The sequence below is a fragment of the Molothrus ater genome, chromosome 3 (genome assembly GCF_012460135.2).
Source record: "Molothrus ater isolate BHLD 08-10-18 breed brown headed cowbird chromosome 3, BPBGC_Mater_1.1, whole genome shotgun sequence".
NCBI lineage: Eukaryota > Metazoa > Chordata > Aves > Passeriformes > Icteridae > Molothrus > Molothrus ater.
In genome coordinates, this window is record NC_050480.2 from 90553225 (window position 1) to 90663629 (window position 110405).

At 39.4% G+C, this 110405-nt stretch overlaps 2 protein-coding genes across 7 annotated transcripts; one reads left to right on the forward strand and one right to left on the reverse strand.

Annotated features, from left to right (window-relative positions):
* The first annotated feature begins 27906 nt into the window (after positions 1-27906).
* CEP162 (centrosomal protein 162) lies at positions 27907-96330 on the forward strand. Of its 6 annotated transcripts, XR_008508258.1 has the most exons (30): positions 27935-28128; positions 28660-28836; positions 29667-29770; positions 34436-34574; positions 43442-43594; positions 43852-44038; positions 44976-45025; positions 46231-46346; positions 47282-47312; positions 47687-47809; positions 48486-48677; positions 48846-48927; positions 49773-50037; positions 51244-51502; positions 53188-53330; positions 54130-54357; positions 54908-55042; positions 55928-56040; positions 56821-56926; positions 57715-57841; positions 58745-58908; positions 60331-60435; positions 61508-61732; positions 62834-63504; positions 64316-64457; positions 65440-65538; positions 80607-80707; positions 81267-81432; positions 93294-93347; positions 95618-96330. XR_008508258.1 is itself a non-coding variant. In XM_054514151.1 (28 exons), exons 3-28 carry the CDS (start codon positions 29711-29713, stop codon positions 70360-70362), a joined length of 4260 nt encoding a protein of 1419 aa, XP_054370126.1. In that variant the 5' UTR covers positions 27907-27924; positions 28660-28836; positions 29667-29710; the 3' UTR covers positions 70363-72538. The 6 variants fall into 6 exon arrangements, 5 of the variants coding, with proteins under 5 accessions (XP_054370126.1, XP_054370127.1, XP_036235959.1 ...); XM_054514151.1 differs by lacking the exons at positions 27935-28128; positions 80607-80707; positions 81267-81432; positions 93294-93347; positions 95618-96330 and adding exons at positions 27907-27924; positions 68303-68437; positions 70153-72538; XM_054514152.1 differs by lacking the exons at positions 93294-93347; positions 95618-96330 and having other exon boundaries at positions 81267-81502.
* MRAP2 (melanocortin 2 receptor accessory protein 2) lies at positions 76883-97247 on the reverse strand. Its single transcript, XM_036380746.2, has 6 exons — positions 96939-97247; positions 91897-91991; positions 88289-91239; positions 87736-87885; positions 82348-82447; positions 76883-78109 (listed from the first exon to the last, which is right to left on the reverse strand). The coding sequence occupies exons 4-6, from the start codon at positions 87860-87862 to the stop codon at positions 77758-77760; spliced, it is 579 nt and encodes a 192-aa protein (XP_036236639.1). The 5' UTR covers positions 87863-87885; positions 88289-91239; positions 91897-91991; positions 96939-97247; the 3' UTR covers positions 76883-77757.
* Between the last annotated feature and the right edge of the window lie 13158 nt (positions 97248-110405).

Below are 110405 nucleotides of genomic sequence, written 5' to 3' on the forward strand. Positions count from 1 at the left end.
AATGCCTCTTGCTGAGACAGCTGGCCAGAGCTGAGCCTTTCTGCAGCACTCCCCTGTTCCTCCTCCCCATGCTCTGTGCAGCAGCCAAACCAAGCAGTGCTGTTGAGAACCTGGAGGTGACAGGATGTGTACAAGTGGCTGTGGCGGTGCCAAGAGCAAGGTGGGTCACTGCCCGTGGGCTTAGCCAGCTTCTCAGTTGGGTTTTGCAGCCCCAGCCTCTGGCCTCCTCTCAATACCTCAGCCACCTTGTTCAAAACTGGCTTAAGTATGTCTGCACTGCTCATGCTGCCAGCTGCACTCACCATCCCAAACGCACCGCAGGCACCCTTGGCTCCAGAGATAACCCATTGCCTGTGGTCATGCACAGAAAACTCTGGTTTTCCAAAGCATTGCCTCAACCCTCCAGGCAGGCATTAGGAGCAGAAGCATACAGAATACTTTGTTCCAGCGCTCAATGGTCTGTTTGTGTGTTTACCAACTGGAGGGGGTTGCAGCACGCAATTTTGCCAAAGCAAAAAGGTGTTCCAAGAAGAGCAGCAGCAGCTGTAAGCATGCTCTGGGAATTAAATAATGGCATCTTATAAAACTTCACAAATTGAGCCAATAAGTGTGCAATAAGTCAGTTTTGAAATTACTGTCTTATATCAAGTTTCTCTAATAAAAGTCAAATTTGTGCTTAGAAAAGCTTAAAGCCCATATGTAGGAAAACTTTACAACACTAATGGGAACCATGATAGAGCAGCATGTTAGTAAATACATGTGTAAGCAGCACAGTACAAAGAGAAAAGTAGCAATATGTTAATTATCTCCCTCCTGTATTATTTTTAGTTGTCACTGTGGATGCAACTGCAGTGGAACACATGCACAGTCTGACAGCTGCTCTGTTCCACAAGGATTAAAACAGCAGGAAGACTGGCAATGTGAAAGAGATAAAACAGAGAATTTTCTTCTATAAGAATTCGTTGCATGTCCATTTAGAGATAGAAAAAACCTTTCTATGTTCTCAGTGATTGATCCAGAGGCAACATTTTTAAAGGCAATATATGGGTTGGAAAAGAAAGCTGTCTCATGCTGGAGAGCTAATCCACAGGGATAGGTTCCTTACTAACAACCATGGGTTCTCACTTAGCTTGGATGTGTTGCAAACAGTCATGCTAGCATTGACAGAGGGGTAGTCTTTCACATCCCAGAGGCCTCTGGCAGGCTCATCCAGCAAGCTTAGAGCCAGCCTGGAATCGAGGTCTCCACCAGAGGAAAGGTGAGCAAAGCTGCTGTTGCTTTGCAGGTGTGAGATTTGGACACTGTGCAGAAGATCTGTCCTGCTGCTGGAGAGGTTCCAGCCTTCCCACACAGAGCACCGCTGAGTAATGACAACTCATCCACTGGCTAACTGCATTTCCCAAATGGGCAAACTTTCCATGGCCTGAAATAGAAGTGAACAAACTCGTTTGGTTTGCATTTTTCCTTAGCCAACAATATGACTCCAACAGTTCAAGGCAGAACCACTCTGTGCTGTCTGAATTAGGTAACCACAGTTCTATTGGTTGAGGTATAATAATAAAAGTTCATCTGAAAGGATCGAGGAAAGCCCTTTGATGCCCTCGAATCTGAGCTTTTAGAGAAAAAACATCTAACAGAGCACCGAGATAAAGGACACTGTAGGCCTTTTTCCACTGAAAGACCATACCCTTAAATAGGAAAGGAGAAAAGACAAAGAACTGAGCAGTTTACAAGGTGGTTTCCTATACTGAGTTAATCTAGCAAATTATGGGATAAATAGAGCCCATTACCCATGCAGTCATCCCTACTACATGCACGAAACCTCATCAATCTATCACAGGATAGAATCCTCTCACCTAGAAGACATTAAACACAATGAGGCAAATAAACAGAAATGCTTCCCCAAAGCTCTGCATAACTAAACTGGAGATGCTGCATAAAAAGGGTTACAGAGTACCTAACTTCAAAAGGACATTCAAGGGTACAAGTCTTAATGAGTCCAGAGTCAATAACTGAAGTTCCACACTAGGATGAGTCTGTAAGATATACAGACTTCATCATTTCTTAGTTTATATGACTCCAATTCAGCCTATTGGATTTTGTGATTTTGGTTTGTAAGCATTTGACCCATGCATCACACTGCATAAGTACCAATCCTAACATTTTTATATATATGACATCTAGAATCTGGGCCCTAAAACACCAAATTCTTTTAAGGAACTACACTTAGATTTAATGTAGGGGACCTGTTCAACAGTTTAGATATATATTTTTGTTTCATTATTTTGAGTTAATAGACAAGACCATTTCAAAGATTTTCTTTGCCTTTGAGATAAAAACAAAACAAAACAAAACAAAAAAAAGATAGCTTGTGTAACTTTTCCTTGTCACCAGATCTTCTTAAGACCTACTGTTCTGCTTTTAGAAATTGACAAATTATATCCTCTTCCTGTGATATGGTGACTAAAACTGTATAAATGAGTGTTTCAGACAGTAACATGTGAACAACAGATCAGGTTCTCCCACTCGGCAAATATAACAGAACTCAAACATTTCCTGGGCCACAGTGAGGATGTAAGCAAAGTAACTCCTCAAATATGCGAAAGGTCTGGACTTGGAGGCCAGAAAACATCACTTTACCTGTTATATTCTACATAACTTTTGCCATAACTTTGAGCATGCAAGTATGGAAGTCTCTTTCCTTAGTTCAGTGCCTGTCACACTTGGCTCATTGTCTGAACAAGAGTTGTGGATGTGACAGTGCTTTATTTGGTTGTTGAGCCCTTCCCTTGCTTTGCTTTTGGGTACAACAGAGAGCTTGGATATGTTGGAATGACACATGCCCTCATCTTCAGTCAGGTGCAGAGGATCCTCTCTTACTGTAGTGGGTTTTTCCACGGGCATGAAAGGTCCCTGCCTCAGCAAGTCTTCAAGGTAAAGACCAGCAGCCATTCATGATCTTTCCTCCCCAACCTAATGAAAAGTCCTCTGGAGAACCTGAGCTCAGGTCTTGCCTGTTTTTAGAAGGCAAGAATCAGCACCTTGAACCCGATTCATAATTCAGGGGGAAAACTGTTTTCCTGCACATCCTTAAGATGGAATAGTTCCCTACAGCTGCTTGGACCAGGTTTTGGGCAGCCTAATTTCACATAAATCCCTATGCTTAGGGTTTCCTGTGGTGGGCTGTAGGCCTTTGGGCATCCAAGGCAAAACAAAAACACTAAAAAATTGGTTTTGGAGGCAAATGGGGCTTACTGACCCTAGGCCTGTATGTTTCCACTCCTAAAGGTGTGGGGTTTTTTCAATGCTTCATTCTACAGCATGACCAAGATTGGCAGGAAGTGTCCTGGATAACAGCAAATTACAGAACAACCTGATGCAAATAGCTTGAGCTAAAAGCACTTGACTTTCAGTGGGACTTTTCAGCTCTAGCACTCTGGATCCAACTGTTGCTCTTTCCTTTTGGCTGCAATACAGCAGCAGAAAGCTGCAGCTTCCTCTAGGTGCAACAAGAGGAGCATCTGGGGATATTTTTGTCAGATGTAGTGAGTAGGGCTAAGATAAATAAGAATCCCAAAGCCCAGTACCTGAAATAGCAATTCTTGACTAGAACTTTGCAGATTTTTATCTATGACATTGCAGATTTTTCACTCATTCTCTTGATTTTTTGTGTGTGCATATAGAACATGAAATGGAAGAAAGTTCTGGAGCAAATAGTACAGTTTGGTTTTGTACAACAATTCACACAGATCTGTGAAGTTGTAGTAGAATTTGATTTGCATTCTGTTAGTAAAATAAATACACAATGTTTTCAAAACTATTTTTTATTTTTCCATAAAAATATTATACTGTCTATCCCTTCCTTTAGAAGCTGTTTTGCCTTTGAGATGCTAAGACTCCACAAATGTGTAACCAAGAAGGTTTTTTTCCTAGAATGTCACAACACTCTCTTCTCCTAAAATGGAAAATATCACTGTCTCCATATTTCATGATATTCTGGGGAATATGAAGTGAGCTCTTTTATGGACTAGGACAGTGGGGCATTGGAACAGCATGTGCAGGAAGTCACAGTGCAACCACTGGGGATATGGTGAAATGCAAAAAAACCTCACATTTCTACTTACAGTGCTATCTGGGAAGGAATTTCCCAATAATATAAGAAGATATATGGATAGTCTGACCTATTTTTTTGTAGAGACTCACTGCAGCTGAGTATTTCCTGTACTGACCTGGATCCAATATCATAGAACCTAATAAATCAGTTAATATTTCAGGTAACTAAAATATTAAAAGATGCCTTAAAGATTTAAAATTTTTCCACACATCATACTCCAGCTTAACAAACAAAGGTAATGTGAAATATGTAAAAAGTCCCCTCCTTTATTAATTTTTCATTCTTTTTTTTCTTTTTCCTTGAAAGCTATCCAACTAAGCAAAGAAGCCTTGGCCTTAGAAAGCACTTTTCTCTTTACCAGAGTGTTCAGAGACAATGTGTGTGGCACATTTAAATGATACATAATCCCCAGTTCTTTCCCTCTGTCTCTAAGGAATAAAGACATAATGTCTTGTTGTGGTAAGAACTATTCCCCAGAATGCAGATTTCATCTATACAGTGTATCTAATGTTGCTTCAGTTATTAAACATCCTGTTAGGTTTCTTATCTGTTCCCAAATACAGGATTTTTTCCTATGATTTGACTCAAGAATTCAAATTTTCATTTGTGTCACATAGGCTCCCTGTTGACCCCTCAGTTTTCCTATGTATGGTAACTCTGTGTAAGCACCCAGGAACAAATACACTTGGAATAGAACCAATTCATTCACTTTGTTAGGCTTTGCTGACCATGATGTAACTGCACAGACATCACACTGCTTAGCCCAGGAGAATCTGTCCATATTAAAAAAAAAAAAAAGCCTTCCTATTGTTTTCCTAAAACAAAAGGATCTCAGTTTCATAGAGCCAAGACTTTTGTAATAACCCAGTCACTACATTTCTTGGAAGTTCAAGAAACAGTTAATTCAACATGATCTCTCAGAAAAAGCCTAGTAGCAGAAAAGCGCTTGCTGAAGGCCTTTTGCTTTTCTCTGGGTTTTAGTTAATTCTATACATGACAACTAGGTCATAATTCATTCCAGCCCATTTGCAAGCCAAGGATTCTAGGATTTGTATAATTCTTTTGTAAAATAGCCAATTTCATGCAGAGCATGCAAACATTCAGAATTGCAACTGTCAGGAGACAAAATTTGCCAACAGCCGAATGGAATTAAATTCAAAAACATTTCAGTCACTCTCTTTTATATTAAGTAAGCATAAAACAAAATTTTGCAGAAAAAAAATGGTTGTGATTCCAAAATAATATTTTGTCATTGATCCACAGATACTAATTCAACCCCAAATCCTTAAAACTCAAGGCATTTTTCATGAAACTCTGATGGAGGTTTCTATGCTTTCCAGGCTTTCCTGACTCTCCCAGCCCTGCAGAGAAACAGGCACATGAAAAGCCCTTGGTATAGCCATAGCTAACAGTATAGTTACAGATTTTAGGTTTTGGCTGTTTTTTTCTATTTATAAATATCCCAAGAATAAGCTGTAATTTGACTGCTTATTTCTTTAATGTAAACTAATATCATTGTCAGGTTGCAGACTAGACACAGAATATTCACTGCAAGTATCAAGCAAAATCCATCTAAGATTTGAGCTAGATTTCAGGTCATCACTAACAAAGCAGTAGACAAAGACCTAACTGTGTTTCCATGCAATTTAACTCTATAATATCATTGTTTACGGATGTGCCCAGTGCTAGAAGTAGTTAAACTTTCAGCTGGATCAAGGAACTTGTCTTATGAGGAACATCAAAATGTTCTTTGGCATTGTTTTTACTTTAGAACAACAAATAAAAGGTGTTTTTATCGCATTCATTTCTGCTGTTGCATTTTTTTAATAAATTCAGACTTGACAGCATAAGGTTTATAAATACATGAGGTTTATGAACACATAGTTTATGAACACACTTTGGTTTAAATAAATCACTTATATATTAGGAAATCTTTAAAAATGCCAATCGTCCAGTGATATTGTATAAAAATATTTCTGTTTCCTAATTAAAATAGGATGTTTCATTTCAAAATATCCTTCTATTTGTTTTTTACAAAAAAAGGTTAAGAAGTCCACAGATCAATAAATGTTTCTAGTGTTTTAGGATTTTAACTATGCTATCCACCAAAACTATCTGAATGGTTTAGATTTGGAGTAACTTCACTCCCACCCTGTCACTCCATCCCTGCCACTGAAGTCCAAACAAATTATCTGTTCTGGAAGAGCTAAACTGAAAGACAAGACAGTCACAATCGTCAGTCTGAAATTAGCAGGAATTTCAGCCCACCTCAATGCCACTAGCAGGGTAGGTGATGCCCATGGGAGAGTGGTGGCACCTTCCCATTAGACTGCAGCCCCCTCCACACATGGCCTGGGGCAGGACCCCCTTCAGCCACTCAGTATTATTCTGTTTCCACAGGTGAGTCAGAGCCTGAAGACTCCCTGGGGCAGAATTGCCACTTCATACCAGCCTTGCTCTGAGTCTGGCCAAGCCAAGCAGCTGCAACCCTGCATTACTCATTTGGCAGGCAGGTCGATCCTACAATTTGTTGAGCACATATAGCAGTCCATTAAATAAACCTTGATGTGTGTGAAGTCCTCAAATTCAATGGGAATACTGCAGCGATTGAGAGATTTTGGTTTCAAGGATCCCATCCTTCCCAGTACTGGTCCATTCTGAGTTTGTGGGAATTTTGCCATTGAATTCCACTGGTGTTGGGGGGGTACTCCAGGGTCAGGTCAATTCTGTAACTTGGAGGAAAACATGCTTTTAACCACATAATCTGTGTTTTAACCCAGCACTGATATTCTATTGCAGAAAACTTTTCTGCGTGCAAAATCTGCATTTCCACTTAGTAATGTTGTAGTTACAATCCTTGCAAATGTCTGCTTGGATGCACTATGAAAGTGGGGTAAAACTGAAACGAGTTGAATTAAAGGTGTTCCATGTTTGCATTGGTTTAAAATGCCTTTTTCTCATAACTCCTCACAAGATACATGCTCCTGGCTAATCCTGAGAATCCAGGGAACAAAAAGCCACTTCACATAGTCTGTTTCAACTGTACAATGAAATATCCAAAGGAATTAGTTTGGACAAATGCTTTGATTTAGAGTTGTTTGAAGGGAGGGCAAGTTAACAGTGCCACTGGTGAAGATAATCCAAGGAATTTGAGATAAACAGGAGGTGAAATGTCTCTGGTTTAAAGGATAGCTGATACTACACCTTGGTTTTCTTTCTAAAAGTCTGCACTTGCTGTCAGCAACAATGGATACAGCAGACTTGAGCTTCCTCACATCCACCAGACAATCCTGCTCATTCCCAACGATCACATATTCCCTGACTTGCAGCTACTTTTCAATGTCTGTTGCTGCACACAAGTGCTGACTTACCTCAATCTCAGCACATGTGGAGGCTTCTGTTCTGTGAGCACTGAGAGCCAGCCAGTGGCTTTACTGTGGAGCAAAAGAAAAGGTCACTACTGAAATAGCTTTCCAACTACAGGCCCTGTCTGCAGGGGCAGATGCATCTCCTCACACACACTCTGCATCCCTCTGTGATCGGGGGGCCCCAGGAAGACCAGCTGGGTCTACCTATATGGAGAAACAGAAAATAAGTGCAGATACACCGCTATAGATGGAAGAGATGGGTCAAGAGAAGGGAAATGAAAATGGATTGGGAGAAGCCATGCTCATTACAAGGGTCTGGAAAGCAGTTTGGGTGATTTTTTCCTCTGGTTTAAAAATGCCAATTCAAAATGAACACATATAAGCCATTTAGAAAACTCCATTTTAAGGAAGTGATTAAAAGAAAAGAATATAAAGGCAAAGTCAGACGACAGCGACTCCAGGCAAAAGGGCACATATTTATCAATGTTGCTTTATTTGCAGAAAAAAACAATGCAATATTGGTCAAGTAATTTCTCCCCACTGAAGACCACAATAATATTAATTGAACAACTTACTTGACAAAAAACCCCAGCTATTATTTAGTCAGCTGTAGTTACAGCCTAATTTATGTCCGTTTCCATTCTCATTGTTATGAGAGTTTCCCTCAGGAGCTAACAGTGTGAGATAGTACAAAAATGCTTTTATTTATTTTGTATTATTGCCTACACCCAAATGCTTGCTAATTGTACTAGGTTTTTTCAACATGACAAGAGGAACATGCTGAGTGAGAATTTTAACAGCAAAAATTATTTAAGAAACAAAAAAGTCTTGTTTTCCCCAACTCCCAACTTCTTGGACACCAGCAAATAACTGAGTAGGAAAACATCAGCCAGAAAGAAGCATTTGTGACCTCCACAGTGCATTAACTGGCTTTAATGAGATGACAAAGTACCCAGAATCCAGCTGTCTACAGCAAATCATCCAGATCATCAAGCTGAGGGTACCTCCAAGTTATAAAACTGTCTCCATACAGCAGGCCCTGAGAAACCCATTTCAAAGCATCCCTACAACCTCCTCTTTTCACATACACACAAGGAACACATGTCATTTTTAAGATGCCCAGAAAAGTAACCACAGTGTGAAATAAAAAATACAATAAAGTCCATGGGTATTTGGGGCCACTGGAGTATTTCCTCCCTTTATTTTTTGCTTTTTCCCTCTACTTTTATCCTCCTCCTGGCAGCAGCCCTTTCTTGCTCTTAACCCTTAGCTATGCTACCTCTCCTTCCCCCCCCAAACATCCCTGTACATCCCCACACATCCCTGTATGTTCCCACACATCCTGTGGCAGCCAGCAAATCCTCAGCAGCTGGCCATGGCCTGCCTACCCAAAAAGGAACAGCTGAAATATCCCCTCCAGGGCTTCCCTTCAGCATCACCATCAGGAAACTTGCTGCTGACAAAGGCTCCGTGCTGGCCCCAGGAATCAAACAGTGGCCAAAGAGCAGGGGCTCTCCCTGTAGCCCAAACAAACACAACTTATTGTAATCTCTTGCTGCCTCCTGTGCTTATACAGTACAGACCTTCTTGGGTTACAAGACACTTTGAAGATCTCACCTTCTCCCGTTACTTGTCTTTTATATAAAATGTCCACAGATGTGAGTCTGCTAGCGTGTCCGAGGGCTGTGGTTAATAACTCCCAAACCAATCCTTCCTATGGGGCTCGCTGTGAAGCGCGGGGCTGCGTGGCAGCGCTGCCCTGCGGCAGGAGCACCCTCTGCTGACTCCCACGAGGGGCCGCAGCCCTGAGGCCACTGCGGGCCACCCTGGGCACCTGCTGGGGGACAGCCCCGGCTGCAGGGACACTGCATCCCAGCTTCTCCGGGCTCACAGACACTGGCGAAACCCTTGCAGCAAATAGCAAAGCTTAATGTCCCGGCAAAGATCAAATGAAAAGGACTCAAGTGGGAGTACACTGACGTGTTACCCACAGAAAGGCCATGCAATGCAGCTCCAACTCGTGAGCATCACCTGCAGACAGCCCACCACATGTCCCGTGTGCACACTCCAGCAATCACACTGAAAAGGCTCCCCTTGAGCCAAAGGCACAAGGAAATGGTCTAGACAGACACAACCCAAAATGGGCCATTGAGTGTGACACTGCACTCCCAGCTCAGCCCAGGGGTGAGGGGAGCACAGGAGAGGATGTGGGCCATGTCAGATAACTCTCTGGAGGTGGGACTGATGCTCTGGGCCAGCAGTCACTGACTGAGAAGAGTCTCCCTAGGAGTGTGCACTGGGTGGGTCTTCAATGCCCTTCACGACTGTGACAGCTCTGGAGCTGCAAATGGCAGCAATGATGGTGAGAACAGTCAAACAGCTTCTTCCTGCAGGGATGTGTGGACTAGGTCCTCCTAAATAAACAATGTGGTGCAGCAATGGCTGCTCAATAAGGAACCACTGTGTAGCTCAAGAGAGCTGGTGGCAAGTGCTTGTCCTTCCTGCTCTTGCCACATCTACCTCTATGAACAGTAAGTCTATTTACTATTTCACTTTGAAAAATATTTTTTTGAATATTCAAAACACTTCCTAAGTGCTTGCTAATTGGAGAGCTAATGGCAATATACCTCACCAGGAATCCTTACAAGATTTTAAATGGATTATTAATTTCAGATTCCCAAAATTCATTTAAGTGGTATAAATATTACAGATAAGCTTTCTCTGTGCAATTTCAGTTTTCTTTCAATTTTTCTTACATCCTAGGAACATTTTTTTACCACAAAAGTGGTTACAAACACTAAACATGAATGGTTCTCTAGGCATACTCTTACTGACCTGAGGAAGACTTTATCTGTTGAAATCTTGCCTGCTTTTTCAGACTAGTGTAATAAAAGATATTTCACTCTCTTACAAACCTTGATCAAAATATTATTACCAGCAATCCTTTAGTATTCAGATTAGAAGGGCAGAGGCATGTTCTCATTTAGATAGAAACCAAACTGACCTCCTCCTGCCTGAAAACTTTGGCCACTTATCTCCAGGCTGTGCTACAGGAGCCCTTTTTTGCACCAGCAGAAACCATGAACAGCTGCTGGACACCCTTCACAGCAGGATGGAGGCCAAGGCTTCAGGACAGAGGGACTGTCAGGCTTCAGGACCCTGGCTGGGCTGTTCCTTCCTCCACACTGGTGCTTGTGAGCCCCATAGTGCCCTTTCCTGCTGTCCTTAGGCTGGGGATGCAGCTGGTTGATGCAGAGTGGGGGGTGTCGCTGGGCAGCCTCGGCAAGCGGCTGGTGACACATGAAAGCTGCAGTGCTGATGCTCCCACACTGTCACAGACTCCTTCACATGCACAGCACCTGAACTAAGGGCTGCTGCACCACCAGGAATACCTGCAGGGACTGCTGTTACCAAATTTCATTACACTTGGCTTTCTCAGATTATCATATGATGGGGGAATGGCTTCAAAGTGAAAGGGAGTAGGTTTAGATTAGGTATTAAGAGGAAATTCTTTACACTGAGGCACTGGGAAAGGTTGCCTGGAGAAGCTGTGGATGCCTCAGCCCTGGAAGTGTTAGAGGCCACACTCAGAGGAGCTTTGAGTAACCTGGTCTAGTGGAAGGTGTCCTTGCCCATTGTAGGTTGGGTGGAACTAGATATACCTTAGGGTCTCTTCCAACCCCAACATTCTATGATTGTATAGTAGAATTTGTCTAGGCAGTCTGTTGTTAACAGGGCAGGGATACAGGAAGATTTGTGGCAAATGCTGAATTCTTTCCCACTCACTCATCCAGGGAGATCCAATACCTTCACAGAGGAGAGACTTGAACCACTGCAAGGACAGCCAGTAAGCCAAGACCAACCACTATAAGAAATACTGTGCATGTTGCACTGCATGGAGAGGCAATTTTTTGATCCCTGCTTCAGTATGCCAAGTGTTTTTATATTTTTTAAGGAAGTGGGAAGCATACAGACAGCTTACTTCTGCCAAAAAGTACCTGTTAAGAGACCTTGAGGTATACTTAATTGGAACTATATTCTGGTTGATCTGGCTTTCAGATTTTAATTACAATTCTGTTAGTCAGTGCATCAGAACCACACATAGCATCTCTCATCCACGTGTATTGTGAATAGCCAGTCATCAGGTAGGGACAAAGGGCAGTTTTAAATACACGTTGTTTCACTAGAGCTTGTTACAAAACAGCATCTAACAAACTCCCTGGCTCACTCAGGGAGCATCCACAGAAAATGAGGCTCTCTGACAAAACAACTCCCTTGCAACAGCAGTAAGAGGATTTGTTCTGAAGGTCTTTTATTTAGGAAGAGCAGCAAAATGTTAAGAAGTGCCAAGATTTTTCTTTTGCATATAAATCCCCTCACTTCTTTTATTTCAGGGGTCATGCACCACTGAGGTATGTGGTAAGGAAATAGCATCTTGAACTTGCCTTATACTGAAAAATGAAACAGATCTTCAATATTCCATGGAGAAGAGGGTGTGCATCGTTTCTTGAGAATAAGCCCTTTGTGTCTCTATTATTTTTACAATGCACTTTAATGACCTGAAAGCATGTGTGTGCCTTCTTAAATCATCACATACAAAACTACATTTTGACTGTAAAATGTATTAAGAATCTTATAGAGGAAGTTATGCCATGTGTGGAGGGGTTGTTTTCTCTTTCCAAAGATAGCATGAGTTTTGCCCATATTATGAGGATAAGCTCCAAAAATGAAAAAAACTAAAGTGGGAAGGGGAAGATGGTTGGTTTTTTTGTTTTGTTTTTTTTTTTTTAAAGAATGAATGCTAGCTCTAGACGCCAGTATTAGAAAAGTCACCCTTACCAGATGGCTAATACAGACAAGGGAAAACAGCCAACTTGATTTCAAATGTGAGAGTGATTTTTAAAATGAATGATAGAAACTACTTCAGATTCATTATTTTAAGCAGAGAAACTCATGTGGGTCTGGTTTGAATAAAAGTTTGTCTTTCTTGAATAGAAATCATATGTGATTCAGGCAGTGGCCTGGGCCATTTGCTAATACTAATTGTTGAGGGTTGAAAGTAGGGTAGAAGATTGTTAAAGTCTTCCCTGGCAGTAACTTGATCTGTGGAAATGTACTTTACAGGATCTGTGATGAGGTTTACAGCTGGCAAAAGCTTGTGATAGGACGGCCACATGACTTCACATCTCCCTTTTAATAATGGAATAAAAGCTCACATGACACAAGTTTGGTAGGTAAAGGATGGCAGGGATTGTATAAACTGAAACAGGAATATATATTTTTATAAATATTTCACATCTTGAAAGATACTTGATGATGTGGCTACTTTGAAATAATATTATCACACTATGCTGAAGTAAAGCTGGCAACTTAGAAAACCACCAACTGAGGCCAGATGGGCCACTGAAGTTTTCACCTGAAACACTGGTGGAGAAAAAAAAAAGTGTGATATTTTAATCACATCAGTTTGCCGTTGCCCAGTCTCAACAGAAACCTGGTCAGTTGGTAAACATTTCATTTGCTGATAAGAAAGAGCTCTAACCTTAGTTAAAAAGACAAAATGTGATTATTACACCTAATTTACATGTTAGCACCTGGTACCCTGGTAAATTCCAGAGTGAAACCTTATTTTCTGATTCTGAAATACCAGTGTTGCTGTATTCAACCTTCAGCCATAGCCCTTAGTGCAGCATTGCCATTCATATCCACATCCAAGCTTGCTGGAGCTTATTGCTGCATGAAACACCTAGGGCATTATTCAGCTGCCCAAAAATAGGTTTCGTTGCCCTTCAAATGCCCTTCTGTGTCTGAGACATCCCCAGTGGTCTGGCAGATAGGGTGCACAACCCAATGCTCTTCATGTCCCTGCCTCCCCTTCCAGAGCAGCACCCAGCTGCCTTGGGGAGGCACACACAAACAGAGGAGCATCACAAGCAGAGCCAGACACCACAGGCTGAAGCACTGAATCAAATCCTCTACATCTGTGGTGTAAACCTGCTAAGTCCCTAGGAATCAGGCATTACAGGGACCCATAATGGAATTGTGGCTGCAGGGCAGAAAGGAGTTGTGGGTTTGATGCCTAGGTGGAATGCCACAGCTCCTCACCCATGGGGAGCAAGAAAAGTTTGGCCCCAGTCAAAGGGATGAGTGGCTTTTGGTTAGTGTTTATACCAACAACACATCATTCGTGAGCTTGTCCAGAAGAATTTCAGCCTGCAGTTCCAGTCAGAGAATCACACACTTATTTTCATTGCACATCCAATCCGTATCCCTGCGTTTCCTGAAGCTTTGTCATGCTCGGGTAGACAGAAACTATTCTTTTCACTAATATTTGTATTGTTTCACATCTGGTTCATAATAATTCTCATGCTATTGTCAGTGGAATTGCTCTGCCATTTCCTTTCATGATGTGCTTGATGGCTGCTCTGGAAAACAGTTTATTTACAGGTTCAAGAGGATGCCGTTGGGTGCATTTTCCATTTGGCAAACTACAAAAGTAACATTTACAGTTATAAACACCTGCATAGACTAACACATATGTTGTATAACTTTCTTCACAGAGAGGTATACAGCATAAATGTCATGTAAACAGCTTTCCACAAATCAAAATGAACACAGGAAAAAACCCAAGACTCTTAGGGAAATAAAAAAACAGAACTGCAAGTTTTTCCAAACTTTTTACTTCCATTCCTTCCCAATCCTAGTCATGGTTAGTTCAGATTTTCTCCACTGACTCTCTTTTGAAAGTAGTGAACATTGTGTGCTCATTTTGTACTCTATTGAAAAACCACAAACTTTCAAAAACACGGGAGTTTTGTTTGTTTGTTTTTGGGTTTTTTGTTGGGTTTTTTTTTAGTGATTTTACTTCTTTATCCATTTGCAGAATAGCAGCTGGCTGTGAAAATACTCTGTGTTGTGTCCTGCTCTGTGTCCTGCTCTACAAGAAGTTAGGTGCTCTTCTTTGGAGGAAGCTGCGCTCCTTGATCGAGTCATGTCTAAGTTCTTTCACATTTTGCTGGTTCTCACCTGAACATCCCCTGGCATTTTTAGGCAGAACAGTGCTTGGCCTAAACACAGCTAATCAGTTTTCAGACCTATTTTTCAGCTGGAGAGCAGATATGAATGGAGTTGATTATGTAATGGTCACTTGTGAATGAAGACTGCAGCACCCCTGACTGTGGGGTTTCCAGAAGATGGTAACAAACTCACAGTTGCCCACAGCAAAAATGCCTGAGACAAAATTCGGCTCTTACACTTGTAAACCTGACATTAGTGACTGAAATCAATCTCTTGTCTGCATATCTCTCAAAAGGATGGAGATGTCTGTGGAATAGACCTTTCCTGCTCTGATTCAACATCTCAGTTATTTTCCTAGCCCTCACATTCCCATAGGAACACATCTTTTTCTTCCTGCTTGTTGTATGTCCTTCAGTCCTCTTCCATTGACAACCCCAAGGGAAACTGGCACAAAAGGTCCAAAAAAACTCATATGTCTAGCCTGTGGAGGGTGGGGTCCTGCTCTGTAGAACTCTCCTGCCTCTGCTCCTGAACACTTCTAGGAGGTGCAAAGCTACTCCAGTGGTGTGGAGAAACAGATCAAAGGACTAGCAAGTTATAGCTATTCATTATGGACAAGGCTGCAGCATGGACCTCTGGGCAGGGTCTTGGAAAGAACTGATTTAACTTAACTGGTCTCCAGAACTGCCAAGATTATAGGAAAGACCACTGAGACCACTAAAACAGAACAAGATAGAACAAGCCACCTGAGCCCCATACTTCCTAAGCTGGGCCTTTGAGAGTTTCTGCACATGACAACCTTTCACAGGCAGTTGGGTACAAACACTGAGCAAGGAATGTAGGCCTTTGCCAGGAATATGCTTTAGAGAACAGCATGGACAAAGGCTAAGAAAAGCTTTCACAAACAGCACAGAAAACAGGAATTAGTGAAATTCCTTTCCCAGCTGTAATTCGTATGTGTTTTAAGCACTATTAACACAGACAAAAACATATTTTCAGATAGTTTCTGTAATAGCAAAAGAGGTTGCTCTTGTAACAGGTTATGATTCAATGTTTCATTTTCTTTCATGCGCTATAACTTATATCCAGCCATCTTTTAGCTGGCTCTGTCAGCAAGTTCTGATTCCCTTTTAAGCCTCAACCCCTGGCACTCAGAACTAAAGCAGTGAGACCAAGTCCTTAAACTTATCCACTAAATGTGTTGGCTTTGAGAGCTTTCTCCAGAATTATGTCAACCCTCCACTTATCACCTATCTTCCTACCTCCTGCTAGTGCCCCTATTCACCACACTTTGTATACAGCCTGGGATCTTTCAGAGATCATCATGTAACATATTAAAGCCATTCTAATCTGCTGCTTCACACATTACCCCTCAATCACAGCTCGCGATTCCAACCATCAGGCTTCATAACCTTTGTAGCACATTAGCCAAAAAAAAAAAAAAAGAGAGAGAGAGAAAATCCATTTTCATTCTATCTTATCCACAACATGTGCAAATATTACCTCATCCATTCTTGAGCTGGCTCCAGAGATTAACTCAAAGTTGACATGATAGATGTCTAATTTAAAAAATAGTCTGTTTCCTGGCAGTTGATTTTGTTGTCAGTTTTGTTTTAAACTTCAACTTTGGGTCTGACATTGCTACCAGAATTTCATATTTTTAAATACCATTTCACTTTCAAAGGCTGAAGCCAAGGATGATGTCATGTGTGCTAGTAGCTTAGCACATATCTGCAGTGGGAGCTTAAAGATTAAAAAGAAAATTTTCCTTCCAAAAACAAGAGCAGGAAAAAGATTTTTGTAGGAAAGCAACGTGACGCTATTTAACCTTATTTTGCAAAGCATTACATGAGTGTTTTAATTGAGGGAACATCACTTAAGCAGTTTACTAGGCAGGAAGTGGCTGCTGATGCCTGTGGAAAGCAGGCTGCATGAGGTTTGAGGCAGCATCCCTTCAAGTGGATGGAAAGAGTTTTACTGAGCTCAGTGGAGGTACTCTGCATTTGTACTAATGCAATTCCGAGCACAATCTGACCCATGGGGATAAAGGGCACTGGCTAAATGAAAAAATAGCATGAATCCTTTGTTTATGTTACAGAAAAGCTCTTATTGTATGCAATATTACTAAGAAATAAAATATTCTTTGCAGAAACAGTTTGTTCTTCCTAATCCAGTATTATTGTTACACATGTGTTAAATCATAGGATACACATGGTTGTAAAAGCTGATTTATTAACTAACTAAAAATCAGAGGCATCCACCCAAGTGCCACCCAGCATCTGCTGGGACTAACGTCTCTCAAAAACGTCCCATGTGTCAAAGAGGGTATAGGTTCAGAAAAACACTAATCCCAGCTTGTCAAAAGGAGCCAAAGAAAAACAGGTTTAGCTTTATAGACTACAGTATTTTGTTTGTTTTCATTAAACACTCTTACTGATTTTAAACATCTGTATTTGTTAACTCGTCTAGTTCTTTCAAACTTAAGAGTACAAACATTGCCATATGTGCTCACTGCTGGCATTTCTGTTCCCAGTCCTAACATTTGCCTCCAGAGACAGGCCTATCTCTGACAGCTCAGTAAACACGGCTCATGATGAAATCAGAACTATGCAAGGTAGTTTGCTGCCTACAGAAGGCAGGAGGGACAGGTGGAAATCTCTCTCTCTTGAAACCTAGGACAGCCCCTGTGCCACCACGGGCTCAGCTGAGCAGAGCTGCCAGACACGGGGGCTGCGGGTGGCCGGCTCCCTTGTCGCTCATCGTTAACTTTCTCATCGCTTGCATTCCCTGCTCCGAGCCTGCACAATCAGGTGGAAAGGTAAACTCCAGTGACTCGCACATCCTGCTGCTCTATTATCATATAAGCTGGTTTAAAATGAAAGCAGAAGCTCCCCACAGCAAGTTTGCTGACTTTAAGTCACAGCTGGTCAAGAAGAAGTGGTTTGGCTTCAATATATTAGTGCTGCCACAGAAAAGAAATAGACTGCACTTCTGAGCTCTTCAATCTAACAGAGGGGGTCTCACAAGTTGGAAGGCTCAAGTCAAACACACTTCAGTGCTAAATTAGGGTTTTTATCAAAAGAAGCAATCATTAGTACTGATCAGAACCAGTTATTAGGGAAAGCATCATCTTTACAGCTGCCTTCCTAGGGGGCAAGTCATGGTCACACAAGTTACCTGTCCCAGTACCACAGTACTTCCAATGGACATAAGATCAGACCTATCTATGCTGGGAGCCCACCAAGCTGTAGATACAAAACTCACACTGCCCAGAAATGTAGGGAAATGACAGTCATGCTTCTTCTTTAGCTGTGGGATCAACGGAGAAAACATATCCCTTAAATTCTGCTCATTTTTGGCAGTTTGAACTGCCTGCTCAGAAAAGAAAATACTTACTTAAGGCATTTCCCATAGACTGCCCTCATTTTGAATATTCAGGCCACTTTTTGCAACCATTAATCTAATTTCAGGCTGATCTCTTACAAAATATTTTGACTTAAGCATTTTTTTTCTCCTGTGATCAGCTTGTCATATCTAATTTCAATTTCTAATGTATGCTCCCCTGGTAGGCATGTAAACTTGGACCCTGGCCTGGAATTATCCAACCTAATTCTTGGCAGAAAATTTCCAGCAGCATGGAAATGGGCACCTCTTTAGAAATTATTCTCAGCTTCTTTCTGAGGTAGTTTGCACCTTCACACAGAGTCCATAGATACTGACATTAAACATTTGTCTATATTTAGAATCAGGGGAATGTGTGTGCCTTTTGTCCTCAACACCTGCCCCCTTTGCATTCCAGATCTATATTTCATACTATGCCTTTGCTAAACTGGGTCCACATTATAGAGACACAAGCCCATGTTCACCCCTTCTGCTTCATTCTCTGTGATCCAGGGAACCCCACACTCCTCGAGACAGGGGATGAAATGCCCTATACGTGAGAGCATGTGTGTGCACATGTGTGTGCTCATGGACACACACTCGCTCTTTAAAGACATGCAGCAGCTCTGCCTGCCTCTCTCCAGCAGATGACACTGGAAATACTGATCCTATGTAAAGTCTGGGGAAGCCCTGGCAGGGAGAAGGGGTGGTAGGCATACATACATTTCTTCCAAGGAAAAGAGGAATGGCTACTGGAATATATATAAAGGGTTTTTATAATGGAAAACCAGAGAGGAAAAATAAAGCAATGGGAAAGTTTACTTGTCAAAGGCAGAGGACACAGACAAAGTAGGTTTGTGACTATGGAACTGAGGACAGCTTCTGCTGTTCACGTGCAAGTGTTTATATACATTGGAGTAAGGGAGAAACATGCTGCAAATACAGAAAAACCTCTCCTGATCATCTCTGGACACATCCCATGTGAATCTAACAGCAGCTGGATGAGGCAACTAGCAGACGATGAGGTCAAGCAAGCGAGATATGATACAGTCTTGGTTAGGTGAACACTTCCCAGAGACAGGAACCCAGTGTTAGGTGAGGTGCTTTACAGTCCTTCAGAAGTCGAGTAAACAATCTGTCAGAGACACTGAACATCACCACTGCTCCTAGAGACTTTCTGAAGCCTCATTCAACATTTCACTAACAAAAGTGTATGAAATTGTCTCTTCTACCCTTGTACTTCACTACAGAAGGCACCAGCAATATGAGCTGATCAGAGATTAAATAGTTTCACGTATGTGTAGTCGATATCTTTTTCTTGTTCCTCATTTTCCTCCAGCATCCCTTTCACTCCATTCTTCATTAGCCCCCATGACAATTAACTTTTGGCACATCATTAAAAATGTGTATGTTAATCTGATTAGACTCAAAGTCCTCTAAAGAGGAAAAATAGCACCTGATGAGATTATCAAAAGTTTCTACACAATGAAATACATCAAGAAATCTTTATTTTCTCTCCTGGGCCTGGACTGCAGCTTGTATAAGTTTCTGAAATGAGAGGCAGGTGAATTTGAATTCACCTGCAATTGAATTCATTTCTGAAATGAGAGGCAAGTGAATTTGAATTCACTTTTCTGAATTTGCACCCCTTTCCAAGCCCAGCTATTGGGTGGGTTTTATCATCCATTACATTTTAAACTTGACACTGTGAAGATCAAATAAGCAGCCAGTCATCAATTAACTTCCCAGAGCATATAGTTCAATATTCACAACACATATGCATTGCAGGCATAAAGGGGGGTGGTGAGGGCTGGTGGTGTGGGGGGTGTTGGGGGGTGTGCGCACATGTAGAAGGATCCAGGGAATGGGCTGCTCAGTTAACACACAAGTTTCCAAACATGGGGATTATACACAGTTCTACTTCTTTTCCCCATATCTTTCACTCCAAATGCAGGCAGATACACATACACACACATGATCACCTTTGATATAAAATTGGGCCTGGCCCTTGCTGTGAATGTAATTTTCTTCTGCTCAGTGGCCCTCTTAAATGCTCTTCTGTAAATGGTCTGAGGGGGCCACCAGGTAAGGGAATTTTGGCCCACCACATTTTAAACCTCATCACACATTAGAGCCAGAAGCAGCAATAGCTTCTCATTGTAAATTGTGCCTGTTATTGTAATTTATCAGGATCAAACAGTTGCTGGCAGCCCTTTCCATAATATCCAGTTTCAGTGTCTATATCAGCATCGAGCAAAATCAAACATGGCTTGCGAACAGAGGTTTAGTGATAAATAAATCACTCAGGGAGCTTTAAAGAAACAACTCTTCAGACACACCAATGTTATGGTACTTGTCTTTATTTCTCTTCCAGCTTTCCTTTCTTTTCTTTTCTTTTCTTTTTTTTAGTTTTTTTTTTTTTTTTAATTTGATTCACAGTGTTCAGATGACATGTGTTTTGCCTTATTCAGCCATTTGGAGTACAGGTGCATGACTGTGTTTTTGATGGAGTGTTGCTATTCTGGAGTGCTCCATCCAAAACACAATCCCACACATGTAATCCAAACTGCAGAAGATGAGTCAACCATCTTCTCTTTTCCATGATAATTAGACTTTTTTTTCATTCAAAGTTACATAGTTATTAGTTGCAGATGCTATGCTTGAACAATATTGTTGAATCTTAAAAGACTTTCACACCATGCTATTTTATCCCTCAGAGTGGAGGAAATGAACAAAAAGTCCAAGCTTATCCAACTTTAAATTAAATAACTTCAAATATTATTACATTGTGAGACAATTATGACACCTAAATACCTTTAGTTTACATGTAAAAATCATAGCCTAATATTCAATTAAATAAATATAGCAGCTTGCCAGGGAAGGTTTGTCAAATTAAGGGATTCATGGAACAGCAGCTTCCAGCCTTACTAATCCAGGCAGGCCACACATCTAAGTGTCTTTTCTTTGAAAACATTTCCCAGTTTCTTATCACATTAAGAAAATGACCATTCCCAGAAGCCTGAAATAACAAAGAAACCTCAGTAGGTTTTAAATCCTTAAGCTAGGTATTATTTTCCAGACAAATGATTGCAAAAGGCTGTTTTCACAGGTCTTAATATACACTGTCTGAACCTAGGGACTGCTGGTGTTTATTTCTGGTACCTTGGGAGCTAATAGGTGATTAGTGGGGTAGATATGAAGAGAAAGAGAAGACACAGGAGAACAGGTGTCATGGTCCTTTGAGGCTAAGTGTTAAGGACTATTTTAGTCCCATGATAAGCTGATCTCTTAGCATTTTCAGTACTAGGTGGGTGGTAGACAGACACCAAAGTTTCCACTGCTGGAAATCTCTAAGTAATGACAGGTCATATCCCTAAAGCACTGTTTATAGAGAAAAAAATAAATAAATAAATCTGTCTGTCCAGGTTTGAATTCCAGAGTAGTGAGGTTTTCTATTCCATAGTCCCTATCTGGCTGGCTCTTGTTTCACGTACACAGAACATCAGTTTAGATTATCTTTTTTTCCAGGTAAGGAAAAATTAAACCAAAAAGCAGAAGTCACATGCTGACTTCAGAAAAGTTGTTTCACCTGGTGCAGAATGAAAACTCCTTATACCAGCACAAGGCAACAAAGGCATTATGCTAGAAATGTGTTCAAGGTGTGGGACCTGCACCTACCAGAAATGTCTCCAAGCAGAGCTGGGGATGAGCTGCAGAGAAGGAGACCTCAGATTTCCCTGACTTCCTCCTCCCCCATCTCTGTACCAACAGCATCTGCACAAACAGCATGAGACTGGGCCCTCTGTCTCCATGAGTGAGAAGATGACGAGTGGGACAGCTACATTAAGTTGACAAAACATGTAAACTTGCTTCTCACAGAGAACAGACTTGTAATAGTCACCCTGTTCTCCCCATCAATACTGGTTAACACATCCCAGGGTTTTTGTTATTACATGTGAACCTGGTTGTGAGGGGGTTATTCCTTCACTGGCCAAAGACAAAAAGGGGTATCATGTCCATGTATCTATCTTTTTTTCCATTAATCATGGGAAAAAGTCTCCCTATACATTCACCTGGACAGTCCAGAGATCAGCTGGTGGAGCATAACTTGTATAGGCAACAATTCCTGGCAAGAATCTGATTTTTCCCTCTCAAGCTTTTAAGATCTGATGCTCAATTCCCTGTGCAGGAATGTAAGACTGAACCTCACAGAGCGATAGCAAGGAAAATTAAAAACTGTGGAGCAGATTATTTTCTGATGAAATTACAATGAGAAGAAACTTGAGGAGAAAGGTAATAGGGATAAATTTCACACTCCAGCTCTCCTGTCCAAATGTAGTGTTGGATTAGCAGTGGTTATCACACCTGGATGCATCTCCTGTTCCACACCACGTCTGTCCCATGGGAGACAGATCTGCAGTTACTGCAGGAATGCCACAGTTACACGCAGGGAAAGAGCAGTTGCAGGGACTTTTCTCATATGCCTCCAATATGAGGAACAAGCACAACATTCCTCAGCTGCAGGACTAGTTTGGGGCACACTTAGCAGTGGGCTTCACACAGGTAACACTCCCAGCCTTTGACATAGACTAAGCTCAACATTGTGGATGCACAGCAACTTCGCAAACATTTTGACTGATTTTTCTGAGGAAGTGCACAAATCTTTCAATCTCTTCCAACCCAAATTAAGCATCCTACACTGAATGAAGGGAAGCACAATCCTTGGCTGAGTGGGTGTTTCAGGTTTCCACTCTCCAATAACAGATCATTTTTAAATCAAGCCCCCCCAAAAACTGAACACCTCCCACTTACACTAAACACAACATTTTGATTCTTTTTCTGCACAATATGATAAAATGTGGTGTTATGACTAGCTGTATTTTAGTGGGAAAATCCCCTGTGTCCATCCCTAAGCTACCTAACTTTCTGAGGAAAACACTGAAAATTGCAAATCTATCCCTTAAAATCTTACACAGTTTCCATACCAACAAATCTAATTGCACTTGCCACACTGTACTTCTTCAGATACTTATGTGAAGAGAAACGATGTTCCCCTAAATCAGCTTTTTAATATAAACACACATGCATGTGCTGTTTATTGTACTTTAAAAATACCAAAAAAAGAAAAAAAAGTGGAGCGCAGAGAAAGTTCTTCAAACTGCATTTGGAGAGTGACCTAAGATGTGGGAAAGTTGTCTATTGCTTATGTTATTTTTTCACCCACTTTTGAGTGCTTTGAGGCTACATTTCCCCTGAGTTATGACAGATATTGCCACCCACCTTAGTTCTTCCTGCCTCTGCCCTAACAGAACCTCTTTGTTGTTTTATCTAATCAGATTCAGAGGCCCTGCTAGAGTTGGCTCTTTCAGACTGTTCAAAGCAGTTATATTTCTTATTTCCCAGGCTTCAGAAGAACTAAAAATAACCAAGTGAAAATCTGAAATGCAAAGCTAACGTTCCCGCCAGTGCTAAGCAGATATGTTGTCAGGATCAACGAAGGATGTTACAGATCTGAAAAATTTTAATAAATCAGAATACTTAATTTTTCTCTGAAGAATTTTCTGAGTTTGATCTTTCCAAAGCCACCAAGAAATTTTTATAAAAATATTTACCTTGACTTTTTCTGAACAGAACACATGCAGTGCGTTTTCACACAAAGAGAAAAACTTACTACAAAACTTTCTATATGCAAAGGAGAATATTCAAAGCAGATGAGGGTTTACACTTCAAATGATCTCAGGTGGAAGCGACCCAAGTTATTTCTCCAGTCCCACAGAGTAGGAATTGTAAACATGTTGCCTGATGCCAAGAACTGAGAATTTTCACTGGCAAAGAGGGACCTACAGTAGGCACAGGGCAGCATCATTAGAGTAAATCAAAAGTGCGACAGTCTTGCACAATTATTTTCCCAGGACTTCACAAAAGCAATAGAAGGGATCTTGCTCCACTAGCTGGATTACAAAGGGGAGCAATGTTTTCCAACAAGTTTATAGAGAATCAGGAAAAGAAAGAAAAAGCAGTGTTAAACATTGGAAAATGCACTTTAATCTAAAAGAGTGATAAGCACCTTTAATTACCTTTAATTACTGACTGCAAACAATCGCCCTCTTGAAAGAATTTTTAATTGCTTACAGTTGCTGGCGATAGGAGAGTTTCCTCTATGATGGTGAAGGATTTATTCCTGTAGCCAGTAATTACAGCAACTTTGCACTCTTCCACAGAAACTGAAAACTTGGCAGTACAGGGCACAACATTAAGGCAATTAAACATTTACATAAATAAGCCAGAGGGAGGATCCATTTTCAAAAAGCATGAGAAACAGTTCGTATCTGCTAACTTCCAGAAAACGGGAAATGGCCAGCAACAGCCCGGCTTCCAAACTCTCAACTTTCCGGCTCCCTTCAAAGGATGCAAGAAGAAATAAGATTTGTGACCAGTCTGAGTCTCTAGAATAATTTGAAACATGACACAGAATTTAGTTCTCAGCCCGAGGAGAAAATTCATGATGGAAAAAAACATACAGTGAGACGCTGAGTTCAGGCTACTGTAACTGAATCAACCAAAAATCCAACCCTTGGGATCTGAGGACTTGCTATCAGTGACGGAAGAAAATGAGACCTGCAGCGAGCCAAAAGTGAAAGTATTAAAAATGCTCTTTTAAACTACAATTCTAGTTATGTGAACTATTTTATAAATAATCCTAATTTGACTACCATTTTCTCTCACATGGAATATGGTTCCACACGATTCTTTATGTTCTCTGTGCAATTTCTAGTTATGGAAGGCTTTTCTTTTTTCGGATGTGCATACTGGAAAGGGCTTTTATTGCATCGTCACTTAAAGAAGTCTCATCCTGGTGAGCATACACAGAAAATGCAATTTTAACTTCTTAGTCCACCACTGTTTGCTTTCTTTTGATTCAGTAGGAAACTGTTAACCCTTAAAAAAACATAACCAAGAATATGGTGAAATATTTATTATCAAAATCTCGTATTTCACATATTTGCAGGCTCAGAACTGAAATACTATCTGATGCAATGCTTCAGCTAAAGTGAATGTGGTAGAGGTTTTTGGTTTTTATTTGATTTTTATTTATCTTTTCCCCTACTGACTTTTATGGATGATGCAAAATTGAAATTAGACAACAGAATAAAAGTGTGGATATTTTATTCCTTTTAATTTTGCCATTAATCTTTGGAAATTACTATAATAAACCATGACATCTCATATTTTTGTTGTTTAGCAAAAAAACCATATGTACTATGTATGCATATGCCACATATTTAAATGAAAAGCCAATGACTACAGCAGGAAAATCTGGTTTCATAGAAGCCGACAAAGGCTTCCCACCCATACTAGCAGAGCCTGAAATTTACCTTATAATTTGGGGCTCTGTCCAGCAGGATCTATTTTAGCATTTGCACCCATCCTTCTGCCTTATTAGCACTGCTGCCCAAATTGCCATGTTCCTGGCTGAAATTCATGGCTAGCCCTGGTCTCCCATTTTTTAAGTTCTGCTGTTAAGAGCTCTTGAGAAAATTGCTCCAACTGGATGGCATTAGAAGGAAATGAAAATCTTTTAAGTGGCTATTGTGCATGTTATTTGAATGCACTGGATGACATTTCAACACCAGGCAATGCCTCTTCTCCACCACAGTCATCAAGAGTGGTTTAGATTTTTTTCTTTCCCATATGGGCACTGAGGTTTCCAACAGCATTGATCCCTCTGCACATTTTTCTATACTTTGTACAAGGCTCTTTGAACATATTTCAGCAAACAGAAAAGCTTCAATGTGCAACAGTTTTTAGCAGCTTGAAGGACTGAGCCCTTGATGTGATTATTTGATCATATATGAAGTAACTCTCATGATCAATGAATGATGTCACAGCTATCACTTTGAAGTTAATAGTAAAATTTGCATTGGCTTAAATCTGAGCAGGATCAAGGCATGAAGCATGACTGACATTCTTTTAATTAATTTCCGTATTTCTTTTTAAATTCTCATGCCTCACTCCATGCTTTTTCACGCAACAAGAGAAAAGAGTAAATGTTGGAAATTGATGTTTTCACCATCAGTGGGCTGTCGTGTGTAACAAATTGTTCTAGTATATTAGTTTATGGGGCATTCTGTCCTTGATCAGCTCCCACATTTCCCACAGACAGCAGCAGAAGTTGCACATAAAGATGAAAAAAATACTTTGCAAATAGAAACATAATACTCCATCTGCAGACAATAGGTCTGATTGAAAGAAGTGCAGCAGCACCTTTAGCAAACTAATTCCTGTAGACTTGTGTGGAAAATACAGAGCCCATATTTCTTTGCTTCTTTGAATTTAAACTATAATTTATGCTAGCATTAAAAAATCTGGGATACATAAAGGCCATATTGGAAGCACTGTCTTTATCTCTCAAGCTAACAGGAAATGAGAGGCAGTAATAGGACTTTAACTGGTTTCTCACTTGCAATGAGTATCCAACACTCGTTGAAGAAAACTTCCTTTCAAAATCTTTTCGTTCCAAGTCTGCTGAACAGAGAATCAAAACGTGTGTGTGTGTGAGCGCGAGCGTGTGTGAACAATGTCCATTTGTATTCTTAAGTGAACTTGTTTTATTTTGCCATTTACTAAATGCTGGCATAAAAATTCCTGAAGCAACGTGACTCTCACAACAAACACAACTGACAGACCCTTGCTGGAGAGCACATGCAAGCACAGACTGCAATTGTTCTGTGGTTATTTGAGAGGCAGTGGTCAGGGAAACAGGGGTCATTAATTTCCCTGCGTGTTTTAAACATTTCCAGAGATGTGCTAAAATGCATTAAAAGCACAACGGCCGACATCTAAGGCTGAAAACATTAGGAAAACTTTAGAAAGGGATTTCTGTGAAAAAGCGAGAAAGGATGCTTTGAGTTTGACCCTTGCATTAGGGAATTAAACACACTTTTAACCCTTTTCTTGTTGCTTTTCCAGAAGATCAGTTGCCCGACTTCTGGAGAAGTGCTTGGGGTGGAGGCAGAAGGAAACCTGCTCCGACCGTGTGACTGCGGGGTCTTGGAGCTGCTAAGGGCGTTCAGTGCCCGCTGAGGTGGTGAGATGCGAGGCCAGGCTGGTTCCTGAACTCGTACATGGAAACCTCCCAGCCCCAGGCTGGTTCCTGAGCACTCGGAATAGAAATGCCCCAATCCCAGGCTGGTTCCTGAACGCTCGGACATGGAAACCCCCCAGCCCCAGGCTGGTTCCTGAGCACTCGGAATAGAAATGCCCCAATCCCAGGCTGGTTCCTGAACGCTCGGACATGGAAACCCTCCAACCTCAGACTGGTTCCTGAGCGCTCGGACATGGAAACCCCCCAGCCCCAGGCTGGTTCCTGAATGCTCGGACATGGAAACCCCCCAGCCCCAGGATGGTTCCTGAGTGCTCGGACATGGAAACCCCCCAGCCCCAGGCTGGTTCCTGAATGCTCGGACATGGAAACCCCCCAGCCCCAGGCTGGTTCCTGAGTGCTCGGACATGGAAACCCCCCAGTCTCGGTCTGGTTCCTGAGCGCTCGGACATGGAAACCCCCCAACCTCAGACTGGTTCCTGAGTGCTCGGACACGGAAACCCCCCAGGCCCAGGCTGGCTCCTGAACGGTCGGACATGGAATCCCCACCTCCCCAACCCCGTCCGCCCTGACCGCTCAGAGACCACCCCCGCCCGCCAGGGGGCGCCCCTCCCCATGCCGTCCCCTTCCGCCAGTGCCGCCCATCAATGGCGCCCGGACTCATGCTCGTCCTCGTCCCCGTCCCCGTCCCCGTCTCTGTCCCCTCGCGTGTCCCGCGGCGGGCATGGCACCCCGGCCCGCCCCCTCCCGTCCCGCGTGGCCGCCCCGGTGACGTGCGTCCCGCGGCGGGGCGGGCGGGGCAGAGGAAAGCGGATGGATTTGGCGGAATCACGTGACGCGGTCCCTGCTGCGGGCGGGACGGTGGCCGGGAGGGTTTCCCGGGCAACCACGCCGCCGGCGAGCGGGGCCGCCGTGGCTGAGCGGGGCCCGGCGCGGTGCAGGTACGGGCCCGGTGCCCGGGCAGCGCACGGCTCCGAGCCGCGGCCAATTCCTTCTCCCGCTGCTCCCCGGGGCGCCCGTCGGGCCTTGGAGCCGAGCCCTGCCCTGCGCCCCCGAGCCCCGCGCTGCCCTGCGCCCGCCGCGCGTGTGCTCCAGGGAAAGCCGGAGGAGGAAGAGGATGGGGTCACGGCTGGGATGATTAAAAGGTTACGCGAAATGTGTTAGGCTGTTTAAGCTTTCCTCCATCCCCGTGGTTTAGCCATACCTCCTCAAAACTTCCGCTTTTTGGGCTGTGTTGTAGCATGTATCCCAGCAAGTGCCGCCTTTGTTTTGTGCACGAAGTCATTTGTGAGCCGCCAGCTCTGAAGATATGGCTGAAAAGTATATTTGCTAAGGTTAATGTTTGCCTATGATCTTCTGTTACCGAAATTGTAAATATGTTTGTTGTCCTTGAAGTTACATATTGTTAGTTTTTATAAAAGATGTAATTAGAAGGTAGGCAGAAGAAAGCCGTCATTTTAATGGGAAGTAAAGATAATGTCAGGAGAATCACTTGGTTTTTCTGGCAAGGCTAGAATTAAATATTCCCCACTTGCTAAAGTAGCTGGCGCAGTTAGTCAATTGCTAAAGCATCCTGCGTTTAACATCGAGTGTGCTTTGATGTGAAAGTATAAAAGGATACTGGATTATGTGTGCCCTGAGAGGTAACGTTCCTAATCTCCTTACCATGTTTTCAGAGATATTGTCCAAATGCTTACATAAGGGTATCGTGCTGAATTCAACGCCTGGCCAGTCTGCTATAAAACTTCTTTTTTTTAACTGCCAAAGCCAAAGTGTCGGGTGGTCTATGGATGGATAAGGAGTGAAAGCAGGAAACAGTTGTCACAACTCGCCTGTCAAAATCAATTTACTAGGTAGGTAACAGTCCTGTGTACTGAGTGGGCTCCATACTGGGAGAAGTTTTATTTAATGGTAAAAGCACTTTTGCAAATGTTTAGCCCTTTTATGTTTACATCACACTTCTCGGGCTGGAAGATGCTAGTGCCCTTTAATGCTGCCATACATATGCAGTTTTGAAGGCAGCCATATGTGTTGAGCAGTGTGATACACAAAAGCTTTACAGCCTTTTGGTTGTTGGGCATATTTTATACCTGAAAAGTTGATGCAGACTTAGGGGAAGGAGAAGGGGGGCAAGTGTCATTGGCTTTCTCTGTCAGGGCAGATCAAACCAAATGCCATTCCCTAACCTTAAAAAGATTTACATGTATTTATTGTTTACTAAATCCAAAGCACAGCAGAGATGATGAAACAAAACTAACAGTGCCAGATGTTCCCAGTGTTGGAGAAGAAACATAGAAAGGAATTAAAAACCCTTAAAATGAAAATATTACTGCAATAGATTCTCTTTTGATTATTAAAAAAATGCTTGGTTGCTAAGAGAGCTGATTTTTGAAGAAAAATGTAAAGATGCTGAAGTGAATCATATTTTCTTTATCCTTCAAAGTTTAGATGCTGAAGCTGGTGTTTTGGAAATGAGTATTTTGCTTGTAAGGAATTTGGGTGATCTAGATACATTTGTGCTGATTGTCTCATTCAGTAAATAGTTTTATAAGGGATGGGAGAATGATGTTTGTCATCTCTCAAGTTTTGGATTGGGGTTTTTTTGCTAATAGCTCTATTCAAGCAAATTATTAGGTTACATCAATTTCAGAATGCATTTAATTAACTTCAGTTTAAATTTTAGTTTTTAGACTCAGTTGTTTGGAAGGTAAAATCCAGCTGCAAATTATGGCTCATCGATTTTCAAAGGAAGAATTAGATGAGCAGTTTGAAGAGTTTCTGAAAGAGGTATGTTTGAGAGCAAGCTCACATCTCTATTCTCTATTAAAAAATGGGGAAAATTGAGTATGGAAGAATATGAAATGTAAGATTCAGCTCTCCTTTTATGACATAATTAACATAGCTGTCTTATCTATGGGTCTTAATTGCTAAGCCAAATTCATACTATTTTGCTGTATTGAAATCAAGAGAAGAGTTTTGTAATTAAATAAATATTTTTGTCATTGCCTGGTTGTATCTTCAGAAAGAGCCCTTGGTTCTTGATATTTGTTTCAGTTTTATTGTTGGTGCTACTTAGTACCAGAAGCTTCAAATTGATGTATAATTGAAAATGAGGTTAAAAAAATCTGCCTGTATACAAACACAAGCTACATTTTTAAAATTTCTGTATTTTTCTGTGCAGTGCTTACTTTCACTGAATTATATTTAAAAATTCATTTATAAAATGAAGCATGTTGTAGTGATTAGAAAATTTGAATTAGATTCCTTTAATTCCTCATGGTGCTTCATGGTTTTGAGTAGTGGCAAAATCATGCAAGTCTGTGGGTTGTGACTTAAGCTAAGAATAATCAGACATGATTGAGATGCCCTGACTAGGTATGATCTTTTCAATGCAAGTAGACCTTTAATTTCAGAACTTGCCCTCTGGTCTGTCAGAACACAGTGTGGTAACCCTAAAACATAAATACTGCTACATAAGGCCTTTATTAGATTTTAATTCTGTATATAAGCATAACTAGTGATGGCAGAGAATATTTGTGGAGTCTGTTATATGTAATGTATGCATGAATTTTTTTTTTTAAGTAGAGGCTGTGTTACAATTTAATGACTTGTGAAAAGTAATTTAATTTAATGATGTAACTAACTTAGCACTCTTGAACTCACTGAAATTATTAATGTTAGTAAAATTAGCAAACTAGTCTTTGCATTTCTTTCAAAATTCTTTACTTACGGTTGTTACAGAGGGAGCTGCTCTGGGGAAGAGAAAGGAGTTTTATTCTTTTATTTGTTATGCACATTTGTGAAAACTCTGCATGTGATTGCTTCTAGTATTCCATTCCTCATTTGACACACTCTTCTTCCCCCTCAGCTACTGCCCACATTGAGGATGCTCATTAAAAAATTCACATGACTATTGAATTATTCTACGTGGCATTTGGAATGTCCCAGAGAATGTAACTTTAACAATTCATGTCTTAATTTTTTTTTAAATTTCAATCCAAAACTGTTTTCAAACTGCTAATCCAGTTTTTAAAAATATGCACTGTGATTTTTGCTAGCTAGATACCAGATAATCTGATATCTAGACCCAGATAACAATGATGTTCTCTACTCTCTGTTATTTTTACACAGGCATCTTCTGCTATGTCCTTCTCCTTGCTTTTGTTTTTTATAAAAAGTGTTTGGCCTTTTAATACTAGAAAGATGAGAAACTGATGTGGTCCATTTCTTGAAATCTGTTTGTAGGTGATGTTTGTGTTGAGAGTGTCGCAGCAGGTGGGGAATAATAAAATCTGTTTCTCAGTAGATTGGAGCAGACTTAATATTGTTGAAGCAAATCTTTTAAAGAGGAAATGGAGCAGGATTTTTCCGTTTTAAATAACTCTTAATGAATCTGTGTTTGGGGTGAGGCTGTGTATGTATGTTTGTGATTAAAACATAGGAAGTTAAAAGAAAGACTGTATATACAGCTGGATGATGCAGGTCTAATATGAGGATTAAACTAAGTCTTTTGGCACATACACTGAACTTTAAAAGCTATCAGTGGGTTTTCTAGACTATTATTATACAGAAGGAAACACAAGTGTGTAATAACAATGACTGCATGTAGGATAAATCTTTAATTATTCCCTCTGCCTGGTCATGCTTATTCCCAGCCTCTTGCCAAGACACCCTGTTGTCATCCATAATTCTTCCCATAATCCTTCCTCCTCCACTGTCTGTGTTCCTGTTGTACATCCACTCCTCACCATCAGTATCTTGTTTTGGTGTGCTTCCTCCTATTGTCAAATGGATTTCCCTTGAGCATCATCTGTCATACTGGTTTAGCTCCAGGTTTTCAGTGCTTGCTGTGATATTCTCTTGGTATGTGCTATGTGAGGAAGTCTTTCTAATACACAGTGCTTCAATTAATTGAATTAATTGCCCTTTTTTGATGACTCAAAGCAATGTGAAAAAGCTGTTGTCTGCTTCTAGTATTTTCAGTTGACCTTTGTTCTACTTGATATTCATGGATTCTTGAGAAGGAAGATTTTCAAAAGGAAAGACTATACCATCCTTATTAGAATATCAGTAGAATGGTATCTGGAAGAGAAGCGCTGCACATTAAGCCATGTTAGAGAAGCATTTTAACTTTTTATTAAAAGATCAAATAGATTAACATATAATTGTGTAATAAAAGCATATTTTGGAGTAGACTTATTTAATTAAAAAATACGGGGTTTATGTATTAATTAGGGCAACTAGTCATGAAAGTCTGAGTGGTTTAGATCAAATTCTGCATTACCTACCTTTTTTAAGTTCCTTCACATGCAAAGGAGGTGGTAAGCTGATGATGTGCTATGTAGTTGTTCTAGTTCTTAAAACTGCCTCTTTAGGCTTTTATCAATGCTGAGATTAAACAACTGACACTTTCTGTGTGTCTGTGTTCCTGAAAGGCTGAGAGGCTCTCTTATGGAGGAGGGGAAGGAAGAAGTTGGTGTGATTACTGGTGCTGAGAAGTCATTATGAGTCCAAAAAATTAATTGATGATTGGTTGATTTTCCTTTTTTTCAAAGGAAGGAAAAAAATTTGGAAGTTTTGCTGTTGGGACAACTGATATGCTGGGAAAAATGCAGCAATATTTTTGTGTCAGCATTTCTCTCCCAGCTGCTGCACCTTTACTGTCTGCAGTTGACAAGATGGCTGGACATGGAAAGTTTCCAGAATTTGAGCACAGCCTGTGGGAGTTGCAGGTTCTTTAGTTACAATCTACTAAGGAGAGTGAGCATTCACTGAAGTTCTGCTTGCAGAGCAGAGGATACTGTTAGTTGTAAAAGAAACAGCAAGTGATAACAGAGCTTGCTTGAATCAAGCACCTGTCAGTGCTTCCAGCTAGCAGGAGGCAGTCTGACCTTTGGGGACAATGGCACTAGTACTTGTGTTGTGACTAGTGTCAGGAAATTGTTATTAATGGGATATTTATTAGAAATCTAAAGCTGTTTTGTTCAATGTCACAGAGCCAACTTAGAGAAATTGCAATACATCCTGTTGTCTAGCAGTTTTATAATTTATTAAAATTGTGGGTTTTTTTAAGTGCAAGGCTCAGAGCACTTCTTTCTTTCTAAGATATATGACAGACATTTAGTTTTCTCTAGTGAAACTGAAAGCTCTAAAGATGTTCTTCATCAGAGATACTAATAAGAATATTTTATTACAATTATTTTTCCTTAAATTATAGTTTTATATAATTGGCATTTGATTTTTGAATGAAGAAGTTGAAATTTTAGTCATATAGTAAAAGTAGGCTTTTATGGCAGTGTTTTTAATGTAATAGGAGGCAGTAGATTGCAGAGGCTTGTTTTAATAAAACATACCCTTGTGTTTTCCATGTTAAGTATCCACAATCCTGTTGCCTCTAATGCTGGGTTTATACTATCAGATTTTCTTATTTGTGACTATTACAAAGGCGAAGCTTTTGAAATTTTCCCATGTGATGCATTTCATATGTGAATTCTTTGTTTCTTACCGTTTATGGCTTTTACTAAGTCTGTGCACCATATTCTCTGAGACACTTTAGGACAATTGGCTTTAACAGTTGTAACTAAAAATTTAGATTAAAATTATTCCATTCCCCTTAACCCCAGTTTGCTGCAGAAAGAATATGTAGAACATAAGGGTGCAGTGCAGTAGTTTAATGAATATTTCCTTGTTCAGTGTGTGGATAGCTAATTGTGACTCTGAGCCTGCTGTAGGCCATAAAGAGCTTTATTAAAAGAAAGGAGCAGAGGTTAGTTGTCTTCTCCTTCCTGTTACTTATCAGTAACTTAAATTCATATGGTGTCCATACTCAGAGGATTTTTTTTCCATTGATTCAAGCCATCAGTCAAAATCAGCATGGATGACTAACACATATGAAAGTTTAATATACAGTTGTGTAGGAATGGCTCTGGTATTTCTATTATATTCCATGAATACAAAGTATAAAATTAATTTCTGAAATCTGATTTGCTGGCAGCCAGAATGTTGCTAGTGCACATTTATTTTTAGAAAAATAATTTAATATTAATTTTAATATTAATATTTAAAAAATAATAATGTTCACATACAAAGCAAGGACAAGGTAAAATTGTTTCTGCTCTACTTCATTATCTTCAGGGATGTAGTCCAAGTTTTGGTTCTTATATGTCTTAACTAATTGAAAAAGAGCTGATTATGCTGTTCATTTTAACTTACATTCTCTGAAGAATTCCACTTTTAATATATACAAATTCTGGCAGTGGGATTATTAAAATATACATTTTTATTCCATATGAATATAGTTATTGTTCCCTAATCAGTTTTGTCATGCATATACAAAAATGGCAAACAGTGGGGAGTAATGAGAGGCATCTGGACTCAGAAGTCCAGAATTGAGTGACTGAAACAATGTAAACATGTAAAAGCTCTCTTTAATCTTGTATGCAATTTATTCAGTCTTTTTCAGATGATTCACTTGGAAATCCAAAGAAAAAGTCCAGCATTCTTGAGAAATTGGGACAGCCCAGGAAAAAAGAAAAGAAGAAAAAGGATTCAGTGCCCTGGTGGTTATCTGAGGAAGACTCGGATGATGGTGGTAAATTTAAAGTTTTTCAATGTTTTGGCCAGAGGGGGTCAGGCTAGTTCTTTCTCATACTGCATGTTAGGCCTGGTTTGAGATTAAGGTGATGCCACTCAAGTGTTTTAGAAGGTTACAGTGCAAGTTTGTAAAGCATAAAATTCAAATAGAATTGTATTTTTTTAATGATTCATATTCAAGCTGTATGCAAGATGTCTGATGGGTTTTTTTCTGTAGCTTTTGAATTAATCAAACTTGTAAAAAATAAGCACATTATCAATAGTAAAATAATTAGAAAATATAATTTACAAACTCGCAGAAATATTTGTATATGTGTTTTGTAGCCAGCCTGTTCTTTATACTGACTTTTTATAGTTTTCTGTTTTCAAAACTGTAGTGGAAAAAGACCAGTTTGTATAAACGTGTGCTAACTTCAACATTTGTAGTAGGTTGGAAAAGCACAAAGAAAGAAAAACTTTTCAACACTAGCTGAATCCAAGATGTATGTCTTCAGTATTCTCAACATTTCCCTTGCCAAGAACTGTGGCTCAAGGCAAAATGGGCTGTGATGACATGATTGCTGGTTCAGTATCGACACAGTCACATAGTGCTGGAAGAAAATATATAATTGTTTGCAAGCTTTCCACCTCTATGTTTTTTTATTTTCGACATTGTCTTCTTGTTGGGTAGTAAAACCTATAGTAGTGAGTTTCCACAGGATGTTTGCCCTCTTCTTCTTGTAGTAATTGGTGGTTTCTTAATTTTCATGATTTGTATTAATTGCAAGTGGACCCTAACAGAAAGTTACAAAAATAATTTTTTTCATCTGACAGAGTTAAAACACTACTGGTAGTCTCAGATTTTAAGACTATCTGTCAGTGTCATCTTAGTGAGGAGTCAAATCCTAGTTAGCAGTTGTGCCATTTAGGCTTAATCCTAATAGGTGGTACCTGGACTTCTTATCTGTCTTGGCCTTTTAAGATGTTGATGTAAAACTCAGATGGATATGAGAAAATTCTTATCAGGTGGTCATGATATATGATATATGATGATTTCCTTTCAGCTTTTCAAATAATGTAAAAATGGAGTGTTCTTGCTGGGCAATGTGAGAAGGAAGAGGTTACCATGACTTCATTTTTCTACATACTCTCAAAGAAAATTCTGATGACTTAGAAGCTCAGCATGTTTCCATGGTTTTTCTGAGATGCTTGAGGCAACCCAACTTTGATGCTTACGGTAGAAAACACACTGAAATAGCTTTCTAAAGGGCAGGCTGATTACAAGTTTTAGAGAACAGTGCTTGTGTGGATTAAGTGAAATTAAAAACAGAGTCACCAGAAACAATGTGATTATATTGAGATGTTCTATCCAATCAATTTCTACCACTGTTGTTTTTAAAATTAAGAATATCTTATCAGTTGTGCAGGTTAACTAGAGATAAAGCTATTAGAACTGGAACAAACTTTATCTACACTTTACTGATGTGTGAAATACCTGGTAAACTTTTCAAGGTGTCTCTTAAGAAAAGCTTCTCATTTAACAGAAAAACATTCAGAAGGTGAGCCTCCCCAGTTTTGCCAGTATGGAATCAATTTACATGCAAAAGAAGCTAGCCTGTTCATATTCATACTGTTGATGGTTTTTGGGGGTTTTTTTGGAGGGAGTTCAAAGTAATCTGTGTGTAATGCAATTTGACTCCAAGATCCAACATCTTGGCAGTTGGACATAACAAAGCTGAGAATATAGGAGCGAACGCCAAGTGTGCCAGATCCGTGCACAGAATTCTTCCCTGAGCACCGTTTTTGCCAGGCAGATTATTAGTTTTATTTCATTTACTGCTCTGTCACCACTCTGCATAGAATAGCACACTCATGGAGCATATGCAATAAGCCATATCCCACCTACTACTTTAATACTGCCAAGCAGAGGGGCCTTTAATTCCTGCTAGAGGGCCTTCCACTTTCTGTCTTAGCAAGAAGGTGGTAACTCCATGGAATGAAGTGGATCTCCTGGTTGTGGCATCCCATGAGGAAAGGGATATATTTGTCACACTGGACACTTGTAAATGGTATCAGTTGCAAAATGTGTGCTATGATGAATCCCCTTCTGCAAGGTAGGGTCTAGTTGAAGGGCAATTAACCTAGAGTCAAAAGAGAGCCATTTGCAGAGATCACCTTGACCACCTTTGGGATAAATTGAGTTTTCCTCTGCAGTTTTATGTGGCTATGATTTTACTTCATGTAGATGTATTTGTGGTGTTTTAAAATGACAGGTTGGGTGACTGTAAGGAATTCAGTGTGGATAGGCTTCCAGAACTGCTCATGTTTTCCTCTGTGTATCTCTCTGTTTTTCTTGTGTGCTTCCAAGTACTTTGTTAAATACTATTTTGCCATGTCTAATATTCTCAGCATGTGTTTGTTGTGTGGTGTGTTGCTCAAACTAATAACGGTGGATGATGGCACAGCAACATTGCAATCTAAGTTACTGCACTGGATGACTGAGAAGATGATTTAGACTTGTAGTTCTTTGTAAGGTTATATGTAAACATCTCCTAAATAGCAAAATATTTTCTTATGGGAGAAAATAGTAACACTGCTGTGATGCTAACAAACATGAAAATAAACTAAATTTAATTTCAGGAAAGTGTAATGTCAGCATGCTTCAAAATTTTTTTGAGACCCTTGTGTGTCCTTCTAGGCTGGAACCTTCATATTCGTTGCAGATAGGACATAGTCAATAGACTATCAGCTAATAGAAGTGTTTTTAAAGTTGTTTTATCACAAAACAACTTTAAAAACAAAATTAGTGTTTTTAAAGTTATCATCATGAATCAAACTTATATAAATGCTTAAATCTACCTTCACCCACAGTGTGGCAGTGCATTCATTACAAATGTGTGCTCCATATGTATAAGTTGATGTCTTTGGGTGTGACTGTTTAGAGATAATGTTATCTGAAGAAAGTCTGGATAATTAGCTAGAGTAATACACCAAGCTGATATGTTACTTGCAGTTTGAGGTTTTGAGTTACTTCATTATCTATGTCACACTTTCTTGAAAGACAAAGAGAAGAAGATTAAATATGTGCTCTACACTTACTTGTTGTCTGTTCTTTTTTTTTTTTTTCCCAAGGCATCTTGTTGCAGAAGTCCCAGGAAATAGGTAGAGAGTTAAACTAATAGCCTGTTTCACTGAGAAGTATAAAGTACATTTTAAAATAACTCCATGAGTTATTCTAGTTTAAACTGTTTGCTCTTCAGCTTTAAACTGGAATGTGCAAATTATGATTCAAGACACTGTCTTCCATATTGGACAGGTTGGAGACTTAGGTGATGTCCTTTCTACTTGCTTTTGTCATTTAAATGATAAAAAGAAATTGGATACTAAGAATTCCTGTCCTGTCTTGCTTGCATGTCTGTTCCTGCTGTTTGTCTTTTCAAGATTTTCAAATAAAATTTGTTAAAGTGAGAAAAGAGAAGAAACTGACAGAAAGCCATGCTGAAGCAGTGGAAAATACTGAACAAAAGAGTCCCCATTCCCAGTCTGGTATTTGATTAAATATGTTTTGGTATATTTATTCAGTATCAACCTTGTATTATTAGTGTGTTTTCTGTAGAAAATCCTTAGCAAACTGTCCATTTGACCAAGCTGCCACATACTTCTTTTATCATTTTCAAAAGAAATTAATAATTGTGTGAATTTTTGCTCAGTTGTTGTAGCATTATATATCCCTACATATAGTGATATAGTAGGACAGACAGTATTTCATGTCAGCCTGGGGAAAGGGGGAAATAACTTCAAAAATCTGAACAAAATGTACTAAGTACTAATGTACTTCCTATTTACTACATCTTTAGTAAATAGAATGTCTGTTATACTTCCTGCATTTCATACTCGAGAAATATTAATATTCATTGTTCTACTTGTTTAATTCCAAAGATAGCAGTCAGATAAGCATTTTACTTATTTTCTGTTGATGTAGTTCTTTTCCCTTTGCTTACAAATGTGCTGCTTTGTGCATGCTGCCCCTGGAATGGAGACAGCAGTTAGTATAAATGAAAAACTTAAATTGTTTAATCTGCACTGCAGGATTATTTTAGTCAGTGTAACTTTAGATTCAGCATTTTATGTGGGTCATTTTGTTATCTGAAAAGAAACTCCAGCAAATAAGTAGGAATTATAAGCATTGATCCATTAAATACTTCTGTATAAAAGACAAGAGCAATTAACTTGTCCTGATTTAAGCATGGCATTGGTGTTAAATTCAAGCAGATCAGTAATGTTTTGGAGAGCCATGAAAATGTAATATTTGGCACTTGGTCTTTGGATCATGTTGGTGATGTAGTTTGTAGACTATAGAACATCTCCTGTGCTAGTTTTCTAGAATGTATGTGCAGTCTAGAAAATGTATGTATATGTTTTCATAAGCCTCATTTGCATAGAATAGGTGTAAAGCATCTAGGTCTGGGAGATAAATACTAAAAATTAATTTATTTCTCAAATCAGGATTAGTATTTGAAATATACTAATAGGATGGGCTAATACTAATGGAATAGGAGGACCTCTGTACTTATTTCAAATTACTGTTTTAAAAGGTATCAGGTGTTTGCATTATTTGTAATAGATGGTATGCTGAAAACACTTCTAGTTTCCCAGTAAGTGTGGGAGAATATAGATTTAGAGGAGTATTGCCTTGCTAGTGAACTTCCTCATTAGTTGAGAGAATAAAGGACCTATGCATTGTATCAGAATGGATTTATTCAATTTCTCTTCTTGCTGCACCAGCTTCCTTTAGTTATCTTGGATGTTTGAGCTGTGTTAAGGTCTGGTCACATATCCCCATACTCCTGTTCTAAGTAGCAGAAGTATTTGGCTTGATGTCCTAGCCTACTCTATCTTGTGTTGAGGTGAACTCAAAAGACCCATAAATAAGAGTTTTATCAGAATTACTCAATTCTGAAGCCTCTTCCACTGTGACAATTTTAACATGGCAAAATCCAACACAGACCATCTGGCTAGCCTAAGGTAGATGAAGGCTGTAGTATAGCTGTAAGAGTCCAGAGGAGGCCACTAAGGTGGTCAGAGGGGTGGAGGACCTCTTCTATGAGAAAAGGCTGAGAGAATTGGCTTTGTTAAGCCCAGGAAAGTGACTTCAGGGTGACTTAACTGTGTCCTTGCAGTACATGAAGGGAGCCTGCAAGAAAGATGGAGAGAGACTTTTGACAAGAGCATGTAGTGACAGGCCAAGGGGGAATAATATCACTCTAAAAGAGAGTAGCTTTAGATTAGGTATTAGGAGGAAGTTCTTTGCTGTGACAGTGAATGGGTTGCTCAGAGAAGCTGTGGATGCCCCATCCCTGGAAGTGTTAAAGGCCAGATTGGATGGGTCTCTGAGCAATCTGGTCTAGTGAAAGGTGTCCCTGCCCATGGCAGGGGCATTGGAGCTGGATGCTCTTTAAGGTCCTTTCCAACCCAAATCATTCTGTGATTCTTTGATCATGAGAGCAGTTTTCAGCATAGGTGCTGTTATCTAAAACTTAATTCTGCTAACATGAATGGAACTTGCTTTGCTGCTGAGTAAGTCCCCACAAGGGTTAGAGCAAACAAATGCAGTTCTTATATCTGACAGTGATAAAGACAGTAATAATTTATACTGATGTACCTATGTTTTCCCACTTTTCTTTGTACCAGACTACATGCTTCCTTTCAAACCTTGGAGTAAAAACCTTTTACTGTTGAAGTAATTTTACTAGTTTTCTTTGTTTTCAGGTCATTTATTGAGCTTCTAGAACAGTGTAATTGAATACAAAGTGTACCTGTATCAAGAATCTTTTTAAAAATAAGAAAAAAAGGATAGAGAAGAGTAGTTCTATTTCCAGAAGTTATAAGTATTTACTTTAATTTTTACTTACAGGTAGAAAATTAGAAGTAATTCAGTGTACAAGAAACTGAACTGTATTACTTTTTCAGAAGTGTCTGAAAGACTTTGAAGTCTCACATCTTGTTCTTCTCTTTATTCCCTGTCCACTATGCATTAAAATTTATAATGCTTATGGACACTTAGAAGTAGTTCCCTCTAAATCTTCCAGTGCATCTCGCAGCAAGGCTTTGTCTAAATCCAAAATGTTGGAAAAATTTCATAAGGACAAGAAATATTCGTACTTAAACAAAGAAGAAGGAGCCCTCGCTTCTGACAGTCCATGCAATTCTGAGGGTAACAAATTTACTGTATTTTTATGGTATTAAAAAGGTAAAATGACTCAATTCTGACAGTCTTGGTCAGATTAGGAAAAAAAAGAAGTTACTTTTTTGAGGTAGATGTTTGTTATTATCAGTTTGAGTCCTTTGTTTTTAAATGTTTCTCTGCAAGTATGGTCATTATAAATACTCAAAGTGAAACTCAAGTTCTTATTTTAATTCATTTCAAGTGGCTGTACTTGAAAAAAAGAATACCATATATCATTAGCCTTACAAAATGTTGCTTAGAAACATACAGGTAGTGAAATCTTTGGCGTTCAAGATAACTACTTAAGGAGCTTTTAAGAGAAGTAATACCCACTCCACAAAAACAAATGGCTCTTGCTAACCTCACTGAAATCCATGGGACTGTTCAAACACAAAAACACAATGAAGAGACTGTTAAATCCATATGAGTTGATATTTTCTCCAGGTTTGATAAGTTTCTCAGAGTCCAGATGTGTAGGGTGAGAGAAAACAAATATTCTTGCCTTCACTAGCCGTGAGTGGTGTGTGTGGGTGTTGAGAGTGGCTAAGTTGCAAAGTTTAATAGCTGCAGAAACAGTATTTGATTTTCAGATTATTAAGGAAGGTGCTTTTTAAAAAAACCTCTGATTTGACTCAAACCCTAACTAGCAAAATATTTAAAAATTATTAGATAGCTTACATAAACCTTGTGAAGCCTCCAAGATCATTGTACATCTGAGAAATTTCACTCTATATCAGATGATTTAAATTAAAAAAACACAGGAAAATGTTTTCTTTAAACTTTTGTTCTATTAAACATTCTAATTGGGTTTTTTTACTGTTGTATAATCCCTTCTCCTTTCTTGCAAATCTCTAGATAGGAGGTCAGTTGCAGTTACCATTTGATTCTGCTAATATATTCTCATTCAAAAATAGGGTGTTGGAGGTCTGGTGAGGGTATGGCTAATCTAAAGCTCTGCAAAAAACTTGTGACCCAGCTGCAAACAGACTCCTATTTGCTGTCTTGATAACTAGAATAGAGTGCATCTGAGTAAATTACTTTAAATTACTGCATTTGGCTACCTAAGAAATGGGCTATTTGTAGTTTTTTACTTCTTTTCAGCACTTTGAGCTTTCCATTTTCTGCTTTTCAATGTAGCAACATGTATTTATTTCGGCATTAACTTTCTATACATGTGGAGCTTGCCTTTTAGACAATGTCTCTGACATTTATTTGTTGCATGCAGGGCAAGTCAGTCAGAGCTCTATATTGACGAGAGAGCTGAGGTTAGATACAGGGATGGGGATTCCCAAGGTGTGGAATCTTCTACACTTAGCCTCCCAAAAAGACATGCAAGGGAACTTTATCATCAAAATCCAGAAAATAAACCTATTCTGTTTTTTTAAAAAGGAGGCTCTTACAATCAGAATGGACATGCTGAGGGCTGCCCAGTAGGGAGGGAAAAGGTATTGAGGCTCCTACTTTCCCACCTTTCCTCACCCTAAGTACATTTTCAGTACCAAAGGGAAAGGATTGTCCATTGTCATGATATAGGCAAGTATGGCATTTTTAAATGGGACTTGTATGGGCTTGTGTAGAGAACAGAGGAAGATCCCAGAGCTGAAGCACTTGGTCAGCACATGGAAGACTGATTTAGTGTAATTGATGTATGGATCTCCTCCAGTCTCCTGCAGCAGGAAATGAGCTGTTGTCAGTGTCTTCACCCTTCTGGTGTGCTCAGTACAAGGACACAGCTACATCTCAACATCATGTGGCCAGGCAGGACAAAAAATTCTGAGTGTTACCAACTGACAATTCATGTTGGAAAAAACAGACTTAGTTTATGTTCCCTTCTGTGAGAACTGTTAAATAACTTCATGTGTCATTTGATAAAATGCATAAGCAGCTTTTCTCCTATCCCGCCTCCACTGAGAACTTATTCAGAATCTGAGTATAAACCTGTGTGTTTTGCAGGCAGGCAGGCAGGAGTTTTTTGAAGCAGAAGTGTCCTGCGATATCTGGCTTTTAGTCTTCCATAAGGAAGTAGATATGGCAGTGTTCTGCCTGAGAGCCAGGAAAAAGTTGTTAGTTGTTGTTGTGATATTGAACCCTCACAACAGTGAAATTGCAATGAGGAGAGAGCAGCTACCAATTGTAATTGCATAAATGTATAGAATGGCATAACTGGGTGTTCATCAATGACTTTTAAGAGACTTTGATTACTATTTTTTTCCTTATAGCCTTTAAGCAACAAATGAAATGTAGCTGCCAAGCCAATGGCTTAGCAAGTTAAAAAAATCTGTGGTGATCTGAAGTAGTAAATCAAATAAAATGGACTGGGTTTTAAGAAAGAAATGTCAATTTCTGTATAGGGTCTGTGTGTGAAATTGTCTTTCATGAGTAATGTGATAGTAATTCAGGTGCATTTGACTCATGCTGAACTTTAGGTATGTGTGCAAATATGAAAGATAGGAAGATAATGTTTATAATAGCTTAATTAATTAAACAAGATTTACATATAGAATCAGTGGAAATTAGGTGAATGCGACTCGTGAGACAGTACATCTTTGCAGTTGCAATGCGAGATTAAAACTGGTAGTTCTGGAAAGAGACTAGAAAAATGATGTGTCATACAAGTAACTTTTAGATGGTAATCAAGAATATTGCAACTTTGTTCCTAGGAATGCTTGAAACCAATGGAAACTTTCTCAAGATGCAAAACACTTCACAGCCTGTGGGAGAAGGTCATGAAAACATGGATGTGGAAAAGATGCAGCTTGAGAAAAGTAATGGAGATGCTGTATCTTTGAGTAGAGACAGCCTGGAAACAAATGGTGAGAACTGAGACCCCAACATTTCGTCAAGTTAACTAGATCAAATAAGTTACTATTAAAAGCAGTTTACCTTCATTCAAGATGGGATTCTTCAGTTCTGTCAGCTGTGTCGTGAACTGAAGTCTCCTAGTACTAGTTTGTAATGATTTGATACCATTAATACTTTATAAGTCTGGCTGTAGTTGTTGTTAACTATTTTGGCTATTCTGTGTGGACATAGAGCACAGACACATTTTATTTTCTTCGCTGAAATTTAGATTCAGTTTTAGCTTCTGGGCCAAATCAAAGCATCGTAGGAGTTGGATTGGATACCTTGGAAGAACAAGAAGAAAAAGAGATCTTCTTTGCCAAGCTTGAACGAGAAGCTTCCTCTACTCTTGATTATTCAAGATTAAATAAAGAGCTGGATTCCAATGATTCTGTCGTACTAGCACCATTTGTACGGTAATTTAGAGGGAAGAAAGGTTGTGGACTGTAGTAGTGGGCACGTGTGGATTTGGTATCACCACTGAGATCTTGTTGGATGTATCCTGTATATAATTTCAGACAGTTTTTTGTTTGTATATTGTGGTCTGGCTTTTTTTCTTGAAGACAAGGAAAGAAATGAGCTTAATACATAAAAGTGAGAGCATGAGTTAGTGATGACTGGATGTAGCTCCACAGTCTGGTGCATAACTCAGTAGTAACAACATTCATAATTGTAAGGAGTAACTAAATGAAGAGGTAACAACGATAATAACAAGGAAATAGATCAGGAAGCATTCTGTGTCACTTTAGACATGATATTACAAATGAATCTAGAGGAAAGATACTTAATCTTCACAGACTAGGGCAACCCATTTATAATCAGTTACATGAAAATAAGTTCCAGCATCTGTGAGAGGAATGGATGAAGGGGAAGTTTGGGCTGCTCTTGGTGAAAATGCTGAGTTCAGTGGCAGCTTCTGATGTGAAAACAGTTGGAGGAGCAGAATTCTGGAGAGCTTTAGATACGGGCAAAACTTCTGTTTTATGGGAAAAGGGGAAAGAAAGGAGAGGTGGGTGTTTTTAAAATTATTTTGTTAATCCAGAATGACAGGGTCAGAACAGGAAGCAAACCTTGATGATAAAAATATTTTTTGAGAAGTTAATGTAGATGTTGAAGAGAATGCAGAAAGGGAGTGGTTTTAAGAATTAGATTGAGAATTTTAGCTGGGAAATACTTTAATAATTGCTGACACTTTTACAACTTTTCTTACCTTTGATTTGATTTGTTGGACAAATTACAATTTTTTCTTTTATTACTAATTGTAAGAAGTATCAGAGTGTAGAGTTCCAAGAAAAAAAAAGTATGTTTATTTGCTGTCCAAAAAGAGAGTAGAATTTTCATTTTATTTCTCAGAAATGAAAATGCTGAAAAAGAAGAAGAACCTGCACATGAAGAGAAATCTGGTAATACAATCTTTTTTTTACCTGTAGTTCTTACATCAGCCTTTTAGGCTGCTGTTGCATTATGACTGTGCAGCTGTTATTCATACAGAGGTGTTAAGGGGTTTACTTTTGCTTCTGTGCTTTTTCTTTTCTTAAGTGGATTTTTAATCTCTTGTAAACCAAAAGACAAAAAAAAGGGAGAAAAAAGTAGTAAAAATCCTGCATCATTCATGAATGGAAAAAAAAAACCTCTGATGTCAAAATTTGATTTACTCCAGTGTCTTAACTGTCATCTGCATTTTTGTGCCATCTTCTCATACCTGAGTTTAATCTCTGTAATCTGCAGTATTACTCTTATCTGATTTCCCCTCAAAATTTTCATGCTACATTTCTTGCTTATTTGTCTTTCATTTGTCATGTCTCTTTATTTTATGCTTCATTGCTGTCATATGATAGTGTGTATTCATGTAATTTAATGGATTGTATTTTAAAATTTATATATTCAGCTGAAATTTTGAGAGGTCCTGTTGTCAGGATTGAATTTCCCAAGCATAAGGAGGATGTATTTGTAAACCATAAACACATAAAGAACACATTATGATCCAGGGTTTTGCAAGGGTTCTAGGTTTAAGTGTTATAGATAATGCAGACACTGGAGCCTGTTAACCACAGGAGCTGAGTGGGAGAGATACAGCAAAAGAGAACTGAAACTTGTGAAAGGATCTAAGTAACTGAAGGAAAAGCCTTTGGCTTGCTTGTAAAGTTCATTCTCTGACACACTTGGGTTTAAATAGTGCTTACTCTTGAGAGTGGCTTTTGGCCCACCAGAGCAGGTCATAAGAAGCCAAATTACAGATTCTGAGCCTCAAAACTGTGTAAGTGAATGTACAGAGTACTTTATCTACAGGGTTGGAATTGCATCATTGCACCCCTAAGTGAGAGAGAGTAATTGAATAAAAGGGGTCAGTTCAAGTACACCTTGAGGAGACAAAGCATATCTGATCACAAGGCAAGCTTCCTTTGAATTTAGAGATATTATGTGTGACTTTCACTGTAGTTTTAGTACCACACTCAGTTTTGGAAACTTTCTGTTGCCTTTGTAAAAGGAGTAACATTAGCAGTAGCTGTTCTTACACGAGGCACTGGGGAAGAGGAAATAGCTGTCTCTTAGTGCTTTATCTTCCTTGAGTATTCATTCTGTTTGACATTTAGTTTTACTCTTTTAGGTAGCTACAGTGAAGATTTTGAAGAAGAAACAGATACTAAACCTACCCTTAAAACTGAGGGAGATCAGGTGAATCAAAACATCATGTCAGAAGCTGATTTAAGTCCTCAAGAACAGGTATAGCTTGCTGAATGTTTCTGTTACTTGCAGGAATTTTAAAAGCTCTGCAATATGTAACTAAATATAGTAAATCTTTATATGATACATCCTGTCTGAAAGAATATAGTGGTTCTCAGACTATATCTTTCTATTAAGGATATGCACTTCCCTGTGCTAGATCATAGAAGGGGTTAAGTTCTTCACAGGGTTTCCTGCTTACTCCCCTTTGAGTTAAGAAATGAGGATGGAAGTGCACAAATGATGAGCTCAGGTGGAAACTCAGCCTCAGGATGGGTAGTGATTATTCTCTTAGACCTTTTGAGGTGCAAGTGACACAAACTACTGGAATTAATTCTGTGCAGAGAAGCCCTTTGGACAGAGGACCCAAAAATCTTCACTGTATGAGCTGTGAGGGCACTGCTGTCCACTGGCTTGCTCAGGTCTTCTCATGTGTAGCACACGTGGTTGGAACACGTGGCTGCATCCCTGGAGCACACATTCAGATTTGGGTTTTTTTTCAAAAGAAGTCTACAGAGCATCATGTATTCATTTTCACTAGGTAAACTTATTTGGTTTTTTTGTTCTTTTTAAATAAATTTATTAGAGTGGTATTTCTAGTAAATGTTTGAAAAGTTAGAATGGAGCTGTAAATAATGTCCTTACTGCTCCTTAACTTTTGTTTTTCAAATTACAATAAAAGAGAACCAGGAATATGCAGAGGAGCATTTAATTTCTATTCACTTGTGAAAAGGTTTATAGAGTACAGCACTTTGAGAACTTTATGGCATCCTAAGGAGGATTTTTGAGAGAGGTGCCTATTCTTGAAGAATGAATAACTGGTTAGTTCTAAGTTCTAAAAACTGTTTTTAGGTATTGGACCAACTTCTAAAGTTTGTCCAATTTTTTTTTCCTGATATTCAAAAAGTAATTGTTTGTTTGTTTGTTTTTGTTAGGAAGAAGCAAACACTGGCATGCTGGCTAAAGGTAAAATATAAACTTTGTTCAGTGGAAGAAGATTAAATGGAACTTTTTGAAACTTGCTTACTTGATTTTTACTATTTTGATATTTTTCACCTTATTTTATTGTGTTCTACTGAAAATACATTGAATTTAAATAGTTAAAAATAATCTACATATTAACACTTCAAGGTGATCATCAATGTATTTTTATATTTATTACACCTACTCAGAACTCGGACTTGTAATCAGAGTTCATTGGTTTTCCACTAATGGCAATAAAATAATCTACATAGTATTTTTTGTGTACTTAAGACATCAAGCTCTGATATACTTCTAATTCCAGTGTGATGAAGTATAAATAAGAGAATTTTTGTTTTCTTTAACATTTATCTTCTTAGTTGTATTGCTTGATTCACAAGATTCTGCTGTAGAGCTTCAGAAGGCCATTGAAGCATCGGATGTAGCTCCAGGTGAACATGATCAGCCTGAAGAAGTCAGTGCAGTTGAAATGAATGAAGCAGGTAAGGGGTGCTTTAGAAAAAGAAAAAAAACAAAGAAAACCCACCACACAACAAAACTCAAAACCTAAAATCTTCCTTTGTTAAAATAGATGACTCCAATGTCTTCACTTGTTCTTAGATTACTGGGAAACATGGAGCCCTTGGCTTTTGCCAACAAATCTTGAAAGCAGGAGGAAATAATGATGTTTCTGCCAAACACTTGGTTGTTGCAAAGTAGTTTTTGATGCTGCAATTTTATGTTTAAATACCATCTCTTCTGGTTATGTCTCATATCTAAAATTCTTCTTAGACAGCATTGAACTGAATTATTAAATACATTCTCTTATCAAACTTCACAAACAGTACAGGCCACTAGTATCCAGATTATGGCTGTGATGGCACCTGTTCAAATAGTCATTTAACATGTTAATTTTGGTAGTGTTAAAATATTGAGATGGGGGAGAATGAGGGAGAGGAATGCAAACTGTAGATGAGATAATTTAGTAGGCACTAAATAACTTGGCAACTGTTTCTTTTATAGGAAAAACGAGATTTAAAATTATCTTTTAATGCGCATGATATCACTGTTTTTCCCCACATAATAGACCAAGCTAGTAACTGAAACACAGGCTCCAGTGGGGTGTTTCCCAAAACAGAAAATCCAGTAGTGCCTCTTACAAGGCTGCTTTTTTCTCAGGTACTTCCTATGGACAAGCCACCAGTGACATGGAAGCGCTATACCAGGCGTATCATCACATTGATCAGTCTCTGGGGGACACTGGCGAGCAAAAACTGCACAATTCTGCAGTGGCAGTCTCAGAAGGCATAGGGCAAAGCATTGCACAAAATAATGATATCTGTGCAAAAAACATGTCAACTGTTGATTCAGGTAAATAGCTCAAAGGAAGGCGTGTATTGTACAAGCTTGTAAAATGAGTGAACTAGTAATATCTATAATAGTCCATTTATGAAACATTTTTTAATGTTGTCCTTGTAACAAATATTTTTTTCCTAGGTGGTTTTTTAATTTGTTTTATATTTATTTCTCATTTTTTAGATTTACCTACTGTGGAAGAATTGATGAAAACAATTACAGGACACATGTATAATACTAGAAATTTTGATGTGGACCTTGAACGGTATTTATTACAAGATGCATTTTAAATACTTGCAGCAATCTAAAGCTGCTAACAATTTGTGAAAAACAGCTCACTAAATAACTTATCTGTATCTTTCTCTAATTAAATACTGAAATTTTGTTACATCCTGCACTGGCATTATGGCATTTGCTGTGAACTGTTAAATGAATTATACAGTGTTAATAGGTTTAGACTAGGGATTCCCATACTTACTTCAGGTAATAAGCAGCAATGTTTGTCAAATCATTTGGAGGAGTGTTCATCACTCTCACAGCTAGGATCTCTACCTTCCCAGTCTTCTGCTCTTTCCCCTTCCCCATACAAGGATTTCAGCTCACAACCTGTCCTAGCTCTCCAAACTCCCAAATCTTAAATTCAAAGATGAAGACTCACTGTTGTGAGTCTTACTAACCTATGCTCCATACCTCCCCCTTATTTACTGCAACTGTTCTGTCTAGAGCAGACAGCACAGGCCTTGCAACTGTCAGAAATACAGCTTATACTTAGCAGATGAATTCAGGGATCTTATGTAGCTGCACTCAGCAGAAATACTGCTCATTTTTTAATTAGTGTTAATTGCAGGCTTACAGGTGTTTATCTTGTAGCCAATTTTGCTACCTCTACAAAAACAGCTGCTGCTGAGAAGCAGCTCTTTTTACACAGCACAGGAGCAAATCTGTGTGACTAAGTCTGCAAGATGAGTTTTAAAAGAGACTTAGTAGCTCTTTGAAATTCAGGCAGTTTTTACAGCTGATACGTAAAGAAAAAATGTCCTGCTTTTTCCAGAGCGATAGAAAAGCAAAAGGCAAAAGTCTTATTATATATGACTTCTTTTTTTCTTGTAGTCCTGTGAAACTGGTAGGCAGCACAGACAATGACCTCATTAGCCACTCACCCTTTGAAGACCCCCAGAATAATACATCTTGGGAGAAAAACTTAGTTGAAAAGTTTAACAGAGAAGAAAGCATCTTTCTACAGACAAGTATGAATGATGATACCTTTCAGAGGATGACTGAGAAAGAAATTCAGACCAGTAAAGTGCAGCCTGATCTACTAAGAGAAAAAATAGGACAAAACTCTCTGCTTTCACAAGGAAGCAAAACTAAAAAAGTAAGTATTACCAACCAGATTTTTGTTAGATGGAAGTAATTTTAAAAGGTATGTATTTTTAGACTGCCTGTCACTTGATTATGCTCTGATGTTAAGAAATTGAGAGATTTGAAAAATTGATGTGTTTGTTTTTCTTGAAATTCTCATGTTGCCATTGCTACTGTTAGAGGTCACCAAATCCAGTGTACATTGGGTCTAGTGGGATTCTTCTTGTCCCAGCCCAACATGTGGAAGGCTGCTGCAATGCCATATCTCCAGCTCAAGACAGTGATGTCTCTGAGCATGTGAGCATTGGAGGGACACGTGTAAATGCACAATAGGCTCAGAACAGGGAGCATTTGTACAGAGAGAACAATTAGAAATGCAGTTCAGTAAGAATATAGGAGGGGCTGCAATGGTCAGTGTGCAGCTGAGTCAGACAAGTGTGCTGCCCAGCAACCTGGTCATGTCACCAGCTTTTTTAATCTGTTTTTTTCCTCTATTTCCCAGACTTGTTTCTTACTTCTATTTTGTTCTTTCCCTAGAGATCCTGTAAATTTTGCATATTCTTACAATCATCTCAGACATCCCAGTACAAGATTTATCTAATCCCAAATCTTCTCCTTGCATCCCCAAATTATTTTCTCCTTGCCTCCCCTATATTAGCTTCACGTTCCTTTAGGCAGTCATCTTTTGTGTGTGCAAGGCATTGTAGGGACAGAGGTTTGGCTGATTTATCCTGGTGGATTGCTCTTTAGAGCAAACAGGCTAAACTTTTTCGTCTGTTGGTCTTGGGAGTTGTGTGCTTTGTTTTTGATGATCAAGTTTAGCAGAGTTCCCCTGCCTCCCACTGTTCCTTTATTCATGGCTGGGTTTCTATATCCCCTGTGTTTATTAGCCTTTAGTCGTGTCCTACCTTATTTGGTAAGCAAAAGACCCTGTAATGTACAGTACAATTAAAATAAAAATACATTTTCCCAGATCAATTAAATAGAGGAAGTACAAAGTACTTGCCTTTGTGCAGTTCTGAAGTAGTACAATTCTGCAAAATTACTTACTACTAATTTGTTTAAAAAAATGCTTGCCATAATTTGTTTAAAAACAATGCTTGCCATCACCCTGAGTCTTATTTTGTAATTTTGGCAACTGGTTCTGTGTTTTCACTGGTGAATGCTACCCCTACAGCAGAGCCTAAAACTTGCTTTAAACCAATGCGTTCTGTCACAGGCTCTTCAGTCTTGTTCCTTGAAGAATGAAAGATCAGAACCAATGTCAACCAAACCAAAGAATATTAGAAGTCCAGCACCTGTACATAAAAAGAAACCTTCACATGGTCCTCATGGAATGGTTAGAAGTTCTGGCTATGGGAAGCCCAGTTTACTTTCAAAGCAGTCTTTTCCAGTCAGTGAAAAGAAAACACCAAAAGAAACTTTCAAAAAGACTTGTATGAAAGCCAGAAGTCCTGCAGATAGAGCAAAATCTAAAGGTAATTGTAAGTTTTGAGAGTTTTAATTCTGAGTTTAAGAGCCAGAGAGATTTGCTTTTTATGCTTCACATTAAAAAAAACCCAAATGTAGAGATATCTAAACTCAAATGCAGTTAAGTACTGATTTTTTTCTGTATTAGCATAAAATAGCTGTGAGAGAGACTTTTATATGAATCTTTTTAGTCTTGCTTCATCTCCACTCACATTTACCACCACTATGTTTGAGACTTATCTATTGTTCACCAGCGAGACCAAAAGAGTAAAAAAAGCTGGTGTTCAAAAATTAATATCTATAAGTTGACATTTTTCATTACAGTAAATGAAAAGATTTGCTGACTCACTAACTTGTATGTTTGAAGCTGAATTCCTGTTCACAGCTTCTTTTGATCTTGGCTTTCCTAGAGTACAAAAGAAGTACTAAAAAGGAAGTCCTATTTTCTCTTCATGTCTCTTGGAAACACTATGGAAAGGAGAATACCAATGTAATCCTGTGAAAGCTGGGTTGCAAGGAAACTTTTTATTTTGGGGTGAAGCCCAAAGAGTTTCATAAGATAATTCATCTTAAGCTTATTCAGCTTAATTCAGACAATGTTTGCTATCCCTGAGCCATGAGCAAGTAACACTACAGGTACCCAGGCTTAATGCACTTCTAGCATGCAGTGCTTTTAAAAGCCCTGCAGGTAGTGTCAGGAAAAGCAGTTTAGGATTATTCAGCTGTCTTAGGGAGGTGCTTCAGTGGCAGCTGTTGAACTGGAGGACCTCAATTCCTCAGTACATTGATGTGTCTCTCCCTGAGGAAGAGGTTTTACAGCCTGGTGAAGGTGGTAAAGTGAATGACAAGTATTGAGAAAATAAGACTACAGGCTTCATTCACACTTGCTCTTCCCTCTCTGGCTATAACTGTTCATGATAGTTCAATTTTATGTGATTCAGAAAAGTAATCTCACCTGGCTGCATTCTGCAGGGGCCTCTTCTATAGCTAGGAGGAGAATAACATTGAATCAAGAAATTGCCAAGTCATCAGTGCTAAGGGAGCACCTTTCTGAGGGGTGTGTGACACTAAAAAGGCATGAGATTTGGAAGAGAATCATTGTCTGGTGGGGTTTTTATTCAGGTGTAACATTCCTAAGCAGGAGCAGTTGAAATGGCAGTTGTAGTTACTGTCAGAAGGCTGAGATGTGAACAGTTCCATGTATGTTAGTGACTCTAGAGGGATCTTTCCTGATTTCTTACTCCAGTCAAGTTGTTATTTGATGCATCAAATAAATGTTGCATTTCTTTCTGTACTGTCTGCAATCCAAAGTCTATTTTGAAAATTGCTGTGTCTTATCTTTCCCATAGCTTGAAATATTTTGTGTTTTTGTATACTTGGATAACTGGCTGCTTCTAAAGTGGAGGAGTGAGGGTAACCTTGTTTTGTGAAGGATTTATTATCCAGCTGCTTGTTTCAGTTGTTCTCTTGGGTTTTGTTTATCTTGTCATCAGTTCCTTACTTTAAAAAAAAATAAAAACCCTCCAACTTTTCCATAGTATATCATTGTTCTCAACTTTCTATATTTCAGTCAAAATTCAGGTTGTAGAATAATTTATATACCTAAAGGTTGGATCACATGAATACATACTTTTTTAAAGGACATAAAATTCTGAATATAATTTGTTCTATTTTATTTTCTGCCTAAATGAAGAAGCCTTATTTGCTACTAGGATAATAAGATCTGCAGCAAATGAACCAACTTTGGAGGGAAGTATTAACAGAGTTTTGTCTGGCCAATCAGTTGTTAGTAATCTTGGACACCAGGCTGAGGATTATAACAGGCAATATCATCATGTGAGTAATAACCAGTGTTGCTCCTAATTATAGCATGTACAACTTGGTTTGCAAGCCTATTTTTTCAAGGCTTTTAACAATTATCACAAGGTTGGCAAATACTGAAATAGTGAATGAAGACTTCCCTTTTGTCAAATACTACTTTTTACTTTTAAAATATGCAAATATAATTTTACTGCTTTTCAGTTGCTTGGATAGTGCTGTTGCTTTGGTGGGTCTATATAAGTAAAGTCGCTTATTAAATTATAAAAATTACTATTTCATTGTAGAAGAAGGTTAAATATAACTTCTACTTATAATATTCTCCTATGAATATTTAAACAGTACTACTGTTCAGGGATTTTTCTTATTTGCATTGCATTAAATATTTAATAGTACCTTCTGACTTCTCCAAGTTGACTGAATTTACAGTACCGTAATGATTTTTCCTTCTCCCTTGTCAACTGCATAAAAAAGCTATTCATTGAATACCTAAAGCATTGCTGCTTTTCTAAAAGTAAGATGATGCATAATTATAATTATGGTAGCAATATAGTGGCTGTCATATGAGATGTATTAGTTTCTTTTTGGATTTTTTTGTCTTCTTTTCCTCATATATATTTTGCAAATGAGGTCACTCATTAAAATGAATATAGGATGTTTTGCTATTAAAGTGTTGGGGGGGTTGTATTTTGGGTTGTTTTTTCAAGTGCCTTGTGTTGTTGCTGAGAGCTAGACAAACCAGTTAAATAAAGCTGATAAGCAGAGTTCTGGTAAACAATCAACTCAGTGTAATGTTTCCCTGAATTGTCTGCCCTAGGACTTAGCATTTTCCCCTTTCAAAAGCTGTGATAGAGAGCTGTATTTGTTAAAACGACTACAAACAGCAGAGGAGGACCTGAACAGAGCTCGGGATTTGATTCAGCAGCTGGCCAGCAAGCTTTCACAAAAAGAGAAGGAGATGGAGGCCAAGGTAGTGGAACTGAAAACACAGCATGAAAAGGAGCTCTCCCATCTGGGTCAGGAAAACTATGTTCTTCAGAGTAAGGTACTTTATCATCTTGTATCCTGTGCCTATAGAAGAGAAGAAACATTGCTTCTGAAAATTGAATCAATGTTTAGATGAGGTGTTGATGAGGAGAAAATCCAAATTTACACAGACACCCTGTAATGCATACCTGCTGTTATATTTATTGCCTGTAAGACATGAGGTTTTTTTTCCTGGAGATAAACCACGTTATCCTGAGTTCCCTTACTTTGCTATTTTGAGAGTCTTGCTGCAAGTTTTTGCAAAGATTTGATTCACTCCCACAGATACCACTTGTATGAAATATTCCCAGATTTATTCCACTATACCCTTGTTGAGAATAACTCCCTGCATCATTACATACCCTCCTGTCTAGAAACATAAGAACAGAAACTTCTTGCTTTTCCCAAACATTTTATACCTTTTCTCTCTTTCATAATGCTTCTGTAAAACTCCAGTTAGAGCCACTTGTTGGTCTGCTCTGATACCATAATGAAGAGACCACGATCTTGTAGAAAAGTCCATGTTGCTAACAAAACTTTCTTATTATTTGTGTGTCTTCTTCTGAAAGCTAAGAAGTATGGAAGAGATTACCCAAGAAAAGAGGTGGACCCATGCAGCAACAATTCCTATAACTGAGGAAAAACTGGCCCAAATACAAAAAGAGATTGAAGATCAAGAGGTCATTATTCAAGGTTATCAACAGGTAACACCACCTATCATGTTGAACTTTGTTCTATCCAGTTTGAGAAACAAAATTGTTTAATGGTTACTACTTTTCTATTGAAAACAGGTATCTTGTTTTCTAAAAAGGGGATGGAATTTGTGTGTGAAAGGCAAACATATTGCAGATTTAAATAGTCTTTCATACATCTAGTTTGGACTAAGTTTTTCCACAGATCCATGTAAATGTTCTAAATTGTAAAAATCAGTAACTTTTCAGTTGAGAACTTTATGGTCAATGAAGAACCACAAACTTTTTCCCAAATGTAGCTGAAAATTAGTGCTTTAAATCAGTATTTGAAATCTGAAAAATTTTGGTTTTTAAAATGTTTTTCTCAAGATCTGAGCAGCAGATTTCAAGGTAGCCTTAATAGCATGACTGATTTGTATTACTTAGTCAAGTGAAGAAATAGATAATTCGAGCTTAATAATCCTTTTGAATACTTGCAGCTGTAAAATCCAGTGGGTAGCTCAACCAGCTTCCAGCTGATGCTCAGCATGATTCCTTGATATAAACACAATGTCTTTCCAGTATGGCTGTGAGCATCCCAGACAATGATGATTTGTGTCCCCAGGACTAGAGCATGGGCAGGCTGAGCTCTGATCTATCAACGCTCACCCCTGAACATGTTTTCAGAATATAGTTGGGGTAGTTTATAGAGGATCTGTCTTAGCTCCTTCATGCAGAGTGAGCAGACACTTGGATGAGATTGTAGATAGTGAAAGTAGATAACCATTTTAGAAGCTCAGTAATTAAATATTCAGTGTTTTCTTCCACTGTTTCAGCAGGTAAACTATGTGATTCATAGAAAATTCTTCTATAACTGAAGAAAACAGTAATCTCTGAACTTTGTCTGTCTCAACTTAGGAAAATGAGAGGTTATACAAACAAATGAAAGAGCTACAAATCCAAAACAAAAAAAATGAGGAACAGATGTTTAAGGAGAATCAGTGCTTAAAGTCTGAATTAATACAGTTAAGGTAGGCTTATTTGTATATCTGACCTAAAATCTCTAGAATTTTCTGCTGTTTTGTTTTTTTTTTTTTAATGAAGAACCATTGCAGAGTCTATCAGGTGCATGTTTTCTAGTGTTTCTCAGGTTTGTGGTCTTGTTTCTTCTTTTGAGAATTGATTTGTGTTGATTATGGGCACTTAATTCTTTGTTTTCTTGATGGTGTTGCAAACCTCTGGGAAGACTGAAGACTTCCACTTGGGAAATATTTCAATGTTCTTATTCATATCAAAATACATAATACATTATGCTGCACTTGTTCTGGTATTTTGGCTCTGCTGATGTTGTTAAGGTGTTTTGATGCTGTTGTAAGATACACAGTAAATCAGGGGGCACAAGAGGTTCTGCTAGTGGAGAAACAATTCTATTCCCTGCATTGTAGGTCCTGTGAGATTTGCATCCTGTGCTAGTAATGAGGAAAAACAACCTAGCAATTGTGTGTACTCCTAATCTACAGATCTTTGCTATGGAGAGGCCTGTAAATGAGTTCCACTGATGCAGGGTAGATTTTTATTTCCTTCCCTTGTGTAGTCCAAATAAACTAGTTCATGTGAGGTGAGAAGACTTGGCCTTACAGTGAATTTGTTTGTGTATAAATATTGTGTATGTTTGTTTCTCTTCTTGTTTTGAACCTGCCCAGATTGACTGTTTGCTACAGTTTGGGGGGCACGGGGTTGTGTTTGTTTTTCAGTGGCCACTGATAGTATGCTGAATCACATTGCATGACTGCTTTTCTGTTGTTGTTTAGAGAAAAGATAGAGAAGATTAACAACCAATCACGAGTCATGCAGGATTCTGAACCAGGCAGAAATCCGAGTTTCACAGAATTGATTTCAGAGCTTCGAGTAGCACAGGTAGGGATATACCAAGCCTGTAAGATAACAGAGTGTAGTGCCTTTGCATGTAGCACAGAAATACAACTAATACCACTGGAAACACAGGGAGCACGTGTGGCCCAATGCACACAGGCCTGATGTGGCCTGCTCAGCAGTTCAGGATAGGAGCTCACTAGCAGTAACATACCTACATGTACATGCCTAGACACTTGGTCTGTTTACTGGCTGCTCCCAAAATCTCAGCCCCCCCAGCTGATTTTTGCTGTACCTGTGCATACCTAGGACCAAGGGGGCTCCATCTCTAGAGGTGGCTCTGGCACAAAGACCTTTTGTCCTACTTGGTCTTAAAGTTTGCTAGTGTTCATGTGTAGCAAAAAGAGAGACTGTCTGCAGAAAATGGCAAGAAGTAGAATGTAGTAGGATGAACTATTGAACAATACATTTGACCACTTATCCTACAGTCTTCAGTCTCAGAAGTAAGTCAAGCCATTTTCTTTACTGACCCTTTCAAAAGGCAGAGATTTTCTACTTCTGTGACAGTTAAGTAAGGCTTAAAAAAATCTGGAGTTTGGGGTTTTTTAAATTTAAATTTGGGTTGGGTTTTTTTTTTTTTAAGTTTATGTTTTCCCATGGTCTTCTATTGCAGGGCCCTGACAATAATACCAAAATTAAAATACCTTATTGTTGCTGTGGTCGGATGTAACTGTTGTGATTTAATCTTTGTGTGATGAAAAAGCATGCTCAGGGGTTTTGTTTGATATTATGTGTTTAGTTTTTCATGGTTTACTGTTTTTTCTAAAATCTAGAAAGAAGAAGCTAAATTACAAGAAGAGATAAGACGTCTAAAACAAGATAAGCAAGCTCTTGAGGTAGACTTGGTACAAGCCAAGAAAGAGAGAGATTTAGCCAAAGTCCAGATTGCATCTGCATCAAGTAAAGCACCTTTATTTTGTTGAATAATTTTGCTTACTTTGCATTTCAGTAAATAAATATGTAACAAAAACTTGTTTCTTATTAAAGTATTACTTAGTGAAATGCATCTAGACCATTTACAAATACTGTCTAAACTTCTAACAAAAGCATACAGTGAAGGACATGCTGCAATACTTTTGGTACTCTGTTAGAAAGTATCTTCCTGTATCCAACCAAACTCTTTGTTGTGACCTGTTAAGTTTGATTTCTTGCCAATCTTTCACTGGATGTGGAAAAAAAAATATTTCAATTATGTGACAACTCTGTTCATAAGAAAAGATTTACTATGTTACATCTTAGTCCCCTATTTAGTTCTTCCCCATTTTTTACCTATAACTTACTCCTTGGGACTTTTTTCAGCATTCTTATCAGAGATTTTTCCAGTTTGAATTAATGAGAGTAGGCTCAAAATTGGACTTTCCCATTTCCAGTGTCAGGCATCACAAATGCTAAGTGCAATAATACTTACCTCCATGTCTCTTCTGAAAATGCTTGATCCCTAATGGCAGGAGTATGATCAATGAACATCAAGGCATATATTCTATGTTGTCATTCATCTTGATGATGAAGGTCTGTTTATTAGAGCATGATCAATAACAGATCTCTCTGAAATTCAGTCTTAAATACTTTCTATAGGGAACTGTAAGCCATTGAGTACTGCTGTGTATGAGAAAAATAAAAGGGTTTTTACAAATACCTGTGCTTTTAAAATCCCAATTAGGATCTGGTTTTAAAACTACTTCAGTAACAGTGTTGTCAAAATGGTAAATGTATGAAATCTGCTGAGGAAGACAGTGTTGACTAATTACTTCTTCAATACATAATTACTAATGAAACAATTCTAAGAATGTTTTATTCTTGTAGGTGAGAAGTCTTATGAATTTAAAATCATGGAAGAATCGTACAAACAGGAAATTACTCATTTAAAAAAAAGACTTCAGTGGTATGCAGAAAATCAAGATCTTCTGGATAAAGATGCAGCCCGTCTTAGAGATGCAAGAGAAGAAATTGAGAAACTAAGACTAGAGGTGATAATATCTAGCTTTATGTAAGAAGTTGGAACTGAAAATTGTTTTTGTTTTTTTTTTCCAGTGATGACTGTAATGTACTTATTTCCTTCATAATAATTCCTTTTTTTTGGTATATTAGATTGGTTCTATTGGACATCTTGGTCTGATGCTTCTGGGAACAATAGTAACATGCTTCCCTAAAACCTTCAAATTTCTTGACCTAAGGGAAAGAAGTATATTGTTATGTTAACAACCAGGAACCCCCTTCTTCTCATTCTCTTTTCCTCCTTCATGCTCCATAGTAACTTAGGCAACACATTTTGTTTCTCTTAAGTACCAGTTCTAAATTATTTCTTAGGAAAAGCTCCCTGGTTACTGTGGCGGGGGGGGGAAACCCAAAACACTTGAAATCTAAACAAAACTAATACAAGGATCTTGAATACTGGTGAGATTTGCATTGTCTACTTGTAAGTACGATAGACTTAGGATTCATTAAAAATAAAAAAAAAAAATTACCAGTGCTAAAATATAACTGATCTTGGAATCTTTTATGATCTTTTATTAGAGAGATCACAGATGAAAGGAAATGCTTCTGAAGGAGCAGCCAGGGACACACACCACCATATCTATCAACCTTTGTTCAAGATACCATTCCTGTGAAAGAAAATATTTTTATTGGCATTTTCTCTGGGCTGGACTGGTGTCTAAAAATTCTGGTACCTAACGCTGTGACTTCATAGAAATAATCAAATCAGTCAAACTATAAAATGCTGGCATAAAAGCATGACTTAGCATGACTTGGTAATATTACCAATCTGGGAGAGAATTCAAGATAGGAATATTTTTAAATATCCAGGATATAATATCCTTGTACAGAGATCATAGTGGCTAATAAAGGTAGGAAATTCAATTTTAGATTTTAGCTTTAAGTCCTCATGACCAGGCATCACAGGAATGCAGGAACATGAGTTCGCCAGGCCCTGATTCTCAGCTGGGACTCAGCTTTTATTTAGGCACAACTTAACATTTCCTTTTGGCTGCTTCTATATCTCATGACATAGTGTAGCATTGCAAATCACGAACCATTTCCTAAACTCATCCTGAAATCATGGAATGCACTGTAGCACTTTATATGACAGCTTACTAATCAAGCCTGTATACTGGTAGTATGAAAGAAAGGAGCAGTATTCCTGGTATAAAGACAAGAGTGTCCCAGAGCTGAAATTCTCTTTTAGATTTCCATATCTAGTTTCAGTTGCTTTGGAGAAGGAAGCTGTCATGGAGGTTTAGAGTCTGAAGAATCAGTTAGTACAGAAATTACCATTATGAGTTTTTAAATGGCAGCATACTTCCATTGTACTATGTGTGTTTGAAATGCTTTTGTACTACAGGACAATGTCTCTGAATATGTTTCAGTTTGTTTTCTCATAAATTGGACAGGTTGAGAAGCTCAGAGCTGACGCAGGAGATCAGTGTGTGCAACAGAAGAAACGTTTGCGAGACAGAGCAGCAGATGCTAAAAGAATTCAGGATCTTGAGCGACAAGTATGCAATAAAAGAACTCTCTCTCATTTAAACTTTGTTTCAGATAAAGTCTCTTAAAACCCCAGTGCCTTGATAAGGATAAAGCATAGCATGAAGTTCTGTGATAAAGTAACTTGTGTTATTAGACACTCATAAGCACAAGAGCAATTATTTACTTAGAATGAGTAAGTCTTCTAGCTACTATATTCAACAAGCTGGTATCCCTTTTAAAGTCTTTTAAAATAACTGTTCAGAGTTTCTTTAAAAGAGGGCAAAAGCCAAAGCTTGCTAAAACTCCTGTCCACATCCAGTAATTCCTTAACAGTATGATGAATTTCAGCCAAGTTGACTCAAGAGTAGGGGTTTAAATTCTGTTGGATTCATACAAGATTCATGAAAACTGGGGGAGTGGAGACCTTAAAATCCATGTTTCTACTAAAAAAACATCAAGTAGAAGTGAGCCTTCCTGAATTTTAGGAGCTAGCAGTTGCATTAGCTTAGGGATGTGGAACTCATGGGCAAGAGCCTTTGCAGAATTCTGATATGAATATCTTATCTACAGATAAGAGAGGGACTTGTTATTAATGCTGCATGCAAAGTGTTAGTTTTACATGATTGCATATGACAAAATAAAGACATATAATCTGTTATTGGGAGAATAATTCCAATAATAATTCCAATAATTCCAAATATTGCAACGTATCCAAATTGCTATGAAATATTCTTAACAGTTGGAAAAGTAGAATGTGAATGCAAATCCAGGAAAAAAAGCATATTCACAGCATTAAAAGCCATTCTCAAATCCCTTTTTTTGACTTTCTTTAGACTATTGATACAAGGTAATCTGAAGACCAGAGCAATATTTGTTTAAGATCATGTGTAAGTTAGTCAGTAAGAGACAATGAGTCTTGCTTTTCTGTAAACAAAACCATGAATGGGAGGAATATAAAATAATTCTCAATATATGCATCTACGGTTTTCATTCTTCTGCCTTAACGGAATTAAATTTGTTAACACTCTGTCACTTACTTTTGTTCCCTTTTCATTAGAACTTTATTATTTTTAACCTTTGACTTAATTTTCTTATTAATAGATCAGAGAAATGGAAGGAATTCTAAAAAGAAGGTATCCAAATTCTTTGCCTGCTTTGATTTTTGCTGCTGCTGCTGCTGAGAAAACGAATGATCTTTCAGCTAAAACAAACACAGTTGAATTTTTGGAGAGAAGAATAAAGAAATTAGAAACTGAACTTGAAGGTAAAGATGATGAAGCTAAGAAAAGCCTTCGTGCCATGGAACAACAGTTTCAAAAAATAAAGGTAAAAGTTGAGTAGTCCACTTTGCAAGTAACAGTCACAAGGCAACTAAGTGTAACACAGGGTAGTGGTTAAAACTGAAGGCAGAGACCACATTCAAGGGAAAAAAATTATTCAAAGAATTCAGAACCAGAATTTCAGTACCTTCAGCACCTAAGATAAATAAAAATAGCATTGAAATTGTTAGGGTAGTATTGAAATGAAGAGGACATGTTCTCAGGGCATAATAATTTAATTCTTACAATTAAGGTAAGTAGTTTTCACCCTGTGGGTCAGAGTAGAGCTGCTTCTCTAATTCCTTGTTGTACCAAAGTCTGTGATTTCAGAGCTCTGCTGACTGAGAATTTCTGCAGGGAACATTGGGAACCACTAAACATACTGTCCAAAAATTACATGATAGTGAGCCTAAAGACTTGTGTTAGGAAACATGGAAGTCTGGAATTTTACTTAAAGGAAAACGGTGAACTGCACAGGTGCTTAATGAGCAAGAAAAGAAAGAATTGGTCAGTTGTTCCACCTTTTCTCCACAAGTCACTCATCATACTTTCCTCAAAGGCCATCCAAGCTATTAAGAAGGTTAGGTTTTCCTCAACTTATTAGGAGGAAAGATTGTGTCTCTCTCTGAATTCATATTTCTTTCTTCATACTTAGAAACACATAAAAAGAAAGATCTGTTCTGTTAAAAATTAGGACGTTTTGAAAAATGTGAAATACAACTTTGAACATGTGACATGAATGTTTGCCAGTATGTCATAAGTACATAATGACAAAATTAACATTGGTAGCGTCTGAAGAGAACTCAATTACATAAAAATGAAATATTTTCTTGTCAATATAATTGTCTATCCCATAATTAGTGCATCCATTGTGATTAGATTTTTTGTAGTAAATTTTCCAAGTAATTCTGTTTTACAGCAAACTTAATTATTTCACTTGCTAATTTCTGAATTGATTGAGTAGTTTGTTAGTAATCCTGATTTGTATTTTGTCTTCTGAAGTCTTTCTTCAGAAGGGCAGTAACTTTAAAGAATAATAGGAAGGGCTAATAATAACAGTACACTTACGAAACTGCTTTTTTGTCCCTACTTTCTACTCCCCTCCTAGATACAGTATGAACAAAGACTTGCAGAGCTTGAGCAACTACTTGCCTATGAATTTATGAATGAAACACCAAAACTGAATGGTGATAAAGCCACTTCTGCAGAACTTGAGCGGGAGCTTCAGAATCTAAAGAAGACCCATCAGATCACTGTTGGAAACCTCCAAACAGAGATTGAAAATCTTAAAAGTCAAAATTCCCAATTAAAACTCAGAAGTAAAAATGATAATAAAGACTTAGAGTCCGTGGACTCTAAGATGAAACAAGGTAGCACAAAAGACAGGTTGTTAAAATTAAATGAAGAACTGGTCACCAAAAATAGAGAAATACAAGACCTCACAAAAACTGTAGAGAAACTTCAAAAAGAAAGGATGGTGATGTTGTCTGATAATAATTTGAGAAATAAAGCAAACACTAATGGGAACTCTACAGAGGTCTTGAAAAAGAATACCTTAGCAACAGATAGAAGGAATTCCAACGACACTGAAGCCTGTCTAAGCATTTTCAATGATGACAAAACACACCAACCACATACCTTCTCTGATTCTCATCTCTCGGAAGTTGTACAAGAAAATGCCCATCTGAAAGAGGAGCTGGAGAAACTGTCCCTGGAAATGAGCCAGCAGCGGGTGAAGTCTCAGGCAGCACTGGCTTATTCTGAAAGCAACATACGAAGGTAAATGCTCAACATATTCCTTTAAAAACCACCTTAAATTGTTGGCAAGCATAGGATTGAAGTAGCATATTAACATGTCAGCCATGTGTGAAGGTTGCTTATACCTTCATTTGTGCTATTTCTAGCTTTGGGGGTTTTTTTGTTACTTTGGGGTTTTTTTTTAAAGCAGTGCACTGTCACAGTTCTTTCTACAGGCAAACCTATGTTAATGCTTTTATTAATGTTACAATTTCTCATGCTTTTAAGTAAAATGTCTCAGTGTAAATCATTGTATCTTAGATGCTTTGTGTTTATGGAATTAATACTTGGTCCATGTTCTTTCCTTCAAACCTGGAGTGTGCTTTCAGTGGAATTAGCTAACTGTAGAAACCTTATACTTTACCTAGTCTCCCTTACATCCCCTCACAATCAAAGTAGAAGAAATTGACATGCAATTTAGATTACAACACATTATTTTCTAAAATAGATATCTAAAAGAAGATAGCTGCATTATGATTAAAAAGCATGTGCTCTCTTGTCACTGTTTTAATAGGATGAACCAACAAAGATGATTGACTGAATTTTTTGTATCCTAACTGCCTCTAATTAGATGATGCACATATCCACCACAGTAGGTTTCCCACCCTTTTCTCCTTTCAGAGCAATAGAAGTAATGGTGATCCTGTCTTGCAAGGTTTTGTTATGAAATATACAAGATATGCTGCCTTTAACAGTTTGGTTATTTTGTGTGTTCAAGTGAGAAGCTGCTGCATTTTTGAAGAACTGTCTGTATCTGCTTTACTACATCTCACTTTTCTCTTGCTCTGTTCAGGATGCAGGAAGACACAGCGGAATACATTGCATCTCTGAAAGCCTCCCACCAGAGGGAAGTTGAGAAGATTGTTTGCCAGCATGCAAAGGAACATTCTACTTCTAAAGTAGCTGAACTAAAGAACAGAATTTCAGCACAGGAGGTAAGATAGAGTAGATACATTACTTAGCTATAGATATATCTTATAGTTATTTCTTTCTGTATTACTATAAACGTACTTTCTTTAAAGTAGGACCTATTGTTTCAAAAATCATCCTGTGCCACAGTATTCATAAAATCCCAGAATGGCTGAGGTTGGAAGGGACCTCTGAAGGTCATCTTGTCCAACTGCTCTGCTCAGGAAGATCATCCAGGACCATATCCAGGTGGCTTTTGAGTATGTCTAAGGAGGGTGATTCCACCACTTCTCTGGGCTATTTTACACATGGTATAAAGGGTAGAAAGAGCTGTTTCATTCAGATTATTTAACATTTAAAAATGAGGAAAGTAACTTGAAGATTGAGGCTTGTTTTCATGTACTACATATGTACCTGTGTGCTATTTAACAGCCCATGCACACACACATGTTGGAGGCAGCGTTGTTAATGCACACAGCACTTACACCTGCAGTGCTACAATCACAGAAACATAGGATGTGAAGGGGTTGGAATGGACCTCAGAGATCATTGATCATACTTGTGATCATACTCACAAGCCCCCTTGCCCTGGGCAGGGACACTCCTACTAGAACAGGTTGCTCAAGGCCTTATTCAGCCTGGCTTTGAACAGTGCCAGGTTTGTGGCATCCACAGCCTTCCTGGGCAGCCTGTTCCAGTGTTTCATTACCCTCACAGTAAAGAATTTCTTCCTAATATTTAACCTAAACTTCCTCCATTTTAATGTGTACCCATTATTCCTTGTGCTATCACTACAGGTCCTGATCATGAGTCTCTCTGGATTCCCTTAGGCCCCTTCAGATACTGGAAGGTTGCTATGAGATTTCCACACAACCTTCTCTTCTCCAGACTGAACAGCCCCAACTTTCTCAGTGCAGCTTATTTTTTTCTGTACTTCTCCTGCATTGGTTTTCACATGTTGTCATGGGTGTGTATGCTAATGACAAAAGATTTTTAAACCTTTTTTAGATATTAATAAAACATCTTCAAGAACAACTTGGTGAACAAGAGAGACGTCAAGAAGCTCTTCTAGTTTCACAAATAAGAGAACAACTTCTACAAAAAGAGGTATATTTAAATTTCAATGGGGATACCTTAGTCTAATAAGGGTTTTCATCATAATTCATGTCAAGCCTGAAATAATATTGTAGTAAAATAAGTCTTAGAAACAAAATCTTTGTCAGTTGCTTCTACATCAATTATCCCTGAGAATGCAAGGTTTTTCTAGTGTGACCAGGAGAACAACACAGAACAGAATGCAAAACTTTGACCTTTTTTGATGTTAATATTTTTATTATTATTTTGTTTGAAATGTCTGACATCTGTATGAAGTTTGATCAGTAGGTTAACCCAGATTTTCATATCCTCTGAGAGTTATGCTGGGTAGTGGTAAATAGACCACAGGACTTTTTCTTTATTCCTCTTAATTAAGAGGATTTTTTATTACTGTTTTCAAAAGTTTTTCTTTTTTCATCCTCCATTGCCATAAAACTGACTTAGGCAGTTACATTCTTGGCTTTCTCCTCTGCTATCTATGAAACTTAATGTGTCTTAAGAGCTAGCTAAAAAAGTTATGAAATTCAATAGGTTTTGAGAGAAGTATATTGGCTGTTTTTTTCCTAATCTTCTACTTCAATCAATAGCAAATAATCTAAAATTTACATTTGTTCTTATCCTTGCATTTGGGTTAATGTTGGATCAAATTGGTGTCCACCTTTTAGCTCAAGCTTTTAGAATCACTAGCTATGCATTTGCTGTTCTTGAAGTAGTGGCAGTCTTTGTTGCCATTTCCTGTTCAGGAGGATGTAGCCTGTCTCAGCATTGTGCCTGTGCTTCATTCACCATCTGCTTGATGTATGAAGATCATTAATTTTAACTTAATTTTGATAATACTCTAACTTGCAAGGATTAATACAAGTGATTAATCTTAATCTTACTAAACTCAGACTTATCTGGGTATTTATCTTACACATGCAAAATTCCACCTCTGTTGTGAAGTATTTCTATAAAACTGTGGGTTTGTAGGGGGAGAAAAAAGATGTCCTATTAAACAAGTTGTGTTTAATTATTCTGTTTGCAGAATAGAGGCTGAGACTTTGGGTTCATATAGGTGTTGGCTTTCCTTGCAAATCTTGTTTCATTCCAGTGGTGTCAGTATATGTAATACTTCTTCTGGAAAAACAGAGCAAGAGTACAATGAGACAAATGTTGTTGTTTCCTCTATGACTGCTTTACAGGTTATTGACAGTGATGGTTTAAGAGATCACCCACATGGTAGAGGCCAACTTCAAGGTGCTGGTATTTAAGAAAATGTAAAGGAGTGTCTTTGTTACAGAAATCATTGCAAGACTGTACAGAGAAAAATATCTATGCCTTGCTTTTGCCCTCTAGCACAACTTCTGTACTGCTTTTAAAATACATCTTTAGCATTAAAAGGTTCAATAAGTTTTGCTGAGAAAAGAAGACAACCAGACCTGCAAATGGAAATAGTAGTGACAGGGGAAAGCACCTCAGTGGTAATAGGATGGAGTCCTGTGTCTAAAATAGTGGTACATCCAAAAAGGCAGTTTTTCCTGAGGCTTCTTGGAAGATTTTTATTTGAATACTAATCTCAGAAATGCTGTTCATGGATGTTTTCCATTAACTGAGTGCTTCCCTTTCCTTAACAGCTTGCACATAGCACTGCATTGTATTTGACGTGGTTCTGTCGCTGGCAAAATAGACAGAGCCTCTTTTCTCCTGGGGCTTTTTTCCCTTCATGAGATCTTTCCACTATGATTTTTTAATTGTGTTTAATTATATACTTGAAACCACACATCAGCCCTTCCCTTTAGCAGCCAAGCAGCAGACATTCATTTGCTCAGATCATTTGAAACTAAGACTTCTGCTCCTCTGAAAAATGTGGCTGAACAGGTTCAAAACTGCTGGAGTAATGGACAGGCAAAAACATACTGACACAGGCCTTGTTATTTTAGAAAGCCACCTTGAAATGTGTAAGTAATAGTAAGCTGCCTCAGAGTCACTTCTCAGTAAGAGTGATAACATCTTATGAGGACACAAAGCTTCCAGCTACCTGAATTCACAGCAGAGAGGCAAGGATGACTGAGTGCTTGAAGAGGGGTAGCAGCTCTCAAATATATTGGCTAAGGGAAGCTAAGGACTATCATAAAGGTGTCAAATTTGTCACTTTAGTTTATTTATGCACATTAAGAGTGACCAAAAATACTTTGGATGAAGGAATATCAAGTTACTTAGAACAGGCAAAGAATGAGAATAAACTAGTAGGGCTTTATAAGAAAACTTCCCTGAATTTCTGGAGGATTAGGAAATCAGTTTTAAGTCATTGTCAAGTTATTTTATCTGGTAATTATTAAGCTTACATTAAGCAGGCTTGTAATCATCTCTCTTAGCAGCATGTCTAATTAATTTAGTCCTTAGAAATACATTGGCATCTTTTATATTTGGTCTTTATCTTGGGTGTGAGAAGGGAAAGTGTAAGAACATCTAATCATAATATTCTCTGTTAACTTTTGTTGTATGAAGTAAAAAATGTGACAGAACACAATCCCTTCATAACATTATTAACAGCACCAGATTTATCAAAGAGGACTAGACTTTCATGTCCTAAAGCTGCTTCTTAGAAATGAAAAATCCTAAGTCCCTGAGTCCCTGTTAAAGCTTTTGAACAAAGGAGATTTCTCTTTTTTGTCTTCCTTTCTACAGCTTTTGAATGTAACGATTAAACAATGCAAATACATTTTTTAAGGAATCTGGTATATACACTGCCTAACACAATTATAACAATTTTCATCAATTCTCTTTTTGACTGTAGGTGACAAAATTGTTGGAAGAGCTGAGAGAGGCTAGGGAAAGCCAGAGTCCTGAAATGAAACATTTCTTGTGCCTGGAAAAGAAAATCAAGCATATAGAGAGCAGACATGCAGAAAGAGAGCGTGAAATTCAAAAGGTACACCAGTTCATAGCTGCATTTACTTCTCAAGAGCAATTTATTGGTTTAACTGTAATTTTATGGTATTTATTCAGGCTTATTTAGCTTACACTGCAGGAGGAAAGTAGTTTTTATGCAGCCAAGGTTTTGTCTTTGCCTGCTAATGCAAGTGAGTGTAGGTGCTGGCCTGGTCAGCTCGACCCTGCTGTACTAATTAAGATTACTTGGGTAACTGCCTTGCAGCCTGGTCTGAGAAGGTCTTGGTGTCCCAGAGGGTTGGACTCCAGACAGACCTTTGGAGTCAATATCATTATTTCATACTTCAGTTTCACAATGAAAGCAAGCTACTGAAAACTGACAAGAGTTTGGAGTGCAGAGTCTAACCTATGATATATTCCTCAATGGAACTGTGATTATCTAGTCCTTGCAGCCCTATTCAGGAAAGCTACATTAAAAGTACAGTAATATCTTACTTTATTTTAAATTTTAAAACCATATCTCAAGGAATATGCTTTTAATATACAGATTTTTTTTTTTGCTGTAGAAGGATTTCTTCTTGTACATTCCTATATCAGATACTTATTTTCTTTCAAAAAAGACCCATGCATTAAAACAAGTCATTGGATTAAAAATAAGTCCTGTTGCCACTGGTTTTTTTTTTTTGTTATGTTTGTTCACATTCTGTCCTGCTAAAGGTGACTGTAATACAGTTCATTTTTTGCTATTAATTTGCTTTTATATGATGTGAGGATGTCTTTACCATTTCTGTGAAGTGTTTGCTGCTGCCTATTCTGTGATCTAGCTCCACTGAATACCAATAGTATTCACTAAGATGTTTTGTCATGTTTTGGGCTTTTTTCAAAGAAGTAGTAGTATACATAATTAGTACTAAATTTAATCTTTTTGTAGTGTTTCTGCCTTGTTGTATATTAAGCTTTGGGTTTTGATTTGTCCCAGTTTTTCTCCTTTAACCATCAGTACTGGGGCATTGAACAGTTGCCCAAATGAATTATATCAAAATGAATAGTGTTGAAAAGGAGATTGCTGAGCATGAAGTTAACCGGTTATGCTTTGTATCAAACTGCAAATATGATAATTATGGCCTTTAAGTGGTAGGCTCTCTTTAAAGGATCTATTACAATTAATTGTGGTGTGGAGCTTTTGATATCTTATGGCACTTCTTATGTTGTGTAACTTAATAGGATTATGCCAGGGATTCATGTTAAAGTTATTCAGACCTTTGCCTGCAGCAGAATCAGATCTTTGTGACTACAAGACATTTTCTGATAATTCATAGAACTTGTGGTTTTTAAAAGTAGAGTAGTAGGCTACAACACGTCATTCAGATTTACTTTGTTTTGTAGAGCATTATTTTAAATACCACATTTAAGTGGAAATTTTAAAAGTTAATTTTAATTTATAGAGGGTTTCATGTTATATGCTCAGCTTTGCCTTAAATATTCAAATTTAATTGCTGCTTTGGAGAGGATAAATTAAATTCTCCTGGGGTCATTAATCAATAATCAATTCTACCCTTCTGTCATTAATGCAAATATTTAAAGGAATTCATTGCTATCAGAATGATTTTTGTAATATTCAGAACAAATTGCTTCCACTTTATGCGAGCATTCAGCTTTGAGCATCAGATAAAATGATGTGGCAGATTTTTGCAAAGTGGCAGCACTGGCTGAGTATTGGCATAGGAAATCACAGTGCTTTCTTCTAATTTTCAGGCAAGCCAACTAAGACAGCACATTTCTGAAGTAAGGCAAACCCAGGAGGTTGAGAGGTGGCGAAGGCTGGCCCAGGAGAAGAATCAGGAACTGGAGAAATTTCGAATGGAGTTGGATTCAATACTCGATGTTTTACGTGAATTGCAGAAACAAGGGGTTGTGATTCCTGCACCTGATTCCAGTGGATTCAGAGTGACAGGCAGCTGTTAGAAGACATGATTAGGTAGTAGCTAAATAGAGCAGCAGAATTTTAATATTCAAAGTTATGTATAGAAATGCTATTGAAAATCATTATTGCGACATGTAAATTGCATTGTATTCTGATTTTCTCTGGAATCTCTCATGTCCAGAGGCAGATTTGCATTGAGCAATACTCTAGTCATACTGTATGTCTTCTATTTTATTAGTAATAAATTTACATAATTTTTTAATAATAGGAATATTGAGGTTATTCCATTAACTCAACTACCATTGAAGAATTTCTTTTTCACAGACTGTAGAACATGCCTGAATATTTTTAGTTTGATTTCTAACTTGTCTTATAGTGATTCCTTTGTGAAAATTTTAGTAGTAAGCTGTTCAGTTATATAGCATTGTTGTATAGCATTGATGTATTTCATTTTTTACATTTCATTGATGTATTCATTTCCATAGGTCAAGAAAAGTGTATTTTTCCAACATTTGCTTCTCTCCCTCCAATTCATATAATATTCCTCCCCTTGAGACCTCTTTCCACTTTAGTGAATGATTGGAAGGCTGGAACAGAGCAGGCATTTCTGATGGTGCTAACATTCAAGCTGTTCTTTTTTTCCTTTTCAGATTATTCCAGCTGTGCTGGTAAAATTGATGGCAGAGTGGGTCTGGCTGAATTCTTACAGGGCAGATACAGAAAAAACCTATAAAATACAGTGTGAGTGTAGCTACTGGTGTCCCTTTTAAAAGGGAAGGCTGTATTGATAACGTTTTTACAGTGGGCTGTTCAGGATCTGACATAGTAAGTACCTCTGTAGGTGATCTTGACAGGCTGAGAGACCAGTCAGATGTGAAGACAGTGGGCTAAAGCTCAGATTTCAGGGATGTGTAGGTGGGGAAATTTCAAGTTAAAATATTTAGCAAGCTAGGAAAGGGGCCAGGGGAAAAAGAAAGAAAAAAAAAAACAGAAAAGGAAAAAAAAAAAAAACACCCAACCAAAAACCAGACCAAAACACCAAACGTGGAGGTAACTTTCTGCTGAACTGACAGGCATCATGGCAGGTAGTAGCCTGAATGTTGGAGGCTGTTGCTTTCTCCCTCTCCTCAGGCCCTGCCAGTTACACACCTGTGCTGCAGAGCTGGTACATAGAGCAAATCCTGCTGCAGCACAAAGGTGTAGCTTAGGGTGCTACACTTTTGCTCTCTTCTTTTAAGAAAGAGATGGACCCAGTGGAGGGAAAGAAGAATCATCACTCCAGGAAATTAATGAAGAATCATCACTCCAGGAAATGTAGCCCAAGGAACCTGTGAAGCCGTAGGAACTGCACTGCTCCAGAGAGGAGCCTGGGGGGGATGATGAGCATGGCTATTGCACTTAACATATGTGAAAAACCTGCTGCTAAAAGCAAGCAGCAAATAAAAATAAAGGAAATATAAAATAGATGGTGATAACTATTTGGTGGTTGGAAGGCATGCTTTCCCAATAAATCAGTACATTATTAGTTTGAAGTTTCAGTGGCTGCAAGTCCTTAAGAATTCCCAAGCACAAATATTGAGGTTGTATCTCAATCAACTCTACTTATTTAGGGCAAAGAGAAGATGAAAGCTAGACTGTACTCCTTGGGTCCCTGAGGACCTGCAGTATTGGTTGAACCTAGCATTTAAGTCAGTTGTGAAATAGGTCAGGTCTGTGCTTGTCTGTTTATATATTGCATTCTTCAGGGACTAGAGGTAAACCTGCATTTTCTCTCATACAAGCATGTGGCATAGCATGTATAAAAAACAAAAGAGTATAACAAATTGTACCATATAGACATAGACAATGCTTAAGTGCAAGGTTTTTTCTTTTGGGGACATACACAAACATAAAATGAGCCTGTATACACATATATATAGATATTTTAAAAGGATGGTCAGTTGCCAGTTAATATGGTGATCTTGATTGTTTCATGTTCAGATATTGTCAGTATTTTTATTTTGTCCCCATCTAACAAAGTATTAGTCTACATTCATAAAAGGTGTAAATATAAAAATGCTTTGTATATAAAATATCAGCTATGTGTAAATATAATGCATTTTCTTGATTTGGGCCTGTTTTGCAAATGAAAAGGATAAAAATTGAATCATTTCAACTAATTTATTTCCTGTATAATTTGCTGTATGTGTAACACTGTATTAAAGTGTCTGACCTGAAGTGAGAGATGTTTTTTCAACTACTGCAAGCCTTGTGTTCCCAGAGAGGCCAGGTCCTGGATGGGGGTTCCTAGGACAGGAATCCTAGAGGAAGCATTTCTAGTTATGGAAACTCTCTCATGTGCATGGTGCTTAAGTCTGCTACAGAGGGTTGCCCTAGTGTTCATGCAGTTCAAACACCTTTTACAATTCTTACAGTCAGTTCTCAGCAATTGCTCTTTTCTTACGTGGCTGGAATTAAATTCTCACTCTGTGTTTTACTTGAGCAGGGATAGTGTTATTTACCATTACTGTAAGCTATCAGATGGTTAATACCATTTTCCTACAGGTATTTATGCAGCTGTACACTCACTGAAGCATGGTCTTCATTTTTTTAAGCATTTACCATGAAGTGGTCCCTCTGCACAGAAACAGACTCTCTGGGCTTCAGTGGCTGCAGTTAGGGTGTCCTTTTAGAGAACTAAGGTGCAAGTTTTAAGTTCTCTTCTGAAGTTGTTACTGACTCTCTGAGGATTTCAGTGTGATCTTCCAAGGAGTTACATAATTATATACTCCTCATGTATATTTTTCCTCTTCTTGTGCCATCCTGTTTCATCATGCGTTTCCAGCAGGCATAATGGATGGATTTAAAGATTAAATGTAGTATCTTTAAAACATTGCCTAATGCTTAGCTGCACTTCATCTGTTTACAGCAAAGCAGCTAGAGTACAATAATTTGAATTGTCCTGTTTGAAGTTTTTAAGAAATCCTGTGAACAGCTGGCTAGGTGACTCAGTGACCTAGATTGCTTCAAGAGAGGAAAATGTGATGTGCAGAAAAGGATCAGATTTCATCATGGCACTTGGGGCAGAGACAGCAGCAGTGTGTTCCATTTCAAGTTCTCTGAAATACATGTCAGAATTGCCCATGTAACAAATTAAATAGGCTACTGTGAATGAAGACTTTATGTGATAGCACATAATACATTTTCAAGTCTGCCCCTCTCTCCCATATTTAACCTGTTCTGGAAAGTACAAGGAAAAAGGACAAATATACCAGCACTAGCTGTGCAAAGCCACTGCTGCAGGGAATGAGGGGCTCATGTATCAAGTGCTGCCCTGACTCTTGAACAGAAATCCAGTGACAAGTCTGAATTGAAAGTAGCTCTTCATATAGCTAACCACATATCTCTCATCCAAAAATAAGAAAGCACAGGCCTCTCTTGCTCTCATTGGAGAATGTGTGGTAGAAGGTTCTTCTCTGCTGTCCTTGCTACCTGTCAATATCCAAGGCTAAAAATTGGCCAAAAATGTCAGTGTTACAGTATTCAAGGTTAGGGCTCAGGTGCATAAATACTTATTTTTATTACAAATATACCCTGTTTACTTCACCTGGTAGTCTCAGAGACTGAATGGCTCTGGCTTGTAGTGGAGACAATCCAGTTGTACCATTCTCTTTCTCTTCTCTATGAGCAGGCATTTACTGATTTTACATCACAGGTTTTGGGGTTTTGCCTTTTTTCTTTTTTTAATACACAACTAAAGCTTGTTTATATAGAAGATCATTTTGCAAGTACTTACCTTTGAAAACTGGGATAAATAACTTGACATGGTAAGTTCTTCCAGAATACAAGACATGTTTAGGCAAACAAACATATATAGCTGGCTTAGAGGAGCTATGTCTCTGCAGTTAAATCTGCTGCAGCTGATGCATTTGTACTGAGTTTTGAGAAGGGGCTTGAGGCCAAGGACTAAGAAAACTCACAAAAATTCCATTTTCAAACACCATTATATTCCAAGTACTCATTTTGAAGATTACTCTGATTAGAACATTTCTGTTTCTAGTGCATCAATGAGTTGATTTTCTGAGAAAAGATGAATTTTTTTAACAGGCTATATATTGCCCTTTCCCCTGAGGCAAAACATATCTGTTTTTATTTAAAAGGGAAAAAAAAGGAAGGACAGCCTTAAAATAGCTGCTTTTGAAGACTGCAGAACATTTTTGCATTTGCCTTTGGCTCTGCTTTGAGGCAGAGCAAAAATCTGAATCAGACTATTGCTGCCACAGTGTCTCTGGAGTGGTGTGGGAGCTCTACAGTGGGAACTGACAGGTTATTTTTCTGAGAAAAGCAGCATGAAGGACTTTAAATATAGAAGGGAGATAAGATGAAAAAGTAGATCTGTCGTCAGGAAAGAACAGAAGCAGGAACCAAACACTTAATTAGCTCTACAGGATTAATACATGCTGCAGAAGGATATTAATTATGCAGTTCAAATGTGTTGTAAGTTAAGTTGGCATCATCTCTGGGTCATTTAATCTAGTACCTTTCATCTAGGCATTTTTGCCAATATCCATACACAGAATGCTTCCTTTTACTCCCCAAAGTAGTAGCTTTGTACCCAAAGAAAAGCCCCTGAGATTTAAGGTAGCAGAAGAAAAGCATAGGCTAGCCTACAGGGAATAACAGCATTTTCTTTTTCTAAAACCTCATCTGCATTATTTGGAAACTTCTGAAACTTTTGAGAATTTTTTCCCCCCAAGGGGGCGTGGAGCAGTGGAACAGACTGCCCGGGGCTGCAGTGGAGTCACCATCCCTAGAGGCTTTTAAAAGCCTTGTGGCACAGGGTGAGATGATTGAGATGGGGACTTGGCAGTGCTGAGTTAATAGTTGGACTTTATGATCTTAAAGGTCTGTTTCCAACCTAAATGATCTATGAAAGGTAGTTTTAAATGGCTTAAAAATACCTTTCATTTCTCTGTTGCAAAGGACATGGATTCCACATAGATTTGCCCTTCCTTCAAGCAGCATTGCTGTTTTCAAGCACAGCAAAGGAAAAAATAAAAAGAATAGCTCAACCATCCAGAAATCAGCTATAAAAACCCCATTTAGTACAAGTCCCACAACATGTTGGCAAGAACAATATTGAGCTTCAAAGTTTAACCATCAGATAGCTGATAGTTACTGAGGTGCCTCAGCAGGAAGTAGTGCCATATTCTACATCAGAGACAGATTTTTTCCCAAATTTAGGAAAAGGAAAGTCCACACCTACAGCCTTCATAGTTGCAGTTATGTACTTCCTGTGAAACAAGGCCTTTTCTGCACTGGAGACATTTTACTGGAGCTGTGCTCATTCAGAACTGGGTTCATTTCAGTCTTAGGGAACTATTTTCAGCAATAACCTGCTAGTCTTAAAGAGTCTCTGCTTTGTTTTAAGTGTAATCCTGTTGCTTTAAACACTAGCCAGTCCTGCAAAAATCAAATTTGAAAACAGGAAATTGTGCTGTGAGTGGTGTGTAATAAGGGCACAGGACATTAAAACAAAAAACATTTCCTTGTACTCTTCCTACACAATTTGTATTCCTTAAATGCTCAACCCATTCACTCTTTCCTATTTGTAAGGTGAAGAAGGGATGAATTAATCAGCATTTTAGTGGCTGAAGAATGTATCAGCAGGTCTCTAATCTGGAACACAGATGTGTTGGATACAAAGCATGTTAATTTCAAGAAAATCCAGTTAGGCATGTGTCGCAGACATCTTTTTATGAAAATCTTTTCTGAGGATTTTTTCTTCCTGAGAACCTGAGAGGCTCCATGAACAAAATGTAAACAATGGTTATCTGCTGCTGTGGAATGCAACAGGTGCATCTGGGATTGGTCTCGTGTGGATGTTTGGATTTAGTGACCAGTCACAGCAGAGCTGGCTCTCTCTCTCTGTCTGAGCCAGCTGCCTTTGTTATCATTCATTCCATTCTGTTCTGTTTTTAGCTTAGCTAGCCTTCTGAGATGACTTTTCCTTCTATTCTTTAGTATAGTTATAATGTAATATATGTATCATAAAATAATAAATCAAGCCTTCTGAAACATGGAGTCACCATTCTCATCTCTTCCCTCATCCAAGAACTCCTTGAACACCGTCACAGGCATGTCCAGAATCCACTCCTTTCATTTCAGTTAAGAACTTCCTGCAGAGCACACTTGAAATCCAGCAAAGGGTTTGAACCTGGTACCTCTGCATCTTATATGCTTGCCCTAAAACCATTCAGTCATTTGAAGAAAGCTGAAATACAATTTTAAGTACTCTCAAAAAAAAAAAACCTTAATTCCATCTCTAAAAAAATAAAGATTGAAACTATACGTATTCAAATCCTTACCAAATCTTTCACTGGAGAACAGCTGGGGTTGCAACACTAGCCCAGCTGAGGACAAAAAGAAGATGGAGCAAGCCCAGCTTAGCTGTACTTTTGGAGTTGGTCCTCTCAGCTCAAAGCCTGCTAGCACTTCAGTGGCCAATGAATAAAGAAATGACCTTTTATAAAGGCAAAAAGCATAGGAAGGTTCAGCCTGTTAGCAACACATGACACCAGCTTAACATACCACCACCATTTGCATGTAGTAACTTTATTGGCAGAAGAAAAATAGGTTTTTTCTTATTTCCTGTGATTTAGCTACTGAATCCTGGGAGTTCACATCAGCAACTAGCAGGAAGAAAAAAAAAGAAAAGAGTCAAATCACAGTTTGTGTTTAGAATTTGTGGGCAGCTGCTGAGGTGTCACTCTGAAGTATAATTACAGGCACCAATTTGTTTTACTCAGCAGCAGGTGGTGATAGCATTTTGTAAACACTGTAACCAAACAATTTCACTTGCAAGGTATTCCCTCTGGAAGCTTTGTAAATTGGGTTTAACCTGCACCAAAAAGCAGTTAGGGATCAGAAACTGAAGTTAGTCCCAAGCAGGTATTTATTGTGGTGCTCAGCTTCAGGCATCCTTATTGGGAGCAGCAGAATCTACAGGACATCCCCAGGGGCTGTTTATTCCTGTCTTCTTTGAGATTTACACTTTGCTTGGCCAATGAATTTTCACAGACCTCCCAATGCCAGGCTCAGCCTTCACTGTCCTTGTAAATTATTATCCTTCAGAAGCTGGTCATAAGTAGTTGTTTAAAAATGAAGAACAGTGCAAGAAACAAACAAAAAAAATCAAAAAGCAAAAATAATACTGGGCAGAAGTTTAAGACCACAGAAGGCATCAGAATAAAGCATTCAGTGTCTTACTTCTTGTCTAAACTGAGTTCTATCAGTACAGCCAGTCTTACATACAATAAGAAGCACAGGTCTGAAATGCTTTCTGTCAAAAGAGCAGGAGGCCAAGAAAGGCTTCAAACTGGACAATAATGGGGATGTTTACCTTAAAGGATTTTTCAGTCAAGGATCCAATGTTAAGATTGCATAACCAGTTTGCTTTATAAAATGATTGGTGGCTCTGAGATGAGGAGATCATCCTCACCTAATGATGAGTTCTGCTCAGTGTTCACAAAGTTAGGAATGTTAAATTTTGTAAGACAATGTAGGTCTTCCTCAAACATTCCACTGCTCTTGGGAACCTCCTGGAAGTGGGTATTACTCTCCAGACTTGGACCTTTCTGGCTCTCTTTTTCTTTGTTCATATGGTCCACTTCATTAATGCAGAAATGGAAAAGAGACTGGGATTCTTCAGCCATTTGCTGAGAAAAGACCCTCTCAGACTCCAAAGGTCTTCCAAATTCTGCCACAAAGCTGTTCATGTGAAATCTTTTTTCAGAAAGTTCTGCATTGCTATAGAGGAAAAAGAAAAATGCAGTAAACACAAAAGTAGAACTATTTGAGTTCTTATCAATTATTTGAGTTCTTATTAGTTTGGTTTCAGGAACCATTATGATCAGAAGAAAAGGAAACCAAACAGTTTATCTACCACAGACTTTTAAAGCCAGCACTATTTATTATTTTCAGCTGAAGCAATTTTAAATCTTCATTTGTCATGACAATTTTCCATGGGAATAAGTTAATGCCAGCACTCTTAAATGGCACTTCTAGTAATCAATAGACTGTAACAATCACCTCACTGAAGGAGTTTATAGACACTCTTGGTTTCAAGTAGTAACAATTGTTTTAAATGGCTCATAAGAACAGTTTGAGAAAAGTCCTTGATAGACAAAATGTTTCTGAGGCACAGGCAGCTCTGCTCTCACTGAGGGCATTGAGTGCTTGCTTGTCCAGACATCAAACCATCTTTTCCACTGACTTCAATCAATGACATCAGATTTCCAAATTAGGAGGGCTGGAACTAAAGACTGCTTTAGACACTGGCAGTCTTAATCCCAGCAGCCAGGAAGGATAGTTTAACATGTTTTTTGGCAGTTTTCTTTATAAATCTTAGCTCAGACCAGCACCAATCTGCATGGACTCTTGCAGAAGCCATTTGCAGCTGGGGGTGAGAAGAGCTCAAGCTAGACAGCAGTTCTACAGATTCATTCTTTGTCAGGCTGAATTTATATGCTATCATCACAAAATGCAAGTTATTTGCATTTAGAAGGCAGTAGAGGTATTCAGAGAATGAGCAATGAAACATGTTCTCAGAATTATGAATTTTTTTAAGAACTAATATGTTGTACTGTTTACATCTGGAGATGTAGCAAATGATGCTGGAGTCAGATAATTGGACACCTAAAGGTCCACCCAGCACTGAAGAGTTTTTCAGTGAAATTTCATTTCCTCAAGCCTGCAGCAGGAGATAAGTTCCTCAGATGACACCTTCAGAAATCCACCCACTGAAATTTTCACAGGATACCTACCATTAGTCTTTCAGGGACAGTAAAGATCCCTGCTTCTCAAAAGCTAATTTACTTCCATTACACGATGGGGGAATTCTGTCCTCACAAAATCACTTCCACTAGCCTAGAAATCAGAGCAGTTCTCTAGTTTGTCAAAACTGTATCGGCTCACTCAGCATTTCAAAGTGAACCACGTAGAAGAATAATGTTCAATTGATGTAATACTGACCAGTAACCAAATAATAATCTACTGTATACATAGCAGGGGGCAAACAGCCTGAAATAATTCTGAACTGACAACTGACATTTATGTATTTAGAATGCAGTAAAAAGCACCACTCTGAGTTTAAGTTTCATATATAATTTGGCAAATTGCCTGTGTTGTGGCACAGGCAGTAGAAGTGGAAAATAAGCACAGAAAGAAGGACAAGCACTGTAAGCCCAGGAAGAAGTGACTGCAGAAGAAAGTTTAAAATTAATCCACTGCAGGAGTAGAATTATTTCATAGGTGTGGAAAGTGCTTTGTAATCCAGTGAAGTGTGAAGGAGCAAAGGCTGACCATGCAAAGGGGCACACAAGACAGGCAATGACAACCTAATCTTAATGGAGGATGCAAGTGAATTTTACAATGCCCCAGAATATTAAGGATCTATGATGAAGCTTAAACCTGGGCTCATGAGCAGGGAACACATGATCTAATATATAGTGATATTTTTGGATTTCAAAATTCACAAACACCATCTTTGAATTTCAGAGTGGAATTTTATTACATTTTTTTAAAACTAGACTAGAAACTATTGCAGATTGTAATGAGCAAGACTATGCTAGTTTCTCAGCAGCTATCTTTTCAGCCCACTCAAGAAAAGCAGCCTCAAAAACCCCAGGTTTACTTAAACAAGATAACTGATTTCTTAAAAAAAAATGTTATCTAACATTTACTGCTTTGAGATTACACCAGCCATTATTTTGTACAAATAGGTTGCATGATCTCTTGCATTTGTTGCACAAATGTGCTCTTAAGGATGTGTTCAAATGCAGAAACAAATATGGCATGCTTTCCTCTCCTAGTGATGAATAAGAGCATTTTTTGGAAATTCAGATATTGCCAAATTTTTTTTTTCAGTTGCACAAGCTAATGTTCCACACATACTCATACATGCAAGGAAACAAAAGATAAATGCAACAGACATAATTTCCCTAACTGATTGCATTTCTTCCAGTCCCCATCCATACCCTGTCCATTCTGGTTTGAGAATGTACCTAATTCTGAACATCTTGTGTAATTTTGAAAAGTACATCCTGTCATGGCCATTTATATGTAGCCAAGAAAAGCATACTACTAGGAAAAAAAAAAAAACTCAGAGTATTCCACTTTGGATGCATCCATCTGAGCCCAGATACACTTAATCTCTCACATTAATGGTACTTTAAAGAGCAGCCAAATAGTCTTCCTGAAGTCAGAGACCTGGGAATCCTGTTAACATCTATTTTCTATTTTCTAGGAGGGCTCAAGGCAGACCACTAATGAAACACCAAGCCATGAACAATCCAGTCAGGCATGGAAATAGAAGATGCAGGCAAACTAAAACAAGTGGTTTTACAGGTAGCTGTTCTCCAGTTTTTATATACATGTATCAAAAATAAGAGAACCCAACTGTATTCACTGCCCTTCGCATATTCCCAGAGGATGCATGTTCAGTACCATGAGAATTTCATTACCAAATGTCAAGAAAACTGCTCAAATTTGTTAAAGGTGCCAGCTCAGCATGCATGACAAGTGGGCAACTCAGGCACACAGCTCCCAAAGCTGCAAAGAGATCTATAACAAATATAAAAAGGAATAATTGGTCTCACTCCAGCAACTGAAGAAACATTATAATTAGGTGTAGAACAGAAGGGACTTCTGGAAGTCTCAAGAAAGGCAAGTCTGAATTCGGATTACATTATCTGGATGTAGAAGATGACCAAAGATGACATTTCACAAACTCTCAAGGACACTGTTCTGAGAAAATTGATGAAAAAAGCAGAAAAAAGTGGAGATATCAAGCAGGCCTCTGCTACGTGAAAGTAAATTTTTACAAGTGTAAAAATTTTTGGCAAATATCCATATTAAATTCTCTCTATATATGTATTTTTAACTTCATCACTTTTTCCCCTCTCAGATTGTCCACATGGGATCCAGAGTCATGCTCAGCTAATAAATAAGATCTTTGTGAAAAGGAGGCAGCACACCAACAATTACAGGGATTTTGAATCTGTTTGGGAGCAATGTCTAGCTACTTCATAACAATCTGTAGGGGAAGGAAAAATACCAGCACATCAGCTCTGGTAAGCTGGATTCTTCTGATTCTATTTTCTTCTCACAGGAGCAAAACTTCAGGAGCACAGCAGAGGCACAGGATGTACGTCAGCCATCTCTAACATGGCCCTGTCTCTGGGGATGTGCTGTTACACAGAGTTCCAGAGCCAGTTTACATGTGATTAAATAGCAAAGGGGCTCCAGGAGGCAGAGACAGGCTGCTTTAGGAAATGATAAGCACCAGCAATTGCCTTTTACAATCATCTTCTCATCATTGCTACCTGCCTGCAAGCAATCTCACACTCCAGAGAGGCTTTTTATTTCCATTTCATGGCACACAAGCCTGAGAGGAGATGTGGGTTCAAACTTTCTCGGAGGAAGGGACACTGACAGCCTGCATCCTCTGCAAATGCAGATAAACCACTGAGGAAAGGCAAGGTCTGCACAGACTTATCAGCCAAAAAGAATAAAAAACTGAGGACTTTCAAGGGACCACCCTGGGTTTAAAGAAACATTGAGCTGGTCTCTACTTCAGCATCTATTGCAATTTCTCAGCAGAAGCACTCGGTCTCAGGGGTTAAGGGAAGATTTTGCAAACACTACCCAAATCTATCTTTGGACTTGAACAAACAAACATTTGGAAACCAACCAAATTCAACATCAGCACTGCATTTTATCTGTATCACTCTGTTGATATTCACAGTATCACTTGAGCCTACTTAGAACCATCCCACTAAAGGCACCTGTTTGGCAGCCTACCCAAAACATCCTTTTAGGATGAAAACACTAAAATTTCTTGAAATGAAGACAGGCTGCACTGTTTCATAAGAACAGACTATAACAAGATGGTACAGTGTCAGCACTGCCACTGCTTGTCTGGGGGCTGCAAGAGCCAGGTGTGCCACTAAGCAGGCAGGATTTGTTACTCCCATTTTCAGACTCACTCTTGATGTGGTGCTCCTGTCTTCGTCAGCAGGGTCAGGACAAAAAACATGAAGATGACAAAAACTGCAAGACCAACCCAAAATCCAATCACAATGGAATCTGGTGAAAGAAAAAGAAAAAAAGGAAACAAGATGATCAATATTTTACTTGCACTTGCAAAAATCTGCCTTCTACAGACAGCATGAGTGCAAACCCAAAACAATTTGCAGCTCATTTCTGGGTGACAAAGGGATAATCAAATTTATCTTTATCTATTTTTAAACAGAAAGCTGCCATTGAAAATCTCATTTCAGTACTAAATTTTACTGATATCTAGACAAACCAGACAGTAGATAACAGAGGGAAGACAATTCTCTTGGTAAGTAAAATAATAGGAGCTCCCTGTGTGATGCCAGGCCTATTTCCAAGCACTGCTTTGGAACTTCAGTGCTAGAACTAGGAAGAGAGGATTATTTGATTTTCCTCAAAATCCTCTGTCTCTGTAGAGCTGAACTCCTGCTATTTTAAGTTATTTCTGCCCCAGACCATTAAGTTTCTGGATTTAGATAGATTTCTTTGACAAAATATGTTTAGGAAGACCTTTTAGTGGCAAAACAGAGGGTTCTGCAAGAAACAGAACAACAGATAAAACTATTTGCTACTTCAATAAATATCAATAACCAACAGGTACCAGATGTTTTTGAAAAAATTTCAATTTGGGTGTCCAACTTAAGTACAGAAAACTGAAACACAGTGTCAAAGGAGCACAACAGATTTAGACAAAAAAGTCAAACCAGCAGTTAATCAATAGCAAAACCAGTGCAATAGCCAAATATAGCAGCCATTGGGAAGAGCATGGCCTTTTGCCTGTGTGCTTAAACTCCATCTACTCCTCTCATTTATAGCAAATGGACCGTAGGCAATTTGCCAGCACTACCAAAAACAAATCTATGTCCACTTACAACTTCAAGGTGGGTCCACAGCTGCTCCAAGCTGTTCAGAGTTTCCAGGAATTTGATTTAGAGAGGTTCAAGTGGAACAAAGATATTTCCAGACACAATCAACTGATTAGCATGGACCAAAGTTACAGAGCACCAACACTCAATATTACCTGGCCCAGGACCCATCAGCACTGTTTTTTTTCACCTGTCATTTCAGTTAGTTATTCTTTACTTATCCAAGTATTCAAAACTTCCACTGTAGACATTCAAGAACAGTAACATACAAGTGTTCAGGAGGGAAGGCTTGGTCAGGAATCCTTTCTACCCTTACCTCTCATGACACCACCACTACCAAGCCTCAGAGATCCTCACTGGCTGTAATGTCTCACCCAGCGCAGCAGGCACAGCACAAAACTGTTGAATTTCCTACAGGACTAATTAAAGACACTGAAAAAACAAGGAATCAGCTATCCTACCTGGTGCTTGGCCCCAGCTGTTAATCATGCTCCCACTGTGAAATATCTTCCATGCTAAGAGGCAGATGTGGAAACTGGAAACCAACTCAAACCATTCTCTCTTTTTTCTGCAAAGTCAGAATGCCTGCTGCAACTTGAGATTTTTCTCCCTGAGAAAATTCTTTATCACAATGAAGTCTCTCCTTAATCCCTTTCTTAGGTAGCTAAGGAGGCTAAGTTTCAAGCCTCCCACTGCAATATTTATTCCACCTCTCCTATGCCATATCTTCCCCTCTCAATACCTTGTGTAAAATAACTGGAATGTGGTTTGAGTATAGATCTCTGTGATGGAGGGGGAGGAGATTTTAATACCCCTTTCTGCTTAAAGCATTCTGCCATGAGCTTTTTTCTGTAATTCCATATATTATGTGCACTAAATTACTTTCAGAATCATTCTGTAAGCACAGCCTGTATTCACTGGTTAAAGATGTACCTTACCTTCCTAATACAAAATAGCTGATCCTACTGGACTTGGTAGTACCTGAAGATTTAATCTAAAAATAAGTACTGCCTTTAAAAAAAAATACCATTTAAGCATTTATAGCTACAAGTACCTTCCAGTTAGTCAGACATGCTTGGATGGTATGCAGCTGCATCAATAACCAGAATGTAAAATGCAATCAAGATGATTAAAAAAGTATGCACATAGATTATATCAATCAAGCTGAAAAACTTAACTAAAAGGAAAAAAGAAAAAAAAAAAAAAAGAAAATCAAGGCTCCAGTAAACTACTGCTCCCCACAAAAATCACACCTGCTATTGTGTGCTGAATAACAAGACTGTTTTTTGGTTGGTTTGGTGCCCCTGCTCCCAACATAATTCTTAAGTTTACTGAGCCTAATGCTACACCTTCCTTGCTTTATTGTGCCTCCTGACACACCTCCAACCCTCTGCTGTATAAATCACATTGTTTGAATTCATTTAAAATTCAAGCAGGTATCCTGAGTTCTCTTCAATAGTTGACTTAGGTCTCACTCACCTCAGTGGAAATTATTCAAACCTACTAAATTCTAAACACTTACTCAAGATTAACAGGACATAACCCAACTTTTGTTCAACAAATATGGTATGAAGGACATTTATGCTACCCAAAGTTACAAGTAGATATTCATAGGATACTTTTACATTATCAAGTTGCAGTTTTGACTTTCCTTTTCTTCATAATACAGATTCATAACATCTTGGCAGCAGTTCCAATCCTCTGATCATTGCTACCTATTTTTCCTCTCACTAGCATAACTAACATTCTGAGGCTTCCTCATTTTCAAAGGCACAAAACGTGATTCTGTTCTTATCTCTGCCAGTCACAAGTATCTCCTGGCTATCTTTGTCTATTTACTTTCTAAAGCTTCAATGTATAAGATATCTAGTCCCTACTTTTCCAGATTTTTTTTATTTCTAGTTCCTGCCTTTGTTCTCATCTTATCACAGGGGTTCCATACTGTTGTCTCCTTATCACAAAAGTTTCATACCTTCTTGGTGTTTCTCATGGGCAGCTCCTCAGAGCACTGGCTCTATTCTTCACAAAGCAGCCAGCTAACTCTAATTCCCTTCTCACCCAGCCACCCCACTCTTTTACAGTGCTCTTCTTCTCATTGGTTACAGCTGTGGCCTGTTAAAGTCAGGCCTGTTCCTAATCTTTGATAATTGGTCCAGCTGCAACTCCTTAGGGGTAAGATTACTTTCTACACTATCTTTATTTTCTTATATTCTATCCCACTACATGCCTTCACTTCTTTTCCAACAGAACAACAGAACATACTTTTTGCCTTTTTTTTTCCTTTTGCAGTCATATATTTGAAACATCACTGTGGCATCTTTTTTTTTCTTTTTTTTTTTGCGCGTGTGTGTAGAAGATTATTTTGTCAATCCTTTTTCTCATGAGTCACTTTGAATACATTTTTCTCTGCTTTCAGAAAACAGGTTTCTGAATTTCTTTATATTTAAATCAAATCACATATACTGGAGTCCATTCCCTGTTGAGCTTTCCAACATAAGTTACAAGCATTCATTGACACCTTTTCTTTGTAAGTATTCAAGGTCTCCCTCTCATACAAGCCTTGTTTAATCTCCTGTCCTTCTCCCCAGTTTAGGATTTCAGAGAGGTTCATGTCTGATCACATTGCCTCCACATTCCACAACAATCTCAGCTCAGCTGGCAGTAGCTGGAACAAGAACACACCATGTCAAGAAGTATCATCCCATACACAGCACAGACTATTCCTTTAGTAGATTAAGCTCTGCCCTCTGGAGAATGCATGCAACAACAGTGAAGTAAACAGAGCCAACTCCGATCTATCAGTTAAAGCAAACAAAGAAACAAACAAAAACTAAAGAAAATCCACCCTAACTAGAAGGGACTGCCTAGATCACCGATTCAAGTACTACTAATGACATCTTTCATCAAGCTCCACCTGAAAAGCAGTTGTTACTTCTGTCCCATTCTCTAAGACCTGTTCAGGACCTTCTGCTCTATGAACAGTAGACAGGGAAGCTCAGCTGCCATGCTCAGCATGGCAATAACTTTGGTGGCAATTCAAGACCTGACTTGCAGCTGTGCCTTCTGCAATCCAGAGGCAGATGTCATTTATACCTTTTTGTCCCATCATGCTGTTTGAGACACTGAGCTGAAAAGAAGATGTGTACATAACATTTCAGCTGATCTTTGCAACCAGTAACCTTTGCAATCAGGTTTAACCTCTGATTACGTGGAAGAATGGAAAATAAATTAAAAACATAATGAAAGCTAGCCCACATTTTTCAATTACCTATCACTTGTAAAAATAGACAGTAATCAGCAGACTTTTTTGAGGGGAAAATAAAAATAGATTCTACTCTCTTGTTTTTTCAGAAGTGTTAGTCATTTCAACAAGTTTCTTGTGTCCCTTGCAGAGCCTCTCCAAGACCCTGTGACTGTGTAGAGGGAAGGGAGATCAGCCTTTCTGGGCTGCTGTTTGCCAGTGCAGGCACTACTTTTTCCCAATCTGAATGCTCATTGGGACAAATGAGACAAAGTACGAAATCCATCCTGGACCAGTGCTCCAGCACTGGATGGGAACCCTTCCCCCCCAGAACTTTGAAGTCTGGGAATCAAATCCTTTCAGGGTGTATCTACCTCAGAAAGAAAGAAACAGGATGGGTTTTTTTTCTCTTCTGCAAAGTGCTTACAAGACCCATCAGGTAATTGAGTCGGTTTCTGTTACTTTTTTCTCCCCTCTTTTATTGTTTGTCCCTCACAATCATCTCCTCTAAAAGGGAAGATCATCAAATCCATTGTCTACTTTTTAGAAAAATGTTGGTCCAGCTGTACTAGCTTGTCCTAGTTCAACCTTCTCCAAGTTCCAATCCACAGTTTTCATCTTTCTGGTACCTATCCTCAATTTTTTGCTTCTACTGTAAAACAACTCCAGTATTAACAGAAGTGAATTTAGCACACTCCTCCTATGAAGAAAGTACCAATGGCAAGTTTGTTCATAAGGCAAAAATTCTTCTCTTATTTTCAAGCTTTTAAAAACCAAAAATTTATTTTCTTTTAGGAAAACCAAACACAGGTAATGCAGGTAAGGGTCCCCACCACTGCCTTTTTACCATTAACAGAAACAAATACAAACAAATAGAACCAAAACAAAGCAACACTGATCTTAACAAGTAGTCACCAGAAACAGCAGTGTATCTGTATTTGTTGTTGTTAACTTTTCCTGGCAGTGAGATATTCCTCAGTATTGACAAATTCCTACCACAGCCAATAAATCCATGGTTCTCTCATGCACAAGTCAACAAAAGGATACAGAATAATAAACAATAATGATGATCTAATAAATAGAGGGATACTGCTAATTGCAGAGAATCCTAGGAATTAGGAGAGAAATGGTTTTGTACAATATTCAGTCACAAGTGAAGAACAGGAACACAGGAAGCTGAGCTGCATGAAGTGTGTCTCCACTGAACTTACACTTATGAGCCTTCAGGCCTTCAAATGACACTGGTCCATACTCATAGTACTCATAGTCCCAGGTGTAATCAGAGTTAGACAAGGCTTGCTGGGAGGTCCTGTTAGAGATCAGCCTCAGGGCAGACATCTTGCACCTCAGCAAATACAGACCTGTGGATATGAAAGGTGTTAATGGAGACTACAACACCTAGCACAGCTTTTGGGGTTTTGTTCTTTCTCATCTATTGGGTCACTTCCCCACCCCTGCTCCCAAGAGCAGCCACTGCCTCTTCAGACAAGGCTATCCCATCCCCTCCCATTCCTTCCCCTAATTGCAGACACAGACTCTGGGGCCCAGTGAAAGGCAACCAAGATGTTTAGGGAGCTGAAGCACAAAGGGTTTGTTCAGCCTGGAGAAGAGACAGCTGCAGGGAGACCTCAGTGCTGTTTTCACTTAGAGGGTGCAGAGATGCTGCTGCCAGGCTCTTCTCAGAGGTGCACAGTAAGAGGACAAGAAGGAATGGACAAAAATTGGGCAATGAGAAATTCCTATTAGATAAAAGGAAAAGCTTACCTGATCTAGTCAAACATGCTTGGAGTAGGAGGTTGGACCAGATGACCACCAGGGGTCCCTTCCAACCTAAATTTCTCTATGCTGATAAAGGGGCTCAATATGCCACTACAGAAGGAAAAGAAAACAGGAGTGATTTCCCTCACAGCTTAGCAAAAAGCTGCAAAGCAATACTGAGCATCATGAAATTATCTTGATAGATATTTCTGTCATTACCACCATTCTGTACTGGAGCCTTGCATTTTGCAGAGTAATTTTTTTCAGAATATGAGACAGTTTTATGCGCACCAAAAGAAAGCACATCTCTGCACAAAACATGTGCTGCAGTAGCTGGAGTCAGGAAACCCAAATTGAAACATATTTCAAAATACTTTTTGTGAGAGCAAGCTGAGCTTTGGGTAATTCTGGATTCAATTAAAACCCAGCAGGATTGACTAACGCTTCATGTGCTAGGAGAGCCATCGTAAAGAACAAAAAATCAGGCACAAAATAAGAAACACTTTCACTCAGGTACTATGAACAGCATTTCAAATTTGTAAAATAGTTCTTTCTGCAGCTGTTTTACCATGACCAAACGCTGGCAGTAATGCCTCAAAGCAATTTTAAATAAGTAGCATGCCTGAAAAATTACATTTCACACTTAAATACAATGTTCAGAACTTTAAACACATGCCAAAAAACTTGACTGACAAGTTATAAATCTTTTAAAACAATAAATGGATCTATTTTTCAACCCAAACCAATTGAGTTTTCAGAATGAGCAACCTGACAGCAGGAAAGGTGAATGGGTGGGCTGGGGAGAGAAGTGACCAACCCCATTCTTGGATCAGGATAAGAAGCTTCACCACATTATCCTCACCCTCCCCTTAGCTATTTAGAAAGCCTCCAGCATTAATAAATAGCCTGAAGCACAGAGGAGAAGGAGAAAAAACATGGATATCATTGACAGTGCAGTACATGGCTGAGGACGTTTTCCATCTTGTACTTCCAACCCTTTCAAAATGGACAGAGAGGAAGAGGTAAGTCTAACTAAAAGTGCCTGTGTTGCCAGTAAAGTTCCTCCTTGGCTTTCCCATTTCTTCAAACTAAAGAGAGAATGCCTGATTAAGGTTTAGACAGAAGCTTTCTTATTTTAATCAACTAAAGCAACTGCTGCCTCTAGGAGAAGGAAGTGGCACAGAGAAGACCCTAGGATCCCTGTCCTGGTTTGCCCCATCTCAGCTCTGTCAATTGTTTATTACAAGACTCTGTGTTTTGTTTTCAGGGTTCCCACCATCTTTTTCCCCCTTCTCCTCAATGTTTTGTTGATGACATGTCTCTTGAAAACATTGATTAGTCCTGTTTAAAGGCTGGTTTTCTTTTTTATAACTTTCCAATGAAGCATTTCATTTCAATATTCCTCACATGGCATCAATAATGGCCATTGTCTCCTCCCTCCTTTTAGTATTGCAAAAGGAGCTGAAATCCACTTGTAGAAAACTTCAGAATAGAGTATGGGAACAATCTGAATAATGTTGTTTCTTCCACTTTAAGTGTTTCTTCCCACCTCAAAGCAGATGGGATTCACTGGGCCACAGGCAGAGCTCTCTCCCCCTCTAGTCTCTAGTGTCCATTTATGATTTATGGGGAGGATAGCCACTTCCAGGACACAAAGAATCTGTGTCCTAATAGGTTAGGATTAGAAGCTCCAGCCTTTCACCACTGACTGCATGCATGTGGAGACTTGCTTTCACTGTAGACAAGCCACTGTCAGAGGGAGAGGTGCTAACAAAAACCTGAGTCACCAGCTCTCTGGCTAATCTGTGCTTTGAAGGACATATAAATATGCTTCTAAATCAACCAGTAGAGCTAAGCATAAGCAGTGCTCCAAACCAACTTTCAGCCCACTTGTAAGCTTTGTCTGTCTGAATACCTCCAAACACTCAGCCTCAACCATGCAAAAAGCTTTTATTCTACTTAAAAAGCCAGTCTAGCATGGTGGTACAAGGACCAGCACAGGGGAAGAGGTTGCTATTTAGACCTTGTATCTCCTGGGAAGAGCAAGGCAGGCTGAGCTGGCAGAGTCAGCCAGCAGCCTGTCAGGTGCATCTGCCTGGCTGCAGCAGGTCATGCAGGGATTCAGGTAAGAGGTAAGAGCTTCTAAGAAGGAATTCCTCCAGGAGATGCTCTCAAACACTCTTCTGTCAGATACAGAGAGCCATGATTCATCCCACAGCTCTGGAGCTTCACAATGACCTCCTCTAACTGACTTGGCTGAGGGTTTTTCTGGAAGGTACAGGAGTCTTCTGAGGCAAACATGAAAGCCCCTCTATTGATTTTGATGTGTATGGATGCAGCCAGGCTTTCCTCATTCCAGCTCTCTTCTTTCAGGAGCAAGTCAGGAACAAAAAGCTTCACTTTGATTATTTGAGAAACCCCAAGGCAGGACTTGTGTTCAGTGCTGCCAAGCAGAAATTTAGGCAGGTCTGCATCCTAAAAAGGGCAAGTGCTCAGGGCTTTCTTCTGAAGCATTGGGTTGCTCTCTGCAGATAAAAGTAACCGGATGTTCCCCATGGAGACCCAACTGCAACTCTTGGAGTTGAATTATGCCTTCATGAGAAGTTGTTTATAATGTGTATGAAAGTCTGTAAGGTCTCAGCTGGCCTGACAGCTGCCAGTGGCACCTGGGCAAGCAAGTCTGTCTGTCTGTGTTTGCGTAAATCCCACGCCCTTGAACAGCAGCAGCAGGATATCAAACTCCGTGCAGCTGGACTATTTTCTCCAATCTGAATGTCACTGATACATTGCATGAGGCTCTCAGCCATTTACCTTTCAAAATGAAAGCAAAACTGAACACACACCACATTTGCAACACAACTTCATGGCTTCCACCACTGAGACCACAAAGGCATATCTGGTTTTGTGTATGTCTGAAACTGTCCCTGTAACCAGCAGCAACTCCCTCCGAAGCTGACCTGCATGCACAGAAAGAAAACCATGTGGATTGTTAATGTACTCTTTGCTTCTGGAGCAAGAGAAACTACCAGTATGGTAGACACACAGAGCTTGGTGAATTTTCAGTCACAAACTACATCTATTTTCCACATACTTCTGCTCTGCTTAGTGCCACAGATTCTAAGAACTCAGTGGTTTTCAAAAGAACAAATGAACAAACCATTGCCCGCTTGCAGACTCTGAAGATCCCAAGGCCCAGACAGGGGAAAAATGAAGGAACATTTCAAACTGTGGGAAGTCCCAGGCTGAGAAAGCTTAGCACTACACTCTGGTGCATCAGCTAGGCAGTACAATTAACCCAAAAGTTGTAGGCTATGAGAAATTAACAACTCAGGCTGTTCCCATATCTTTGTTCTCATACCAGCACCAGTATCATGCATGAGGGAAAAGGGAGTCAGCCACCCCCACATTCCTTTTTACTCCATCCCAAAGACTAGGAGGTGAAGGCACAGAAAAAAAAAACAAAGGAGAAAACCAACCACAAACTTATTTACACTGCTGCACTGCCTCAGCTGAAAAGCAATCCAGACCCCATCTTTCTACAACCCTACCACGTGGCTTTGAACAAGCTGTGCCTCTCCCAAGCACAGACAGGAAAGTCTGCAGGAAATACTCACCTAAGGGTCCTTGCTTCTTGCTAATTCTCAATACCCTAGGTGGGCAGGGTTTGAGTTCAAATTTGTGATCTTTTCAAGGGAATACGCAATTCCACCTGCAATAAAAGAGAAGAAAGCAACCGATAAAAATGAGTTAAATTTAGGGGGAAAAAAAAGAAGAAAGATATCTGAAAACTGACTTTACAATTAAAAATCAATCATGAATGCCAACTCTGATACATAGGTCTTTTCTTGGAGAAAAAAGAAAGAACAATGTTAACCATGGTTATGTTTGTTACTGATGTTCACAAACAGCAATGTCTGAACTGTTGCACTGAAGTAACAAGAATAATGTTGGATTCAGCACAAAAGGAGTTTATAACAGTGGAAAGGAAAAAAACTGGTTTAGTCACTGCTTAAACTGTGAACTAAGGATGAGGGGTTACAGTTACAGACATCTTTGCCTCACACCACCATATTACACATCATATAAAATGCATTTTATTATCCTATAACTGTGCAATGTAAACTCCAACAACAAACTTCTCTTATGCACTCCACACCATTATATACAATTTGCTTGCTAACTGTATAGTTGCTGTTTGTACCTACTTAAAAAGTGATGACATTATGACTTCAAAGAGAAATTTAATAAAGGTTAAAGAGATTTGCCAACTATTTTCCTATAGACAGTAACAATATAAGCAAATTATAATAATAAGTCCAACTCAGTAGGTGTCACCTGGAAGTTAAGGCAGAAACTAATATGAAATGATACCATACTATGAGTTCACTGACAACTGTGTGGTTCTAAAAATGAATAGAGCAAATACTACACAAGCCCACTCATTAGCCTTGTCTGAGAAGGCAGATGAATTATACCTAACATGGTATCACAGAACAACTGCATTCCTCTTTCTCTTAAAATTTTCAGGCCTGCACTGACAGTAAAGGGACATGGAACTGCTAGTAGGGAGCTGCTGGGACTTGTTCCCAAAACACACACTGAAGCTCAGCTTAACTCCAGTACCAAAAGCTTTAGATACTGCAGCCAGTCTTAAGAGACAGCATTTTCTAAAAGTCTTAAAGATTAGCCATAATTCCATTCATTTCCTGCATCTAGGGCAGGATTACACCAACAGTACTGAGCCTATTTTCCTCTCCCCATGAAAAGACAACCTCCTCTTAGATATGCAGGTATGGCAGCCTCAAACCCAAGTTCCCTCAAGACCAGAAGAAGCCGTATCAGTAAGCATTAAAGTACAGACCCCTTTTCAGTCCTATAATGTTATAAATGCTGACATCAATAGTATATATACATATATTCAACACTTCCCAAGAGAAAGGCTGCCTTTCCCTTAGCTATTTATAATAATGCCTATTTTAACCTTTCTCACTGCCATTTTTTAACCTCTCAGGCTGATTTGTTGAAAACCCTGAAGTGAAAGAGCCCTGGCATATCTACTAATGAGGTAAGATTAAACTGTAAAGCAAGTTTTAATAAATGTTTATTTTTATTAGCTTTATTCTCACAGAAAGCTCTGTGCTGAGATGGGGTTGTTCTGAATTCCTTTCTAGTCTGAAGTCTGTCAATCCAATACCTTATTCTGAGCAGAGAGAAAGGAAAGCTCTCTCCATCTGCTCTTACTGATCAGCACACTGCAGGTCAATTGGAATGGCTCCATCAGAATATGACCTACCTGTAAGAGCTGCTTTTAAAATACCTCCTATTTCTGGTACCATGTAAGAACCTATTAAAAAAAAAAAAAACCAACAAAAACAAAAAGTCTCACAGTCTCTACAGAAGGGACAGAACAAACACTGCTATTTTTTAATAACTAAAAGATGGTATTCCATTTGAAAGCAAAAAAAAAAAAAACTCACTGAGAAATTATTTCAATGCAGAGGGTTACCAAACTAGGCTGACTCAAATTGCCTAGTCTGCAAGCCATGAAGAAACCCTGGAAGCACAGTGCTCTGTGTAGCCAGAAAACCCAACGAGCCCAAGAACAGAGGCACCCAGGTGTGCTTCAACAACCCCACCTACACCAACCATTAGTGACAGGGGCAGACTGAAGGCAGGAACTACCCTTGTGTGATTCCTGGGAAACTCAGCAGCGATTAACAGCTAAAACTACCTGGGCTCCCTCGGTGTCAGAGACCCAGAGATGCCTGGGGATGCCCCCAGGGCTGCTGCTGCTGCAGCACAGGCAGCCCAACCAACCTGCAGTGTGCCAGGCTTGGGTTCAATGCTGCTGCACAGCCCAGACAATGGATGAGGGCCATCAGGCCTCATTTCATAGCTCTGTTTTGGCTTTGCATCAGTGAAAAAGTCACCACAGAGGAGGACAAGCAGAGTGGAAGCCAATGACAGTTTCCTCTCTCCCATTACAAAATAATTCCCTAATCTTCACACAGCATTCATCTGGTCTGAAGCACAGGACACAATACGCTTCCCACAGCACTTCTTCACTTCTCAAAGTCTTCCCTGCAAATATAGTTCTGTTCCCAGCCTCTGCTGAAGCCAGAGCAAGATAAACCAGGTGGCAGGGATGAAAAAAGCCCAAACAACACAGGTATGATAGACCATTTATCAGAGCTACTCCCACACTCGGGTACGTCACAGCTGGGGTTTGACACTGCTGTGGTGGAAAAACCTTCAGCTTGTTCTTTCATCCACACAGGGCCTGGAAGCCATAATCTCTCAGATGCAAAATAACACATGAGCTTTGTAATTTGAATCATATATTATATTTCATCAAGAAGTAATAAAACAAAATTATAGAGATTTTCTTTAAAATGTCCACACCTACATGACAAATATTTTCTTAACTTTGGTAGTTATCCTACAACATAATGCAGAAATATTTTCTTAATTGGTTCAGTGACAATTTTAAGCACTCGCTGAAATGGAGCTGTTCATCCAAAGTCAAACAGGTCTGGGATTGTTTCAAACAAGAATTGGGGGATTTTTTCCCCCTGTCTTTAAGTCTTCTCTCCAGCACTGCTGAAGAAGCAAACAATTTATTGTGGTGCCTCAAATACAAATTTCTCCTCAGGTAAATTAGACAGCAGTACACAACTCACAGGCACACAGCCTGAATTTTCCCATTCTTATCCCTGCCATGTCTCTGTGTTATAAATAAGTAACTAGATGCCAAGAAAACATCACCGAACCAATACAACCACAACCCACTGCAGTGAGTACACAGAATAAAGCCTTCATTTTTTTGTAATAAGATTTGTGGTATAATTTTGCCAGTAAGTGCTGCTGTTATAGGTACAAAGACTTTAAATTTGATTTAAACTCTTGAACAAGCTGCAAGTGTATCATCTGTGTTTCACTCAAAAAAAACCTTTTCCATGACAAAGTGTACATGGGAGACCAGGGAAAGAGTAGGTAGTAAATTATTTTGTCCAGCTATTAATATTCTGGGGTTTTTTTTCCTTAAAAAAAATCTTGCAAAAGCTTGATTTATTTTATATATACTTGGTTGTGATTGAGACTCCCAGAATGTCTCATTATTTTGACAAGAATGGAGCCAGGCTGTCCTTAGTCAATGGAGACCTGCCATTCCCCTGGCATTCTTCCAGGCATTTACTCCTGTGGACAAAATTATCTTGACTCTCTGATTAAGAACCTGAATAGAAAGCCACAAATGGACAAGAAGAACAACCAGGATTGGGGACTATTACCTTATTATCTCTGAGTAGAAACCAAAATATCTGTTTGTTTCCACAGCGGTTACGTAAATCTGCGCCCCTGTGTGCACAGCCTCTGGCAAAGTTCTGATGAGAGGAACAGACCAAAACAGGGAGACACTCCAAGACAGAGCAGTGGGCTGGGAAACACACCTGGAAACAGAAGTGCCTCAGTGCTCCCTCCAAAAGTCCAACCAGCCCTGCTGGGGCAGTGTGAGGCAGCATTGCCACTGCTGTCCCATCTCTCTACGAGCTACGCCTGTCACAGAAGTGCCAAACTTGTGGTGTGTCTACACTTCCAGTCACTGTCCAGCTTTATGAGCCAAACAAGGTTGTACGGCAGGATGAAAAGGGAACAGGGACTGCTCAGAGAGAGTTTTGCGAGCTTGTCACTGAGGTGATTGTTCCCAGCAAAGAAAGAATGGCAGACAGGTCAAGAGAGAGCCCTGAACTTAAACACCAGTCACTGTCAACAGAGGCTGAGGCCAGAGGAAGAAAGCACTGAGATGACAACTGTTAAAAACAGATTGTTAAAGGAAAAGGAAGAGAGGGAGGGGGCAGGGGGAAAGTATGAGAACCAACAGACTAGGGAAGAGCGCACAGAGAAAGGGAAGAAGGCAAGACAGAGCAGGAGAAATAATCTAAGGCTGTATTGAGGAGAAATGTTCATCCCTTCAGTCTGAAAGCACAAAGGAAGAGAGATGTTACCTGGAGGGGGAAAAAAAAGGCAAAAAAACCCACAATAAACACACGACAAACTTATCTTGGAGGTTTATTTCCCCAACCATATTTTTTCAAACGTTTTCGGTTCAATTGTTTAATTCATTCAAATGCTCAGCAGTCTGTGGGCTTTTCAGCTGTTCTGCTTTTCAGTACAGAAGGAATCACTCCGTTAGAAATTCAGAAAGGAGACACAAGCTTTTCTACAGCTGACGTTCTCCACATCACCCAAATGAACAATGCCACCTCCTGCATCTTATTATTATTATTATTATTATTTAAAATGAAAGAAAAATTTGGCAGAGCGCTTCAGACCTTAAGGCTTGCAGGAGCCGCCTGGTGCCGGCTCGGAACAGCCTCGGGCACCTGTTACCCGCGGGCTGAACTCCAGGCGCTCGGGGCTTCCTGCGCCGCCCAGCCCGGCCGGGAGCAGCCACCCCCGGGAAGGGACGGGCAGGGACACGGCGGGGCAGGGACACGGCGGGGCAGGGACACACGGCGGGGCAGGGACACACGGCGGGGCAGGGACACACGGCGGGGCAGGGACACGGCGGGGCAGGGACACGGCGGGGCAGGGCCGTGCCTGTCTCTGGCCGCTCGCTCACCCCCCGCCCGCAGCGCCGACCCCTCACCGCGCTTACCCCGTCGGGCACGTCCGCCCGGCCAGATCCCAGAGCGCCGCTTCGTCCCGGCCGAAAGGCGCAGCCCTCCCGGAACGCCCTGGCCCCGGCGAGCCCAGCCGAGCCAGAGCTGCGGGCGGGATGGAGCGGGCGGGATGGAGCGGGCAGGATGGAGCGGGCGGGCGGGATGGAGCAGTCAGGCTGGAGCGGGCGGGCAGGATGGAGCGGGCGGGATGGAGCAGGCAGGACGGAGCGGGCGGGCAGCGGGCAGGATGGAGCGGGCGGTTTGGAGAGGGCAGGATGGAGCAGGCAGGCTGGAGCGGGCGGGATGGAGCAGGCAGGCTGGAGCGGGCGGGATGCCGCCGTGGGCTCGCTCCTGGCCGAGCCAATGAATCAGCAGCGGGCGCGCTGCCCCGGCCCGCGCGGGCGGCATGGATCGGCCGCGTGACGCTCCCGCTCCAATGGGCAGCGCGGGGGGGAGCGGGAGGGAGGGAGCGGCCCCGGGCGGCCGCAGGTGCGGGCACGGAGCGGGGCCGGCGGCGGAGCCGAGGCGGCCGCGGCCGTCGAGGGGCGGGAGCGGCGAGCTCCAGGCGGAGCAGCGGCTGGGAGCGACACCTGCGTGTCGCTGGCCGGGCCGGAGCTCTCACATCCGAGAAGAAACATCGATTTTGGAGGAGTCGGGATGGCGTCCCCTTCCCCCGTTCCCACCTGGGGGCTGAGCGGCCAGCGCGCTTGCACATGGGGAATCTGTGAGCGGGAGCTGGTGAGGAGCAGTGAGGGTTGTTTAAGGTGCTGTCTCAGCCGCCAGGAGGTGGAGGGCAGTGCCATAAATCTTCAGGGATCTGATTCAGGTCTCTGGAACCATAGCACAGGATGGATCCGGTTGGAAGTGAGTCACGCGGTCCAGTCTCTCTGTTAAAGCTCGGTCATCCCAGAGCACGTTGCACAAGATTGCATCCAGATGGTTCTTGAATATCTCCAGTGAGGGAGACTCCACCACTTCTCTGGGCAATCTGTTCCAGTGCATGGTCACCAGCACAGTAAAGTTCCTCCTCATGTTCAAGAGGAACTTCCTCTGCATCAGTTTCTGCCAGTTGAAGAGCCTGGCTCCATCCTCCTGACATCCCCCTGTAGATGCTTATACACACTGATGAGGTAAACCAATCATCTGAATTTCCAAACCTATGAATTGTTGCTTCTTCAAACAAAGAGACCTTTTGGAATATACTGTCTGTAGCTTGCTCTGACAGACTTGCTGAGGGTTGGTAGGACATCTGGAGATCATCTAGGCCTGCTAAGTCATCTTATAAGTCATAGAGTGTTTTGCTCAGGACATGAGTTGGGTCCTCAGTAGCTCCAAAGATGGAGACTCCACAATCTGTCTGAGAAACCCTGATCACCCTCACTGGAAAAAAAAAAAATCTCATGTTTAATGGAAGTGTCTATAATTCCAATTCATGACCATTTTTTCTTGTCCTGTCACTGGACACCACTGAGAACAATCCCATTCCATCTGCTTTGCTCCCACCATAGGTCTTCATCCACATCAGTAAGAGCTCCCTGAGCCTTCTCTAAGCTAAGGGATCACAGATCCCTTAGTCAATGCTCACACACCCAGGCTCTTCATCATCTTCATGGCTTTTAATCATCTTCATGGAAACCAAGTGTTGTAAGGAATCACACATCACTTCATTTTTCAGTCCAGTGCTAGGAAACAAGTCTGCAACATCACCAATCCAACAAAGCAGCCAGCCCCCTGCAATACCCACCCTTTAATGGTATGGTGGATCTTTGCCAGTGCTCTGAAACTTGTTAGCACTGTCTTCATCTGTTCTTTATAGGCAGGACCTGGGTCTTGCACAGTACTGTCCCTCTCCAGCAGGGATCATAAAAGCTACCAATACTGTCATCTTCATCTCAAAAACACAGAACTGATGCTTATGCTAATGATTGTAGTCAGAAATGTGAATAAGCACAATGGCAAGTCAGGAACTTCCCATCTCCTGCTATTTGCACTGCTGTTGAAAACACAGAATGACTCAGGCTTTTGCTCATTTTTCTGAACCCTAAAAAATAATTGGCATTCAAATTCTCTCTAAAAAGAAGAAGCCTCAGGTAGCCAATTCTCCACCTCTAACACATCTCTGCTCTGTCCTGTAAGAAAATATTTTAGAGCTTTTATACAAAATGCAAAGAAGCCAAACAAAACCAAACCACAGAATAATGAACGAGAATTGTAGCATTTTTCTAAATATTCTAAATTTTGTTTCTAACAGTTCTTATTAGTGAAAATGCAGAATTAATGACTGTTCAGTAATAGCAATGCAGAGGAGATTGTAGCAGAAGAAACACAATATTCTTGCCTGATGAGATGTGGAACTGCAGGTGCACAACTGCAAGTGTAGATAAGGGCACTGCACAATGTTTTTTCCATTCCTCCTGTCATTTAGTTTTCTGACTCTTTATGCTCATCATTACTGTCTCTTCCTCTTAATAGGGACAGCAGTGGGAATTTTTAAAATGCAAAGGAATTCAGCTGAGGGAAGAGGAGAGGTAGCACAGAAATTCATATTGTGGCTGACCAGAATGAGGATGGAGCTTCATCTGCAGCAGCTGCAGCATCAGCCCCGGGTTTAGTGGCACACAGCCAGAAACTGCATTTACAATTAGAGCACAAACTCTGCAGAAATTCATTCTACCAGTCCTTTTCACTTCCCAAATCTTTAGATTTGTGTGTAGTTAGCAGCTGTCTGAGGTTTAGCAGAGACATAGAAAGCAAAGTAAATAACAACTCTCACTGCAGCTGATTTAGAACTGACAACAAAGAAAAAAAGCAACAAAACAACAACAGAACAACAGTCTTGAAAGGAACATTACCACAGAGTTAAAAGCTTTGAATTCCTTCCAGATCTGTGGTGGTTTAAACAGAAAGAAAGAGAGGAGCTTTCCTGCACCACTTACAACAATTATGACTATGTTATAAGAATAAAGCTGTATGGTTGCATTTGCATGTTAATAAAAATCATATAAAGAAACAAGCTTCTGAATTTTTGTCATTTCTCTGTACTACACTCTCAAAAAAACTTTTCAAGGTAGCAGATCTACAAACCAGCTGTCCAAGCTGACTTTCAACAGTGTTGTTGACAGGCAATTGTACTTACAAATTCAGGGTTCAAAGTTGCCAAAAATGGATTCTGGTTTTCCTTCAAACTCTGTTGAGTTCCTCTGTTTGTCATGTTTTAAAAAAAACAATATTTAAATGGAAAGCATATTTTATATACGTTTCAAGATGAAACTTAATTAGAAGCTAAGACTAAAACATTTATGGATCCATAGTGAAGTTTTAACAGAAGCCACCCCTTCAAGTTTGATGCAAATCGACAGATATAAATAATTAATAAAAAGTGGATTACTCACACACTGTGTTCATATCATTGTAGCGATATCACTTTCACAAGGGATAATTTTAATATTAAGTGGAAGCTGCAGAAAAACTATGGGTAAATGGCACTTTCATAATCTAATTTAAAAACTGACTTATACTTGTTAGATATACCCTACTTCCCTTAAAAGTGCGAGGTGCTAGTCAGGCTTTGAATAAGCTCACCTCTCTACTCTCAGGGGTTAAAACAGTTTCTCTGACAGCCAGCAAATATCAATAATCAGATTCTTGGATAATTGTCCCAACTTCCCCAACACTTGCATTTACCTCTAGAAAAGTTTAAATCCTGAAAAGGAAGAATAAGTCACCCCCAGTGCTTGCAGTTAGTCTTCGCTTTAATTTTATTTGATTCATCCTGTGCCAAACTTTGTGCTCTTTTGTCCACCTGTGGGAACCTATCAAGGTTGTCCTTGTACAGATCCTCTCATCCGGTCCTTTTGGTAATGCCTTAGCACAGCATTCTTTTTCCTTGGTGTTTTGATCACAGAATAAATTCTTTTGAGGTATCGTATTACACCCTATTTCATGAAGAGCCTTGTTCCTGGAAAGCTCCTATTTCTGTGAGGAGTAGAGGGGAAAAAACCTTTAAAGGCTTCTGGTTCAATCTTGTAAGCCACACAAAGAAAGAGGGACAGGCAGACTTCATTCTGATAAATTCCAGGTATTGTTTTCTAAATATTGTGTTGTATATGAAGCAGACTTATTCCAACAAAACCACTCATGAGTCACGGGCATTATATCCTAGTTTATCCTGCAGATGACAGTTCTGTCATAATTTATCATAATAACCTGCAGTGCCTGCCAAGCCCAGCATTAGTAAGTAATGAAACAGAAATGTGCTCCATGTCACTGAGATTTGATAAGCTACATGACACAAAGCCTTACCAGAAGACCATGTTCACCCACTGAAATTGGTAAGCCATGTCCACTGCTGGATATCACGAGTGTGCCTGACTGCCCAAGCTCCTCCAGGTTATGTCTGCTTTATTTTGGAGTTTGAGAAACAGGTAAACCTAATTTCCTGTTACTCTGCCCAGATTTTGCCGTGCTGTGCAGAAGAGCACTTCTGCAGTGGAAGCCAAGGTAGTTGTGTCTTTCCAAAGCCTATTGGAAGGGAAGGAGGAAGCCTAAGCTCCATTCTGCCTTCAGACATGAGGCTCTCAAGTCCTCACAGACCCTTGCACTGAAATTCAGTTGTCCTGAAGTTGTCTGTAAGGAACTGGCTGATCTGAGACCAGAGGAAAGGAAGGGTTTCACATTATCCCCAGGCTTCCTAGCAAGGGTAGCTCTCTCTGCAGCTCATCTGTTGTATTTTCACAGATTCATGTCCTTCTCTAGGCAGGGATGACCTGACAAGCATATTAATATTGGTGTGCCTTGCAGGTATTGACTCAGATGTTTAGGTTGTGATAGGCTGTAGTGCACATGCTGCCCTGCTCAGCCCATCTTCTCCTTCTTGTAGCTCAAGTCATAGCTCAGATGGGCCTGTGAGTGGGGCATTCTCCCCTGCAGGGATAAATGGGATGTGATCAGGCTGCTGGAGACTGCAAAGGCAGGACATGAATATAATTCCACATTCCCTTATATATGAGAGAGGACATTCAGATATTCGTTCTCTGGTCCTCTACAAAGGCTGTCATTTTATGCTGAACCCTTAGGGCAGGTTGTGAAGCTCCAATCTAGCCTAGAATTTGTAGTATTTTCCTTCCTGCTGTCTCCTCCATAGTAGAGGAGGATACTGACATCAGGGATCACCTTCTGCCAGAAGCATGCTTGCTCACAGAAGATTTATAGTCATGTATTCACTGTTGCAGAGAGGATCTTGATCAACCAGGTCTGCACCTCTTCAGAAATCATGTCATTGAACTACCAGCTAACTCACCATAAAAAGTTATTACACTGCCTTCTGTGAGGCATTGCTTGCTGGGAGCCAATTTCTTTTATTAGATAAACCGGGAGAAACAAGTATAATCAGACAGGCAGACTAACATGCACACAGTATTTCTGGTCTGAAGGAGAACCTACATCCTCAAAGCCAAGTACAATTTGAATGAGGTTTTAACTTGATTTATGTTAATCTGTAAATGGTTTGAAAGAATATGTGATTGAAACCTGTAAAGCAGAGGTTGATATTAGAGAGACATACAGCTCTAAGATTGGTAGCTCCAAAAAAGGAGAGAGAAGTAGTTTACTCCTTACAGAATAGATCTGGAAAGGTAAATCAAGGATGGGAAGTAGGCAGAAACCAACATTCTTCTCCAGTCTGTGGTTTTCAGTATGCAGCACAGTTATGAAGGATGCTTGCCAGACTCTTCTGGTTAAGGTAAGCACTTTGAGGGCCATGAGAGAGGTAAAAGGAGCACTTCTCTGAAAATGCTGACAATATGACAATATGACAATAAAGAGGTATTTGCTCTGTGCTATGGCACAGCAGCAGTCTGGTTTCTTTAAAATTCATAGACCAACCTACCCACTTCTACAAATACAGCTACAGTCCAACATAAAGAGCTCAGATACTGAACAGTCATTACAATGACAACATTCATTTAAGAAGGATGTTCCTTCTTAAAACCTCATGGGATTGGGGACCCCCTTAAATAGACCTTATTATGTTATAGGAACACTGGTTATAATACATGCACAGTTGTCACTTAGCACCAGCACTGGTGAGTGTATGGAAGAAATACACAATCAAGAGTGACCCACCATCTATAGACAGAAAAGATTCTTGGTGGGAAGGAATTGACTGCTTTCTTCAAGATGGTTGGCAGAGACTCCTAAAATTTTAAGAGTTTCCATTTCTGTTAGGCACTTTAAATATTAAACATCACTTTAGAACATCTCTCATTTAACCTCCAGTGAAAATATAGCTCTTTAAAGGGCTTGCTGTTTTAAAAAAATCATTTTGCATACACGGTTTGTGTAAAACCACAGCTCCCTGAAGCCTGCATGTAACTGGCTTTTAGGCCTCTTCAGCTTTGAAAAGTTTTCCTTGATAAAGCAAGATATTCTTGCACTACAAACAGGTTTTTAAGCATCTAATCTTTGTAAGTCATATTTCTTCAAAGAAATAATCTTTCTGCTTGGACTAGGATAGAGCTTGGAAATTGGTATTAATATTTAAGTACATGCTGTTTGTATAGTAAAATACCTTCCATCCAGAGGTCTCAAGACTTTAGGCCAGCTTCAAATCCAACTCTTGAGTTCAACAGAGTTGTTTGAGCTGCCTCCTGTGTCAGAGAAAAGGTCTCAGGGTCTTTTATCTTCTGCACAATCAGATTTAAAGTGCTCCAGAGGCCAAATAATCTCTGTGGCTGGAGAGCATGGAGAACAAGGATGACCAATACAGGAATCCTCTGGCCAGCACAAGGACAGGAGGTCAGGACTTCTCCCCAGAAACTAGGTGAGCTATATTCATTCCTTCATCTTTAAATGAGGCTGCCCCCATCATAAAGGTCTTGCTGGTAAATTGAAAAGGCTGAACTTGCTAACCTGCAGGCCTTTCTTCCCTGAGGGTCTGGCAGTTGTAGCTTCCAACAGTTCAAAGATTATTTTATAGTATGGAAAAGTTTTTCTCTACAGCATTGATAGGTAGCAGCCTTGCTTCAGTGAGAGTCCTGGGTCAGAGGCTGTGTGAGTATGGAATTTATAAGTCTGTACTCAGAAAAGGTTTTTGGTGACCGTCCAAAATCTTTCTTAGTCAGAGAAAAACCAACTCTTTTGAGCTGCCTTAGGTCAAAAACAGTGTAATGACTCTGCCAGGCCTAACCCAAGCCACACTGTGTTTTGAAGTCCACACTGTTCCTGAAATCCCCATTGACAACTTGTTCTCAAATGAAACTCAGTGGGACAGAGAAAAGGGCAGAGGTGAGTGCCACCAGCTTCAAGCAGCATTCAGCCCTCTGTGGAGTCTGGGCAAACACATGGAACAAGTATTCCCAGAAAGAGCAAAACAAAGCTGCTACAAGAACATGCTGTAGTTAAGCAAATGGTTTAGAAAGTTAAGCTAAAATGAGAACACCAGGTATGTTTAAACTGTCAAATATGATAAAGCCCTTCAGTCACAATAGGCCTGATATGCTACTCCTCTTGCAAGGGTAGTGTTTGAGAATGGAGTGAGATTCTAACAGCTCAGTAATACCAATAATAGGCAGCTTTTTGGAATCATACTGTACACCTTGTAATGAAACTAATGGACCTTATCTGTACAGATCAAAACAAAATAAGATTTTAGTATTTAAAAAGAACACAACAGTCATAAATTGGCATCAGCTTGATATGGATATAAATGTGAAACAATTCACAGTGCTGGTTTTATGATCAGTGTGAGTGGAAGTGATATGCCTGAAGCCTCCTCATGAGAGACACAATTAATGCTGCAGTGCTTCTCTCCAGCAAGAGCTGATTATTAACTTCTTGCTGCTTTTCGGTGTCTTCAAGAACAATTTTTGGATTACACGGGAGAGAATGAAAATGAAACTTATAATATCCATATATCTTTCTTGTAACTTAAGCTCCTAGTAAGCAAGTTCTTGTATATATTTGATAACTCCATTATGATTATGAAAAGTGATAAAGGTCCTCTGAGGTTGTAGCATACAACGATCCTTATATCTAATTTAGAAGTTGCTTATAATTAGGATGGTAAAACCCTGGAAAAGGGGTTTTAAGGCCAGATTGGATGGGGTCTGAGCAACTTGAAGATGCTCACTGCAGAGGGGTTGGACTAGATGGCATTTAAAGGTCATTTCCAACCCAAACTGTTCTATGTTTCTATGATTATAACACCCAGGGAAAAAAATCCTTATCTTGACTCTTCATAGTAGGAAGCAGAGTACAATTCCATATAATGGGGCAGCTCTGTCCTGAAGCAGATAGAGGATAAATGGGAGGGGGGATATTATAGCAAAATGCCCAAAAGGAGATTTGAGAAACACAAAGCATAAAAATATGTTCACACTTTGTGTCCAGGGAAAACACCCTACCTATCAGTCCTGAGGCGAAATATAAAAGTGCACAAAAAAGCTTGATCCCAACTCTTACCTTTGCTACTATGATCAAATCCTCCATCACGAGCAGTGAGATAGTATATTCTGGTGAGTTGTTGATGGAGTATCCTGCCACTGTGCTATATTGTTTGGTTTCAAATATTTCTATGACTTTCCAGGAGGGGAAAAAAAACAACCAACAAGTCAGTTACAGGAATAAAATATAATTGAACTCAATTTTCTTACCATCTTCACAGAAGCAACAAGGGCACAAAAGCAAGGTATGTCAGGAGAACATAAGGCTGGAGATACCAGCACAACCTCATGGTTAAAAACACCTCTCTCAGATTATCAAAAACTTACAATTGGTATCAGAAAAGAAACAAAAGTGGTGGCTGAACTACTCACAGTGCTACTAGCTAGTACTGAAAAGTGCAGGACTGGTGGCACAATCTGCTTCCTTGCTGAGAAGCTGACTTGAAGCTTTCCAACGCTGATGGATAACAATGGGAAGAATTTATGTCATGAAAACTACTCACAAGCAAAATACTGGGCGACAGCCAGGGAAGATGGAGAAAAGATTGCTAAAGCTGAGAAATACAATGTGTACTAAGTATTAAACAGTAGGAGAGTGAAGGGAGTTAGGGAATTAGACAATAAACAAGTGACAAGTAGAGCCCTAAATTAATTTAATCAGGCATGAAAAATCATAACAAATTTTGAAGAAGAGTGAAAGCAAAATGCCAAGAGGCTGAAAATTAAATAAAGGTGCAGAGAAAACACAATGGGTTTAAATTGCTTTAATTTAAAAATGAAACCATAGGAGGAACATTTATCATTGTACAGGGGAAAAGAGACAAAGAGCTCTCTATCATCCTTCATCCTTCATTCTCTATCATCCAATTTGGACAAGTCAGCTTCAAAACATGGGAGAAAGCTACTTGTGTGTATCATTATTTGAGCCTGATAATAAGCTTTTCTGTAACACCCTCTCACTGCCACAATACTGAAGCAGATTGTGTGGAGCCATGGAGAAAAGATTGCTAAATCTAAAGGTCTGACCCAAGCAGTCCATGGCTAAGACAGGAACCAAAGCCAGATGACACTTGAAAAACCATGAGCCAAATGCTGCTGGTACTTGAGACCATTCTTTCGTGCTGCTGCATGGCCAACACACTGGCATGGCTATACAGGTCATCCCCAAGCAGCACCAGAGGACAACCAGGGCTTTGCAAGCTCTTGTTTACAGCTATGGAGAAGACCCAGACTCCTGCATGTGTTCCCAGATGTTCCTGCCTGTGTATCTTTAGAAGCTCTCTGACTTTCACCAACGAGAGCTGATTACTGCATTCACTGTTAAGATCTATCCTGTAAGAGCTGCTTTGCTTTAGTGGCCTCAGCGACCTGCTATATATAAATGTGCTAACAATTACTATTCCAACCAAGGCTTCAGGAACTCACACAGCTTGACTGGAAGTGGAGCTGTCTTCTCAATGCAGAAATGTTGTGTTGTGGGTTAACCTGGAAGGCAACTGAGCACCACAGAACTCACTTGCATGCCCCTCCAACCCACAGTGGAGCAGGGGAAGAGGAAAGGAAGAGCAAAAACAAGATAAAAATTGTTTAATAAGCAAAGGAGAAGTGAAAGAAGAAAGAAAGAAAATAAACTGAACCAAACCAAACCAATCACTTACCACCTCCCACAAGTGGACTGATGCCAGCCATGAGCAAAAAAAAAAAAAAAAAAAAAAGATGGCTCATCTCTTTAAATACCCTTCTGTCCATTTTGTTGCCGAGCATGACATTATATGGCATGGAATATCGTTTTGCTCAGTTTGGGACATCTGCCTGGTTGTGCCCTCCCCACCCTCAATCTATTCTCTGGACATGAAGAGTGAGAAACCAAGGCCTTGACGCTGTGCAGACACTGTTCATCTGCAGCTAAAACATGCAGACACTGTTCATCTATAGCTAAAACATCCCTGTGTTATCACCACTCTGTGGTCACAAACCCAAGCAAAGCACCATATGAGCTGCTATGAAAGCAATAAAGAGCATTCCAGCCAGGATCAGTACTGGGAAAGTGGAGGGAAAGATGGGAATCATTGCCTAGTGGGAACATTTCTCTCTGCAATTGACACATCCACTGCAGGAGCCCTTTCCTGTTTTTCTCCCCCTGATTATAAGCAGGAGTGAGCTGAACATCCTACGCTTGATTTCTGGGTAGTCAAGGAAAGTGAATCATGCATCTCACTTTTCTGTCACCCCCACTACAAATTAAGGTAGAACACTTTCCTGTTCACTGATGCTTTTGTTTGAAGGTGGATCAACAATGGCAGTTACTGAAAAAACAAACACCTGGAGTGGAAGAAATTCCATTTCCTCCAGCAGGCTTAACAAGGACTGTCCCAGTTTTGAGATGCTCATTATCAGAAGCTGAAGGAAAAATTTAGGCTCATACACCATGTGAGAGCAAGCAAATTCCATTGCTATGCAACTCCTGAAGAAGTGTTTAAGTTCAAATCTTACCCTCCCAAAAGCAGAGAGTAACACTAGGTTTACTTCTAGATGAGCCCTGCTGTTATGGATGTCCTAACTTAAAAAGGAATAGGGTAGGTTGTACAGCTTACAATTTTCCTATCCTAAGCTTGGGTTTTTCAGTTATGAGAACAATACACAAAGATTTTCTATCCAATTTAACAGCAAAGAGCACTTGTGCACGGCCTGCTTGCTGAATTTGATTATTCATCAACCAACTTAATGGACAGTGTTTGGGTGCTGCCTAACGTACGAGGAATGTCAGATTCATAAGTGTCAGAAATAACTACAGGATACAACCCACAACAAAAAAGACAAGTCTTGATGGGGGTGTGGAACTAGATGATCTTTAAGGTTCCTTCCAATGCAAACCATTCTATGATTCTATATAAAACCAGCTGATGAAAATCTGTGTCTTGGCACATTTTCATTTCAGCCTTTTCTTGCAAACATCCCACCTCCTGTCCAGACTGGTCTATTTTGTCCATACCCTTTTCCACTCTGGAGAAGATTGTTAAGATGACAGCTGGGAAGGGAACATGGAAACCAGATCCAGTAAGTTCTGGGAAAACTTAAGTAAATTAGCAGTAAGTTCTGGGAAAACCGTGACTGCTGAGGATCTACCCCAAGCTAAGGTTCGCCTTGTCACTGAAGGCTTGCTGAGGACCAGACTGACAGAACAGTGAGCTCCAGCTCAGCAAGACTCAATAAAGACTCTTCAAGTATTCCACACTACAGGACAATGATCACTTTGGAAAAAATATCTCATGTCTAAAGAGGACAGAAAAAGATAGCTAAAAGGTAACTTCTTGACAATGCCATTCTTCAGTGCCAACCTACCAGAGTATGGTTTAAAAGAGTACCATGCTGCATAGCAGGTAAAATAACAATAGAAATATTTAGCTGGTGGGTTTTTTAACAGAACTAATGGCAACAGCAGCCAGGTAATATGCTTTACCAGCTATTTCAGAAAGTGACTTGCAGAGACAGGATAGGTCCGTAGTGCCAGGATAATTCTTTGATGGTAGACTATAGAAGCAAAGGACAGAGTAAACAAGTCTTGACACATTTGCTCTGTTATGTAAAGTACCTTACCAAGAGTGAGAAGCATATAAGACAGAGACAGTATAAATATAAAACAGCTTGCCAGGAAATTTATTCATTAGGCAAAATAAAGATGTTTTAGATCCTTGAAGAGACAAAGAGGCCAATGATCAGGCAGGCAGAACACAGAAGATGCTCGCCACAGACTTCCAGGTCCTTAAAACAGATCAGAATTTCTTGGCAGTGGCAATAAAATAATATACCCATGAATATGTCTGAAGGGAAGATGGGACATATTTTGTAAATAAATCTTCCATCTGTCAGCCTAAACATGCATCACCAGCAGCACTGGCTGCCAATGATCCAGGAGGACATGGTTTACTCTCATCTCAGAGTACTAGCAGAGACTCTGCTTTAGAAGATGTAGTGCACAGAGACTGTTTTCTGCAAATTAAGTATATACATTCAGATGCCTGCACTTAGCTAACAGAGAAGCTGAAACAAAGGCCTCACACCCACATCTCCCTGGGGGTCACACAGACAAGCTTGCAGCGTTCATTGGGATGAGACAAGTCATTTGTCACCAAAGAAATTAATTTCTTTTAAGAATCTTGCTCTTCCTAAATAATGGGAATCCCTGCAATAATTAGTTCCTTGTCTTCCATGGAAGAAAGGGATAAAGGATTTAAATTATGCAATTCTGACAGTGACTGTGGTAATTATACCTCTTCAATGCATAACAGATTGTTTTCACAGATGACGTAGATATTATTAAAAAACAGTTTCAGGATTTGTTTCCAACAGCAATGTAGACTTGAAAAAATGACCATGTTTACAGGAGAAGCAGGGGAGACCTGAAACAAATTAGCACTTAAATTCTGTCTGTGCCAAACATTTTTTCCCCAATATGAAGCAAGAAAGGAGAAGACATTTACTGCTTATGTTCATCCCCTGCAAGCCCAGGTGACAGCAGGAGAATGCACATTCAGGGCCTGACCTTGGGCTCACTGACACCAAAGGAAAAAAAAGGTAACACTTTGCACCTTGGCATCACCCCTGGATTTCTGCAGGCGCATTACTGAATTTCATGCTGGTTTCATTTTCTTTTTCAAATACTTCTTTAGCCATCACACTCCCATCTCTAAACACCCTTGTGAACATGTCAGTAGAATAACACTCACAGGTCAAACCATTTACATTTATCTCGTCTGTTTTCCCTGGTTCTTGACATTGTTTCAAGGCATACTCTGAGGCATTCTGAAATTGCTGGTTGTGTCAGGTTCATGTCCTCCTCAACACCTGTGTCCCTCTATTATGCTGCAATTTCTTCTCTTCAGTAAAGGCTGAGGTGAGGAAGAGAGAAGGAATAAAGTGTTTGCTGCCCTTCACTTCCACCAACACATTAAATCATCCCAAGTTAATAAAAAGACAGCAGGCACTATTTTCAAGTCGACATTTTTGTAAGTGACAGATACT

What these genes read in the sequence shown, in the direction of transcription:
- CEP162 (XM_054514151.1), top strand. Translation starts at nt 29,711, where the DNA reads ATGGCTCATCGATTTTCAAAGGAAGAATTAGATGAGCAGTTTGAAGAG. An exon ending in ATTTAAGTCCTCAAGAACAG is followed by an intron (nt 46,347 to 47,281) that starts GTATAGCTTGCT and finishes TGTTTTTGTTAG; the next exon opens with GAAGAAGCAAACACTGGCAT. An exon ending in AACAACTTCTACAAAAAGAG is followed by an intron (nt 65,539 to 68,302) that starts GTATATTTAAAT and finishes TTTTGACTGTAG; the next exon opens with GTGACAAAATTGTTGGAAGA.
- MRAP2 (XM_036380746.2), bottom strand. Translation starts at nt 87,862, where the DNA reads ATGTCTGCCCTGAGGCTGATCTCTAACAGGACCTCCCAGCAAGCCTTG. An exon ending in AGGCCTGAAGGCTCATAAGT is followed by an intron (nt 82,448 to 87,735) that starts GTAAGTTCAGTG and finishes TTCTTTCACCAG; the next exon opens with ATTCCATTGTGATTGGATTT. An exon ending in ACAGGAGCACCACATCAAGA is followed by an intron (nt 78,110 to 82,347) that starts GTGAGTCTGAAA and finishes TTTCCTCTATAG; the next exon opens with CAATGCAGAACTTTCTGAAA.